At 39.7% G+C, this 144179-nt stretch overlaps 3 protein-coding genes across 6 annotated transcripts; all 3 read right to left on the bottom strand.

The window, feature by feature from the left end:
* Positions 1 to 5668: 5668 nt before the first annotated feature.
* On the bottom strand, positions 5669 to 28113 carry LOC121307043 (ubiquitin-related modifier 1-like). 2 transcript variants are annotated; one of them, XM_041239120.1, is made up of 5 exons: positions 27848 to 27944; positions 22551 to 22621; positions 10190 to 10271; positions 7811 to 7859; positions 5669 to 6756 (listed from the first exon to the last, which is right to left on the bottom strand). In XM_041239120.1, the coding sequence occupies exons 1-5, from the start codon at positions 27880 to 27882 to the stop codon at positions 6688 to 6690; spliced, it is 306 nt and encodes a 101-aa protein (XP_041095054.1). In that variant the 5' UTR covers positions 27883 to 27944; the 3' UTR covers positions 5669 to 6687. The 2 variants fall into 2 exon arrangements, with proteins under 2 accessions (XP_041095054.1, XP_041095055.1); XM_041239121.1 differs by lacking the exons at positions 5669 to 6756; positions 7811 to 7859 and having other exon boundaries at positions 10189 to 10271; positions 22477 to 22621; positions 27848 to 28113.
* A 1301-nt stretch (positions 28114 to 29414) lies between these two features.
* tor2a (torsin family 2, member A) lies at positions 29415 to 40060 on the bottom strand. Its single transcript, XM_041239117.1, has 5 exons — positions 39888 to 40060; positions 38562 to 38827; positions 37662 to 37837; positions 34913 to 35040; positions 29415 to 33815 (listed from the first exon to the last, which is right to left on the bottom strand). The coding sequence occupies exons 1-5, from the start codon at positions 40021 to 40023 to the stop codon at positions 33571 to 33573; spliced, it is 951 nt and encodes a 316-aa protein (XP_041095051.1). The 5' UTR covers positions 40024 to 40060; the 3' UTR covers positions 29415 to 33570.
* Positions 40061 to 44419: 4359 nt separating this feature from the next.
* Positions 44420 to 118466, bottom strand: LOC121307071 (SH2 domain-containing protein 3C-like). Of its 3 annotated transcripts, XM_041239178.1 has the most exons (12): positions 118350 to 118466; positions 101943 to 102756; positions 91605 to 91644; positions 59204 to 59332; positions 53837 to 54267; positions 52912 to 53036; positions 50809 to 51263; positions 49776 to 49891; positions 48982 to 49153; positions 46023 to 46134; positions 45655 to 45861; positions 44420 to 44708 (listed from the first exon to the last, which is right to left on the bottom strand). In XM_041239178.1, the coding sequence occupies exons 1-12, from the start codon at positions 118366 to 118368 to the stop codon at positions 44533 to 44535; spliced, it is 2796 nt and encodes a 931-aa protein (XP_041095112.1). In that variant the 5' UTR covers positions 118369 to 118466; the 3' UTR covers positions 44420 to 44532. The 3 variants fall into 3 exon arrangements, with proteins under 3 accessions (XP_041095112.1, XP_041095114.1, XP_041095113.1); XM_041239180.1 differs by lacking the exons at positions 101943 to 102756; positions 118350 to 118466 and adding an exon at positions 99231 to 99938; XM_041239179.1 differs by lacking the exons at positions 91605 to 91644; positions 101943 to 102756; positions 118350 to 118466 and adding an exon at positions 79214 to 79478.
* Positions 118467 to 144179: the final 25713 nt, after the last annotated feature.

Raw genomic sequence — 144179 nt, forward strand, 5'->3', positions numbered from 1 at the left:
ACATAACAGGAAATAGTCACTATCAGATCAGTTAAAATTTTTTTTTTTTTTTTTTTTTTTTTTTTTTTTTTTAACTAAACGTCTCAGAAAAAAATAAGTACCACGTGCAATGCAAACGCGACCTAGCCACACACCACACATAGTCTACTCTGTACACACTATAGGCTTTAGGCTTCCCGCAGGTAGACACTAGTTGTGCAATTATAATTGTTATAAACTTTTCATAATTCAACATTCGATTATAAACACATTTTAGTATTAAAATATCGCAAATAATATTTATATTGTAGCAGTTTGTGTTTTTGAGCATCTAAAATAGCAAATGGTGTTCCTAATCTATTTATTGAGAAGTTTAATTGGTAAACATGTGGTGTTACTGTGTACAGTGTGCTTCGTAAACCAGGCGAATTGTGCTTTGTGGTAATGTAGCCTTAAGTATTGCAATTTCAGAAATAATATACCCGACTGCATTTAATAACAACACCACCACCACCACCACACATACAATACGAATCAACATAAATCATAGACTAGGCTAATAAAATGACGTTTTACGAAATACATAAATCCTGAACTTGTATGTAGGCTGTGGCTATTCTGGGATAGCTGAGAATGCAGAAATTAGCAGTACCATAGAAACAGATGCAGTAAGAAGCAGGTAGCTTGAAAATAATAGGATCTGGCCTTCAAGTGCACAATGCAGGTCTATCCAGCCATATTGCCTGGTAGAGCAACCGTACAGAAATATCACAAGTATTTAAAAAATAGTCTACGGTATTATTATTATTATTATTATTATAATATAATAATAATAATAATAATAATAATAATAATAATCTCAGAATAGAGAGTTGGCTAATGTTTTTTTTTTTTTTTTAGTTTTTCATGTTATTAAATTGTACATTGGACGGTATTTATAGCAAATCGAGTAGCCTATTGCCGTGTCCCGTCAGTGTCCGCAACAATGTTGTGTTCATATTTGTTGTTTTGTGTGTGCAGTGATGACGTTATTTTGATATGCCCAACAACACTTTTATTACGACAATGAAGTTAAATAGAAAACCCCCAGTCGATCTCAAATCTCATATGTACGCGTCACCTTGTTTTTGTTTTAAATTTACATGGTATCAGATTTTATACATATTGCTTCTATGCGTTAATTTCGTTTCAGGTGTATAACAGGATGATATGATTTCATCATATAACAATCAAAGGTTGCTATAAAAAACAAAAAAAGGAGATATATTAAAGAAAAATAGATTTGAATAAAAAAATGGTATACGTCGATTTAAACATCACCAAGAATCTTATTAATTTGTATTACATTAGTATAATGTCAACACAGGTTGACGTTTTCTTTCTTTCTCAAAGTAAATGGCATACACATTCATTTTATATTTACGGTCTTACATCCTCTCTCACGATTGAACTCGATTTTTTTTCAGTTGATGTCTCGTTTGTTCAACACAATTTTGCAATCCTTCACCACTTTAAAACTGAAGTAGGCTTTTCTATCACAGGATTGCGACTGCGTCATATTGTCGTTGCGGAGTGTGTTGTAACCTATAGGGCCAGGACAACCCAGCAATGACTGTTTACATTCGTACAGTCACAGTGATCTTTGATAATCTAGTGCTTTTCGTTTGTGAGGGAAACACGTTTACAGGGGGTATCACAGTCAGAAGGCCAAAGTCTAGTAAACGAAAGTAAGTATAATTTTTTACCATTTGGCATGATGCCTCCACCCCTTCAAGGTCTAACCCTCGGGGAAATGGCCCGCTTGGGATACTGTCAGTCTCCACACATGGCATGAATGCACTTGACACGCAAACAGCAGCCTGCTTCTTCCAGTGTATATTTGCATTTGTATCAATATCACAATTAGTCCGTTTCCCGTTTCAAATCAAGTCCATTGCCATGAAAAGGTCGCTCTGATCACTGACCGATTGAATACAGTCAATGGCAAGGTCAATGACCTCCCGCCGAGTCGCCCACTTCTATTTTCATAATGAGTCTGAGACTGGAGATCAAACCGCAACAGTGCACCGTGTTCACAATTAACCAACAATTAACAATTGCTGTAGCCAATAAACCGCAAAACACCCTCTTAAAAAGCAAAGGACGCCTCTATTGTTAAATCACACGTTTCAGACGTACAAAAACAAACATGTAGGCCTACAATGTATTATTATGAAAATGTGTTTAAATTGTCTGTTTCTTTAAACATTTGTTTTACAGTAGATATAGGCAACTACATATTTTCTATTAAAACTAACGACGGAAAATGTATCAATTATTATAAATAATTAACAATCATTGTATTAGTAATAATTAAACAACTATAATTAACGTCTCATTTACATTTAAAAAGTCACCTTGATAGCAAAAATGCAATTAAATAACTGCTTCAGTGTTATCCAATGACTGTTAAAACAGTATCTCTTGCATTGCATCCTTGATAAAATAAATAAATATATAGTATATATTATATATATATATATATATATATATATATATATATATATATATATATATATATATATATATATATATATATACCACGAGTTCAAATAACAGCATTACTACCGATCTCAGTAACATTGCACACACACACATTCATCCATGGTACACAAGCTCATGGCACTGTGTGGCGAGTGTCATTGTGGGCGGGCAGTGCGTTCTCTTCACCTGAAATCATTATTCACCATGGGACTGTACATCAAGTGTTGATGCACACATTGTAACGGCTTACATTAAACCATTTTACATTATTCAGCCAGGCTCGGACAGGAACAGCGTAAGTGTGCGTCTGCTTCAGAGTTCAACTGTCAGGCCTAAGAATGGATGTCATTTACAGGTATTGATTAAAGATTTAGAACAAAATAAAAATTTAGTCAATACATAGTAATAATAATAATAATAATAATAATAATAATAATAATAATAATAATAATAATAATAATAATAATAATAATAATAATAATAATAATAATAATAATGTTAGTGCATTTTGCTGCAAGTCTGAATCCCATATTACAAAACACACAATATTCTACAGATGAAGGCTATATAAATATCAACACCGATTGTCACAGTAGAAATCGGCAATATATTGTAGTTACTGTTCTCTTTTTACTCGGGTTCCAGTGATTTACAGGAAAGTCATTTCTTTGTGTCTAAGCCTGTATGTTTGTCTCTTGCATGCATGACTTGTGTGTGCTGTGGTCGTGCATGCAGGACTAATTCAACCTATAGACCTGACACAGCCAATATGTTCAATCGACACAGAGGCAAATTTAAGCATCTTCGAAGTGCAAAATAAACACTTTTTGCAGAGACCCCCCAAAAAACAATCCTGGTGAACTGAGAGAGTCATTTTGCAAGCCAAGCACTAGTCAGCTGAACACAATCTGCACAGGGCAGCTCCAAACAGAAACAATTCCCATTTCAAAAGCTAAATCTTAACATCCCAGCTTGCCTTCACTATTAATAAATAAAACAAACAAACAAAACAGCATTGAAACCTAAACAAATCTTAATAAGCAACCTACAAATCCCAACAAAAAAAAGAAACTAGCGTGCATCATGCCGTGTGTATGTAGCATTCAGACATACAGGCACACAGATATGATACAGCAACTGGACTAACAGACAGGCACCTCACACATGCAAACAAGGAGTTTTTTGTTACATTATTTAATTATTAGACAATAACTACAAATGATTCCAGGCATTCTGGAGGTTACAGATACTGGCTAATCATTAACTGAATCATTGAGAGATTTTTTCCATTGTGTCAATGACACTAAACAATGCGATTGAATAATCTGTCAAGCTACCTATAAGGTCATTTTGAGGTGTGCAGTAAGAAACAGCATTGTTTTGAGCAATTCCTTGAATTTTATACTGGTATTTTTTTGGTAAATCAGGCACAACTAGTTACCTTTTTTAATGAATATACAGTATGTGTACATTAAACCAGCTATATTGCAGAATCATGTCTACCTTGTTCTAAACATATGAATCAGGCATCATATACAAACCACCACTAGCGGTTTCTATTGCAGTATTTGTTCTGTCCTCTTCAGTCTGGAGGGTACTGCTCTACACACAATACAAATGTTTCCTATTTTTTTTTTTGCTTTGTGTGCAGCCAAGACCAGAGCTTGTCTCAGAGAAGATTTTGATTGTTTTTAGATTATTAGTTAATTTTACATACCGTAGATGTTACTCTTGCGATTAAAAAAAAAAAAAAAAAAATCCAGTGAGACAAAATTCAAAACATACTTTTTTTTTTAAAATAAAAACTAAAATCATAAAAGATAATTGTTTTGTTTAAAAAATACAGAAAGAAAAAAGGTACATTCACTCTATTGCCTTACATGCATAAACAAATACATATGAAATATTATTTTGACATTTATTTTTTAAAAAGCAACTTTGAAGGAGAATTCTATGATTTTATCACCTTAACTGTAACACACTTAACTCTAGAAATATTAGGGCTGCTCTGATTAACAGATTACTCAGACTGATTAATTTGTTAATTAAAAGAGTTAACTAAAGAGTTGACCGCAGATAGATTTTTTTTTTTTTATAATTTAATCTGCAGAACTGTATTTTTATATGTAAAATAAAATCAGCCAATAGAAGGTCTGCATTTTCTCCTCGCAGACCAATCATAAGGAGGCAGGACATAAACAGTTGAAGGTATTCCCTGCTTCAGCTGAAGGTCTTGAGTAAGTTTAACCAATGGGAATGTCAAAGATCTGCCCTGTTTTTGCAGCTGTCCAATCATTAGTGAGCAGAGAGGGGACATAAATATGCTAGGGAAGCAAAGAATAGCTGAATTTCGCACAATATTGCTTACTATGGAACATCAAAGTAATATTTCGAATAACTTTTTACAAATAAAAAAATGTCATCAGACAACGGCGTTGGTAAGGAATCAATTTTCAAGCAGAACTTTCTCAGAAAAAATTGGAGATTGTTTAAAAAAGGAACGATATACCACAAATACCCGAACCGACACAGGAAGGGGAGGGACATACTCGCCACTTCAAACATTTAAATTATCTGTGGCTTATCAGCAGCTGTCAATTAAAAAAATATATACTGCTGGAACTGTGTTTTGTTCAGTACAGTAAAGAGATATGGAACAGCACTGGCTACAGCATTGTAAGGATATCTAATGAAATCAACACAAAAACATGAGTATTCCCAAAGTCAATTACAAACCACTGTAACACTCAAAACCTTTGGATGAGCAGAAGTGCAGGGATACGAGACATCACAATGAGCAAGCAAGAACTGGCTTTCAGAGGGCACGATGAAGGCACCCATTCCTCAAATAGAGGTAGTTATGTGGAATTACTTTCTCTGATACTTTCTATGACAGCATGTTAAGCAATCACTTGTCAATAGCCACAGTATTCTCGGGTACCTCTAACAAGATTCAGAATGACTTGTTAAAATCTTCGGTGTCTCAGGTTTTGCTAGATGCAATAAAAAGGAGAAGCACAGGAAGCCAAGTACGTAGCTATAATGGGAAATGCAGGTATGTGAGTGACAGCGGCCTGAATGAACAGTTGTTCTGTGAAAATTTGTTACATTTACTAAAAAAGTAAAATAATAAAAATGCTTTTAAAACACCAAATTCCCACTTTTTTATTTTTTATTCTGTTAATTTAGACAGCTGCTATAAGATCATTACTTTTATTAAAAATGTGGATGGATTAATCTACCAATTAATCAACTATTGGCCTTAAATTAAGCGATCAAAAATTGTAATCAAATGACAGCCCTAATAAATATACTATCGGCTGAGCATTTTATAAATAATACAAAATAAATACGCCACCACCACCTTACAACCCTATGGAACCCCTTCCATAACACAGTCAATGTGAGGTACAGGGAAACCAAGTCTGTTATGCAGAATGGAGACTGTTCCTATCAACAAAGCACCTGCCCACTGATTATCTTTAGATCAGCCCATAGAATCTGTCAGTAGTGCCCAAGCAAAGGGCTTTAAAAATACAAATGAATGGTAATTAACCAATCCTCACCATTAAGCAGGAATCTGTGTTTGTAACAAAGCAAGAAGGGCCGGCAGACATGGCAATAGAAGGAGGCGTATGAATCTTAAGACCTTGCAGACCTAATGAACAACAGATACCAGATTCCAAATAACAGCAAGCTTTAATGAATTCATTTTTCCATTTAAAATCATCATAAGTTTATTTTATGTGCAGGGATATATACAATATCTTCCTAAATAGTATCTTAAAAAACAAAGTAAAAAAGGCAACATGTTGCAGTAAAGAGAGCAACCAGATCAGTGTCACTATCAGGTCACCTGTCTGAATTCCTTCACTGCAGAGCACAGTGATCCTCCAAGAATCCCACTCTCACTGCCTCCTTCCAACAGCAGAGTGTGTGGGGGATGGGGGGATTATTACATTTAAAGATCACAATATGGGTTGCTGTCCTTTAATCCTACAGTACTCTCAAACTCTACCTGTAATCCCCCTGCTTACTGGGTTGAATCATTTGTGTATGAACAAGAGAGGGGATGAAGAGCGAGGTGTTTCTTTGAAAAGCACCTGCTTTAATTTGACACAAAGGGGCAGAGATGCCTTGAAGTAACTAGTGAGCTCAGTCCTTAGTGCACACTGTCTGGCTGTCCTAGCCTCCATGCAGTGTAGAGATGAAAACCACGTTGTCCTGGTCTTCAAGCATGTAGTCCAGTTCGCCCTACAGTAGTAACAGAAAATATGGTTAATATGATGGATTTCTTGATTCTCATGAGCAATAATATGTTTGTAAATGCACTAGAATAAATGCCCTGGAAAAGGCGAGTCAGCAGTTGCTTGGTATGTTATCCAACAACCAAGAATATCCACAGGCAATACTTTAAAATCAGTTTACATCTTAATACTGCATAATGGAATGGACTAGTTTACTTTTATATCGATTTTGGCTGTCAGGGTGCAAGTCAGGGGTCAAGCTCTTCTAATGTTCTTCCAGATGATAGTCACAGCAGTGGAAACAGACTGATCTTTGCAAGGTGGAGGCATGTTCCACAGCATCAACAACATGCACAGAGCAGCTCTATCTGCAATATCAATTTGGATTTGCTTCACTTTCCTATTTTGTCTTGGCATCTGCGATGGATCTCAACAGAGTATATTACACACATGCAAAATAACTCAGACTCGCTTCCAGTAGTTACTGAATGCAAACGAAAGCACAAGACAGAGAAGGAGGTGTATAAAAACAATGTCTTTGACAGGGTAAACACAATTTGTGTAAAATTGCTAATTTCTGTGAGTTCCACTGGAGACAAATGTGAAGAAGCATGTGAAGAAGCTAACCTGCATGAAACTGCAGCGTGGGAAACAGCATGTAGCATGTGAAACAGAAAGAATATCACAAAGGGAAAGATGTGTTTGTACACGATTACTATAAAAAGCTTACACCCTGAAAAGACTTTTCAAAGAGTCAGGGATTACTATTAAATATTGAGGCACATAGTCAAAGCTTTCTGAGGAAACCAACACTGGACCTATGCTTGACTAGCATGTGCTATCAGATCACTAACATTCACAAAACAGTGCTTCCACACACCTTCAAAGCAGTAATGAAACAAAAAACAACATTTCTGTATGAGAATCAATCTCATATTTCAACTACTCACAGATTGACTGTAACAGGACTAAAGTCTTTCACCAACCAGGGCATCTGAAATGATAATTAAATGTGAACTGTGCAGTACTAGGGCAGGTAGACATGCACAAGTGATACTAACCATGAGCTCCCAGTCTGCATCATTGATCAGCACGAGAATGCCAGGTCTCCTGAAAAACACGAGCACGCTGTACATCAGCACCATCATCTCTCAATCCAATATCAAGGCACTGGGGATATTACATGGCACTGGTACACGCTTTATAGAAATAAAACAAAGCGATAATACTAATATAGTAAACATCAGCAATTCAAATGTACTAACAAAAGAAACCCAATATATTTCCGTCGAATTTCTATGCAATAAAGAACCCATCAAACCATGACACATGATGCTATTCAATAACAAGCACGGTGATACACTCTGTGTTGCATCAGCCTAGGTGTCCTTATTTGGACCAATACCTCTTTTGTCACAGAAGGCTAAACAATTAAAAAATGTTATAAACAGACCCCAAGGAATTATATCCTAGCGCAAAACTGCACACGACTGTGGGAAATCCTAGTTTGGCAAGCATTACCTTGCTTTTCTAACTTCACCTAATGCGATATTCCCTTCCCAGTGTGGTCGTTTAGCACAGGGTAATTCCTGCTAATAAGGGTCTAATGCTTACAGTAATTACATTGGGGAGGGAGAAAGGGGCTGGTCACATAACCGTTGAAATATTATCAGCACTACTAATTTAGAGCTGGCCTAGCTAAAGAGGCAGAGAACAAGAACAAAAAATTGGATGACGATATCAGCTAATGATTGGAGCTGGAGGAAGTCCCATTTGATCTCCTGCAGGCTGTAATTGTCTCCATTTTAAACGAGATGGCACACTTGACAGCGTTGTGTGTCTGTGTTGAATGCTGAAGCCATTTCGTCAGCCTTCACAGTGCATGTGGTCTTCTTTTCATCCCTTTCTGCATTTGAATCTTTTAAAACCTGACAAACGGCTTCATATTTTAGATTTCGTGCTGCCGAATGATATGGTTTGAGAGGGGCGTGCGGGGGGAGTCAGTCAGGTGGACAGTGGAATTCCTGCAGCGCAGTGCTCCGGGCTGCTGCCTCTGCTTCCCCTGCTTCTGAAAAGGGAATCCCCTCTGTGATCAGACACAATCCGGGCCTCTCAGGAAAACCACCACTTAATCAGACACAAAACTCACACACAAGGCAAACACGCACACAAAGACAAACAGCTCAAGAGTCTCTACAGAACACACACAAACACAGAGGATACTGTGGCAGGGCGGAAGGCTGCATGGGTAAATAGTGTGGGGGGTGTTTTTTTTTTGTTTGTATATTTTGTTTGAATCTTTTGGCCAAAAAACAAACAAACAAGCGTACACAAACACTGCTGCCTGGCTGGGCAATTTGCCTTCAATGAACAGATACAAACAAAATGCAGTTTCATAGAGTTACACTACCTAACTCCCTCCCCCCCAAAGTATTTCTCCTGCTTTTATACCATGTGGCTGAGACTTAATGATCAATCATTCAATCAAGACCCAGCCCCATTCTGCACATGTATTCAGCAGGGATGGAATTAACCCCCCCCCCCCACTGTTTACCCGTGAAGGCTTCCACCCTTCCAATGCAAAAGCAGGGGATTAAAACACAAACATTCACTTCGTATTATTATTTTAATCTAACAATAATTAGCAAACCCATGCTGAAATCATCAAGTATATGGGGGTTTCCAGTAAAATATTGTCAGTAATCCCCACTTGATTTTTGTTGATTTTTCCTGGACTATTAAACGTTTTTAAGATGTGATTAAACCTGTTAAACAAGAACATGTCTATCTGGGTCACAGAGAGATAAACAGGAAATGAGTGGGGCAGTTACGAGAAAGTACAACTATGTAAAAAAATAAAACAGAAACCCAATTCTCCACTCTTAAAAATGGAGTACATTGCCCAGCATTCCCGGTGTGATTTAATACATTTCCATTGCAGACTACCGCCATGACAGAAGTTTTATTTAGTTTAGACCATTTCCTTCTGCCTGCGCTGACAAGGAGAAGGAGAGAGTATGCTACTTCATGGGCTGTGATATATAAAGAGGAAAATAGACAAGCAGGTAAATGCTATGATGAATGGATAAGATAATCATGAACCTGAATGTGCACAGAATGCAACTTTCCAGAGTAAGCTATAGATGAAGGGGAGGTCTGTCTCTCAGCCTTGCATTTTACCAAGCAGAATGGGGCGATGGATTTCAATGTAAACCCCTTTTTTAATCATGGGGGTCTCCACACTGCATATTTTTTCTTTGTTTTGTTTTTTTTCTGCAGAGATAACAGAACCTATGGCATGTTTTTTTAAAGATGTGCTAAATAATGGACATTTGGCCACTTTTATCAACACACTCACTGACCATATTTTATGAAAGGCTTTTTTTTATCCCGTGCAGAATGTGCACTAGCGAAAAGCAAACTATATATAAAACACTTACACTGTGTCACCCTGGATAAACAGTTCTGGTCTTTCTTTCAGTAGGTTAGTTTTAATCCAAGCCAGTAGCTGCTTCACGTTCCCTAAAAAATACAAGTATTATTATAATTAACAAGAAAAACAACAGTACAGAAATTCTACTATTAACAAGACATGGCAGTAGACACATATCCCCCTTCCACATACTGCATACCAGTACCATCTAAGAAATGCAGCATCACCTCCATGACCTACACCCCAGTATATGAAACAGAAGGGTCCATTAAATTAACATACATCCCACAGCATTTTACACTTTTTAAAAGATGCAACCGTACCACTTTGAGTTTGCCCAATCTTGGTAACTTAGAAAGACAGTACTTGCACGGGAGAACACCTTGGATTACCAATACTGCAGGTACCTTACATTAGCCTTTTAAAGACATGCCACACTTGTGAGATTTGCCTGCATTGTTAAACAAACAAATGTTTATGCACACACAGGCTCAACTAAATCAGACGAGCGATTTCCAATACAATGCCTTTACTAGCTAAGCCAATGCATAATCTCATCAAAACTGGACAAATAGTTTCCAAGTATCAAGACCAGAACTGATCTTACAAATGGCCATGGTAAGTTTCATTAAAATTGGATGAGTGATTCTTATAATAGCGTGCTTCTGAGTGTGTTTGTGTGTTGTAAATAAGAAGTTATATTTAGAATTATTTGTACAGGAGATTGCAGTGCCTAACCTGTTGTATTAATCAATTTTGCAGCTCATGGAAAGTGCTGGACTAGCAGCAGTGGAGACTACAGTCCTCTCCATCAACAGGGCTGTGGTGGCAATGTGAGCGTCCCCACATCCCAGCAAACATTTTGAATGTTAACTGTATGTTTGTATTATACAGTCGAGAAGATGGAATACCTGTTATATTTGGTGCTATACAGAATACACAATCACCACCCCAAACCACCAGAAGAATACAAACACGAATCAGATGTTTTATTTGTTATGAGCAGTAATAAACTGCTACCATCATCGTAACATTTAATTGTGGCAGCTGATTATTTTCTGGCAGTTAGTTCTGCCATCTGCTTTGTATTTTACATGTATTACAGGTTTACTTGTTTTTTATATGTATGTGACAGGATGGCTTGGTGCGTGACATCAGACCAGACCAGGAAATACTCACGGCACAAGTACTGTGGGGTGAGATGCAAATGCACTCGTTTTTATTAAATTGAACACAAAACACTAAACACAAAACAAAAGGCAGCTTGAACAAAACAAACAGTAAACTGACAAATAAAACAAATATTTGCTGGAATGCAGCCAGCCGGATAACAATCGTTTTACCTTACTGTGCGATCTCTCTCTCTCTCTCTCGTTCCTCTTAACTCGGACAGCCAGCTGTTTATATTGATGCGGCTGTCCTCAAATTTGCAAACAATTAGCCAATTTGAAAAAAGCCACATTCCACACAAGTTTTTCTGACAGGGAAGGTTTTTAACTCCTTCCCTGCCAAACAAAATAACAATAATAATAAAACAAGTTATTCACTCAATACATTTAAATTAATAAATAAATAACAACAACAACACTACAAGTAAACATAGGGGCGGCTGTACCCTGAGACATGTATTATTTGGTTGCTTTTTTCGGGTGTTTTTTTAGATGCATTATTGGGTGCTTGTTTCGGTTCTTGTTTCTTCGCTTTCGTTTTTCACATGTTGCTGTTTGGTCTTCACTATACTTCAAGGTGTAATAGACACTAAACTAATTCTATAGATCTTACCTGCTCTGCATGTCCATTCACTTAGTAGGTCTCATTTAAACAGTTTGACAGAAATCCATGTAACAGCCATATACCCGAAAACAAGTTCTGCAGATAGAACTGTCTTCCAAAGGCTATTGCAGCAGGCATTCTAACCTCGTATAGTAACATATATTTTGTAAAATGAAAATCCAAAATTATGTTCTCTCTTAACCCTGCATGTGAGATCAACACAGCAAATGGAAGTGCCCACAAGATCAGATTTATGCAATTATTTAGAAACATAGGCTTAAAAAGATTTTATGTTCAAGGAGGTTGCTACCTTAGAAGTCTGTGTTCAAAATAACAGCCATACACAGCCAGCATATTTCAGGAAAGGGGGTCACATCGAACCTCAGGGAGCCGTAAAACTTGAATGCCATAGAAAACGATGAAACTACTGAAGTATGTGGTAACCAAAGCAGGACAATTCACGATACATTGGAATTGATAGTTCTGTGATTTTTCCTAAATACCACAACAACAAAGAATGAAATAAAGGAACAAAATGTACTCATCGATGCATTGCTTAATGCATGCACAATACAAATGTTCTACTTAAATTCATTGTGCCACCATCTTCTGGTCAAAATTCATTCAAAAATGTTTTGCAATACATTGATGTATGACAAATGACCATATATAATGTAATCAACTTCTTCCACGTACCAGGTAATGCCATCACCAGTGTAACGATTTTGTATGCATGCGCGAGTCTGCCAGTCTGCTGAGAGCTGACACTGGTTTTGCGAGTGCTTCTATGCATATATCACCTGACACTATATAGACACAACTTCTATACGTGTCTGTGTGCGAGTGTCAACCAGCACGCCATCTGAGCCAGAACTATACACAGCTTCTGTGTGTGTGCGTCAGCACTGTACACAGCCTTGCACTGGAAGACAAGAGTGAGGCTGTAACTGCGGCTGCTCCCCCACCCTGTGCCTGCCAGTTCCAGCCAGTTTGTTCCTCTGTACTGTGGACAGAGACGAGAATGGCAAGAGAGACAGAGAGAGAGAGAGAGAGAGAGAATATAGCAAGAGTATGAAAGAGAGAAAGTGTTGCGGCACACACCCTGTGCTGCCCTTCATACAATTGATTTCTGTTCTCATGTGTGTGTGCGTTTATGGTGCAGGCCGGGGGGTTGCAGAACATCTGGCTGTTTTCTGGCCTCTGCTGTCCAGAATTCGAAAAACTAAAACAAGAAGGGGGGGGTCCTGCTCCCTTTTGGAAAATGCAGATTCAGTTTTAATAGAAAATAAGTCCACACTGAACATTACCCTAACTCAGGCTGTAGCCAGTATTATGGGTGACTACCCTTTACATGTGTCCTTTAACACTGGTTTAGGCATACCTTCTACTGTCAAGCCGTTATTGTTTGTTACTGGTCATTATTTGATTTTTTTTTAAATACAGAATTGAAATCAGACCATAGTTCAATATAGTATGGATACTGCAAATATCTGAATCATTTCTGGTGCTATAGATTTACACAATGCTGTTTCATTACAATCTTTCTTTACCACCTAAAGGAACACAATCAGAACTGAAATAGGTGGTCCAACTTTCAATGTGATTAATAATATTGCTTATTAAAATCTTTGTCTATTTATTTATTTATTAAGGATACACTTATTTATTCAGGGATACCAATATATTAAGTGACTGAGTGGTTTGGTTTGATTAGGGTTACATGGGCAACAAATCCTTCCCCCAAAGAAAAGGAAATGCTACAGAGGTTTTATTTTAACTTACATTTTTGCCCAAGTGAATAATTTATGAACCCACCCTACACACAAGTATGTTATCTAGCCTTCCTATTCTTTACCACCACAGACGGCTTAAAAAACAGCCCATCAACACGACAATGATCAGGAGACGAGTGGAAATGCTACAAATGAAAAGGTGTTTCAAGTTACTTGGGATTTAAATAGTGAAGTGTTTTTTTTTTGTTTTTTGTTTTTTTTTAAAACAGCAAAAATGTGTTTGGGTTGTTTAAAGTTTAATTTTCCACAGGGAACATGTTATATATGGGAACAATGCAGAATCTCAACAGAAATACAAATGTATGTATGTCTATTTGAAAAATGTAAAATTCCACTTGACAGTGAAGCTGTAGGCCAACAACAGTAACCTTGGGCCTTGCGGTAAATTCATCTATATGTTCTGTCTTAAAAAACAAAACACTGAATGTGCTGAACTAAGATTTCTTATTGCAACCACTCAAGAAGATTATTTTCTTCTGTTAAGGAAACGATTAGGTGAGAGAATCTAATAGGCTATCAACAAAGAGGGCGAGGAACCCAGCTCAGCATCTATCTACTGCTCTGCTGAACAATCTGGTGAACGGACAGTGCAGCTGTAATCAAAAAACGAGCATGTTCACAATACGATTACCCTTGCTCCCCTGTAATGGGTAGAGGACGTGCCTGCCGCAGTTAATTATCAGGGCATGGTTCATGTCTTCTAGTCTAAATGTCAGTACGAATCTGCAATTTAAATTGCTTTATTACTTCGAATAATACATGACAAATGGGGACATAATTTGGTCATGTGTGCAGGCTTTCAAAAACTTATTATTGTATTATCTAACTAAAACTGGATTTCTCTTTACACTCCTGACAGATTAGACAACATACGCTACAGGTTGCACAGAGGTGGCATTTTTAGAGTACTGATTACGAAAACAATCTATAAACCCTAATTAGCACTTATCCGTGATAACACTAGGTAGTCCATGATTAGTGCATATAGTTTCAGTGAATTAAATGGGATATTATATATTATACATATTTATATAGGACAGTAAGCAAGAGTACGTATAATTTAATACTCTGAGTGGTTATCTAACATACACTGCAGTGTTGAGAGAGTTAATCATTACACTACAGTATAACTTTATATTCTGTTAATATAATGCAATACTTATGGCCCTGACAATGCAGCTTGGAGGAAGAGCTGAAATGTCCCGGAAGTTGTTCCTTGTAACACTGAAGACAGCATGAATAATCCCCCTGGTAATCCAGACAGTGCTAATTCTCCAGGGACCAAGGACATCATTTTCACTTAGAAATCTCTCTCTTTCTGGAGACAAGGAGAGCTGTTAACAAAGAACCCCGTGTTGCACTGCACCCAGAATACTGGATATTTAAAGAGACACAGAGGAGGGGCTTCGAAATGCGCTAGAAAACACAGAATTGCCCATCTGTTTATAAATATGAAGACTTTACGGATTGATATGCTTTGATTCCAAAACTGAAAGTGGTCAATTAGGACGGGAGGGGTGTGTGTGTTTAGAGAAAGTGGGAGTGCATTCTAGATCCGCTCATATTCCCTAGACGGGGCTTGTGCAGATTTTAAAAAGGAGCTTTGCATTTAAGACAGACCTAAACCAGGTTTTAAGGCCACCCTTTAAAAAATAAAAAAATAAAAAAATAAAATAGTGGTTATATTAAACAGTGTGCTTGTATGACGACAATGTTTTCTGTACTGATAAAGTTTGTTATTTTTTAATACAAATAATATGTATTAATATATGTATATATTAATAAAAGGATCCAGTTACAATACACAGTTAAACAGAAAGGAAAACCAGGCTGCTGCCTTAGCGCTGCTGGCTGAGAAGTTGTTCAAGTATTTTAGCTGGGACTTTTTAATGCATTGAAGTGTGTGCTTTACAACATGTCTGATTTTTTTTTTTTTTTTTTTTTTTTTTACAATCTATTATAGTCCCAAAACATTATTTCTAAGCATAGTGGTGGTACAATGTACTGTCAACATGGCTAATCCTCTATTAATAGAACATGTGAACTATTGAAAGTTTTTTGTGGTTAAGATGGAATCCTTTACAAGCAGATATTGTTTTTCAATAATAAAGAGTAAAATGCTGACGGCTAACACCAAGGTGAAACTTAGAGACAACACAGTTTAAAAAGAAATAAACCCTCCTAACCCTTTAACAGAGACTCCTCAATTAAGAAAACGTGATTTAACAATTTCTATGATACAGCGCTACAAGAGGCCGTTTCTTTCCTTCATTAATTTTTTAAAATATGATTGCATTCCCTATAGCTACAGTGTTTACAACAGCTTAGAATGAGTCTTACAGCACAGTTTCAAAGACTGAAGAGTATGCTGGGGCACACAAGGTTGTTTTACTATTAATATTATTGCTGGGTGTTTTCTTGAGATTGGGAAACTGATTCTTTTTTCTGGAAGGGCGGTGGAGGGGATACTGTCATTAATCATAAAGAGGTTTGGAATAAAGATCATGGCTTTCTCCTTGTTGATTATTCGTGCAGCCCCTCTCCATGTCTCCCCATCTGACCTGGATGCTGAGCGCCACACACCAATAGTCTGTCATTTGTCACTGACCATTCTGTCCACAAATCGGCCAAGGTCATACTCTCAGGCCGAGTCCCTCAATACCCCCTCCCACATTCCTCATAGCGGTCACCTATTGTGGCCAGGTTGCTGTGGAGACGTCATCACTACAGCAGAGGCAACCCTTTGTTCTGCACTCGGGTTTGGGATGGTGGGAGGGAGGGGGCAGGAGGTAAAATGTCAACTAATCCCTTTCACCCTCCCGTTCCCACCAGGTTACAAGGGTAGAGGTTACAAAGAATGGACTTCTAGCACATTGTGGATCTAAAAAAGCACTCATTCTATAACCTTCTGGTTAAGATGCTCTCTTTGTAGCAACTGGCTAAATATTTCAATATATTACTTTAGCTAAATACCTTTTACTATGAGACTTTTTTTGCCTTGCCTATTAGAATAGAAAACATGAAATAAATAAGCAAAAAGCAGAGGCCAACTAGCATTGTTTTACATTTTTAATCAATATGTAAAAGAAATACAAGATACCAAGTCATGCTGGTTGGGCAAAACACTGGTAATATTTTACATCTACACCAGCCAGATATAGTCACCCCTTGTAAATGTGTACAGTATTTTGCATTCAAAGTATTTGGGATTTATCCTTACCACAGCAACTACTACCATGACACAAGCATATACCCTTACTACAACATGAGGCAAAGTCCACTTCAGATCCCACTCTCTCAGTTCATAAAAAAATGACTTGTTTCTTAGTCATGTGAAAGGCCACGGTTATAGGCACTACCCATTAGTGTCTAAGATATGCACTGGGGATTGTTCATTAAAGTAGATATCTGGATGTGGAATTTTACATAAATTGTTTGCCCACATGCAGGACAGTCTTCAGATAAATGATTTGTCCACACCAGGGTTGGCTGATTTAAATCAAGTAGATTTAAATCAATGATTTAAACTGCAATTTAACAATCACTTGATTTTTTTTATTTTTTAAATCATTTATTTATTTATTTTTTTCTTGTACTACCTATTTTATATAGTTTCTCAAGGAAAATACATGAAGTATGTTTAAAAACCTTTCATTAAAACACAAACATCTTAAACCGGACTTCAAAATTTATAATAAGACCTAATTTTAAATTTAAATTAAGATTAACTTTAATATTGAATTAAGATTCTAGAGTCTCTTATATTATGTCTCCTGATAGGTGTTAATACAAAAACCAAATAGGTCTGCTACGCGATTCCTAGAAAGACCCTTTTAGTGTGGGTCATGTCATATCTAATATATATAAATAAATAAATAAATATATATATATATATATATATATATATATATATATATATATATATATATATATATATATATATATATATATATATATATATATATATATATATATATATATATATATATATATATATATACACACACACATACATACATACATATATATCTATACACACACTGCTTTGCTCCATCCTAACTACTGTGCTGGTCGGCACACCTTTTTTGACCACAAAGTTCTCTTCAGCAGCTGGCTTGTGCTTCTTCAGCCTGGCTGCATATGGCTGCTTCTCCGTCAGCCTCAACTGCAGGGTTTCCCTTTCCTTTATGCAAGCTTTAATCAGCCTCAGGTGCTTATTTCCTGCAGTCCCGTGGCATTCTGGGAAATGCAGTCCTTGTTTTCTCCCTGACTACTTTTTTCCTCTTCCTCCCCCTACTCTGCCACACACACATTTTTATTATATTTATATTTATATACACACACACACACACACACTGCTGTGCAAAAGTCTTACACAGGTTGCATTTTTATACTGTGATACACTATGAGCATCAACAATTTACTCAAAGCCTCCACTAGTGTTTTCTACTATTATAACAACCTTGCCTTGCACAAAGAAGGAAAAACATTGAGTGAAATAGCTTGCATCTCTCGATTTTCAAGGTGTGGTATCTGAAGCACAATCAGACAAGTGCAGAGAAACATCATCTGTAATTGACAAACCCAGGACTGGAAGACCAATGAAGCTGACTAACAAGGATGACCAATACTTGAGGATAATATCCTTAAGGAATAGAAAGAAGACAACCGTTGAATTGACAACAGAACTGGCAAAAGGCACAGGTGTCGTTGTCCATCAACATGAACAGTATAAAGGTCACTCTTAAAAAGTAGAACTTAAAGGATGTGTTGCAGTAAGAATACCTCTGTTAAGAAAGGGGAACAAGACTAAAAGGCTAACATATGCACAAGAACACAGAAATTGGACTATGGAACAACGGTCAAAGGTGCGCTGGACTGTTGATGGATAGACAAAGACACGTATGCCTTCTGTCAGTTCTGTTAATTCAATGCTTGTCTTTAATTCAACAATGATGAATGATGTAATAATAATAATGGCAGTGATGAAACTCCAGAAAGTCTTTTTAGAAGGCAAAATAAATTATAGATCACATTTAGAGGATGCCACAAGGATACCTAATTTGTTTAATTTATGTATTCATTTAAGACTGAGTAATTTGGTTTGGTATGTAACTATTCACAAACCACCATTTGCTTTTCGACTTTCAGGGCTTTATTAATTCATGATTTACACAACATAAGTTACCAAACTTTTAACATCAGACTCACACTGTCTGGAGTTCAAAGACACATTATTGAATTAAATCCTACAAAAAAGATCAGAAGGGCTGCCAGACTTATTTCTTTTGTACTCTAGTTCATCTAGACTTGCAAGAAGGCTAAGCTTTACAAATAACGCATACCGACTTTACTCTTGTACGTTAAAGTGAGAAACAATGATTAGAAATGTATGCTTATTTCTTATTAGCATTAGCAACATTCAGTTATTTTTGTTGTTTTTTACTTTAATGCAGCTTATTCTCTAAATACAACGCTTCATTTCCTGTGCTGTAATGTTAGGTACCAGGAGTCAGCAGTTTACTTTGAACCTAGCAAGCAAAGAACCAAAATATCTGCAGCACATCAGAGGGGCCGCACAGGTCCACTAACACAGCAGTAAATACCAAATCACAGCTATCACTGTAATTAAAGAAAACCACCATAACCTATAACGTGGAGGACAGAATTTTCAATTAAACAGAGGTGGCGTTTGTGATGTCAGGAACATCCATTATATATATAGGCAAGTAAACAATAATACATCTTTTTTATTTAGGTGTGTCCAATTATTATTTTCCCTTGATTTTCTCCCAATTTGGAATGCCCAATCGTTTCTTCCCACATGGCTCAGGAGACCCAAAGATTCAGTAGGTGTCCTCCCATGATAAAAGCCAGCTTCCTTTTTAACCCAGGAACACGAGAGCGGATGTCAACGAGCTACCGACTTCTGGAGGACAAAGGCCAGCCCTGCAGGAGTTCACTGGGCGCCTGGCCAGCAGGGTTTGCTGTAGCGAGATGAGGAGAAACAGTCCCTGTCGGCTTTGGTTCCTTAACCCATGGAAGCGCCACTGCCAATGCAACTCTCCGTTCAGAGTCTCAGCGAAGACCCTCCTACTTCACACAGCCAGGAAGCAAACCTGCGCTGCATCACTCTGTTTTAATCAACTTGCTGGGAAATATGTTTGCAAAGGATTTTTTGCATCATACAGAAAATTGAGAATTCATAAAACCTCTCTGTATCCACTTAAATGTACTTTGTTTTTTCTCCAGGGCCTAAACATGCCTTCACACTACCTATAGAATAAAGGAAATGTAACAAGAAGAAATCGCTGGGAGGATTTTTTTGAGTCTTTGCTGGTGGAATAGGGGGGTCACAGTTCTTAGCTTGCCCTTGCAACAGTCCGAAATGATTGCTCACAAAAAGGATTTAATTCTTTGACACAATTGTCCCTGCAGCACCCCCAGCCCTACCTTTCCTCTGACCCCAGAGCTGCGTATAAAAGGCGCATCAGCAGTATCAGTGACTCCATTTACAAGTGAATACCCGGCCATAATGGAGCAGTTAGGAAAAGAATGGGGAGGCAGACGGGGGCTCACAGATGTTGGGAGGGAGTTGCAGCCTATTGTTTAATTGGCTGGAAATGGAGGGTGGGGGGGCTCAGCTTCTTTTTAACTACGATTTGCGACGGAGTTCTGAGATCGTCAAACAGTGGCTGTGTTGGGCTGTCACCGAAAGGAACAGCTGGCGCTGAGGAGCGTGTGAAAAGCATCTTAATGAGGTTAAAGAAGCAGAGGGAGGGAGGTTTGGAGTTTTTTTGTGTTATTTTCCTTGTATTGCATTACAGCACTCCCTTCCCTTTTCACTGCTGTATATAGAAATCCAGAAGTGAATCTTTCAAAGGGACACTCACCCTCCTTTCACACACCTACTTTAGCCTGAATTTACACAGGGAGACAATCAGAGCCTTTTTATTTTTGGTTCTGTATTTATAGATGCCAATTACGAGATAAGAATTTGTTCTAGATTACCTAAACAACTGGGATCAATAACAGGTATTTTTAAAACTATACCTAGCCTATTTAGGTAAAATAAAAATAAATAAATAAAATAAAAAAAGTTACACCTTAAAATCACTTTAGATTTAGAATGTATTGAAAAAGCTGCTTTTGTTCTGGTATTATAGGGCTGAATTTCAATAAGATGATTGTTTTACTGATTACTTTGGTAAAAGTATATAAAAAAAAAAAAAGATTAATTGTAATTAAACCTTTTGTACAATTGCATACACACTTAGTGGTGATTCCAGTGTTTTTTGACCAAGTAAAATCACTCAAATAAAACAGATCAAATGTATGTATCACTGGAGCAATTTGTCTACACAGAGGATCCATATTAATACAATTTTTATCATTAACAATTGAAGATCCATATTAATACAATTGAAAACAAAAAATTAACAAAGATACCTTATTATAATCAAATAAAGAGAGTTTAAGAGAGCAGGTTGATGAGCACATGTGTGTAAGCTGTGTGCAACATGCTGGCCAATGTGACTGGCTTCCTGAAAGCCTGTGTTTCATTTCACAGATGGTGTGGATCAGCTGAGGAACGCTTGGGATCACGGAAGGGTGATGCAAACTCCACAGCTAGAATAAACCTGAACACAGGAGGGTGATGCAAATTCCCAGGCTAGAATAAACCTGAACACAGGAGGGTGATGCAAACTCCCAGGCTAAAATAAACCTGAACACAGGAGGGTGATGCAAACTCCCAGGCTAGAATAAACCTGAGCTCAGGAGGGTGATGCAAACTCCCAGGCTAGAATAAACCTGAACTCAGGAGGGTGATGCAAAGGCTAGAATAAACACACAGGACCAGGAAATCAAACTCCATTACTTTATTTAGGCTTTCAGAACAAACCTCTTTGCCCCTTGCTTTGCAGCAGTCAGTTTAACAGGCTGCCATGTCAACTAAAGGTAAAGGGTTGGGTCAGAGAAAACTGGCTCACTATAGGCTATTTGGCCATGGCAGCTAGTTTCACAGATCTCGAGCAGCACTCATATTTTACTATATTAGCTAAGGTAACATTAGGTAACGTATGCTAGAGTCTGGTGCTTCCCAATGTTAGGTTGCTTAGTAGTATACAGAATCTGGCAGAAAACAAAAAATGGAAGGTGCTGCAGAATACTTTGGATGACTGTTGACAAACTAAACAGAAACAACATTGCCATTTATATTGTCAGTTGTTAGCATACCCAGGTTTTGCAAGATCTTTACCAGCTGTGACCTTTTTAAAACACCTTTTCAATCTGTGTAGTAATCAAAAGCCATACAGAGGATAATGTCTCTATTCGGACTGGAAAGAAGCCTTCATTTGTTAGTGAATGCTAAGTCTCTCCACACTGGTCAATATATCGTACTAGCTACCTATATTCTGTGTTTGGGTTATTGTGCACATTGATTGACACTTTACACAGTCAATGCTGCAGTCCCCTTGCAGGCGTAATCTTTCCCTACCAGTCAATATCCACAACCAACTTCCTTGAAGGAATCCAAGGCAGTTATCATTGAGGTTCAGTCACCTATGCAATCCATCTTATGCAAGTTTGATGGCCACTATAGACCGGTGCAGTTGCAAGCTGGGATACACATGCACCAACTAGTCAGCACACACTATGATGCCATTGTTTGTTACAAACACAAATACATCTTTCTCTCCATTTTATATTCAGATAATGAACTTACTTTTGTTGCTAAATAGCTCCCAATAAATTGTCTGCACCCTGTGCACTCCACTCGGCTGAGAATGGAATACTTACAGGGCTCAGACTGGCTTGGCAACTTCACATGGTAGTCCTTAACACCTCCAAACAGCAGTTCAGCTCCACCTCTGCAAGAGAAAGCATCAATTACATCACTACTAAAATTGGTAATGTCTTCACATTTCTATGCATCAAAGCATTAGAGAATGCAGAAGACAGCTTATGCCATCATGGATCACTTTTATAAAGCACTGCAATATGTAAATGTAATGCAGTCCTATATAACTATTTACACACTAATGCTTCACAAACAGGTCACCCCACATCTGATGTTCCTTGGGGGGTCTACCATCCATGCACTGACCAAACCAAATCTCTTGAGATCAAAGAAGATCTGATTCCAAGGTGGCATGGATTATAAAACACTCAATGGTTCTATATATAGTACTACTGAAAGAACCATATACAATTCTTTGATAGACGTTTTGACTAGAAGACTTTCTCAAGGTCTTTGTTGTATGGTTGTAGACTAAAATGATTACATCATGGCAAAGCACTGTGTATCCAACGTGTTGGGCCCATCCCATCTTCTCCCAAAGCTGTCCCTGACCTTTGGTGACAGTGATGCACAATGAATGCCTGGGTTCCACTTAACCCAACAGATCTCCATGACTGCTGGATTTCCACTGAACCCTCCCAGCTTGTGTGTGTCCATTTATCCCACATCAACATGCATTGGTCTGCATTTAGAGGTGACCTGGGGTCAGGGGCTGAGATCAATCCCCCTTTGCCAGCTATGCAATAATCTCCATTGAGGCACAAACGTGGGAGAGGAGGATGCTGGGATTAAGAGGAATAAAGAGCAAATAAAGACTGCATCGTAACTGCAGCCCGCAGCGAAAGCCCAATCCCTGGATTTCCATTAATGAACATGTTGAACGGTCGCTGCAGTAAAATCCTCTATGTGCGATTGCTTTACTGTGACATGGCTCATTCTAGCCAGGGTGGCTGGACCAACCACACAGTAAAGTGAATGGCTGTCTGAACAGCTTAGAAGTAATGGATCATTTTGTCATGCAAAACATAATCAAACCCTGGTATAATTATAGATGTAGGTATATAATGAAACAAACTTGTTTTGCTCTACAGTATATACCAACTATAATCAGTAACTTGTATACACAACAAATTTTACAAAATAGATATTGTTAAACAGAGAATCCATTGTGGGTTTAGGGGTTTGTTTTAACTATGCAAGGCTTCGTCAGAAATAGAATTTAAAATTAAACTGAAAAACAACAAAAACAATCTAATTTAATCAGTTAAACATTCTCATTGCCATACCCATAGTTTGGGTGTCGCAACTATACCTGAAGTCTTTAATATTTACCTTCCTGAAGTTTTTGTAACATTGCTATACATTATAGAATGTGTTTTTTCAAGCGAGAACATACTGTTGTAGGCCTATCCAATTCAATGGCTACAGGGTGTCTATTGAGAACCCCCATCGCCCCACAGATGCACATTAAGCCACAGCATGCAGCTGTTTGCTAAACTATCAATTATTAACACTCATAAGCTGTAAATTTAAACTGCTTACTATTAGTTACTGGAGAAATGTGGCTTCTAGAATGAACGAGTTGAAAGAACAAAGGGACAGCATAATCATTAAGAAAACATCCTGTTTCTATAACAAAAGACAACAGCATGCCATTGGTGCCTTCATCACAGGAGGTATGGGAGTCTGCTATGGATTTAGCCATGGCAGGGGTGAGGCTTAACTTCCTAAAGGGGTTAGAGCAAGTAAAATAGACATCAATTTAACCTGTTGTGCACTTTAATGTGCTATATTTGTAGCTCTCATGTCCAGTTTTAATAGGAACACAGGCTTTAGCAATCATGCATTTTTATTTAAAAACAGAATGTGTATCTCCTATAACCATAATAAGACAGCACAGTTTGTATGCTTTGTTTTAGGTAGCAGTGCACTTCCTAGGTCATTTTGCTCAGACAGTATAATTGTCCTCATCCCTTCAACGCCTTCTTTCCTGTCATTAACCAACCGGCTGGTTCCCCTAATAACTAACACACCTTGATCCAGAGCACACTGAAGGTGAAATGACCCGAGATGTGAAACAGTAACACACTACAAAAAGTAAGCCATGCAAACTGGGAGCTTCCTAGCATGGTGGAAACTAGAACTTACTCAAATGGAAATACTGAAATACATGTTAGCTAAAACAGGTGCTTCTGTCTTATTTGACACAAAAGAGCTACATGGAATCGCATGACGGGCAAGACATAGAATTATTTCATAAGACTTACTTGACTCTTCAGTCATAAGCTTTTGAAATTAAATTTTATTAAAATAAATTAAAACAGGACCATAAACATGAGAATTACTGATGTGAAATTGACTTTTTTTTTTTTTTTAAAATCATTTCAAAAATGGTTCACCTGGATATCTTCAAGGGATCAACTATCTATTTATAAGTCAGTCCTGGGTATGAAAGTCCCTGGTACTACTGGTATAAATGCCTTCTTGCCCTTTCATGGACTCATTTAAAATTCAATATCCAAATAATTTTAATACTGTATTTAAAGAAGGGATTAGGCTAACACTTAAATGATCACTTTAAATCCATCAAGGGATAGACCCTAGTAATAGTCCAATAAACAATAGAGAATACACAAGGACAGTTCCTCCCCGTTTTGCAGAATCTCTTCAAAGGGGGGGGGGGGGATGGACCTCCCTCAATCTTCTTTAACCCTACTTTTCTGTAACAAAGCCTTGTAAAATAACAGGTTTGCCCTTTAACTGCAGGGGGTGGGGGTTTAATAGAACATGCTGAGGAATCCTAAAGATCCCTCCCCGCACACTTAAGCTGCTGTCGTTTGCTGTGATGTACTGGGTTTAATTAGTAAAAGTGAAAGCTCTCTCTCAGGCAGCATGGATTTCTAAAGAATGCTAAAGTTTTGGAATAGCAATCAGGACAATCCTGGCTTTCACTTGTGTGCACAACAAGCACTCCTCAGATTAGCGCGGCTAGTGGTATTACTAGCAGTAGTCCTAGTATTACAGTCATTCCAGCTCAAGTGCTCCACGTTCGGGGTAGGTGTTTCCTCCATTTGTGGTTGATGGTATATACCTAGCTTACATGTGCACTGTGCATGGGCAGGCGTCGTGTGCATACAAAACAGAAGCTGTATGCCCAATTTGATGGACTATTTATTTGATACAAGGGGTCGAGTAACCCTTGTCGTGGAAGTATTAGTCGTCTTAGTAGTACAGTATGTGTACTCTGAGTTTACTTCAGAATCTTTTGATCAGATTAGAATTTCACCACTGTGATCCCAAGGGAATTGCATAACGTTTAGAACTTGAAAATAATAATATTCAGATTCTAAAAGAACACAAACTTGCCCTACTCCCAAACATTTAGTTATAAATTCTGATCAACCTAGGCTCTCATTTACCCAAATAACCCTCATGGGACAGTATTTAATGCTGATAATGCATTTGATTAACTTCTGGGTGGCAGGACAGTATAAACCACCTTCTGTGATAGTGAAGGGTGTGGTATTACTGTCCCTAGAGCAAAAAACTATATAGCAACATTATAAGGCCATGAAAACATCACAACTTCTCCCTGAATTTGTTTAGTTAAAACAACACTCAGTTATGTTTCATGGACCACTGTATAACAGAGATATAATGTGGTGTTGTGTCATGGTTGGACATACACTAACATATGTAGCACACACTTTTGTGTAAACACAGTGTCACTCACATTCTGATCTGGTGTGCATGTGTGATCCCTGATTTCACACAGTAAAGGTGACAAGTCAGATTCAGTTACATAGTAGTGAATTAAGCAGGTTTAGTCCACTTGATTAGACTAATTTAGTACACCTGACCTCCATATCCTGATTGCAGTGTACCAGAAGTTAATCATCACAGGTAGATCAGCTGCTAAATCACATTAAACAAGATCCCGATTACAGCAGCGTACCAAATCAGATCGGTGATGATCCTGTTCAAGTGGATTAAATTCAGTACTGTGAAGGTTAGACTAACTCGGTACGCTTGCTCTTCCCAAGCATTTTCCCTCTGAAATGACTACACGTGAAAACTTTATTGTGTACATTTCTTCTGTCCGTCACGTTCGGCAGAAAATAAAGTCTTGCACAATATTTTTTTTTTTTTTACTTAAAAATGTCTGATGTAACAAAAATGTGTTTCTTTTTGTACAGGGGTCCTTTATATAGGCCCTATGTATGGGACACTGATTGCCTCATATCGGATTTGTAAAGAAGGATTTATACAGCTATGGACAAATGCTCTGCATCACCTAGAATTTATATTAAATAAATAAATAAATAAATATGAACATAATTTAGACATTTCATTTATCATGTAATCGAAGAAATTACATCACAAAAGTCTACCGGAATACATAATTAACAGTAGTACAGTGTTTCATGTTTGATTTCTAAATGTCACATTTTTCAATTTGTCAGTTCTTTGTTAAGTATATTAAACTTCAAAACGGTATCTAATTTAATATATTAATGTAACATTATTCAGCAGGTTTTTTTCGACTTTATGAAGCAACGTGTGTTAATTCTACAGGGCGATTCAAAACTGTTGGGCGAGGCTGTAGGCGAGTCTTCATATCGGTCGAACACTAACTTGTTCCGATCAGTTAAATCAATTACCGGGATCATCTGTTTGGTGCGCTGCAATCAGGTTTTTCTAGTCTGTATTTCAGTCCAATTGATCATATGGACTGAATCACTGGCACAGTGGACTCTCAATATTTACCTTTAAAAGTATGACGGTGTTAATTATATACAGTTATTTTAACGTCTTCAGAGTCGCTACAGATTAAATGAATTGAAGAAAATGTCCCCTTTCTCCATCTGGAAGCCCTAGACACATACTTATTTGTAACGCAAACGTAGCAATGTTGTTCCAGAATCCATGTATTTTCTTTCCATATATATTTCAATTATTTTAAAACTGTACTAATCAATTCGATTTTTGTTTCCTTGTTTTAAAGAGAGACCACTAAGAACTCTCTCCTGAACCAGAACCAAAACGTGATGTAGAATTCAATTTGATATCGGCTGTAAGGATACTTTCTTATTTTATATCAACAGATTTCATTAACTTGCATCTCGAAAGTCCTATTCGCTGTCAGCAAGCATCCGCGAGTTCCCTGAAAACATCTCTATAGCGGTAACTACACGTGCAACAAAACAACAAACTATAGTTTCCTGTCGAGTTTTCTAAGGAAACGAAGACATCATTAATCAAAAGGGATCTTTTTGTGAAAAAAATATTTGCTCACCCGAACTCCAGGTGCAAGTCTATGGGCGCAGCCATGTTTGTTCGGTATCCAGGCGACTTCCTCACACACCAACATTGGAAACGAGGCTCCCCTTCCGTCTCCTGACAAGATGTCATTCCTCTGCGCAGAGGCTCGGGTGTTTAAATTTAAAGCGCCAGTGTCCCACAATGGAATGTAATTTTAAAACAGGTATGACTCACCCCTCTCTTGGTATGAACGTCAGACTAAAATCGTCCACCCTATTACGGTGTTCTGTGTATTCCTTCTAGAAGGAAGTTGCCTTGTTGACAGACCACTTTGTTTACATTCCCTATAATTGTGTTAGCTGTAGGGACACTTACCTTAAACCTGACGTTATACCCCTCTGTTATATTCCTGTTAGCACTTGCTGGAGCAAGAGCATATACAACTTCTGTTATAACTCACAATTAGAATAATTCATAAATAAGGGATTTCAAAATGGTATTTTTGTATAATGATAACATTTTAAGGTGACCATATGGCTCTGTGTTCACAGAAACATCTTGGGATAGATCAGGCCTTTCAACTCACAACCCAATGCATGCTGGTAAGTGTAGTCCTGCTTCTCTTAAAGGCAGGAATGACATCTGAGACAGGTGCAACGTTGTCAGTTGGTGTTGTTTGGTACTTCTTGAAAAAAGGCAGCGGCACCATAATTAAAAATGTTCTAAATACCTTTTAGTTTATGGAAAACTACCTCCCCTCTCCTTCAACATTCCTCTCTTTCCTCTCCCTCTGTCACTATCCTTCAACCCCCTCCTTCCTTTCTCCCCCCGTCTTTTTCAAATGCATTCCTCTCCCTCTCTCCTAGCCCGGCGTGAGTGTTTTCTTGAGCGCTTTTTGAATTGCAAATCTCTGGCCTTCTGTCGGGATGGAGCATACAGCGCCTCTGCCCTTTGCAGGCGTCCATTCATGTGGTAATAGGGTGTCAAGGCAAGATCAGTGAGCGTCCGACCCCGGGGGCACTGCCCGGGTTAAACTCAATGAAAATAAAGGATTAGCCGGGCCCCCAAAGCCACGGCCGACAGAATGGCACGCAGGAAGCCCCCCTACCCGATGGAGCCACTTGCTCGTCGTCGGAGAATTGTGTTTAAATTAAAAGTGCAGTTAAACGGTAGCAATAATAGAAGGTGCGAGGGGGATGGTAACAGAGTTTAGGAGTTTAGAGTTCACACAGCAGCCAGCTTTTACAAGCTTGTTTCCTTGAACACTTGTTTCAACTAAGAAGGCAGCCACACAAGTGTGAATCTTGCTGTGTCAGGATTTTGTTTTGTGTATGTTTCTGCATCCATAGTTGAAGGTATGCTTTACATTATGTATATGACTTGCTTGGAGGTTAACTGTGTTATTGCCTTTGCAGTGTAATTGAGTAAAACTCACTTGCAAACAGGGAGCTTTTATTAAACAAATTATTAGGAAACTACATGATAAAGAAGTGATGTATTTCTATTGGAAAATAAGTCATTTCTCTTTTAATGAACTTTCTTGTAAATTACAGTGTTCAATGATATTCAGATGGAAAAAGAAATTTAGGGCATGTCTGATTTACAGGGTCTTGGTTCAGTTTCATAAACTGGTTTCGTAGGTTTCACAGGCCCTAAATCAAGTTCTTTATGCTAAATTGTTCGGGCTCAACAAGGACATTTTCTTTATTCAGTCAGCAACTTTAAAGGAAAATGTAGCAAATTATAAAAAAGAACAAATTTATCATAATGAATGTAGTCTTTTGCTGGCAATACACAAAGGTGCACATGCTTTGAGTAATTGCTAAAAGAATCACCCAGGATCACTGCAAACCATTAAAAGTTGAGACAATAAAACAATCTTGCTCATTTCTAAATCAGCACGGTCAGACTTAACTAAAGCGTAGAATTCAACACTCAATTGAAACATAATAAAAAATGTGCAGTTTATTTAAACAGGACATCTGTATAGATTTTTAAAAAGCTACAAAGCACAAAAGCCGAAACAGAAACACGATTCACAAGAAAATAAAACAATACTTTGCTGTTCAGTACATTAACGCAATCTATAAGTATGACGGCACTTCCAATACAAGAGGCACATTTTAGTGCATTTTATAAAAAGGACCCCTTCGTTTTTCAGTTATAACAAAAGAAATAAAAACACCATATTTCAACAAAAACATATTTAATGTCGACTAAACTTTTCTTTATTCTGTGTAAGTCATCTTAACCAAGCCGTCATCTGCTTTAAAAAGTTATTTTTCAATATAAAAATGGCAAAGTATCGCCATAGTAATTGGGTTGTGAATGAAACCAACAACCATTGTGTTCATGTAACGTGGTATTCTGGGCTGTACTCGCAGATCCAAGCTGAGGGCTGAAATAGTTCTAATGCATGTTCCATTTTGGGTTTCCTTTGACTTTAAGGGAATGATAACCAAGGCTTCAGAATCAATGACCTCTTACTAACACTGGCAACATTGTCACTTGCTTTGTGCTTGGCCAATTTCTAGTTTAAAGTCTTTTTTTTGTTTTGTTTTGTTTTTAGCCACTTCATAAAAATTTAGACTTGTTTCCTGGTACACTTTTACTTACTGTGTCACATGGCACGTTGGTCACCGGAAGTGTTATGGTATCAGGAAAATGGAAGTCTAAACTTTCATTTGCAACAACGGGAAGCTTAAAAAACCGCCTGCATATTCTCACTTAAAAGAAAAGAAAAAACACAAGAAAATAGCAGCAAATGATCTGTGGTAATGATGGGAATGCTAACAAGAACTTGTTTATGAATGGAGTATATGAAGTGGTAAATCTGTAATTAATACAGTGCTTTTAACCGTCTCCTTTAAATGGAACAGAATAAATGTTAAGGATGAAGGACCCCTCCCCCAAAACCAGGGCGATCTCACAGACTGGCACACAGCTGGCACCACAGCTGCCTGGCCCTCTCCTCTCTGCCACAGAGAGACACGCACAAACCAAGAGGCACACAGAGAGCCCAGTCAGAGCTGAGAGAGATAGCCTCACATTGATAATGACAACCGGACACATCTTTTTTGTTCTGGGTTTCATTGTTTGGGAAGCTTACATTCCACGGTCTTATAAAACACAAAAGCACACATTCAGATCCACATACACACAGTATATTGTATGCAAACACACATATATATATATTTAATACATGCACTAATGCTCATGCAACAATGCCTATTAATTGCATAAAAAGCATAAGCATACATTAACAGTGGGAATTACATTACAGTATAACTTAATTACATCAATATAACTTATTATAAAATAATATATAATATATTTCCACACTCCTTCTCATCCCACTAACCACTGGGCTGCACATCAGGGATGGAAATTTCACAGCAGTTCCTGGTTTACTCCGAGTTTAATAAGACACTCATGAGCTTGTTACCTAAACACTGGGGCTAATCAAGCTCCTAGTAAAACCCACAATGGGTGAAACTGCTATACATTATGAGTCATTTCCATCCCTGCACTCTTCTATCCCTGTCACTCTACAGCCCAGTGTAAAATGAAAAAGTTGGTACCGATTTTAAATATCCATCAGAGGTTTTCTAAATATGAATTTACATTTAATATATTACAGAACCAAATATCTATATCTGAAATAAAAGCGGGAGGTACCGCTGGATTTGAGATATCAAACATCGCCTCATACCTGGTGCACGTGTGCGTCTATAAGACAACAGCACCACCTGCTGGCAAAACCCTAACTGTCCTTAGAAGGATCCAGGAGTTGTATTAACCTTAATTTTTCCATAACACACCCACGCAAATCAAGCCGAGTAGACTGCAATTCTAAAGCACTCACAAGAGTTTCAAATAACTAGTTTTAATACTGCATTAAAAACAGCTGTAACCCTACGACTAAATTAGATTCCACACCCTATTTCACTTCCCCGTTATCATTCAATAAGTTTATATGCATTGTACATCCTGTCGGGGCATGTTGAGGATAATCCTCCACAGACACACTTCTGGATATGATTGGCTATGCTCGATGCAGTAGCAATGTGTTACAAGCAAGTATTAAAATACAACCATTCCCTTGCTACTGTACGTTGTGAGCAATAGGGAGATTTTCTAAGTACCAGAGCTCAGTATTCAGCATACTACAAAAGTGCACGTAAACAAGGAACTCCAGAGGACTAGCGGAATCACATACCAGATTTGATTTCATGTCTGCACCATATGTAGAATACAAATAATAACATTAATAGCTGCATACTGTATGTGGATTACCAATGTATGCAACTGATTGTTTAGTGCTATTAAAGCCAAGGAAAACCCTGCCTTTTTCACCATTTAGAAACCTAATTAACCCAAAATAAAGTGCTCCTCCTTTATATAACTCTCTAGTCTGGAGCTATAGGTAAGAGATGCAATTTGTGTTCTGCCTAATACAAGCGCTAGTGTAATAGCATTATGGGGCATGACGCTAGCCATACTGCTGCAGTCAATATCACAAAATAACCCACAGTATTTTGCAGTTTAATTTAAAATAAGACCACCGTTTTGCTCCTCTTATGTGATATTCTCACAGTACTGGGTTCAGGAGTGAAGTTTAACATAATTTATTTCAAACAACTTAACAAAATTTTATCTATTTAAATGCAACACATCTGCTCCTCATCCACTTACATGAAACAATACCAGTCTAGGGCTGTCTGCACATGGCACTCTCGCAGAGTTGCATGATTTCTGTATTGATAAAGATGTCAATGCTGACTAACTGGTTGTGCTGCAGTTAAAGTAGTACTCAAGCTACTAAAATAGATTTCAAACCCTTAGGGACTACACATTTAATACTGAAGCATTCACTTCTTGTTATTGATTGTTGTTATTCTAATTGATTAGCTATAAATCTCCTTTGAGAAGACAGTCTTAAAAGTCACTATACAGAATTATGTTACCTTTGTAGAGAGGCCCTGGTTTGCATGGGTTTTCATATCTAGAAAAGGTGAAGCAATTATTTTTCAATTTTACAAAAAGCTAGTTAACCATTTTAATTATCTCTACATTTGCAGGCATAGCTGGTTACAAAGATTATTTTGTAGCAAACACAATTACCTTAGTGGTTCTACTTTATTAAAGGAATACTGTAGACCTCTGAATTAACTTTTTCTGTGTATTAGTTACAGATGTGTGTTCTTAACCATCCTTACTGTTTCTGCACTCATTGATATCTGGCATGTTTAAGTCATCATCATATTCTATTTATAAAGTAGAACTAAGGTAATTGTTGAAAAGATTTGCAATGAAAAATAAATATGAAGTATGCTGGGGATTTTGTAGAACATGCCACATACCTAAGTGCAGAAAAACAGTAATAAATGATGAGAAGAATGTATATCATGGGGTCATAAAAGCATAACAAATTGCAGAATTGTGCTTTGCTGGAGACCACAGCTGACATGAGGAGGCAAACCTTGACCCCAAACTCTGTGACTGGAGTACGGTCTTTCAAATTTCCACACATTTTACATGTGAAGTTTCAGGCTGTTATACACCAATAACACAATTCCCTGACCCTATTCTGGGGGGACTAAACTGAGATGCATGCTGGTGCGCTGAAATTACCCCTGTGTTCTATCCTCCATTTGGAGACCACCATTCACAGGCACTGAATTCACCCCAGATTGCACGCCCAGTGGACAGACCAGGCTCAGGTTCTTCCACGGTTCTTGTTGCTGTTGCAGACTCTCAGAGGTAGTAGTTGACCTTGGCGGGTACAGTCTTGCAGCCGCTGTGTGAGAAGAGCCGCTCTCTCTCAGGGGAGAAGGTCATGGCCCCCGTGACTGCCTCGATGATGTCACGACGGTGGCACTGCCCACGCAGGCACAGCTCCCGGCGTATGCAGCGCTCCACGTGACGGCGAGTCAGGGGCAGGAAGGGCACGAAGCAGTCGACCAGCTTCTCTTGGATAATCTCCGAGTGATATAACCCGTCTGCAAGGCAAGAGAGGAGTCACAGCCCGGCCCAGCGGTTCACTCAAAGCACAGGAACATTAAAATATGTTCTTAACAGAGCGACATTCTCACAGGCTGTTCTCAACTATGGGCCTTATTTTCCACAGAAATGTTCTTACAAGAATTAAACAATTATAAAAGGACTGTACAAAAACAGCAGTTTAAATGATAGTTCAGAGGAGATTCTGCTGCTTTCAGTTTCAAAACAGTTCAGTGACTGTGTTTCATGAAATGGACTCTACCACAACCCGATCTATAGGGCACATAAGTAACCATGTGCGCTTAGGTGTGATCCTTTTACTTGCAACACAGGAAGTGAATGGAGAGAGAAAAAAAAACATTTCCATCAAATGTGTTGCACTGAGGCAGGACAAATGGACCTTTTGATTCTAACTGTATGATTTTTATGTTTTAAGTATAGCAATACTGGGGGCCAAGACCGCCATCTAGGCAACTCACAATGGTATTGCTGTGATGAAGCATCCTGTAAACACACCCAACCTCCTAATAAACCTGTATTGGGTCAATTACCATGAACTACATCCACGATATACAAATGTAAGTGCAAAATACAGTCAACTGCCTTCATATACCCCAAGATTCAAGTTCCACTCTGCTCTCAATACATTGTGCTAAAGATTGTCCTCTGAGTGTTTCATTAGAACTGGATTATCTGGGTATGTGTTAAACTTTCCTTGTTGCCAGGAATATGCAGCTCCATCGGGGATATTTATAAAGAAATTTCCTTACAAAACACATTAATTTTAACAGTGGAGTTGTCTACTTATATATTCAGAAACCGGACGGGTAAGTCTGGAACCTTGTGTAGTACCAGATACAATTTTTGAAAATGAAAATACATAGCAGGTTTGTTACGACAAACGTTTTTTTAATAACTGCACAATGAGACCTAAATAATGAATGGATGTGCATGGTGGAGAACACTGATGGAACTATTTAGTAGCTAGAAGCACTTTAAATATGTATACGTAAAACGTAAGGGGTTCTACACCGTTAAACTCGGTTCCCTCCCTGCTCTAGTCTCCAGCACAGTCCAAATGGGAAGGTTGTCTTACTGCAGCTCTTGTTGAACACTGCCTGTGCAATGGCATCCTCCAGCTCCTCCAATAGGATTTCCTCCCGGTCGCGGCCGGCCTGCCTCGCCTCCAGAGCCAATCGGTTTATCTGCTCCTCACCGGCGGTGCTGAAAAAGGGGGAGTCAACACAAACCAGCCTCCAATCAGGTGCTGTCTACATATCACTGGGTCTTTATTAGAAGTCTTCGTATAAAACAATTCATGATGGGGTCAAATGTTTACTGCCCATTAACGCCACTAAATATCTTGGGATCTCTGAATACATAATATTCTCTTAAAAAAAAAAAGGCACAATTTAAATAGATGTACCATTGCAGTGGCATATCCGAATGTTATCCACTTAAGCAATGCAGAAGTGGCTGTGAAGTGACTGATCCAGCACTGTCCAGTGTGAGACTTGTCTAGCAGTCACCATTTCAGAAACACCCTGTTGTTTTGCTTTGGTAGTAAATGCCATTGTGGCTATGGGACGTCTTGCCTATTAAAATCCATTGCCTAGTTTTTGAAGAGAGATCGACTGATTATCTGTTCTGTATTCCTAGAAACCGCATTACATTTAATATTTAAACAGCAGATTATTTAGTGATACCAGAATATGGATAAGTAATGGATCTGAGCGGAGTACAAGTGGTGATCAAATCCCCACCCCCAGCCAAACAGGCTGACAATCCACATTTTAGTAGTGTAAGAACAGCCCTTGATAAAATACTGGGATCTGCAAGACTTCCCCAGCCAAGAGCACCATCTAGGGGACTTTCAAAGATATTACAACTACTGTACAAATCAAGCAATCACAGAACAATGCATGTCCACTGTGGTTGTGTATAGGGTTAATATGGAAAATATGTAACGCACATGTTTATTTTGGTGCTAGACTGCAGTACAACACTTGTGCTTGAATAGTCTCTTTGTTGGCTCTCCACTGTGTTGTCTGTGTGTCAACGGGAGCAAATAAAGGGCATGCTGCATCCTTTCTAGAAGGGCAAAAGCAGGGTAGCAAATATTTACAGGAGTCCAAACCAAGATAAAGTCAACACAGACCAAACACCTACAGGTGGAATCTGGAATGACTGTCTGATAAAATGTGTGGGGTTTTCTATAATGTGTGAATATAGAAGAACACATAGCTGCGTTTGGCATTGGACAGCAAAAAATATATATTTCTAGTCAATAAAATCTATTAAAAATAAAACAAATTTTGTACAGACATTCAAGCGTAATGTGTAAACAAAAGTGACATTCTTCCTCCACAAAATGAAGGGCTTTCAGTAACATGAAAATGTAGCTCCAATGTCCTACATATATCCACAATATACAAAGTAAAAAAGTGACAGACTACAGATGCTTTCAACTAGAACTATACATACAGTTTTGTGACCTGAATTAGCTTTAAATGATCTTCGCTCTTTTCTTTTTCAGCTGTTTGCAATCATTCAGGGTAGATCTTATTGCAATGATCAGATGCTGCTGTTTGCGGGAGACACTTTCATTTGATTTCAGGAGTGATCATCTGTTCTACATGTTGCAATAGAAATGTGCAACAGGTCAGCCAATGTATCTTTACAGATTTAAGAGCCTGCACCATCTAGTGAACAGACACTTAGGATTTACACAGCAACACACTGCTGTGCAGTTAGTGGTGCTGGCATTTATGAACACCTAGCTTACATGATGCAGACAGGCTAAAATAATTGAATCTGTTCAGTCTTGAACAAAGAAGACTACGTGGCGACCTAATTCAAGCATTCAAAATTCTAAAAGGTATTGACAGTGTCGACCCAAGGGACTTTTTCAGCCTGAAAAAAGAAACAAGGACCAGGGGTCACAAATGGAGTTTAGAAAAAGGGGCATTCAGAACAGAAAATAGGAGACACTTTTTTACACAGAGAATTGTGAGGGTCTGGAATCAACTCCCCAGTAATGTTGTTGAAGCTGACACCCTGGGATCCTTCAAGAAGCTGCTTGATGAGATTTTGGGATCAATAAGCTACTAACAACCAAACGAGCAAGATGGGCCGAATGGCCTCCTCTCGTTTGTAAACTTTCTTATGTTCTTATGTTCTTATGACATATGTACCTGGCAGGCAGCTAGAACATAGCGAAGCCCCTCAAAGTGATTCTATCTAACAATACAATTCCATCAACTCACCTGTCATGCATGTTCGTTCACTATCTAGGTCTCAAATGTGCAGTTTCCAAAGAAACTCGTGTCATAGCAGATGTGTATTTTCATTTTAAAACAGATATCTGGTACTACATTAGGTTAAAAGAAAGTTCTCAGTTTGCTTGCCTCGCCTTCTAGAAAGTCTGCTACTCTCGCACTTCCTGGGTCCTTTCATCTCACCAGTGTATTTTAGGTCAAAGCATGTTACTGGCTGAAAGCAGGGATGGAAATAAGGCTCCTATTGCATAGGAGTTTTGCCATTTGAGGATTTAACACAGTGTATAGGTAACAAGCTTAGGGTTGTGTTAGTAAACTCATACTAAAACCAGTGAATCTTATTTCCATCCCTGCTGACAGCATGTCAGTCATTAGGGGAGCTAGCCAGTTGCCTACTGACAGGAAAGAAGGTCCTGAAGGGTTTGGAGTCAATTTCACCCTCCAGGTGAATGACCAAGGAAGTGCCAGACAATCTGAAACCAAGGCTTGCACATGTTCTTCAACTGCACATTTGAGCCCTATGTAGTGAATGGATGCACATTGAATTTCGTTATCTCAAAGGCATACCTGATGAAGACGTAGATAGCCTTCCGGTAGTTGGTCTGGTAGACCACGTGGGACGACCCCAGGAATGGGACGAGGACGTCAATGAGACCAGGGGGCATCTTATCCATCTCATCGAATACAAACACGGAGCGGGCACAAGCTGTGAGGTTCCCCTCCACCCAGGCCTTCAGCTCCTTCTGCAGAGCAGAGACATACAAGCAGCTACATGAACAGAACTGTAGGGACTGTCCAGATCAATCTGCTCATTCCAGCACGGGGACTATGCTCTACTCCACAAGTGAGGAATGACCAGATACTATTAGGGGAAGTAATTCAAGCTCACTCTGCTAGTGTTTAATAGAAGTGGTAGTTTCAATACAGTAGTTATACCACATGTTTTTAGTTTTTCTTTTCTTTGTTTGTTTTAGTGATTAATTTATTATTTTAGGAAAGACTTCACGTTGCACAGTTCAAATATAATAATAACACACAGCAATGTGACATTAAAAGTGTCACAGAAAAAGAAACACATAAAAGGAAGATTTTGGAGGTTGCCATTCTGTTTCTGAGGCCTGGGTTTGACATTATTTTGGTGGGCTCAACCTAGCCCTTAACGGATATTTGCCCACATCACAAGGGGGTGTTCAGGTCAGGATTGTAGTGCTGTGAGGAAGTGCTCATGGCTCCTGCTGCCACTGTGCCAGTGTCCCTCACATTATTCACAAAACAATAACACATTACTTAAAACATAAGAACGATATTTGAACGTATTGTATGTATAGCAGTTTGAGCCATGTCACGTTTTAACAATATACCACTATGCACTGTAGTTCGGCTCTCAGTACAATCTGGAACTGCTCAAACTGACTTGCAAGGGGAACTAATTCTAGTATTAAAAGAAAGGCTCCACGCAGGAAGTACCTTGTATTGCGGCACCCTGTGTGGGTAAGGGAAGTGCAGGGTGGGTATGAACTGGTGCACGTGAGGGCTGGTCTTGGCTGAGCCGTACAGGTACCTCCCCAGCAGCCAGCTCACCAGGGTCTTCCCCGTGCCAGAGGAGCCATGGAAGGACAGCACCAGCGGCTTCTCCGGGCTCGCATCGTTGATGAACTCAGCCAGCGCCTCCGACACGGCCTCCTGAGCGAGGTGCTGCCCGTACACATTGCGGTACAGCTCCAACTCCAGCCCTGCTGACACAGACAGCTCCACTCAACTCAGACAGAAATGCTTCTTTATATCCACACAAATTCTACTGCCTAGAAAAAACCTCAAAAATACTGCTGCTAGTAAGAGGGCAGGTGAAAGAGAACTTTTTTTTTTTACTGGGCTTAAGTTTAAAGAAAAGGTAGAGGGTAGTTATATTAAGGATGTGTGTAGATACTGCCATCTGCAAAATTAGCTGCCTTAGTGCAAGGCAAAAAGCCACTGCAAGTGTAAAAAAAGTGAACATTTTAATTTGAAGTGAAAGTGCAAATTATTACTGAGGCTGCACTGTCCCACAGTCATGTTAAACGCGACAGTAAAACAGCCTAGTACTTGGGTGCCTGCAGATGACACCTTGTGTGCACTTCTTCCAAAAGGAGACCTGTTGACAGCCCAGTTTGTTTACATTGTCTAACTAAGTGCATCAAAAGAAGGCTACCTGGAGGATAAATGACAGCGTTACTCATTAGCCTCCGTTAGATGACTGGCATATATATATATATATATATATATATATATATATATATATATATATATATATTGCCGGGTGGTCAAAAGTAGCTTTGGTTACGATGACAGTATGGCATTTCAATTTATCAACACACGTACTGCACTTTTAGATTTACGTTCAATTAGTACTTAATAAAGCTTCTTACATTTACAAAGTCAACAGAGGGAAAAAAAAAAACCACACACACACACATTGATTGCGCCAATAAATGAAAGAGAAATTGCACGGTATATCTTATCAGAGAGATTAGAATAAGTAGCGAATCTACCAGCAGGAGCCTTTTTGGTGGTTCTTAAAGATTCTACTACCACGGTATGAAACCCCACAAAGGCTGCTGCTAGTAGTTTAACATCAGAGCTGAAGAAAGAGAACTGTTTCTATTTTAATGTAAGTTTAGAGAAAGGGGAGTGTGTAGTTATTACGTTTAGTTTTGTGCAGCTACTGGCAGCAGGGAAATCAGCTGCTCTGCTCTGCCACTGCCAGTCAAAATCCAAACAGGACTGGAGTAGGTTATTGTTTGTTTGTCAACTTACCTTGAAGGTCCGGGTGGAAGTCGCATTCGCAGTTGTTAGATATCGTGCAATAAACAGTCTTGAACTGAAAAGCAGAAGCCACTGAGCTGAGAGAGTTCGAGAATAAAACAGATAATGCGAGAAACACCGCTCTCATGTTCTCCACGTCAAGCAGATCAGGTCTGCAATGAGTGTACAAAGTGATTCCTTACGAAACCCCGCGCACTGGGAGTTGTAGTCTTTGAGGAGGGCTCTGCGTTCTGAGCGCGTATTTGGTTTCTTTCAAGGACACTATCTCCCATAAAGCACTGCATAGAGTAGTTTTAAAGGGGCAGGCCTTAATCCAATTTTGCTAATTACTAACATAAATAGACGCTTTGTTCTATTAAATGTATACTTGAAAAAATACCAAAAATAAATAAATACGTGTTTTCAACAATACTAATATTGATAGGAAGAACTAGTGCATACGGGAATTTACTTCACACCCGTGGATAAGTTATTTAAACAGTCGCACTAACCTGTTTAATATAGCTGGTACTTTATTAAGCCAGCATGCAGACTCTGAGCTGAAGTGTCCTGTAAGGCTGTATTCAGTTCACCACAGTTCATGGCAACGGTAACATGCTGCAGCAACACAGTTTTGAAATACTGTAGGCAATTTACTCCAGTTCATGTTTTTGCGCACGGTAAATGGCAATGGTGCAAAACTTTAAAGACCCGGTATGTGAATTTAAAAGGTCCTTACATACACATCTTACAATGCATTTCTAGCAAGTTCTGTAACACTTAGTAAAACACTGAAACTTGGTGCAAACTTTGAACTGGAATGAATAGCTAGTGAATCTGACCTACAGAAAACAATGTGAAGTAAAGCATAATTAGGCATATCCAGAATGAGCTGAGAGCGTTCAAGAATTGCACATCGCCATGGCAGAAAGCCATTTTTTGGGAGTAAAATGCATTACCTATCAAGTAATTCTGAATAATATTCTGGGTGCTACTGAAATATTTTGCATGTATTTGCAGACAGGGCAGATCAGAGATACCAGTATTAGTCAGTAAGTGGTTTGAGTGGTGGGCAGCTCCCTAGCCATTCCAATCATTCGTGTTTCAAATGTCATAGAAATGCACATGTCAACGTTCCTCATTGTGAGTGGTCTGGGTTCCTTGAGCTCTACTTTTCAATGTATCTAGCCTCACCTATTCTGATTACACATAGACAGAGAGAGTAGGTGGACTGACTGAGTTCAACGTTCACCTTGTCACGTGATTGGATGGAAGGAGGAATGCTCTTCAGTTCTGGCTCTTCAAATTCTCCAGACAAGCTTAAAGCAGCTCGATGCCAGGTAAAGAGCAAACATGGGCTCGGTACTGCAGCAACACAACGCACACATGCACTATTCAGTGTAACAGTACATGATCAAAAGTAATCTAAAATGACATTTGATGATACTTACTCTTGCGCTTTCTATTAGTAATTCTTAATAGAAGGGTGTGATGTAACTGCCTGAATATCTTGGCTACTGTCCTGTAGACTGAAGTTAGCTTGTACTTTGAGTTCAATGATTAACAGAAGTTCCAGGAGTAGGCATGAGACACGCCAGCGTGTTTACAATGGCTTTCAATGGGCAGAGATCTTCATTATCTCAGCCAGGTAGTGCTTGGGTGGAATGAGCAGTAGAAAATGCACTTTGAGAGTCTAGACTGCACTTTCTAGCAGACCTTTACTCCAACACATCACCACTGTGGTTGGAAGGTTAACGCCTCACACGGGACAAAGGTTGGTGATGATTACCATGTATTCTTATAATAACTGTATAAATCCAGGTTTGATCAGCCTGAGCCCTTGAAGGACAAGCACAGCTGAATTTTGACAGTGCATTATACACTGATGAAGGGCACAAAGGTCTTGAAAGCTTATACATTTTCAATGTCTATGTAGGTCTGATAAAAGGTATAGTCTTCAACATTGTTTCTTCACTTTAAAGGAATAATGACATCTTTTTCTCACCTTGTGGGAGAATGATCTGATCATTTCTCTGTAGTTTGTTTCATTTTCTATACTTTATTATCACTTTGACTCTGGTGAACTTCATTCCTCTTGCCACCACATTATACATGTGCTTCCTGTGCAACAGGTACAAGAGTCCTACACAGTGACTGTGGGCCCAATTCACTGTAACACACAAAGCTAATGGAGAGAAAAAAGGACTATTTGCAATGATATGCACAGCAGTACATGTAGTTCCAGTAACTAGAGTGCCTAATTGCATGTTGCACTGGGGACAGGTTTAATTGCAAGACCGCAGCTCAGTTGTATGTTCTTGTCTTGGTTCACTGTTAATAAACACAGTTTAATGTAATCCCAGCTGGAGTATTTTAAAACAATGAATGCAGTCCATTCGGGCCGACAATGCAATATAACACCAGTGGCTCTGATTTTATAATCAGCTTGTATACGTTCTGCTACCATGTCTCGAATAAAACTGCTGCTCTAGCGCTCCCGGCCCAACATGGTTAACAAGATTAACATGGGAAACCAAACAAGCAAAAAAAAAAACAACAGCCAAGACCCACATGAACACAAGCTTACTAGATTCTATATCTCTTAGCAAAAAAAGAGGAAACAATGACATATGTACATAAGAAAATTATGCAATCATGTTTTTGTTTTTTTTACAAGTAAGAAATGATGTAAAAATGACTATGTACAACAAGAAATAACACAGAATTCTGTACAACAGGAAGTGAGGCAAAGAACACTTTATACAAAAAGGAGATGATGTTGTTGGCAACGGACCTTCCCTGTAGGCAATGGTAATATCCATCAGCGGCGGTCTTTGAGCACAGTGAGAAGTGATTGAAGGGTGTGAAGGTATTATGTTGACTTTGTTGAAATGTGTAAAACACTACAGTTGGGAATATATAGTAACTAAACCAGCAACACTTGCAGTAGCAGTTCATTCTTCATTTTGATTCAGTTCATACATTACAAAGCAGACACTATATGTAGAGGATCCACTCGCATGCATGACTGAAAGAGAGGCTAAGCAGTTCATTCCTCAAATCATTCTGTTTATAGACGATGTTGCTCCCTCAAGCATGGCTCGATATTACCCCTAGCGGAAGGAGAGAGAGCTACAGCATATTGTGGAATGTGTTGGCATATCTGCATTTTGTTTAAGAACCTACTGCGTCTGCAATAATGTTAGCTGAAACTGAAATAGAACGTGGCAAGCCAACTTTCTCTTTTATAGAGAATACACCCTCTGGTGTTTGAAAATAGCATTAGTTGAAACATTTGGCTACTTGACTCATTAAAAAGAAAAGATTAAAGTCACTTTTGAAAAGAAAATGCCCCTTTTGCACACAAAATGCTATCTCCAGGTAGTCAATCAATCAATTGCAATTCGTATAGGAAATCAAAGTGCCCCAGTACAACTCTTAAACATAATAATAACAATTCACATTCAGAAGCTAACAAAAGCAATCCCAGCTAGATTTGATCAGATACCCAGACTTACAAAAACAATACAGTGTCACTGTACAAATAACTTTACACAGACAGAAAGCCAAGGAGACATGTCACCCCTGTTCTCATGTTATCACTCTGTCTGGGAAAAATAAACACCTTTTATTAAAATCTTTCTAAAAGATACAACAGAGGCTGGACTCATTTCTCGATACACCCTTACCCAAAAGTACTGCTCAATCACTATACCCAGTAGTATTAGCAGACTTGATCTATTTAAGCACTACTTAAAGTACTTGTATATTACTTAATGTTTACTACTTAGCTACAGCAACTAAATCATTTAAAAGTTGGTTTCACCCTCAATCAGTAAATGCTGTAGAACTTAGAAGTACCATTCTACTTGATAAACTCGGTACTTCTAACTCGGTCACTGCTGTCTTTAGTAATACAATATTTTAATGAATGTCACTATATATTTGTAATTTCAAAAGTGCATGAAGAAACGTGAGGCTGTTATTTCATTCATGACTATGAAACACTGAAGAGTGCTAAATTTAGAAATATTAATGGAAACGCAAAACATTTTGAGGAATTTATACAAGTTCCTTTTAGTATTTATTTCTAAACGTATTTCTACAGGCAAAACAAGTACAAAATACACATCAAGTGATATGATGACATTTTTCTGCAGTTCAGAAACTGAAATGGCGGTCCTCACATTTTTTGGCATTTTTGAATTTATAATCTTTGATTAAAAAAATGTAAATATTTAAAGTATATTGTGATTTTTAATATTCTTTAAAATGAATTCTCCTCAACAGTACAGAGTAGTACATTTTTTATAAGGGTGTCTCCATTTGCTGTAATGATATCACCATGCCAGCTCTGTGTGTAGCCATCTTGAGAAGGCCTTGCATACTGACTGTTGTCATGACAACAATCAAACCCCCTGGATACAACATCAACTAAGAATCCTGTCTGTTCAGTTTCCTTGTATCAAAGTTGTCCATTTGAAAGTGAAACACACTGTGGTATATATCAGCTACTGCAGCTGGTTTTGGGGGGGGGGGGGGGGGGGGGGGGGGGGGGGGGGGGGTTATTCTTCATGAAACCCCTCCGCAGGTCCGCACACCCCCCAGTTCCAGGAGTGCTGCCTCCTTGTCCATTGCACAGTCCCTGCAGGGGGCGCTATAACTCGCTGTGTCTCACCGGAGGCTCCAGTTTGTTAGACAGCGCTGTCAGGACCTTGTCGAATTTCTCGTAGCGCTCTCCCTGGCTGCCCTCAACCCCCCTGCTCCCCCACAGCAAGCGCATCTGAAACTCTGTGCAGAAAACCTCCAGCACTTCCGCTCGCGCCTGGAACCCTGCAGGACAAAGACAGAGAGAAGTGAGGCGTCAAGACGCAGTACCACCAAACTACCACTGGATGGCAGCAAAAACATTCTCAAACACCCCTACACAGGCATATCTGTTTCTTTCTGGGGAGATTATATTGACTCCCATCATACACCCCGTAAACCAGGCAACAATTATCTGAATTAATACAATTTACACCTAAAATAGAGAGACAACCAATATAAATAAATGCCTATGATGGACCTTGTATTCTTTTTTATGATTCCTTCATAAAAACTCGCCACAGGTTGAAGTATAGGGGAATGGAAGATGTTTGCAGCTTTAGTTTGTTTGCTACAAAGCATTATTTGTGGGGAACTGTGCCTTTAAGAAGTCCCCAGATTGTAGGGACATTTTTATTTAAATGCTTTCCCAAAATGATAGAACAATATGCCCATATACACACACAACTTCTATAGAGAGAAAGAGAGAAAAGTCAAGCCTACTGCTTATCAAACTTCACCATAGTAAATTTGCACTGTAATTGTACAGTTTTCCCATGCTTTTTCCATGATTATACTATGCCTTTAGCATAGTTTAATATGGCTTGCCATGTTTTTAATATGCTTTACCATACCGGTGCTCTACATGCTTCACCATGCTTTATTACACTTTTCTAAGCTTTTATTAAGGGACACTTTGGTGGCTTGTCCCTAATATCTAAACTTGAGGTCTATATATTTTAAAAAGCAGCATTTAAAAAAAGAAAAGAACAAAAAGATTTTTAACACGCTACAGCGTAATGCCTGCAAAATCTCTGCATCTACGATTAAAATAAAGTAAAAATACAACAGGATCTTCTGCACAGCAGTGCTTAGAGATGATGCTGCTAGTGCCAGAACTAGAGATTAATTTGCTGTTAATCCAAACCACAGAGCTATGGCTGGTGTTGGTAGGGGGGTGGCAGTCACCTACCTTGCAGTTTGGTCTCTGCGTTGGTGTGGTAGATCCCCCCGTGGTGGGCGATGGTTCGAGCCGCCTCCAGGTGGTTCATCACCACGTCCACTCCGGCGTCGATACTCTCCCAGGACTCCGCTCCCTCCACCACGGCCACGCCCCTCTCCAGCAGAGACAGCAGAGGAATCATGTGAGGGAAGGAGGTGTTCGAGAGAGGGCAGCTTTCTGAAAAAAAGGGAGGGACAGAGAGAGTGTGAGGGAGAGAGAGAGACAGCACGAGAACCACGTGAAGGGAGAGGGAGTGTGAGGAGGAGGGAAGAGTTAATACTATATAAGAGCAGAATGGTAACGGAAAGGGGTTGGGAGAGAGGACAGGAGGGCTGTACCTTTGCCGTCATTCATGCTCTTCATAAAAGGCTTGAGTTTTTTCTCATAGAGAATGGCGCCTTCTGTGTGTCTCTGGCGGAGTGTCATCCAGGTCTGTTCCAGCCGAGAGATCTGAGGTGGAGAAAGCAGGAGTGAGGAGGATACATTTAAGTGACCAGGTGCATAAAACATCTTACATTTGAGATTCATTTTTAAATTTGAGGGTGCTGTAGGAAGCAACGGACTGCATTTCAAGAGTGTTCTATGTCCCCACCTGTTGCTACAACTGTTTAAATAACGTACCTGTCAGTTTATACACTTAGAAATTTAAAGTCTCTCTTAAAGGTATTTTCAAGATGTCTGCTCGGGTTTGAGATCAGAGGTGTGTCCTCTCTCCGATCACTGCCACTAGATGTATTGGTATTCCTGAAGAGGCACGCCTCAATGAAGCTGGGGCAGTGACCTAGGGGCTGTTATTTCTGCCGTACAGCCATATTCAGAACTTACAGCATTGGAGTTCCACGCAGTTTTGAATTGCGTACAGGCTGGCCTATAGGCACTCGGCCAGCCACAGGGGCTGCTGGTGTGCGGTGAGCCAAGGACTCCCTAGCCGACCTAACCCCCCAAAGGTGCGCCGCCTCCTGGGAACTCCCGTTCCACAGTCAGCAGAGGCATAGCTTGGATACGAACCGACGATCTCCAAGCTATAAGGTGCATCCTGCACTCCGGGAGGATGCGCCACTCGGGAGCCCCAAATTCTTTTTTAAAATAGTTTGACACAATTGGGGCTGCCCTGGATAATAATTCCAGCTAGTCTCGATTTTACATGAAGTGATGAAAACGAAATTAACATGGTCTATTAGTAGAATTGTACTCAGTTGTTGTTTTTTTCATAGTTTACGTAACATGTATAATTGCGTGTTTAAGGTTGTGGATGAACATACCAAATACAATACAGTGTGTCCCTTTCTTGAGCTTATTTCTCTTCATAGAGGATAATCTTCAGTTTCATACAATATTAATACATAAATAAGTACTTTCCTTCATGTCAAAGTGAGACTTTGAATTAACTAATCGTGTAGCCCCAAGTCTGTCAAACTGTGCTAATTAATGTCATAGTAAATATGTATATTGCATGCCGATTCTTTAAATCTAATGATCTGATTTATGTATTAATATTGTATCACACTGAAGAGGATTCTGTATGAAAATAAATGAAAGCTATCCTAACGTACTGTATTGTATTTTGTATGTTCAACTTTAAACGTTCAATTATAAATCTTATGTAAAACTATAAAACCCATAAACCATCTTTATTTAGTTGTCATCCCTTCATGTAGACTGGCTGGAATTATTCCCCAGGGTAGCCCCAGTTGAGTCAAACTATTTGAAAAAAAAGTAGAAGAGAGAGACATTGAAACCAGACCGTCATCACTGCTCAAGCTTCATTGTGTCTCTTCAGGAATTCGCCTCCCAGCGTGATCAGAGAGAGGACACAACTCTGATCTCAAACCTAAGTCCACTAAGCAGACATCTTAAGAACATAAGAACATAAGAAAGTTTACAAACGAGAGGAGGCCATTCGGCCCATCTTGCTCGTTTGGTTGTTAGTAGCTTATTGATCCCAAAATCTCATCAAGCAGCTTCTTGAAGGATCCCAGGGTGTCAGCTTCAACAACATTACTGGGGAGTTGATTCCAGACCCTCACAATTCTCTGTGTAAAAAAGTGTCTCCTATTTTCTGTTCTGAATGCCCCTTTTTCTAAACTCCATTTGTGACCCCTGGTCCTTGTTTCTTTTTTCAGGCTGAAAAAGTCCCTTGGGTCGACACTGTCAATACCTTTTAGAATTTTGAATGCTTGAATTAGGTCGCCACGTAGTCTTCTTTGTTCAAGACTGAACAGATTCAATTATTTTAGCCTGTCTGCATATGACATGCCTTTTAAGCCCGGAATAATTCTGGTCGCTCTTCTTTGCACTCTTTCTAGAGCAGCAATATCTTTTTTATAGCGAGGTGACCAGAACTGCACACAAGATTCAAGATGAGGTCTTACTAGTGCATTGTACAGTTTTAACATTACTTCCCTTGATTTAAATTCAACACTTTTCACAATGTATCCGAGCATCTTGTTAGCCTTTTTTATAGCTTCCCCACATTGCCTAGATGAAGACATTTCTGAGTCAACAAAAACTCCTAGGTCTTTTTCATAGATTCCTTCTCCAATTTCAATATCTCCCATATGATATTTATAATGCTCATTTTTATTTCCTGCGTGCAGTACCTTACACTTTTCTCTATTAAATGTCATTTTCCATGTGTCTGCCCAGTTCTGAATCTTGTCTAGATCATTTTGAATGACCTTTGCTGCTGCAACAGTGTTTGCCACTCCTCCTACTTTTGTGTCATCTGCAAATTTAACAAGCAATCTTGAAAGCACCTTTGAGAGAGACATTAAATTTATAAGCGTAAAAAGTTGTCAGGATGTTAACGACAAAAAGACAAATGACTGATTCAAATAGTTGTAGCAATACATGGGGATGTAGAAAGCTCTAATTTTGGGAACCCATCTACTTACTCTATAGATAAGGGAAAGTGTTATACTTTATACTGAAGCTGAGGGAACATAAACCACCTTTTTCAGGAACAGTGGCTAGAAACTTGGTTCCAGGGGATTGGGAGAACTAGTCTGATGCAACTTTGCTGTATCAAACTCCAAGTCTCTCCTTGTGCTATGAAGTGGCTTGAAACCTACTCTCTGAACCCAAGTTACAAGCCCCAAAGCTCCTAGTTTCACAGACCCCTTGGTCGCTAAGTAGTTTTTGAAAATTATGCAAGCATTACACATTCCCTGCCATGGACATATCTTATTACAGGTGTCAGCACTAATAAAAGTGGTACATCTGGGGCATGTGGAATACAATCTCATATCAAATCCCTAGCCGGACAGTCTCAGATTCATGACAGCAGGACCGTCGTACCTGTGGCAGCTCTAGGGCCTTCATCACAGCAGCGAAGCCGAACATGTTGCCCAGGTTGCTCTTGAGCTCAGCTGCCAGCTGGATGGTCTTGTGTAGCAGGGCAGCACGTTCCTCTGTACTGCCAGTGCAGCCAAGCAGATCCACCGCAATCATGATCGACATGGTGTGGAACCTGGGGGGCAATGACATCATCGTTAGAGACAGGGAGAGCAATTACATCATCGTTAGAGACAGGGAGAGCAATGATCTCATCGTTAGAGACGGATAGCAATGATCTCATCATTAGACAGGGAGAGCAATGACATCATTGTTAGAGACACGGCGGGCAATGAACTCATCGTTAGAGACACAGAGAGCAATGATCTCATCGTTAGAGACATGGAGAGCAATGACATCATTGTTAGAAACATAGAGAGCAATGATCTCATCATTAGAGACATGGAGAACAATGATCTCATTGTTACAGACACGGAGAGCAATGACATAATTGTTAGAGACACGGAGAGCAATGACATAACCACCTCTCTCGAAAAATCAGCTTTTGAGGGGTTATTTCTGAAGCCGTCCCCATGGTTGAAAAGTCCTAGCCTAGCAAATAAAGATCTAAGCAAATACCTAGGCCCTGAAGCATGGGCTACATGCACACTCACACTGCAGTGGGCAACTGAACAGGACTGAGCTGGCATGTAATCAGCGATCAGACCACTGCAGGTTCTCTGGTAGGTTAGTTCACTCAGGCTGAAATTATTTTTGCAAGCTTCTAGTTTATGCATCATAGCAAACATTTTGCTCACCTCTCCAGCAGGTCCAGTCTCAGCTGTCTCCCATGGGGGAGGGTCAGTAACTCCAGCCCTGAGCTGACCCCCATCATCTTCTGCATCTCCTTGGTGACACCCAGGATTCTAGCAACCTGGAGACAGAAAATAAGAGGACTGTTAATCAGCTATCCATGCTGTAGGAGAGAGAGACAGAGAGTCAACACTAGAGAGTGGTCCATCTGTCTAATTCCTTAAGGGTTTTAAAAAAGTGAAAATATGGAACAATTTCCTTCATTGTGTAATATGCATTTTTGAGTTTCAGAGTTTCATAAACTCTTCATAAATGTGTAAAGTGTGGTGTGACAGAGCCGAGATCCTGCACATGTGTTGTGTCGAGCCAACTCCATGTGAGAATGTGGCTGGAAGTGAATAATTCATGATTAATTGGGCTCCAGCAACAAATCCTTTGTTAGGGAGAGAGTTTGGGTGATCAACCTGGGCGCTTAGGGCTGATTTTGTAAAACATTGAAGTGAAGGCAAAGGCCCAAGCTATATTCTATTGTTTTGTTTAAACCTTTTATTTTGGCCCTCGTGCCATTTTTTTGTTTATTTGTTAACACTTATTCATTTGTGTAATAAATCTGTGCAACAGCACCTTTAAACTACAGCTTCTGCCTCTGGATCTGTTTCCTGACATTTACCAGCCTTGTCTGTGACACTATCCTTTCGCATATGGCTTTTTACCCAAACAAAACAATATGGGCCATATTTTCAAAATGTGTACTTTAATTAACTCCTATTTTTGACAAATATAGTGCTTAAGAGACCTTCAGTCACATTTCTTAGATGTTTGGTACTAGTTTTGTAAAGTAAATAAGTGTTTCTCTCATTTAAAAAATAATCTTTGAGATTATAGTCCATGTGTCTTCAAAGGTAATGCAGTACCCAGCTATATACTCAGATACTCTGTAACATGTTCTACCTGTTTCAAAGTTGCTATAACAAACTTAAAACAAGCACAGAAGCAGGATTTGTATTAAAGATTATACATGTATTTGCATTCACAGACCGTGCAGTCGGCCTGGGTGAGGTGCTTGGCAGTGGTCTTGGCATCCACTTCAGCTAGCAGCTCCTTCACCCTCTTGAGCACGCCCATCTCCAGAGGCTTGTTCTCAGCGGGCATCAGCAGGGAGGGGTAAGCGTTGGGCTGGAAAGCGGAGGCTGTTTCAACCATAGGCACAGTGAATCTCTCCTCCACGGACCCACCCCCCGGCCACCTGCCCACCTCCTCCACTTGCAGACGCTCGACGTAGCTCTTGGCGGGCAGTGGGACTGGCATGGTGGGGCCAGGGGGTTGGCTGTACCCATGGGCGGGGGTGGAGTGGGTGCTGGGTGGAATCTCAGGGCAGGGCACGTTGTTGTTGGAGGACGGGCAGAGCTGCGGTTCACTGGAGCGACGCATCACTGGGGAACTAGGCACCATGCCCACTACCCGCCCCACTGCTGGGTTCTTGTGTCGGTTAACTGGGAGGGGAAACAGAGAGAGAAACCCAGTTAGTGCTGGGCCTCTAGTATCACTCTGGTGCAAATAAACAATGAATGAAGTCGTCTTTTATTAAGGGTTTTGCTTTAAATCTTTTATTAAGAGTTTTATTTCAAATCTCCTCATTTCAAGACTCTCCTTTTTTTCCTTTAAATATGAAATCGGTGTATTACAAAAACAAAAATGACCACAAGATGTAATTCAGCCTTGTTTTCCTTATCAAGAGGAGCAGGACATGCATATTTAGTCCAAGTCCAAGTGTAGTCCAGTTTACTGGTCTAGAAACTTCAACTTCATCATACTAGCACTAGTGTATAATTGCACATACACCACTATAGACTACAAACTACACAGAGAAACAAGCAGGCTAGGCTAGCAGATGGCAGAAGGGTGCTTTACAATCCTGACACAGGTTTAGTGTAAAATATTGCTTCCTCCACAGTACCAAAATACTAATTGGAAGAGCAGGCTCCAACAGAGAGGGCTGGCGAGACAAAGCAAAACCTATTTTTCCACAACAAAGACAGAATGTGCAGCACGATGAGGATTGCGTTGTTCCAAGTTTCTGAGATCACTTAACAATCTGTTATCCCAGAGAAAACGGAAACAATGGTGTTGAGTTTGTGAGACAGGGGCGAGTAAACATGGCAAATCTTGGCGCGCACAGTCACAGTGTCTGAAGCGTATGCTTCGTTTCCATGAGCACGGATTGACCTCCAATCCGAGCTGATCCGGGTTCTCCCGTATTCCTCCCGAACCCCCATTGACAGTCTACCCAAGTTTCTCAATGGTTCTTTCCCAGCCAGCCTTGTGGCTATGGTCATCTTGATTTCTTTACGAAACCGAAAGGATGGACGGTATTGCTTGGCTTCCGATAGTCTTAATAAGTCAAACATGGTGCCTGTAAATGAACAATTAGAAAGTGCGGTACGGCTCTGTGCCATTATTTCAGATCATGACTGATTTTTATTAAGGTAATATCATGTCTCCAGGGTCTAGAGACTGAAGGATCTTATCCTCCCTAGGAATGTAAATGCTCATTGTAGTTCACCAAACGGTTTTTGAATGAAGAATGAGTCTAGACTGCGCTCTCCCTATTTTATTAGATTTTATTAGATTGTTGTCTTTTAGGAGGATAGCCCATCATTATGGCCATCCCGTGTATTGTGATGCATACTGTATTGTGACCTGCATATCGTGATTTGTATCATGACATTAGTGTAATGTTACAAGCCTAGTCTTCAGTAGAAAAGGACTAACAAAAGGAATCTGAGCAGCATACATATCTGCTTGACTATTAACTGAAAAACTTGAGTTTACTTTAACAGCAGTACCAATGTTAGATTTCAAATAATGAACCGCTGCCCTCTTGTGGTTAAAGTGTTCTAGGCAAAACCTACAATCACTTGCATCACTTTTTAAACCTGAAACTAGATATACACTCAAAAGTGTTCATTTAAGGGCCTCTGTATTCCAAAATGAATACAGCAATTATGGCAAAGCATGGTAGAGCACACAGAGGTATGTTAAAGCATGGTGAACTGCAGAGGCACATAGCACATGTATTAGGGTAGAAAGAAGCTTGGTCATTCTTCCTAGTATTGACAGGGATTATCTGAATGGACTCACTGGTGCTATAGGCAGGGGAGAGTGGCGCCTCACTGACTGGAGACATTGGGCAGCGGTAGTCCTGGATCTGATCCATGCTGACAGCGCAGTTCCGGATCGCCTCCTTGTGGTGAGGGACGGAAGGGCTGTGTTTATAGAAAAAGGAGAAAGTTACTGTATTAGTGGAGTGGAGTTCAGCACCGGTCCAGGTACAGCACAGGGAGTGGTCTAGAGTCTGTGAAAGGGAAGGGACAGCAGACTGAAGCCCCTGTCTTCAACTGGATGCGCCCAGCACAGTTTTCCACATATTAAAGTGATTATAGCAAACAAAATAATTCTAGCAATCTTCCATGTCATGCATTCCCATCCCCATTTAGGTCTCACAAGTGCAGTTATGAAAGTAATTACATGCATTTTAATTGTAGCCATGGTACAAGGTTAAAGCAAGCTCTGTTTGTATGTCTTACTTTCAGGTAGTCTTGTACTTCCTAGGTACTTTCACCTGGAGAGTAAAACTGCCATGTACTGAATGTCGGTAGGAAGTTAGTGGGGGTATAGCTCCCCCGTAAGAAAGAAAGACCACCTTTTAGCACATAAAAACAGGATCTTAGGGGGGCTTTGATCAAATATTTTTTTCATTCTTAAAATGATAGATAATGAGATAATTTGCCATGATTTTATTTGTTTTACAATTCATCACATTTTGCATGATTCATTTTGATTATGCAAAAAGTCTAATTAAAAAAAAAAGTGTATTTTGTGGGTTTAGCTGGAGAACAGATGAAAAAGAAAAACAATGAATCCTTTAAAAGTTCCAATATTAACTAAAGGTGAGGACTAAGGAGAAAAAAATTAGATTTGAGGAGGAACAAATTTAACAGAATAAGAACAACAGTTGAAAGAACACAATTTAATTAATACAAATAATACAATTTCAGTTGTGTACCTGTGTGGTAATTTCTCTGTTGTCAGCCCGTCTGTCATGGTGACGCTCCGCCTCTTGATGTACGCCCCCCTCTGATTGGCTGGGGAGTGGCAGAGGCCGTGCTTGCCATTGACCAGGGAGAAGCTGGCCTCCAGGTAGCGCAGGGGCAGGGTGCGGTTGATGGGGAAGTGGATGTGAGCGCCGCCCTGCTGGGAGAGCGGCCGCCGGTTGCCCGTGTAGAACAGCACAAGGGCGGGCACGGTATCAAAGCTCTCATGCTCCAGCAGGTACTGCACCCTGGAGGACGAGTCGCTCGTCTTCACCAGCACCTTGCTGATCTTGAAGTGCAGCACCTCCTGGTTCCAGCGGCTCGTCAGCACGTAGTCCCCCACGCTGGTGAGGGAGTCTCGGACCAGGAAGTCTCCATTGCGAACGACCAGCGTCTCTGAAACCTGCCCACAACAACAAATACAACCTTTATTTCTCAATCACCAGTCAGTATACAGGTCTCCACTAGGACCCAGAGGAAATGACAACCAAATGAGGTAGTGTTGGCGCGCAATGTGTTAGGAGAGATCTATGCAGTGAGGAGAAAGCAGAGCCCAGTAGTAAAGAAGTGTTTCAACAAGTTTTTCTCAATCTTGATGCTATTTCAGACGTCTGTGGTCTCAATGCCACAGTGTTTTATGTCTAAGTGGCTGCAAAATACTCCCTCGCGTCCTCTGAAGAGGGAGTTCACGACCACAAAGCGGCAAACTGAATGAAATGAACGTTACTTTTAATTGTATTACTATATGCACCAGCTACAGAAACTGATCCCCACCTCACTTTTGAAACCAAACAGTTGAAACAGATACAATACTAGCAGACTGTCTCAGTTTTCAGCCTTCATTCTTTTGACCCGGTCAGAAACAGTAACATTTTAAGTCGTCCTGCGTTTTTTTATTTTATTTATTGTATTCACATTTCTCTTTATAAGACATATATTCGGCTGTGTTAACCAATCAAATAATAAGTAAATCATCTTCTGGATTTTTTGTTCTCATTCTGATTGGTGTCCATCACATGGAAGTAGCGGATCTGTTGTTTCTAATTTGGTTTTTGTACATCTAACACATGTTTTGATTAGATGACAATAGAAAGAAAACAGCTCTTATGATCTGCAATAAATATACCCAATGTTTAATGTTTAAATTATCATTGTATTACTACATACTGTTATTTTAAAGGCTTCAGAGTTGCTACATCGTCAATGAATTGAAGAAGAAATACAAACGCCCCAGATGTTCACTCTGGTAACCCTGTACAACACACACTTTCAAGAGAAGGGAAAGCCAGCTACAGTATTTCACAAGGCATATAAAGGGTGCTTATGTTAAATCACTCAATTAATTAAAATCACCCTGTTACAGTGACCTTGGGTGAGCTATGAAAGTTGTATAAGCTGAAGTTATTTCTCCTAGAACAAAGAAGAATTAGGCAGAACTTGGCTGAAGTCCTTACAATCACAAAAACCCAAACCAAGACTTAAGCGCAGCTTCCATTTCACAGTATCAATCTCATCTGTGCAATTTTGAAAGAACATGCTGCAGCAAATATGTATTTGCATATAAGCAAAATGTATATATGGGACCATGGTTAATAGAAAGCTTTCATTTTGAATGCCTTCATTTCATACACTTTGTTGCTGTGTCACTCCCGAGGCCACTGGCTGCAAAGTATGTCAGACAGTTAAGGGGTGGGGGCAGTTTTTTCTCCAGGGGAAATTACCGAGTTGAAATCTACCTGAAAGTAAGGCAGAAAATACAGCTTCCTTGAGCTAGATATACAATTAAAATGTCTGTTTGCTATAACATGAGGTTCTGGCAAAACTGCAGATGTAAGGCCTGCATTCAGCAGCTAGTTGAAATGATCTGCAGGTCAGTGGAAGAATTTCATTAGCTAGAACCCCTCTCAGTGGTATTCATTTAGTAACATAAATCATAATTGTTGACAATTCCCCTTTGAGGGGGCACATAAGGTTTATAATATTCATGTCATAACTCTGATGAATGCATTAGGCAGCTACTTGACTACTGAGTATATGCTGCAGGAGAGAACTGGAAAGTAGTAAATACAAACTGGCAAAACAATTCAATTAACTTTCTCATGTGAGTGAAATTTGAGCTTAATCTCATTAGCTGTGTGAAAACGCAGTCAGGGTTATCTAGATTAGATGAACATAACACTCAGTGGATACTGGAGTTAACAGTTAATTGGAAGAACACTGCGGTCAGTTTGGAGAGGTGACCATCCCTTTCTGCCCTGGGAGCAACAATAGCAGCGAATTCAGATTGTACAGATCTAAAGCAATCTATAGAAACGCTGTGATGCAGTGTACCTATTGCAAAAAGACAAACATTCTATGTTTTTCCTATAGTAATATATATATGATTTTATTGTAAGGGAGAATACAATGACGCAGACACATGTGAGGAAGCAAAATTACAGTTAAAGGTCCAGTTTTGACTGCATCCTTTATTAAAATAGAACTAGCTACCCAAACTGTAAGCAGAAAAAAAATACATGTGATTACATTTGATATAATCTCCATTTTCTGAATATGTATTGGTGACCTCTCTGATATCCTGTTATGTATGATTTTCTACTGATGTGTCAGATAAGATAATTGTTTTCCAGCTTTAATGTATTCTTTGTACCATGAGTAGTGATTAAGCTTACGCTTCATTTCTTGATGGACGGGCTGACGACAGAGAAGCATATCCTTTGTGTTTAGCCTCTAGTGTAATTCTATTAAAAGACTTTGACGATCTGGAGTAAATCGCTGAGAATCAAGGGTCAGAGCAGGAGATGGGGCAGTCTCTTACTGCAGCTGATTTAGCTAGTTACAAGTATCAATCAACTTTTTGAAGTCATTTTAATACAAACTGCTCAGAAGGATTGCAAACATCATAAAAAGTAACAGGGACAGTAAAAATATAAATTGAAATTAAATTTGAAGCTATTTGCTCTTTTATCATTTAAGCAGGATCAATATTGTTGACTAGTAATACATTAGAAATGAGCTATTTAAAAAAGAAATGGCACTTTTTAAAGACCATGTTGTGAAAAAGAACAGGCTGTTCAGCCCATCAGGATCCATTCCTGTCTAGCACACCATCACTGTGAAAAGTTCAATATACAATACAATATAATATAGCTGTATTAATATTAAACTTAATACAACTTAATACACAGCTATGGCCAAAAGTTTTGCATCAACTAGAATTTTAAGACTGAGACACAATAGAAAACATTTTAAAAAACTATATGAACATAATTTTGATCTTTTATTTAAAATCGTGTCATTAAAAACTACAAAATGATATCACAAAAGTCTACTGGAAGCCATAATAGTAGTGTAGTATTTCATGTTAGACTTCAAAATGCCACATTTTTAAATTTTTGTCAGTTTTTCTTTAAGTATATGGAAACTACAAAGCGGTATGTAATTCAATTATAACGTTAATGTAACATTATTCAACAAGTTTCATTCGACTTTACAAAGCAAAATGAATGAATTCTTCAGGGTTATGCAAGACTTCTGGCCAGAGCTGTATATCTCTGGAATAGAAAATACGATTGAGCGCTGGAAAAGCATGGGAAAGTTCGACAGGCATAAATGTATGTGTTCTTTTTCTATGTATGTATAATTTTAAATAAGAAAATCTTTTAAATTTAACTTGCTGTAATATTTAAATGCATTCCACTGGTGTAATTTCACCTTTTACCAGCAGAGGGGGCTGCAGACAAAACCGTTGTAAAACTGGAAAAGGGGGATGGGTAACCATGGTAACCTCATACATTGTTTAGACACAATGAGGATTTTCTTGTTTAACTCTGCTAAGTATCCATGTTAGAATACATTATGATAATATGCAGTAAAGTAGGATTAAATGCAGCTTGATAGACACTAATTGCAGAGGTTCTACAGAAGCATTACTGGGGAAGTTGCCGATGTTGAATGCAGGCTACTTCATCTCAAACTGCTCTCTGTTCCCTGAAGAAATTCAATTGAATTCCAAATGCATTCTTTTTTCTGTTTTGTCTGCGCATTCCTCTGCTGTCAGTCCGTAATGCACAGTTCTGATCACAACCATGAATTATGAGTCAGAACTGTGAAGTCATGTTTAATAGAGTGTGGGTTGCAGAATTAACAGCCATGAAACCAGAGGATGCAACATCATGAATTGTATTGTAATACTTTTGATGCCCTGCCATTATGGATGCTGTCCCGTGTCTCTGAGATAAAATGAGGTTAAAGGTCTACAACCACAAAGGCAGATGAGCCCGGCTCTTTTGAATAGCGGTTCAGACGCTTGCTTGCAGGGTCACTGGTTTGATGAGCCAGGCTCTTTTGAATAGAGGTTCAGACGCTTGCTTGCAGGGTCCCTGGTTTGATGGGCCCGGCTCTTTTGAATTGCGGTTCAGACACTTGCTTTCGCTGTCGCTAGTTTGCACAGCCTTCACCCTGTTTAAGGAAATGTATATGAAGTGAATATAAGAGGGTGGGGTAGCCTGGTTCTAACCAAACAAAATCAGCCAATAAGGAAAGTCAAGGTGTCTGACTGCAGCTCACAGAGAACATCACTGGGAACTACTCCAAAAAGAGCAATGTGTTGGGATCAGTGAACAACTGCAAGGTTTGAGCAATGGTTTCAAAAGGACCAGTACATATGGATAAGAGAAGCAGGTTTAGTTTTCACAGGCTGAAAAAAATGTTTGGCCTTTGACAAATGGAGGCGATGTACAATTGTGAAATAAACCAACCACACACACCCCCCCCCCCCCCCCCCCCCCCCCCCCAAAAAAAAAAACATTGCGTATTGTGGCCTGTTTATTCCAATTCCTAGGGCAATAAACCGAGACATATAAACTTTGGAATAAATAAGATTCCCCGTGATTTTCATCCATCGCAACAGACCACATTTTCAAGGTCATAGTCAGGGCTGTTCATTTTCGGTTTTTATTGTTTGATCACATGATTCTGTTTCATTGATAATGTAATAAAAAAGGCAGCTCTTTGTTTTTAATTCAAACCAAACATAAAAAGCGAGTGAAGTTAAATAGATTTTCCCTGATTTAAAATCTTAATGACTCATTGCAAATAACAGTTTTTTCTTAATTAAGACTTACATCAATTTAACTTAACTGGCTTTTTGTGCATGGTTTGAATTAAAAACAAGGAGTTGTTATCAGTGAAACAGAATCAGTCGCATTCAAGTTACAGAGAAAAAACTAAAGCGGTCAATACAATACAAATCAACATTTATCCTAGAGTTTAATTAAGAAACAGAGCCGTCTCAAAGCCCCTCAGCTATAGTGCGCGTGTGTGGAGGTGTGTCTCACCTCTCTGGGGATGCGCCCATGGTACCAGCCATGGCTACGTGGGTCGCTGCTGCTCAGCTTGAGTTCCTCCTCCAGCTCACGACGCAGCTTCTCAGGGGGCGAGTCGATCAGGTACTTCTCCTTCGAGAACTGGGGAAGAGAGAAAGAGGACACAGCTTAGCCGACGGGAGACTCTCACTAGCAGTTTATACATGATATTGTTGCATTTAGCACAGTTTGTTATGTTAACCCTTTATATCCTGGAGAGGTTGTAGTAGAAATGATAGCCGGTGCATGGCGTAGTTGTGATGGAATCTTTTATTAAGTTACTCTTATTACAAGTAGAATCAATCCCACTAACACAAATGAGCTTAGACCTGCCAGGAAATCCAGGTTGAAAAGGGTAAATATAATAACCACAGAATAAGTAGACACAAAACAGAAGCTACATTCAATCAACTCCCTTGCCTGGGGTCATTTTATAGTCTATTTTTTTTTTGTTTTACTTGCAAAGATAAACTGATTAAGTTGTTCCCTGTCTCCCCAGAGGGAAGTGGCTATCAAATTGCTGTTGCTTATTCTCAGAATTAATTTGATGCATTTCGTTAGCGCAGCAGGCGTGAAGAACAAAAAAGTGGAACGGGGTTAAGCGGCGAGCTGGCGGTTTACTCACGCCTCTGTGCCGATTCCTAGCAGAGCGAGAACAAAAGCTGCTTCACAGGCGGTGAAGTCCGGAAGGCTCAAGTATTCAATTCTATGGTTCTACCCTTAAGTGAGTGACCAATTCTTTAAAATACATTTCCCTACATCTTAGTAGCTTTAGAAACGTCATTGCCTCCCTCTCTGTTCTGCTAAAGATTGTGTTTGTTCTTGTAGTATTTCAAACCTCTGGTACTTCCTGGTACATTGTCACTTCCTTCCATATATATAATGATGATGATGAAAAGTAATTCACAAACTCTGAAAACTCACTACAGTATTTGTATCATGTCTACAAAGATGGTAGTCATTGTCCAGGTAGGCAATTTTGTTCTTCAGCCCTAGTATGACTGAGTCAAGTGATCTTTATAAAGAGCTGGTCCTAATTGGAGGGATCTTGAGACTGACTGGGTCTGACAGAAAGTGGTCTGGGCAGGTCTTTATATGGCGCTCGTCATAAGCAAAGAGTTCACTGTAGTTCATATATTGTTCTGCTTATCATTGGTTTTGGTTGTAGTGTGGATTTGTTTCTCCCATTTTACAGAATAGAAAATCTTTACCAACCCAACTATGAAATCACTCGGATCTTAAAATCTTTACCAATCCAACTATGAAATCACTCGGATCTTAAAATCTTTACCAACCCAACTATGAAATCACTTTGCTCCTAAAATCTTTACCAGCCCAACTATGAAATCACTCGGATCCTAAAATCTTTACCAGCCCAACTATGAAATCACTCTGCTCCTAAAATCTTTACCAACCCAACTATGAAATCACTTGGATCCTAAAATCTTTACCAACCCAACTATGAAATCACTCGGCTCCTACTGAATGCCACAGTGCCTGTGCATTTCAAGACGATCAGTGTTCTGCAGCTTTACTCAAGTGTGGATTTTCTGTTGACAGATCAGTTTTATTGCATGTCAGACTCAGTCCAATCGCACAGCATGTCTGCCCCAGGCTCCGAGTAGCTGGCAGGTTTGTACGTTCTCAGCCTGCCAGACTCCCAGCTAATCAAACCTGAATGAAAGAGCTGACTGACTCTACCTCAGGTACTACCTTCAGAAAACAAGCAGATTAGATCAGTGCTGGTATGCTAGGCTGCTGCACAGAGTGGGCAGCTCATTAAATCTTAAACAGATCCTGGATTTCACAACAGAAACATTTCTTAAAGCTGCAGTGTCCCACATTCAGGTTTGAATACACTTAAATATGATTCCTGGTTGATCCTGAAACGATTCTATAAAAGACTGCCTTCCCTACAGCTACCTACACTAACACATAGCACCTCAATAAACAAGCACACTTGCTCCTAATTGCTAGGTATTATAAATTATTGGCAATCAATCAATCAATCTTTATTTAAAAACTGCTTCCAGAGATATCCGAGTGGGTTTTTTTTTTTTTTGTAACACAGTCCAAGAGAACTCAGTGCTGTATATCTTGCTGTAATATAAGAGCACCACTAGAAAACAGGATTTCAGTTGCTTGTAGAGGTACTGAAATACAGCAAAGTCCAGCTCCCCGGGGACTGCTAAACAAATTCTTTGGTTCAAGCAGAAGCAGGCCACTCTGTAATCTCTGTCTCGCAGCTTCACTTCAACACAGACATTGTAGTTAAAGAGAACGCTGCCAGCCAGGCTTCAGAGGGACTCCCACTGAAAGTCAGGGCCAGTATAGACATGCATCATTCATATGCATGCCCTGTCACAAACTAAAGACTGTTAAATTTCACTAAGATGGAGGGAATTCAGCAGGGCCACAATTTATGAACAATTAGAAGGATTTTCACTGTGTTCCTGCATTTAAAAAAAACTTGAACCAAGTTTCAGCAATGCGGCTGACCAGGTCCTCTGATTTAAAAAAACACCTGAGGCATCTCTCAATACTCCCTTCAAATGCAAAATGATGACATCACAATCAGTCACGTATCTTAATCGTATTCTCTTCATCTTCATAAATCACTTCCCTCTTTTCAATTGAAACTGACTTAAGAAAGGTTGGTAATAAATAGAAAACAGCATGGTAGTGTGTAGTAGAGTTAAAGGACACGTGTCTTAATCAGCACCTTGGTTTTCAGCCTCAGTCTGTTCACGGTCTACTTGTGTAGGCATTCCCTGCCACACAGACGCTCAACGTCCTACCATAGCTGCCATTTAGGATCACACTACAGCAATGCCATTGTATCAGACAACAGCTCTATTAAGCTGATCCTATACTGTAATCCTGTACAATCCTAATTGCCCCACTATTAACTAACCTGTTTGAATTGCAAACAAAAATCGCACACACTCACCGTTATTTACTGCCTGTGATGTTAATTGCCATTTTCACTGAATTAAGATCCTGGTTTTAATTAGCATAACTGCTTCATATGTTTATTGTTATGCAAATAAGCCTCCTTTTACAGAAAGGCAGCTAGGCCCAAGCAGGTCAGTGCTGTAAAGCTGCACTTTTCCCTGTCCTGTTCCCTACACAGTGTGTTTGTGTGTGGGGGTGGTGTATTGTGTAATTTGTGTGTCAGTAAGTAATTGTGTGAGTCATTTTAATTGATTGATAAGTGGGGACCACACCAGGGTTAGGAACTATAGTTAGTAGTGGTAAACTCCCCTGTGCTATGCTGTGTCTTTGTCTGAATCTATACGCTATAGCAGACTGTTTTCTCTAAGATTCGTTTTGCAATTTAATGTGTGTTTGTAAAATGCTGTGACAAAAAATTGTAATACAGAATGATGCAAAAGTGTTATTTTTCCAGCAATAAATGGTAATGTCCATTTTGAAATTGCTGTAGTCCCGCTTTTACCTCTAGGGAGTCAGCAGAAAAAAAAAATGATTTGCTGTTCAAATTAAAACTAAATAAGGCGCACAGGTCAGTAACCCGTCGACCCGGCATCAATATATTTTCATTAAAGACGTGGAATAATGCCTACTGTGGCTGTTGTCATAGAAACAGCCCATTGGGTGTAAGATGCTGATGAACCCTGCAATGTATAACAAGCTTCCAGTAGGTCATGGTAGAAACTGGGTATATTGGGTGATTTTTAATATTTTATGTGTTGTTTTTTTATTAAAATAATTCCAGGGAGGCTTGTGCAGGGAATCGTGCTGAGAGTGCACTGTTATAGCAATTGTAATCCATTAGAGAAGTTGTGAAAAAAATATTACACTTTATAATTCACAGTGGTTTAAATCAAGAAATGTAGCATCCGGGTTGTTAACCTAGTCTATAAACAAGAAAAAACGCCGTCCTTAACGCAAATCCACTCTTACAGAAATATTCTGTAGGGACACCTTTATAATCCCAGTGAATTACCCTGAAGAAACATTAGCAAATGACAGCATTACCAGCAATGGCAACGCAACAGCATTGGAACAAATATTCCAAAACAGTAACACGCTGGGGCTCATTCGTTGATCTAAATGGTGGCAGAGCTTTGTTCAGATTTGTTCAGACAGAAATGCACCCAAGAGAACACGCCCTGTTAGCTGATGCTCAGAACTACACAGTCGATTGCTAGCAGTGTTGGTTCATACCACTGTGATTCTATTGAAAACCTTACCACTGCGTTACCATTCTACCACTCGCTGATACCACAGTAACTGCGCTGGTGATACTACTGGCCCAGATCCATTGCAAACTAAATTAGTACAGAACCATTGCATTAAACTGAAGTGCCACTGTTGCAATGCCATTGAAGAACACTGTCTTATTTTTTTTCAGCATTATAAGGTAAATACCTTGGATCCTTACTGAGAAAATGAAAAAGAGAAAACCAATGACTTCTACACTGTGGTGCCAACATCTGGCTACTGGTTTTACGCAATACAGCTGCTACACCAGTGAGATTCAGCTTTTGTACATTACAGATTGCATGTCAGTCCGGTTAACAAATGAATCAATCACGGGAAAGACAGTTTATTTACCCCCCGCCCGTACTGAAGCTGCAATTGATAACATTAGCTTGCAGAGGACCCAGAACCCAGCCAGGAAAGAGTTAACCCCGCTGAGAAGCTGCACCTTGTTGTTTTGCCCCCTGCTGGTGCTATGAATATTAATGAGGGCCATTACAGGGATTATGAATGAGTGTTCACTCAGGCAGCTGAGACTAGCAGAGACCAGTCGGAATCATTCATATCAACGCAGCCAAACCCTTCCTCCTGACCGCCCAATCCCTGTGATCTCTGGCACCTGCCCTGCTTCTGTCACCCAATCGGAGCACATCCTCCCCTGGGCCCTCACGCCAGTGCCTGTATGTGATAACAATAATCTTTTAAACATGCTTTGATCCTCATCTAATCCTTTTTTAATGCAGAACACAGTGTTGCAAATGTAAGTCCTGATCTAAGAAAAGCGGCAACGTTAACAATTGCTTTTATTGCACCTCTTCTCCATATTGTAAAAGAGCTGGCCATTGCTGTGTGATTCTGTGCCAGTGTACATTGCATTGCACTCCCAATACACAATGTAAAGTGTAAAGAGCAGGTTCAACTTCCTGTTTTTTTCTGTCACTGCTAGCTCATGTTTCAGCAGGTGGCTGCAGTTCAGTTGCAATATAAAATATTACTTGTGAGTAATATCAGAAAGAAGCATTGCAATCACTTTTTAATTTATAATAAATAAAAGCCCTCATAATCTCTGACTTTTAGGAGAGGGGACTATAAAAATAAATAAATTACACAATTGAAACTATCTGCGGCACATAAATACAATTATGAAAATTGAAATTGTGCCTCAATAATATGAAGTGGTGGTACCACTATTTTTATAGCTTCTGGGGTTTAATTAATATAATTAATATTTGGAACACAAATCCATTTTTTCCAAGCTACAGCATTTGAACTTCAAAAGTAACATCCAGCACAGTACACAGGCCACACACGTCAACACCTCCAATCCCAGAAACCATAGCTAGGGACTCTTAGAAGGAGAGACAAGAGTTCAGGCCTCCTGCTGAGTGCCTGGCTTAATTGGCCTCTCTGATCAGCACAGAAGGGTTGAGAATGTCCTGGAGGGAGGGGGGTAAAAGTGCCTGGAAGCTGTTATCTGAAATTCCCCTCCGCTCAGTTGAGTTCCATATCTCTGGGATCCCTCAAGGGAGCCCTCAGCACCTGCTAGTCTCTTCCAAACAAATCTCTGTGTTCACACAATGTTTAGCGGCACAGATTAGGATGTAAGCCTGCCAGATCCCCCTATCTCATCACAACCGTTAGCCTAAGCCTATCGACTCAGCGCCTCTTCCCAAATGAGTACCGTATGCCTCAATGGGAAACCTCAGCCGCTGGCCTCTCCTTAGGGCTGTCGGTGGTTGTAATCTGGTCAGTCAGAGCCTGTGCATCAAGAGAACCGTCTGTCTGTTTATCTAGCCACATGGACAGGTACAGCACAGGGATGGGATCGGTGAAGCCTGTTACAGTCTGTGTCTCTCTCTGTAGAGGAGGTATGATTCACAACTCAAATATCACCTTCATTAGATTGACTGTTTTGTTGTAGATATAATTTTTTTCTTCACTAACCCAATCACATCATAAGGCACAGCAAGGAATTCCATGGCTGTACATAATGAGGGGCTAACAGCACTGGAGACTAAATGTGCCATTCATAAAACATCTAAAAACCACCCTTGGTATTTTAAAGTCTATTTATGGAAAAAAAATCTGAACTGTATACAATGTACAAAATGTTATTTTAAAAACTGAACATGATCTAATACGGTATATTGGGCTGTTATTTAATAATTTTTTTTTTTTTTAGGTATTCAATTAAAAATTGACAAATTGTTTATAGTAATGCCAAGTGGTTTCCATGTTATTTTAAAAGTGAAACAAACATACTTGTAATAATATTCAAATAATTGTATGTTGTCAATGTTTACAATATACACCCGGTTTACTTCAAAATGACAAAAGATTTTTAAGAAGGTAACCATGGCATTATTTCACTGTATTTTTGCAGTTTTACCATGAATTACCCATGACTAAGCTTTGAATTTACCATATTTTTTCCTGGTTTGCCATGTTCATGAATACGCTTTACTATACTTCGCTGGTCTTTACAATGCTTACCTATGCTTTAACTATGCTTTATTACACTTTACAATGGGAAGTTCTTACAAGGGAAACACTGGCAGAGATCCATCGCCACTTTTGCTTACATTTAAACAAAAAGGTTTTGAAATTTCAACAGCAATGAGCTTGGTAAATGGCAGCCTCTGTGTTGTTGTTGAGCTCTGTGACACACAGATTCTCAGTGTGCTAATGCAGCCTGCAGTGCTCGTCTCTTCCACAGCAGATGCTCTGACAGTCGGCAGCTTGATCAGGTCCCCTCTGTATCCTCAATCGCTAGGAACTCTCCAGACAGACTGCAAGGCTACCTCAGCGCAGATTTCAGGCGTCGCCACTTCAGAGGGCCTCAGCACACAGCTCTGCTTCTGTAGACGCAGTTTAAACTGTGACACGGCTCAGTGAAATAAAAGAAAAGTGAAAAGACTGCTGAAGCGAATCTGCGGGACTGCAGCTTTTAATCTACATTGCTTTCCAGTGGAGAAACGAGATGATTTCCAACTGCAATGCTTTACATAGCGCTATGATAAACCACAAACATGATTGAGAAAGATTGGAAATCACTTGTGACAGCTGGGACATGATTGATTATATATAACATCATTTCAGTTGTAAAATGGGGGACTTCCATATACCACAATAAAAAGGACAACACACAAAAGTATAATATTGTTTTCTACTACCATATGTTTGAATTTTAATCATTAAGAGAACCGACTCAAAATGCTTAAAGTACTAACCGTGTAACACTCACACTGCACTCTGCAAAGATGTATATGAATGATAACTGTGTTGAATTGTTACTGTTTTCCGATGGACACTTTTGGAATACAATCATGGACTGTGTTTTAGGCCTTTCGGGTAATGAGCAGTTCTATTCTCGGCATCGCCACTGAGATCTTGTCTTCAAGTATGCTGTGCAGCTGGCCAGCGAGGGGAGGTCTCATCAATCAATCTTCAGTTCATGCTTACAAACTCAATGACTTATTATAACAACATAACAGAATTGAACAGAGACCCATACGCTCGAAAGACAAATTGCCAAGCATAATAAGAAAACATGCGGCAAAGTGTGGCTAGCTGCTACATCATTGTCAGGAGTGAAGTAATCAGAGGGGTTATAGATGAGCCTCCAAGAAATTATACAAAAGAGCTCTAGCAAATTGACTGGGAGCTTTTAACAAGACTAGGAGAGACGCACTCTGTCCTAGTGTATGGCTGACTACAATTGCGTCTGGTGGAAGACATTTCCAGTCTCTCGACAATAAAAGCATTTATTTTCTTTTTTATAGATAAGCAATTGTGTATAAGTGTTGAGCTAGAATAAGTGTTCCTAAGGGGTTTGGGCCAGTTGTAGTTCGGGAAGGCACAGTAATTGAATTAATATTCAGGCAGAATTAGTCCAGGTGAGCAGGGCAATGTTAACCTGTGAAATGATGGGTTGTGTTTTTTCTGGGATTGTAGATGAAATATCTCAGAATTTTTTTCCCATTTATTTTATTTTATCTTTTAGAAATTTTAGTGTGCCAAATTTACTCCAGTTTTACTCCCCAGCTTAAAATGTCCACTGCAGCAATTCCCCACAACAGTTTAGGAGAGCTGAAGATCAGTGGGCATCCTACAATCCCTGTGAAAGCTAATTGCTGATTTACACCTGGGATACATTTTGCCCTCCTAACTGCACGAGCGACAGAGCTAACGCACCATCTAAGACTGTTAATTGGAACAGCCTGGACGCAAACCTGCACACACCTCACTGTATGACTCCATCAGCAAGCCACTCAGTCGTGCATTTACAAGGTGAGCCACTAAGGCACCCATATCTCAGATTTCCAACAAACCAAAATATTCTAAAAGCACCCTTAACATGACATGCATTAATAACATGCATTGTTAAACAGGACATAGAGCACAAAAAGAGATTAAACAGCTAGGAAAGCGAATGGAAGTTGCAGCCGTTGTGGTTGGGATCTATATTGAGTGGGGGTTTGTTTTTGCACAAGAAACACACTGGCAAGCAAGGTCATTATCTCCTGAACCTCTCCCAAATAATCCAGCTATAAAACATATTTTACTGCTGCCTCTGATTAATTTGGGAGATAAACGATCCAATTCATGAGGTTAATGGCGTCACATCGCTGGCTGACTCAGCACACCTCTGATCTCTGTTGTCAGGGGACCAGGCCTCGGATTTAACCCTTCGTTGTACAGCCAAAGATGTGTACTGAAACTGTTTAAATGCTGGCAAGATCTGCTAGAGGCAGACATCACCGCCAACCCATCTCAAGAGTCAAACAGTGGGATCAAACATCTACTGTAATTATCTGGCTGCAACCGAAAGAACAGCTTGCAGAACACACAGTAAGAAGTAACTTAAAGGAATTACCAAGACTTTAAAATCAACGTTCCTTACATATGCAACATTATCACCCCTTTACTGTGCTAAATATCAAATTGTGCTTGCTGATTCTACTGTAATGCAGATATATAGATTTCTTCTTAAATACAATATGACAGATTCAGAGTTGCTGTTGCTTCCTGGAATTTCAGATTCATGCCAATAGACTTATTCAGATCAGATCATATGACGGACAAAAGAAGACGGGATTAGGTACTTGGAAGCAGCAGTTAAACGTCTATAGTTTGTATTTGAAAAATCTACATAACCTGAGAAAAGGAAACAAAAAGATTACAAAGGAAGGCCGGTGGGCTTGCATGTGTATATGACACATTTAACATAAACTTGCTAAGGGTATTCTTTAGCACAGGTTATTGATCGATATGAGGGGCTAAGGCTGGCTGACTATCTGACTTCAATTGTTATATCTAGACAACTGCTTACCCAGTTACAATGAAACTTGAAAAGGACATTCTTTCGCTCAACTTATTAGAGGAGATCTTTTTGTCCAGCTGTATGTCATACTCTCATGATACTGACGGCTTTTATTTACAGCTATGGCAGGGGATGTGTGTCACAGCATGCTTGTTTTAATCAGTTGAATCTGACGTTCATTCGCTTCTCTTTTTCCCTTTGCGGAACGTAATTAAATGCAATACATTCAGCAACATCTCCTGAACCTGTTTGATAGTAAATATCAATTCTTGAAGTTTTTAACACAAAGAGAAGGAGAGGTTTTATTATTAGACTAACTAAATAATAATTCATCACAATTATGTTTTTAACAAGTGTAACTCTCGTATTAATCTCAAGCTGTTGTTTTTTTTTGGTATTTCTTTAAATATTTCAAATTGAACCCTGTTCTGCATGCTGGTTTCATGTTGTACTGCTGTGTTTATCATTCAGATGCTTTTGTGCCCTTATTTGGCTGGGTCACCATTGTAAATGCAAACCTGCACTAAATGCTTAAATAAAGGAATTGATTTCTTGACTGGGGGTTAGAGAGAAGGGAAGAATGTACTGGATTTAAATTAGTCAAGTCAAGGGGAAATGCCTCCAGTCTTATGTTTGATATGTACAGGAATTTAAAACCTCCAGCAACACTGAGCCACCAGCACCAAACAGCAGTGTGGTTTGTGTTCCTTGGAGGTCCTTTTCAAGTATAAGCAGGTAGGGCTGAACTGAACCCAGGTTTATTCAGATTCCTAATCAATATTGTGATTAATCCCTGTAGCGCAATGGGCCCTTTTTAAAAAAAAAAGAAAAAAATGAACCTTCCAACTCAAAACTGAGGAAACAGCAAATGACAAACAAGAAGCTGTGCTGAAGCTAAAGTAGGTGTGTGATGTGTCTGTAAGTTTAATTCCTAACCCCCTGCTATATAAGCCCAGCGCCAGGCTCATTAGGATTGGTTGGAGTTGTACCTTTGTTATGTTGAGGTATTCATTCTGTTTATTTTCTGTACTGTAGCTCTGTTTTGGTTGGCTCTTGTGCCCTTTTATTTTTTTAAAAGTCTTCATTTTGTTTAATAAAACACTGTTCAGCCATACAGTTTTTGCCTCGCATTCCTGCATTTTGTGTACTGCTTTCCTGGAACCTGCCATCACAGGGAGATTATGCGAGGCTAGGTCACTCACTCACATGCTCACAATCTCATATGCACATAACAGCATGCTACAGTACAGATCAGTTCAATCTAAAACAGTGCCAGATGAAAGGCTTAGTACATTCAGGACGTTTCTAATCTCCTCATTCTATGAACCTTGGAACGCATTTATCTACATTTTCACACCAAAAAAAATCCTTTTCATCTTACTAGTAAACACTCTACACATGCTTTTGAAACCTTACATGTTGGGCATTACTTGCTTTTTAAGTGTAATATTTTTACTTGTTAAATTCTCTAATTGAATTGTAAGCAGTGGTTTATATTTGAAATCACAGATACACCAAAGGACTTGGCAGCCCATTTTTTGATACCCAGACACTGATGGATTTTTGTTAAAACACTCATAGTTTACCATGTTTTTTTTTTTAAATCTGCGTTACTATACCTTTTCTTTACCATGGTTTTGCTATGCTCTATTACACTTTCACTATGAGTACAGCAACACCAGCACATGGCACTAATTGTCCAGGCTATAAAGTGATTCTAAGACAGCAGCACAACTCTCATTGCTCTTGTTAGAAGCAGTTCACCAAGCAGGCTTTATAAGTAGGTCATCTTCACTGACTTCCTAGGAGAAGGATTCCATACAATGCCATAAAAGAAGGGGGAAGTGGGTTGAAATTTTGATAATAAACTCATCAAATGGCTATTTCAGTCTTGAACCGCCCCTTCCCGAAAATCAAAGCACCACCCTGGGGCCACTTTAGACTCTTCCTGACCCACTCCAGAGGGTCAGAGAAAAGCAATGAATAATGATGAAGCCAGACAGTAATAAAGCTTGGAGGCTGTGAGCAGGAACCAGGAAAGGCCTAGGCTCTGCTTCCTCCCAGTGGAGTTTGCTAGGCCTCACCTGGGGATGCTGTTTCCATGGCAACCCCCTCTAGTCGCTAGCTGGTGGAGAGTTTTATGGAGGTTGGGTGAAGGAAGCAGTAGAATGAATGTTTTATTTACAAGGGCGATGTAGGCAGTAAAATAAAAACAACTTTAAAGTTAGAGGGGGTAAATACAGCCTTTAGCCTTGAAGGAACTGCCCTAAAATCAACTCAGTGATTGCCTTGGGGAGAGGCCAACAGGGTATGTGGATAGGTTTATAATGGTCAAAACCCAGCTCTTAATGGATATAAAAAACCTGAATACACCTACTTATTATACATTTTCCTCAATTAACAGTTCATACCAATTGTATGCCAAAGAAATTACATACAGTACACATTTGTATTAGGAATTGCAAAAAGAAGAAAAACGATTGATATCTTTACACATATATACACGTTGTATTTACCTATACATCCATGTTAACTCTAGGGTAAATTTTCAAGTTAAGATGCAAATGGAAATGCAATTTTTAAATTTACAGACAGAATACAATTGTTTTTCAGCAAAACCCAAGAGCCTTGAGTTCTAATCCCATTTCAGATTCTTTAAAAAATTGTGGACCACTGGACTAAGCCTCGAGATTGCTGTCTTAGTCTACAATGAAATCCTGTCCATTGACAGATCCAGCCGGTTTCATGGTGAGATAATGGAATCTTACGTGAGTAATTTTTTTTCCAGCTGGGATCCCATTAACAGGCAATTTCAAAGGTCGTGAGGTGGAAGGTGAAAGGTCAAGGCTGTGATGGATTGTGTGCCTTAAAGTGCACATCAATGCTAACCTGTTTGTGTGTACGGGGGGGGGGGGTAAAGTGGTCATTTGGCCAGAAAAGTGCTGGCTATGTGTTGCCATGCCTCCCGCTATGTAGCTAACACCCTGTTCTAGATGTGTGACTGTTAATGTCTGCCAATAACAATAACTATACATACTGAGCAGCATCAAGCTTTTCTATCTGTAGCGCACAGAAACAAACCACAGCCATTTTCTTCACTTGTTTTAAAGCTACTCAGTACTATTAAAATACTCTTCAAATAAAGACATAGAAATTCAACCAAGGAATGAATGATGGAGACTCTGAACGGCTCATACAAATAATAATAAAATTCAGAGACATTTTAAAAAATAGAACAAAGAAAACCGCATAACTGCGTATAACCACCTTGAGACACATATTATAGTGTTATAATACATTATGACCATAGATTATTACAGTTGTAATATATGATTGAATATGAATAATTAAACAGTGTAGCTAATTTTAATATTACATGATTTCTATCCGATACAAACTATCTGATTCAAAGAAATTTCAAGAAATGAATATCAGCGTCTACTATATAATGTATATCCTTACATGCATGCATAAATACATACAGTACCTACACAGGGTTTTATCTATGCTTACAATTTGAAAAGGTCATACAGTCTATGTCTGTCGATATACAAACTTCTTTTAAGATCGCTTAGGCAAACATGAATAACACAGGGCGTTTATGTTTACTCTACAGACACAATGTTGCCTGTCAATCTCTTCTGTCCTTTCTAGTTTTTAAACATGCAAACAAACCCTAACCTTGCTCTGTCTGCATCATGAATGCTGACGCATCACCTCCCTCATCCTTAAATGACATACTTGGATGCACAGATAAACACAGACAAATAAGCAGGACAGAAACACACGATTGATTGATGTCCTGAGGATCAATAAGGCAGATAGACAGATCAATACGGTTTGTAGACAGGTTAGTCAATGCAGTTGATAGATAGATATCATTATCTCACTTTGGGTGCTTCTCTGTCTACCTGAGCCATTAAAATGAATCTCAGCTTCAGGGATATAAACTATGTGAAGCTGTGAAAGAAACATTCTTAGCCCTGGATATCTGATAGGGCATCCTGCCCCTCCATGGCTGGAGATACACAACACAGCTATCTGCATTCCCTCTTATGCAGATGCTAAATATTAAGCAATTCTGATGTTTCTCAATAACTGCTTAAGAGTTTCCTAATCAACTGTACTCACAATTGGATCAGCAGTTCCTTACACAGTATATATAAAAAGTGTAGAGACATACATATGGGCGTGTGCGCTATAACACTATAACCCGCTGTGGGTTAAAAAACAGAGTCACTTTCTTTGTATATTAGGCACACAGTAAAGTGTGACAATAGTTTAGTTTGTTAAAAACTAGTTGTACTTCAAGCTAATTGTATGCACTATGTAAGACCAAATTTAACACAGAGCATCCTCTTGCAAACCACTGTAGGACCGCTCTCCTATACTTTACACTGCAGCTTCGAGAGTCTCCACCCTCCCCCTTCCCCTGCCAAGCCTGCTGCAAAGTCTCTCTCGAGTGCTGCAGTTGGCTAGAAATGATGTCATTGTTTCCGGCTGTCAGAGTGGCCCCTATTGGCTGCTTCTGCAGATGCTATCGTCAGCCCTGAAATGTCACTTTCATTCATGCAGGGGTTTGCTTTGTGTCAGCCGCGATGCTAATAAAAAGAAAAGCGATAGTGCTAACACAGACGTTAACCCATTGGGGACCTATTTCACACCTCTTCTCTCAACAGCTGGCACTGTGAAGAAGAGCTGTGCACTGAATATGCGTTGAGCTCGCACTACAAAATATTTAGCATTACTAAAGAAACATTTGGCTATTTCAAATCCTCCCACACCTTTCAAACTAATCACTGCGCTACTCAAACCTGCTCCCTTCCTCACTGCAGCCCTGCACTCTATATACTGAGCTACTCAAACCCACTCCCTTCCACACTGCAGCCCTGCACTCTATACACTGAGCTACTCAAACCTGCTCCCTTCCACACTGCAGCCCTGCACTCTATACACTGAGCTACTCAAACCCACTCCCTTCCACACTGCAGCCCGGCACTCTATACACTGAGCTACTCAAACCCGCTCCCTTCCACACTGCAGCCCTGCACTCTATACACTGAGCTTACAGACCCAAAAAGTGTTAAAGCTTCCAAGTTTGAAGCATGTTTTCTTTGTCTCCATTCATTTTACACACGGTAAAACAAAACAAAGCCCCTCTAATACCCTGTAAATTATTATGACACAGTGAGCCTGCAGAATAGCAGTGTGGGCAAAATCTCAGCTGGACACGTGCTATAAACCCTAACCCTCTAAACCACAGAGGCTTACTCTTGCAGGTCAGTGCAGTGTGTGCCAGCTCCATTTTCAGAATGGGATGTTTGTTTTACCCTCAAGCCATTTTGGTTCAGAAAAAACAGAAATGATGTATATAGAATAGCGTATAGGGTGCTGTGCGATGCACGCTGACACCCACTCCACAACTGGTCAGAGCAACTACTGGCCGCTTTCACCCGGAGTAGATGAAAATCAGCTTGTAACATACACACAGCATCCTGTCATATATTTTACATCATTTACTGAGAATAATTAAACAGTACAGCTAATTCTAATGCAACATATTTTCCATCTAGCACAGACTTTTCAGTGGGCTGTATCAAATCAATATCAAATCATGAATGAATCCAGATCAATCTTTACTATATATTATACTCTATACCAATAATATAAATACTCTACCATGCTGTAAATTCAAAATCACAGCTATAATTATCATCTACTTCACTAGGACCTACATCCAAAATATGTGCCTCCAACAATGAGTAATGTATGTAATAAATGTATGTAAGTAAGTACAGTATAATCAACATCCCTTTATTCTGTGAAATGCGTCCGTCTACCATGTATAGGTAGGTTAGGACCTCTGCCCTTTACCCTGTCTGGAAACGTCCCTGTCAATACTCTCCCTGGGGCTCTAACTTCAAGCCCTGTGAGTACTCAAAGCACTGAGAAAAGAGCTAAGTACGACACTTGCATCTGACTGGAATAACTAAAAACACACAGCCTGGCAACTGTCAATACAGCCCTCTGCTATTCCACAGTTTAACAAGGTTTAACAACCTGGACAAATGGACAGGACAGTCCCCAGATAGCCCTGCCATGGACAGTTGGTGCTTGTCTGAGATACGACTCTATTGGTCGCTCTGGGCCTTGCCTTTTGTTTGTATGGTTCTCAAGTCTACACACTAATAAAGGAAGAGGCTGGTTTTCTATCTGGGATACAAGTTCTACTAAAGGCATGAAACCAGCTTCAACTGTACAGCTCTAGGATAGAAAGGGTTCCATTATGTGAGAAAGAGAGATGTGTCCCTCACGGGTTATATAGACTTTCCTCGCTTACAGGGTTATTTCTGCCTTGCTCATCACATTTTCTCCAGGTCTATTCTGTGAATTGAGGAGAACTGGTGCTGATGGCATGTGGCTCCAGTGCACAGAGGTCAGCTAGCCCCTCAGTCCACACTCATGAATGAATGGAGGGGTTTAACGTGACAAACAATGACCACATAAGAAAGGGATTAGACCATGGCTCTCATTGGGTCTGTAACGCCGAGGCAGGACAGCTAGCACAGGCTGTGTACTTTGTTCAGTTTAACTGGCGTTTTTTATTTTATTGCGTGTAGATTCAAAGTGATTTTAGAAACAGTTACAACTGCTAAGAACAATATGGCATTCTACTGCTGAAAGTAGAAGCAGGGGTGTGTCTGTCTGAATCACAGAGTGGCAAGAGGAATCTCTGCAGTTGTCAGCATACATTGCAATCCTTTTGAGCGGCTCTGGGTTCTGTCGCCTCAATATGGAGTTATTATCATTGTTCTCTAATTCTGCCTTTACCTGCTTTCAGCTGCTTTGAGCTTGTCTGGAGCATTCTAAGTACCAGGACTAAACTGACTTACTCATTCCATTCAACTCATGGGACACCTTGTATTTCAAAGCTGCCAGACCCACCTACCTTCCATTTACATGCCCAGTGAGAGTAGCTAGTAGTGAGTAATACTTGTCCCAAAACTAAAGTACATAAAAGGTTTAAAAAAAAAAGAAATAAACAAACGGTCCGCCAGACATACAGATGGATAAGAGGCAGATGGATAAGAGGCAGATGCTTTGATGACAAAAAGACGGGATTCCTCCAGACGAGACTGGGAAGCAGATTGAGAGTGGCAGACCGCACGGCTCAAACAGAGAAACGGGTAGACATTAAAAGAACAGAAAAACAGAACGCATGATATATTTAAAGAGTCAAACAAATCCGTCAACTGACACAATAAACGAAAAAGATAAACAAACTGGCAGGCAGTCATTGATGGGGGCAGTCTGGCGGGTGGATACTTCAGCAAAGACATGCTGTGGAGATACACCCTATGCAATCAGTTTTCTTACACCCTAGCCAGGCTCTGAATGACTCAGTCGAGTGCGCAAGAGTAAAGCAGATGTCCCTTTACACACTGACACACAAACTCCTTGCAAATGCCAAAACCTCGGGTTAGCACTATGACCATTGTTTAGTGCAATGCGTGTTACACAGTGTGTGAAGTGCTTACCCAGGATTATTGTATTTGCCCCAGCAACATTATCACTGGTCCCTTTTTTTCTTAAGTTAAAGATCTTCTGCTCGATATACAGTTATCTCAAACGCAATGCTACTGCTCAAGTTTCTTCCTGGTACTTAATGAATTCTTGCGCTACGGTCTAGCTGCAATTAGATCATGTGACCTACAGCACAGAATGGGATTAAGCACCAGGAAGCAGTAGTTATTTTAATAATGGAAGCAAAAATGGAGATAAAAAAAAGAAGACCTGGCATGGTCAATCGTGTGAGCGTCTTTTTCCACAACCTGCAGTGCAACGCATTGTGGATGGTGCCCTTGAGTTCTTCTGTCACCGTGGCATTCCTGTTTCTTTAATGAGATTCCAGAGACTGCTGTTGCACTGTGTGGTGGCGCTGGAATATTATTCTTTTGTGGAAGCACTGTAGATACCGCCACTCCAAGTAACTATTCCACCTGTATCACTTATCACCTAGAATATCAGTATAACAGGTATAACACCCAGACAGCAATGTCATTAAATTAAACTTAGAGAGATTGTATTTTATTTTATTTGAATAATGTTGTTCGGATAAGACTTTTTATGTGATCATTTAATTGGGAAAGGCAGTACAATTACACAGTGCAATTACACATTCCCCCAGGCATACGATACCATCATAAAACAAATCATTAAAATTAAAATAAAAGTATTAAAAATTGACTATTAGGCACAATGTATCAGTAAAGCTATTCACAGCTATTTACAGATCATATCAGTGTGTCCCTGAATGCAAAGGAATAGCTGACAAGACTTTACTTACAGTGGAAGGAACGTGCATGGGGTGGAGGAGACACACAGCCCGCCTGTCAGGTAAATAGAAGACTGCTCAGTATCCCAGTTAAAGACACTTTGAAGGATACGCTGTCACAAGCAATAGTTAAACACCACACATCCAGTTTGGGAATGATCGTACGAAAAATGAACCGAAACTATTAAGCACTTGCATTAACATAATTACAGATACTGCCTAAACGCGCACTATTTCAAAATGAACGACTATTTCTTGCCTCTCAATTAATTCACTCCCCAGGATTTAAACTCAACAGAGCACCATCTCGTTATTCAAGGGGGTCCCGCGGGACAGCAATCAGTTACTTTCATACCATCCAATTTAAAAAATACATTTTCAAATATATTTTACAATCCAACTCAAACTAAAAGAATCCCGGCATACGTGTACGCATCTACATTTTGCAGGGCCAATACAATCCTCTCATTATTTTAGTTTGCTCAGTTGACTGCTTATATTTTCCAATGCGCTACTGTATATGAAGCTCTGTTATTTTTGGAAAGCCCATGGCACATCATTGTGTAGTGTTGCGTAGTGTTGGCTGAAGCTTCTTATGTCTATTAGCTTAAACTGGTGAAGGCATGTCCAAAGCTTAGGTTAACTTGACTTGGTTTCTTCTAGGTTTTGGAGGAATTGGCTTCAAGATAAACTGGATCTTTACAGTCAAGCACTCAAAGAGAAACATATACCAGGGAAATGTATGTCTGAAGCATGCACTCAATCAGTCTATTGTATACAATGAAAGAACTGACCTTCAGACAGCAATATTGTGCACTACATCTAGTCTTAGCATTACTGTCTTCGAAGCATAAAAAAACATAAGATACACAAAGATCAGAACATCGATTTGCAAGTTTTAATTAACTTAGGGTGTGACGTAAGATAAAATAACTGGTAATGATTGACTATTTTGTTTAAGATAAAACTTTAATAAGAAATTGCAGTGGAATATCTTTTCGTACTAAATCTCTAAAACATCTCATCAAGGAACTGATTCTCTTACAGTGCATGCACTGTGGACCCCACTGGCTCTCTACAGAGCATGCACTGTGCACCCCACTGGCTCTCTACAGAGCATGCACTGTGGACCCCACTGGCTCTCTACAGAGCATGCACTGTGGACCCCACTGGCTCTCTACAGAGCATGCACTGTGGACCCCACTGGCTCTCTACAGAGCATGCACTGTGGACCCCACTGGCTCTCTACAGAGCATGCACTGTGCACCCCACTGGCTCTCTACAGAGCATGCACTGTGGACCCCACTGGCTCTCTACAGAGCATGCACTGTGGACCCCACTGGCTCTCTACAGAGCATGCACTGTGCACCCCACTGGCTCTCTATAGAGCATGCACTGTGGACTACACTGGCTCTCTATAGAGCATGCACTGTGCACCCTACTGGTTCTCTACAGAGTATGCACTGTGGACCACTTTTGCACCATTTTAAGGCATTCCTATTAATAGGAGAAGCTCTCACTCTTAGCTCAAGTTGCTTATGTGCACAGAGCAACAACTTGCCATACATACAATGAACTGTCAAAGAGGGCCATGTTATACATCTCACTTACCAGGAATTAAAGCTAGACTTACCCTAAAAGTGGGCTCATCATTTTTCCATTATCCTACAAATACTGAATTTCCACAATGAAGACTATGCTTCCCACGTTCTTAGAAAGTCATGCTATTATATCTGAATTCAACATAGTTGGAGGTATTTTACCTACTCTTATACCTCTTAGACAAAATGGTCTAAAATGATCCACACTTTTCAACAGGAAGATAATATGATCCTAATGCCCTGTTCCGCTGGCAGATAATATTACTGAAAATCCTGTTCAAAGAAATCTATTCCTCTAAAGGGTGGAAGGTATCTATCATGTAATTTTTCACACTTAAAAAACAAAGATTTATTTACTGGTGAAGATCCTTTTTCCTAGTGCACTGACTCACACACACACACACACGCTCCAGATCCCAGTACGCAGTGGTAGCTGGTTGCTAGCTAGTTTGCTTGCCAGTTGCTATGCCGGTAGGCTGGCATGTTGGCACCCCTCTTACCTGCACCTGCATGAACGATCCCCGGTAGAAACAGCAAGCTGCTGCCGAGATGGCACTCCACAGGCTGCAGCGCTCCGTCATGATGCTGGGGGGAAAGGGGGAGCTCTGCCGGCTAGAGGGGGTCGAATCCGCTCTCTATTAAATAATCCCACTTCTGTCCGTAGCTTGGGGGTCTGTAAAATCCCTGGCAAATCTCCTCACAAAAAGAGCGTCTCTACTGCTCTTGCTGCTGCTGTCATCCTAGGCAACTGAGATCTTTGATTCCCGACTCCTGCTCACTCCCCTCCCTCTCCCTCTCTCTCTCTCGCACGCTTGCTTGCTCGCTTCAGAGGGGCTGGGAGGAGGATTACCTCATCTTTTTCTGTTGAAAGGGAGGGGGGGTGGGAGGGATATGGAGGGGGAGAGATGCTGAGAAGCAGCAGTGGTCTCCTAGATAGTAAAGACAGTCCCTCCCCCTTCTCTTTACAGAACCGCAAGACACCAGAGCACCAGTGCTGAGCCAGGGAGCTGGGGAGGGAAAGGGGTATTCACAGCTTCAGCACCTTCTCTGACTGCCTGTTTACATCACAGCCAGAGCAGCTATAGGGAACAGATACAGCACAGAGAGGCAGGAGGCGTGGGCGTAGTGTGTTTATATGGCTGAGACAGATAGAGAGGGATATAATACACAGCACAGCAATACTGTAAATAAAAGGACATTTAAAATACTGTATAATCATGCCTGTGTGTGGGAGAAACGTCTATACAGATCTGTGCTGGGGCTTATTTATTTATTTAGAGAGTGGAAGGGATGGAGGAAAGGTGGTTCAGTAGAAATGCATCTGCATGGCTTTTTGGTCTTTCAGCCTTGAAGACGATTCCTCTGTCACAAAATATTGTGTCATAGAGTAACACAAATGTCTAAACATCTAGTAGTCTTTTGCATTGGCACTGATCCCTAGCCAGGCAAGTGATCCCGTCAATGTCAGTGAGATTTGCATGGGCGGCTATGCAGAAGGAAGCCAAAAGAGTAGAAAACACAGAAAACACTGAGTTTTCCAATATAAGTTGATGCATGTTGCATGATTATAAAGTACCTGTTTACAGTGTGTCGTCACAAATGACATAAAAAGATCATAAGTGAGTTCACATCAGTTAGCAACACTAAGTGCACATTACTACATTGAACTTGCATTTTAAACTCACTGTTGCAATTCAGCTAGCCTGGTTTAAAGAACTTCCTTGAGATGTGCCACAAAGATGATCCTAGAAATCTGAATTATACGTCTCCTGCTCTGAACAGACCAGTACAGCAAGAAGTCTCACGCAAGTCTGTAGGTCTTCAATTCAATAATTGGAAGAAATCAAGGCAACACAAGGGGAGGTCTATCTTAACCAGTTCAGAGCACATTTAGGATCCTGAATGCTTGGCTCATTCCCACCTGATCATTTCAGTAACAAATCTGAACAGATCCATCCCTCACTGTGCAATTGTGTATTCGCTAGGACAGCGAAACTTTAATGCAAGGTAATCAATAGGAGGCAGTAGGGTTACGTTACAGTAAGTGCTGTGCAGCCCCTCTCCTCTCACACACCCCTCCCCCTCCCTCTCCGGGACGCCGCTCTCCCGCACGCACCAGCTGGGTTTGCGGCTCCTTATTCCCGCGGGTCCCTGGCCCACAGCACTGTAATTAATGTTGCTGAGCAAGCAGTCAGCCATTTGCAAGCGGTCCGTTAATTATCGCAAAATAAACCAACCACCACCCCCAGCCCCACAACAATGCAAATATAGGTCGGCTGCTGCTTAACCCCATTCCAAAAGTGAAAGGAAACAGTGGGCTAATGAGGACCTTTTGAAGCCGTCCCGGGATGAATCCAGTGCGGTGCATAGGAATGAGTGAAGGAGCATGCAGGAAATTCCTTTCATCCCTTAAAGTGATTGTAGCAAACATAAAAAAAACCTTTATAAATCTTACTAATTGAGCACTTCCATATAGAGAATATGATGAAAATCTGATATATATTTTCATTTTAAAACAGGACACCTGGTACTACTGTACACTGGTGCTACTAGGTTGCTGTCTTGCCGTCCAGAAAGTCTGTTACACTTGTACTTCCTAGGTCATTTAGGGTTTAGAACACTGCTGGACTCATGGATTAAATAGCATGTATAATATACAGGGCGTGGTCACTAAGGGTTTTGGAATACTGCTGAAGTAGTCCCATGGCCTTTCTGTACTACATTTCCTTATTAAATTAAATTGAAAATGCCTCTTTATTTAAATTAAATGTGGCAGTTTAAGTGCAACATGAAACAATATAAGAGTTGAAACAGGTCTAGTTACAGAAAGTGTGATTATAGCTTCATTTTGACCTTTCTAAATTAATTAGCATTATCAAAACAGCAATCAATCGAAACACTGCGATGCGTCACATGAATGACTCTGCAGTATATAGGTCCCAGATTAGTTAGCTGTTATAAAGCTGGCTTTAAAAAGGGTTGAGGAAAAGATTGTTTTATTTGAAAGGGGTGGGACTGGGGTGCCGGCATGGGAATCTGTATTCCAGTCTTCATCAAGATCACTGTGCATCTTTGGGGAATTATTACTAGACATTGACAAAGGCAATGTTTGTCTATTTTACAACTGAAACTCTGTTTGAGGTGTCAGCTCATTATTTAGCATGATGTCACTCATAGGTAATTCACCATGTTATTACAGCAGCAGTGCCTCCTTCATAATTATTTCCCTTGAATCATTGTGCTCCCTATAGCTTGTTCAAAGCAAGTGCCCAACACTCTACATCAGCTTGATAAGCATGTGACCTCCTGGGTGTATGTTATTGCACTGTGCCAGCTGTAGGGGGATTTGTAGTTGAAGAAGCTTTATCGCTCTGTTCATTCTGTTTTTGTCTGACTGCTAATTCCTCTCTCCCTAACGAGTTGATAGAATGTAAAGCTGTTTTGCTGGTGGATGGGGAGCTTGGTTCTCACAAACATAATTAAGGTGTGTGGGGGGGGGGGGTTTCTAGTTCATTAGTGCTGGTGAATAAAATCTAGCAGTTAGCGATCACAATGACCCCACTTCTACACTAGTCTTAACAGAGCTCACAGTTCAGCTTTACAGCTTTCCACAGACCCTCACTGTGTCTGATGAGGTGTACCACTGGTCTAATGGTCTCTGGAGCCCCGTCCTCCAGAGGAGCTCACCGGGAGCCTAGCCTGTAGGGTCTGGTGGAACGTGATGTGGAGAAACAACACTAACCTGTGGGAGTCCATGTGACATTCCCTGCTGAATCCCCAGCAATTTGGCACTGCCAGGATGCAAACCTGTGCTCCCCTGATTAGATGACTCACCCTGCATACCATACAGCCACGTCTTTACCAGGAGAGCCACTCAGCTCTGCCACTCAACTCTCTTGTGTAATGAGACATTTTCCATTTTTGTTTTGTTGGTTTTGAGTTTAAACCTTTTTAAATGTGTATTTTGGACTGCTATTTAACCTGCTGTAATTCGTAGAAATACTATTAAAGAATAAAATGAGGCCTCTGTGCACTTTATCTACTTACAAACATTTACAGACATTGATCAAGAAAGGACTTCTATTCCAGGTTCCAGGTTTTCCTTTCAAAGAGAAGCATTGATAACTAGTGTCCTGCTACCCTGTAAAAACCAGTTGTGTACACAGCGCAGTCCGGCTCATTTCTAACGAGGCTAGTTGTGTGGCTAGTGGTGCTGTGTATCTGTGTGCAGCTTCTCTTGTCAATCTGCATGTCTGCCTCCCCCAGGGCCTTCCTGAAGAGGAGATGCAGGATCTTATTTACTGGACTCCAGGCTCAACACGTAAATAATTAAACACAGGTTTATTATTAGCTCCACACAGCGGTTCCTGCCAGTGTGCCAATCTACCAGGCTGTACTGAATGTGAGAATTCAGAGTAAAACTGCAGTACAAGATGAGGTCCATATTTTCAGCATTTGCTTTTTTTCTTTTGTATGATTTAAATTGAATGGAATGATGTCTGGCAGTTAGAACTGTCCAAACAAGCTTGCTCTTTCACATAGTAAAAGCATAGCAAAGTGTAATGAAGCATAGTGGAAGCATGCTAACATATACTTAAGCATTGTAAAACCCAGAGGTATATTTAAAGCATATTAAAAAAGCATGGGAAGCATGGGAAAACTGCAAAATTACTTACAAATTACCACTTACATAAGTGTGGTAATTGAGAACAAATCTAAAAATCCACATTGGATGAACAGAATGATTACAAACAAAACAAAATGAAAATGTGAAATGAAAATCAATTAAAATATTCCATAAGATGGGGAGTGTGTGTCTTTTCAAACTATGTGTCTAAACTCTGCAACTCAATTCTAAACAGTATTGGGAGCTGTGACAGGCTGGCTGGTGGTGATGGTGGTGGTGGTGGTGGTGATGTCATCGCCCTGGAAGCAGTACTCAAACACAGGAATGTGGGGCAAAATGGCGCTGCTGCGCGTATATTTATCATATACAAAAATAAATTAACAAAAGACTTTTAAATAATTAAAAAAACAAAAGGCTTGATGGCCAAAATAAACAAACAAACAATAAGAGTACCTTCAGGATGGCTCAAAGTAAGTAGCGGTCGTTTTGTACCTTTACAGATTATAGTTTACATACAAGCCGTCTCTCTCCAACTCAGACTAACACTCTGAGAGCGAGACCTGATATAGTAGGTGGTCAGGAGCTAATGAGACAATTGCGATCATTTATCTCCTGCCCACCTGCATTCCACACGTGAAGGCAGGGAGAGGAAATTAACCCCCTCCCTGCTGAATCAACACAATATTACACAGCAGACGGCTTTCGCCTACCCGCACACAAAACAGGGCTTGTCACTGTCATATTTTAAATACGATTATTAATAATAAGAAGAAGAAGAAGAAGAAGAAGAAGAAGAAGAAGAAGAAGAAGAAGAAGAAGACATATTATGCACAGGGTCGGGGAGTCCCGTCAGAAGACCCCTTAAAATCTTTCAAAATGGAAATCCTCTATTTTCATAGTCTGACCTAGGGCCTGTGTTTTATAGCAGTAGTTGTGTTTCTATACAGCCCTCTTGACATACAAGTTCTTTAAACGCTGTCCTTTGCTGTTGTTGTTTGGAGCAGTGTGAATGGAGCGACTCTTTCAGCACAGAGACAGCACATTGGTTTCTAAACCTGAATACCGGGATGCAATCCTTGGTGACATAATTCCTTCCAATTCCTTCCAATTCAGACAGGCCTTTTTTTTTTTTTTTTCTTTGAGGAGGCTTCTAAAAGCGCTGTAGGTGGGAATAACACATTGCTGAGTCAAAAAACAAATCAATGCTAAGCCTGGTCAAATAAACTCCCTGTGCAAACATCTGAAATGCAGCCCTGAAACGCTGAGAAGATCAAAAGCTTTCCAAAACACCTTTCATTGTTTTTCATACAGAGCACAAACATGCACAGATTGCAAATGAAAAGTGCATCGCTCCAAGGGAAAATCCTGATATTATTGTAATATTTTTCTCTAATGACCATTTAAGCGTGGTCTGTTCATTTATCTCAACAGTGTTGGATCGTGTTTGATTTACAAAGGCTTGATATAGAGACAGCTGGATTTCAATGTAAACTGTGATCAGACTGATTCAGTAGACCCTGGTGTGTTTTATTTATGAAAAGGTGAGGGGGAGAGGTTCCCCCAATGGACTCAATGTGAGATGTCTTCATTTCCCAGCCCAGTGGAAAGGCCACTGTCTTTATTCAGTTTTTAACTGCTTTTTTTCAAAAGGTTACATAACAATTTCCTTTTACAAGATTGTCTATTACTGTGTTTTTAATGGCAGTGCTCTGAATTAAACTTAGTGTGGGCATTTGCTTAATAAGAAGTATAAATATTTCCATTTTGTATTGTTCTTTAGTATGGACACATAGGGTGCTTTATGTGGGCAATTTGTTTAACCCAGGTACAGGCTAGAAGAATGAATGAATGAATGAATGTAAAATTCCTGTAATGGTTAAACATTTATTAAAATACAATGGTGTTTATTCGCAATGACCATGTTGCAGTTATGATACAGTGCAAACGCAGTAGCACACTATATTAACAGGTCTCTTTGCAACCTTCTGCTTATTTTTTTAATGATTTCACTCTGTTTGATTGTGACATGTGTGCTTTTCTGCATGCAGCATAAAAAATAAATTATTACTGGATGCAATGCATTATTTATTTCCTACAATTTAGTTGCAAGCAGTTTAATATGATCAAAGGGTTTTGTCTTGAGGTGTGGGAAAACGCTGTATGTTTTAGATGTGGCTCTGAACTGGACTAATTAAATCCAGTCCCAGAGCGAGTGAGCTTGGGCCTGTGCAGACACCCCCGGTTCACAGCATCTCTTCGACTTGCTGTTGCCACCTTCTGTGATTTGCATGTGAAAGACAGAACGACAGGCAGGCAGACAGGCAGGCAGGAAATCAATCCCTGTTCCATTACCCTGATTTGGAATAAGAAAACAGAGAGTCCCATGGGACTCTGCAGTGGGGATAAATCAAGCAGGGAAGCAGGGTCCTTCTGGAAGCGGGTGGCAGTCGGGCCTATGGTTCTCAATTAGGGCTCAGCAACAGAGACCAGTGGCTGGGGAGAAACAGGAACAGGTGAGGAATCGGCTTAGACACTAGCCTTCGGAGACCCGGGCTTGAATACAGCAGCTCAGGGCACAATAAAATGAGTTTTGTGTTGCTGCCCCCAGTGGCAGATCAGTAGTAGAGCAGTACCCACTAACTACCATCTTTCTTCAAGAGTCTAAAGTGGCAGGAAGCCATTCCAAACACAGACGCAGTCAGAAGCATGCGTAAAAACGTGCAGTACTCATGTAGTGCATTCCACCAGTATTCATTTCCTTCAGTTTCTAGAACTGCGATGACATCATGAACATTAGATATTGGGACATTTTTCTGCTGAGTTATAATCAAATACACATCTCTGCACATCGAAGTCATTTGCATAAAACTACATTACTCGCTTGACTTTAATGATTGACTTTTTAACAACTGCAATAGCTCTGATTGTGAAGCATCCACGCTACAGTTTGACTGAGACTGAGGAAATTCTGTGGGACCTTTATGTTAGCCATTTTTTAAAAGTTTGATTTCGGGGCAAGCTGCTATACAGCAAAAGCAGACTAACATTTACTAGGGGAAGCACTGCTAGTCAACTAGTCAAATAGGAAAGGGACAGTTGACCTTAGAAACTGGTAGTGGTCTCATTGCACATCACGTAATGGATATATACCTTGTGAACCTTATATCACGTGCAGGACCCTGCTGCAGATTTGCTGCACCTCTGTGCCGAGTACTAAGAGCTGCGGACAGCCTCACTTACAATGGCTGACAACTGCTGAATGCATTTGTCAAAAACACCCACCTGTATTCAGACACAAAGTCGAACCCTCCACACCTACGCAAAGCCTAAACCGAAAAACAGTGTTCTGTGCCTGCTTCGTTGTTAGACAGAACGAAGAAACCTTGAGTCCCCTGGGGCTCAGTCCTTCCTTTTTTACAGACCCTGAACCCATCCCTGTGCTGTACCATGGTTTCAATCGCCAAACTGTCCAGTACCAATGTACTCTATCACTTAACAATCTCCAGACACACTACTAAACCCGCTTAGTAAATGTGCCGAATAATGGAGGCGACCAGAGTCTGCTGTGTGTTGCAGAAACGTCACCTGACATTCTTAGTTTGCAAACAACCCCAGTGCCTTGGAAGCCACTCAGATCTGTTGCCTCAACTTGGATCTTGGAAGAAGGTCACTGACTCCTCCTTGTGGCATCTCAAGGTAATGTAAGTAAGTAGCATCAAAATACATTTGCTTGACTTTCTTTACTATCCTCTTTTTTAATGATGCTTACAATCAGTATTGCAATTACTCAAATGTTGCTCGTTTTTATTTTTGGTTAAGTCTTGAAGTAGATTTCATTAAAATTCTCATTAGAGTTCTGTTAAATATCTGAAGTCAGCGTTCTATGTGAAAAAGCTAAACACACAAGTTCAAATGAAATGTTATTTTGGTATTGCAGTTGGTTAATGTAGTGTGGATAGCCATACAATAATGAGAAGATTTGTTTACAAAATATTACTTTCTAAAATGTATCCTGCAATAGTGCAATCAATTAGGGGGGCTGGTTAAACATATCCATACTTTATATTGAAAGGCACTTGTGTAGTGATACTGTAGCAGTTCAAGCTATTTTAAGCTAGCGTATACAACAGTGGCCAGGAAGTCTAAAGCCACAGTTAAACTGTGCTTTTTGTGCACTACTTTATAACAATAATGTAAGTGCAATTACACTGTAGGGCTAATGCAAGCCAAAACCCTAGTGCTTTATCCTGTTTAGTGTTAAAATGTATTTCCATATACTGAAGGAGCACTGCAGTTCCACACACTTGTGACCTCTAGAATGTATCTGTAAACTCAGGGGTATCTAATTAGGATCCTAGTAAAACCTGACACGCTGAACTGCTATGCAATGGGAGTTAGACCGCTGTACAAGGAAACAACCAATGCATCTAACATAAACGCCGCTCGTAATTATTGTATAGGAAGACTGTAGTGTTCCAATATGACAAAACATTTCCCTCTATAACTACAGTGAAATAAATATGCAAACCTCCATCGGTTTGCATTATTGTGCTTCCCTCCAGTGGTGACAAAAGATATAGCAAACCAGTTACAGTGTGAGTTGTGCATTTTGTGGTATGTAAAGAAAAAAAACAAGAAAAAGAACTAGAATGGTCGTTTGACTTTTTAGATCTGGGAACCCCCTTGTTGTATAGAAGCCAAGCCTGTTGAGTGTCTCATTAACACAGAGAGGTTGAAAGGGATGCAGGCACTGGTAGGTGTTCCAGGAATCTGCTTGGACAGGGGTGTTCAAACCCTGGGGGCCACGGCACATATACAAATATCACCCCCAATGACCCTGACACCTGATCCCCACGCTGGGGGAGAAGATGTGGGGGACATTATGAATGTAATACTTTACCTTGATACCTTGACTTCCGCAGAATTGTACCTTTCTATCCTTAATTTCCAATGCGTTAACAGGGGGACTCTAGGGGGAAATGTCACAATTCTATTGTTTTATTTGGTGAGGGTGTGGGGACTTTGAGCCTAGAAGGTTCTGTGAAAGCAATAACACAAGTCAGGGAGTTCCAGCATGGTCCAATAACCGCACGCCTGCGGGTGATGTTTACCACAAGGACAAGGTCTTCTGTTTTTATAGCATGAATCGGGCTGTTAAAACCACATATTCAGTTTTAGCAATCTGCCATTAAAGACGGATTTAACAATTTAAAGATAGACTATAAAGGGCAGGTCAAAAGATACTCAAATGGATCCCTGCTGAGCATACCTGCAACTGTTTGGAATTGAAACACACATTCTTTTAAATGTACCTTTATTGGTTACCCAGCTGGTCTATAAAAACACGGCAGACTGACAGCAACTGAGTCTATTTAAGACACAAACAACTCCTTTTCACTGTCATTTTAATTACCATATTAAATAGATTACAAACATGAAGCCACTCAGAAGATTTTGGAATATTTCGGTACATATTATTCTGCCTGAAGTGTCCAAAGACATAGATAACAGCACTATGTATTCCTCGTTTACAAGATAACCGTGATAAGTCAATATGCAGACATGAGCCCCGTGTGGTCTTCTCGTTTGGCATTTTGGGTGACAGAAGTGCTCATGAAAAGTCAGCTGTACAAAAATGTGTCTTCCAGTTTGATACCTATTCAAAGAGCTGTTCGAACACTACTTGTGGTGCTGCCTTTGGCAAAAATACGGAGCATAACAAAGTTGTCCAGGAACACTTGGAATCTTTTTTTCAAATGAGGAACAGTTAATTTTGAGCCAGCCGCACCCCACCCCCCCTGCACTCGCCAAGGCTTTGAAAGCTGAAGGTTAGTTACCCTGGAAACTAGAAGCTAGACCAAACCAGATCACAAAAACAACAGCACTCTCCTGACAGCAACAATGATAAACAGCTACGACTGCACACTGTTTAGCAGCTTCGGCTCCAGCAGTCGGGGTATCTACTCACGATCAAAGGCTATCAAATACAAACATAACTCATACTGCCATTGCAAGCCAGAACACTTCTGAAGAGGGCTCACATTTCTGCATACACCAGTAGAAATCTCTTGAAAAAAGATTAAAAGGGTGGGTGGTGGTTTTAAAAATATGACTTCTATAAAAAAACAAACTTGTATTAAATGCTTGTCGCATTTGTGACTAGCAATGTAAAACCCAGCAGAGCTACCTCAAATAAATATATAATCTTCCTACCATAACTAACATTAAGACACTCTTTTATAATTAGAAAACTCCTGTTAAAACTTTCAAAAATAGAAACAAACTGCAAGTATTCGATATAAGGTTTATAGTTTAATTTGGTAACTTCAAAGGGCTCTTTGATACCTTCTGAAAAAATAAGACGAATTTTAACTTCAGAGCAAAAAGCTTGTAATGTAATAATTGGTGGTTAAACTGATGTTTCTATGCATTGCTACGTAATCTGGTAAGGTATAGAGTTTAGAGTTAACAGAACTATTCAGATCTACTAAGTATTAAAGTATTATTCATTGTTTCTCCGTTTATAAAATTAAAAAAAGATATCCAAACATCAAACATAATCGTCCCAACACAACTAAATAGTACATCCTAACTAGGACCTAAGAAACAGGAAGTTGTGTTTTCATTGGTCTAAAATGAATGCGTAACATAAATACGGGCCAGTAAAAAGAAACACAATCACGTACTCCCCCCACCCTGCAAGACCCCCCACCACCCCACCACCCCTCTCGCTTCTCTTTATTAAAAGTATGAGATCATTCAGTTCGGTCCATCAAAATGAGGAGAAGTGAATCAAGAATTAGAGAAACAATCGCCCAACTGTTTCCCGATCCAAAACATCTTGTTTCCGTGGCACTGACATCTAAAATAGCTCCTCCCTTCCTCTCCCCCTCCTCTCTCATCCCTTCTTATTCAGACCCCTGTCAGCTTTTCCAGCCCTGAAGCGGACCCAAAAAAGTGAGGATATGGGAACAAAGACGCCTTGTTCCTCTCTCAAGATGATGAAGCGCTCGTTAGCCTCTGCCTTCCGTAATTAAACTGGTCCTCTGGCTGGCAACAGCTTCCTCCAGCCCTGTCAGTGCCTTTCATCACAGGCCTGGCAGTTCCAGCCGACAGCTAGCAAAGCACTCAATGGCCTTGCTAAGGCAGCTCAGTCTGGGAAGCAAGCTGGGAAACAAAATTATGATTTGTACGATAAAGAAATCTTTCAGAGATAAACGTGGTACCCCATAAAATGACCTATTGCATTACAAGACTGTGTGAGTCTGACACAGAAGGCTTCAGCCACTAGTAGGCCCTGAAGCCATCCTTGTGCTGTGCTGTTTCTCTCCTCTCTTCTCTCGGCTGGCTTTGCCTGATTCAAGCGCAACACGGCAAGCGTTACCCATGGCAACTCAGCTCCCCAACAACTATTTTCAAGGAGTTGCCAGATAGAGCCATTTTATGTACGTGATCCTAATCTAATGACAGCCTGGTCACTGTGCACTAAGGAGATCAGCAATCCTCCTGAAGAAAGGAGACATTCATAAACAGCAACAGTGCAATCCTCACATTCCCATCGGCAGGCAGGGGCTCTCTGCTTGTTCGCAGAGGGAATATGTTGGGTTTTAAAAAAACACTAAAGGTAATAGCAGTGGTAATTGATCTTAAGAGTGGAAGCTGTTGATTTGATTAAGTACTGTATAAACACACCAAGTTTCAACACCTCAAAAGACTCTTCTTCAGGTGGAAGTTCAGAGACTTTTGAAGTCTTGAAACCTAGTGCTTAATTTCTTTTACATATTGGGAATCAATGCTGCCAATCAGGATGGTTGAGTTGAATGACTGCAGGATGAATGTGTAAAAGATTACATGACGAGTGTATATGACAATTAACTGCTGGCAAGTAAATAGTGCATTTATATTAAAGACAACTGTACTACTGCATAAAACACGGCTACACTGACAATACTTAAAGACTGAAGCTGTGATTCTATAATAAACGCATCTACTAGACATGTGTTTGTGTGTGATGGGTAGATAGTTCAACAAGAACCAGAGGACCAAGCTTCACAAATCCTCTTCAAAAACTTCAGTATTACAGTGAAAACTGCTTGATTGAACCACTGGTTAATTGAATCAGCTCCTACTGTAACGTGAAATGACATTCCCTTTGCTATTCACCTAATACAAACCCCAGTGCCGTATTGAATTCCTGTGATCACAATGAAGCTCTACAAAAACTGTACTCACGTCAAGAAGATCATAAAGAAAGACTGGCTTACCTTCACATACTCGCCTCTGGAATCCATATTGTCCAAGTGGCTGGAACAAAAAGAAGAAGAAATTGGGACATATACATTATGCCACCAGTGCTAGACTGCCGCATCTCACAACTATGGAATTGCACAGTATTTTCAAAGTGACTCTGTCTGATCAGTGCAGACTGCAGAGGAAGTCATTGCACAGGCTGAATGTGTAAGCATGTTCCCATGACCCCATCATCCGGGAGAATTCAATAGGTGGAAGCATTACATAATAACTCCCCCTCTCTCCACACACTGCTCCCAACTCCCCCTCGCTGAAGCCATCTAAGTGATACTGCTTGAATAGCTTTGTGTCAGCCCCGTCCCATTAGAAAAGGTTGTTAACCAAGTTTTTGGTATCAGGCTGGTCTCCATTTCTCACCCCTCGCTCTCAGTGCCTCAACAGTGAATAAAATATAATAAGGCTGCTGTCCACTCCTCCCAAAACCCAGGTCTCCAGTGGTGAAAGTGTATCTATTGTCGTTAATCTCGTTAACCTAGGGGTCATGGGTGATGGTATAAATAGGGGGCATAGTGTAAGTGATCTGTTCCTTTTGTAAATGGTTAGAAACAAACCTAAAAGGAGAACCCTGTGTTACTGACAAACCCCTGTGTTAGTGAGTGTTGTGTTTTGTTAGTTTGCCTAGTTGACTGTTTGTTTATCAGTTTTCTAAGACTGCTAACACCTACTGGGAGCTGTAGCCGCAGGCCAGCACTAAACCCAGACACCAGCACTTCCCTTTCACACAGAAAACTGTCTTTGCACCACGAGCACTAACTCACTCACTGAGGAAGCAGTATATGTGTTTTGTGTTATGGGTCAGTGTAAATGGGAGTTTTGGTTACGGGTCAAACCCAGGGATTACAAACAAAGTGATACACGCTGATGTATCACTTTATAACGTTTATTTACAGTTGTTTGCCGTAAGGCTCTGGACATTGAAACCATCAATAAACACCCTTACACCTGTGAATCATTGTCTGTGTGATTAAAATGCTCTGCACTGCACTCACCTGCACTTACCACTTTGCTGCTGCCAAACAGTTCAAAGCCAGGTCTAATTTCAAAACCACAGCAACTATATGTAACAGGGCACAGGCTGGGTGCGAACTGGCAATCCCACACACCGCCAGCAAAACGTCTTGACCGCTATTCAAAATAGCATTCATGGTTATAGAGCTTTTACCCTCATCTCATCTCACACACGGGGCAGGGTACAAGTTGTGAATTAGTTTCTTGTAAAAGCGACATGTTGCTCTGCACTATATCACTTTAAACGCTCCCTGATCCCAGCAAACCCAGGACATCTGGAATTCCTGTGTGAAGTCCCAGCTTTGTGGTTGTCTCCCACCATCTTTCCCCCTACCAGAGGGATCCCTGGAACTGATCCAAAGCAGTTGCTGTTTGCAGCTGCCCCCTCCCTGCCAATCCCAAAAAATCCAGACCAGCATTCCCGAAAATTCACACATATCAGCAGAAATAGTCAAACAATCTCGTCTTCATTGCAAATAGCCCAGGAAATACATCAATTATTTTTAATGTTTGGAAAGTGCACGGACAATTTATTTGAATAATGTCAGTACTTTAGCCAAACTGTTGTTGTACTATAAATACTGTACTTATTAAATCATGTTTAATAATAATAATAAAAAAAAAAAGAAATTCACATGCCCTGTAGCTAAAGTGTGCAGTAGAAAGCTGTTGAGATTGTGGGTTAAAGATCTTTCACTCTCTTACCAGTTTTGGAGCAGTATAATTGTGTTATTAGTTTTAAAGCCCAAACTAACTAAATACAGGATATAAATGGTAAAAAAAGTTGCTGTTGTTTTTTGTTTGGCAACAGAGTAAAGACTAAAGGGATAATTCCCCTTGTTTATGGTGGCTTCATCTACCCTACAGTAAAGTGCAGAAATCAAACTTCCGGAGGTAAAAATGAAGACCCTGTTATTCTGCATTGCTAGTGTAATGGATAACTTCTGGGATATAATTGCATTAAAGTACTTTGCCTATTTTTGAGGCATGATTATCTATTCAAGGATAAACAGGCAAAAGGCCTGTGGGATAAAAACTAAGAAACAAATATTGTGCACCAAACACTTCCAAATGAATTTCAAGAATACTGGATATGATAACTATTAAACTTGTAACACTGATCAACAAAATATCAACACAGGAAAAAGAAAGTTGAATTCCAAGGAATTTTAGAACACCAGGATGGATGTTATCCCAGTGAACTTGCCTCGTTGGTGCTGCACTGCGGGGTGCAGGCTGTTCCCACACTGGGGAACTCAGCACATTCCCGCACTGATTCCACACAGCTTTCAGGAGGCATTCCTGAGGGCAGCTTTCCATCTGGTTGTCAGTTGTTTTAGTAAATGGCAACTGCCTTGCAGGAGCCGCATTCTAAACGCTCACGTAATACCGGCTGGGGTTTACTGCAGCTCAAATTGCCCTGCTGTTTCAGCACACTTTCACTCATGTCGTGGCACTGAGCAGTGTGAACAAAGACACAGACTGGCCAAAAGAGTCGAGAACTGACTTACTATCCCACACTGAGCGACACATTGACTTGAGTATCTGATCCACTGTTTCTGTGGGCCAGTCTGGCAGGTCGGTTTCTCGTCACAATACGTTGCACACAATTGTAGGGTTGATCTGTCAAAATCTGCTTGCAACCAGAGCTGTGCTTTCTTTTCAGTGCTGGTTTTATGCAAACTTTGCCGTTCCAATAAGACTGTCTTGACTGTTGGTCGATGCAGCCACCGTGTCAAGGGATAAGCCAGTAGCAAGGGCACCCACTATCATGCCTCTTGTGAAGTCACTGAGATGATTTGCCTTGACACACACTTGTGTGAATGGGCTGTCCTTCACATGACTGATTCATAGCTTATTTAGTGTCATTTAAAAGCTCCATCCCATTTAAAAGTCTGTTTCAATCATATATGGACAAAACTGTGGATCTGACAGACTTTGACAGAGGGTTGACTGGCGCTTGTTTAGCATTGAGGAAGAGTCACATATCCCAATTTAAAACACCTTGCAGATTCGTCACACCAACACAGTGCCGTCCTGGCTGTAAATGGTGACCCTACACCCTATTGACAGTGTTGGGACAGGTGTTTCTAATATATTTTCTAGCCCTGTATATGGCTCATGTATTGCTATATGTATTGTTTTCACGCTTGCAATTCTTTTAACAGAAATTCTACACAATACAGGAGGTTCTCTTTGCGGTGCATGCAGAATACAACTTGGAGAAGCACAGTCTTCAGTGAGCTGTGCACTTGTGTGTTCGTCCTGCAGCAAGTCCCATGTACATCGGCTCTTAACAAGTAAAGGAATCATTTCTCTGCTTTACTGCCTGGATCTCTTCAAGCAGGTCATTGAATCTAAATGAACTGCAGGCCTGAGTGAGAAGGCTGTACTTGGCTGTCTTGTGTAATAGATAGAGGAGTCTGAGGGCTCAGATTGCTGGTACCTGAATATACTGCAGTGCTGGGACGAATATTCAAATATTCAAAGAAACACAGCTTGAAATGTATTCAGTGGCATTGTGGACACAAATCTGAAGAAGTGTGTTGCTGTCATTTCTTTCATAGGTCATTTTCTATCTAATGAAAAAATGGGATAATCATTTAAACATGAAAACCCCATGTTTGTCTAAGCTTAGCCTATAATCATCTTGTACAGTATGTTCCCTCTTTGATCACATGGAGGGGTGGAGATTGCTTACCCATACTATAGAGCTCGGTACACCACAGCTCCTATACCGCGCTGATCCGACAGAAAAGCTGTATAATTAGGAATGCACCAGTAGAGGGATATAGTGTACCACTCAATCGTTCTCTTTTTTACTTTAATATTCCCTGTGTGGAAAGTGTAGAAGTGTGAAGTTACACTGCCAACTCCATTAGAATGCTGACACCTATGCATTAGGACCATGCCACTGTCTGCATTCTTTCCATAGAAAATCCTGACTTGAAGGAAAATCAGGCAGAAAAGCCGTTTTGTGATGTGTTTAATTTTCTGGACTGCTGCTTGTGGTGTTTTGGGCTTGGCGTTGGAGGCTCAGTGGTTTCTTACTGTGGCTGGGTGATCAGCCGCTTGATTCCCTCAGGCTGTGCTTCTCTAGTTAACATGGCATCCCCACAATCCCTATCTCCCTCCCTCTCCCTCTCCCTCTCCCTCTCCCTCTCCCTCTCCCTCTCCCTCTCATCCTGGCTGGGAGGATGATGGAATGCATCCCACAGTGAAGCAACATCCTGGGGGGTGAGGAATGAACACAAAGGTACATGCAACTAATTCAGGAAACACAACTGAGTGGGGACAGCCAGAATGAAATGTAAACCATTCTTTAGCACTGGAGGGAGGGCTGATAACATGTATAGATCACAAACAGCCAGTCCCAGTTTATAGTCAGAATTTGAATTACTTTTTATTGCTAAGTTAATCAACATACACTCCCGACAAAAATTATGGAAACAACAAATGATTTACAGAACAACTGGGGGTGACAATTATATTGCCCTTTTTTTCTCTTTACTTTACTTACTAAATAGCTTGGTATCCCTGAACAGATAATCATGTCCTCTTTAAAAATATGCAAACTATTTTAGTGAGTAAGACATCTCACAAGTAGAACAGTAGACAGAAATGTTCTCCTTTTTCCAGGAAAGGTGTGAAACTGGGGAGTTTTTTCAAAGTATTTATTTGTACTTTTGAAATCCTTAAAGATGAGTAAAGAGTAAACAGGGTTTTGTTATTTAGGGACACTGTTGTTGTTACTTTTGTTCTGCATGGAGCAAAACAAATTAATCTCTGACCACACTCCATTCCATTCCATTCATCTCAACACAGGTTTCCAAAAAACATAGTGGCAATCAAGAGGAATGTGTTTCCAGACGCATGTGTCAGATAGAAACCATGTGTTTCTACCTATGGTGTCCTCAATCGAATCAATGTGCAGAAAACCTTGAAAGCATCACTCTGCCTTCTAATCCCCGTCCACAGTATGCTAACAGGGTGTTCTGTCTGGAGAGATCCTGCTATGCATTTACCAATCTGCCAAGGGAAGCCTGCAGATCAAATTCTAAATGTGGAAAAGCATGACGATTAGGTTTGTTGTTTTCATATGATTTGGCTATGTGTTCAGTTCTGGCAATACAAATTGAAACTAGTGAATAATGGGGCTGCTTCGCTGGTAGAATAATAATTAATTCAGTCCAGGGGTTGTGTAATCCTATTGGAAAATTCCTATAAGATTTCTCACAGGAGAGTTTTAGAAATACATTTTTTATGATCCTTTGGGAAGAGGCCTCAAGACTTGTGTCATTGTTTAACATACCAATGGAAAAACATTGTACTTGGCAAACTACTACAGTGAAATGTCTTGGACCTCAATTTTTTCTTTGTTAAACGTATAGAAATCCAAACGATGCTTCTCGTGTTTGAAAAATGCCACAAAGACCCACATAAGGCATAGTATAGCATAATGTTTTACTGTACTCTTAGGCCTGGAATATTTACACGCAGTGAACAGTAAATGTTTCTGATTAAGGAAAACATTTTTGTGTGCAATGTCTGATTAAGGCTTTCACAGCTGACGTTATTAACCAAAAACTCAGTTATCCTTTAAATCTTTACAACACATGCTTGGTCTACACAATAGAGTGTAGACTCCAGACTAGCTTAATCAAATCCAGCAGGTGCAGAATTGTGTGTGATAACAATAGCACCCCAGTACAGCCTGCATCTCAAAGCATCATTCAATTAAGGATTGAGTTCATTTATTTATTTTTTCGGTTTCTTTGGGCAATACAGAACAGTCTTCAGTGCAGAAATTCCTACCTACTATCTGTAAAGTAAAAATTGAGCATATCAACTGTGCAATAATGATCAAAAGGAGTAACTAAATATAATGACAAAATGAAAAAGGTGTTTCTGACAATACACATCAGAATTGCCAATAGCTTCCTGCTAGTAAAACTTTTTTGTTTGGTTTGGTTTTGTCTTTTGAGGGGGTTGTGTGGTCCAGTGGTTAACAAAAAGGGCTTGTAACCAGGAGGTCCCCAGTTCCATTCCCAGCTCAGCCACTGACTCGTTATGTGACCCTGAGCAAGTCACTTAACCTCCTTGTGCTCCATCTTTCAGGTGAGATGTTGTTCTAAGTGACCCTGCAGTTGAAGTAGAACTCAAACTGGAGTTCTGTGGCCCAATCAAAATGCCCATACAAGGCAGAATCTCACCAGTCTGTGCAGCAACACATTCAATTGAAATCTTCTGCAGCAGCCAGTGCACTAGCTTGCAGCTGGGAAGGTTGCAGGTTCTGTTGTTATAAGTGTAATTGAACTGTTTAGAAAATCTTGGCGTTATTCCTGCACATTCTTTGTAAAATTATCCTTGGCCACTCTCATGTAAGATTAGAGTTTTATTTGTAATTTCTCTAGAGTTTCACTGATTAACATCAAGGCTGAAGAAATAGAAATACATACATTTTATTGGTCTTAAGGTTAGAGAAGGGAAAGGCTAGCCTTACATCTATGCAGTTGCTGTAAACTGATATAGGTCACCCTCTTGTTAATGTATTTTATTTTTTATTTTGTATCATTAATATTACTAGTAATTTTCTCTAAATTCGGCAGTTTAAAGTATATTCATATTCTTTGTACATTTACAGAGATTTACTTCACAAGCAAAGCTCTCTGTTACATTACAGTGTTGCATTTTCAACTGTGTAGTGTGAGACAAACAGTGTTTCACTTTAAATTCACTCAGCTACTGTCAAGTTCAAACCACTTCATTTCAAGGGCTACAGACAGCGGACGTACAAGCCCCGAGAATTTCCCGGGGAGCGAAAATCAATGCGCTCTCCCTGCTGTCCAGAATCCCACTACAGGATTTCTATTGCAAATACTTTCGAACTTTTGTGTTACTATATTGTGCATACAATATTCTTTATGTATACCCACATTTTTTGTTATATTTACGTTCACTTGGTACTGTATTATTGTACTACACTGCGAGTGAATGCCAATTAAAATGGCACTCTGTGTCATAATATTTAATAACCAAAATTTGACTGTTTTTCTACACAAATATTGTGAAAACAGACAGCTATAAACGTGCGTGGGTGAAAAGCAGCTCAATGGCTCTACTTCGTTACAGCGTACAGTCAGCCTGAAACCCGCTAACATCAGTTGCTGCATTGTTTAAATGCGTTTAAATCCAGCGCACTTTCGCAAGACGTCCATAGTTTTACAAAGCATTTCTTTTTCTGCAAAATTGAAACCGAATCAGTCAGTTTTTTTTTTTTTATTTCTTCATTCCAAAAGTTTTTTTTTTTTTTTTTTTTTTTTTTTTTTATTATTTACAACAGAAAGGTGAGGAACCGCGGATAGAGCACAATTTTCCCTGGGAGACGGCTGTTGTAAAATTAAACGTTTTATGAGAAAAATCCAACAAACAGCATTCAAAATTCTGCCTATTCTCTTCTACCATGTATAAGAATAAAGAGCCCAGTCTGCGTATCGGGAGCTCTCGACTTCCAGCACGCATTGCACAGCAATCCATTTAAAGTTTAAAAGATAAAGTTCTGTAACGCTCACCTCAGACCCATGGTACAAAATTCCCGTTAGTTTCGTCCATCCTCCAAGTTAATCCCTTATGTCCAACCTCCCCAGATCCACACACAAGGTACCGTATTCCGTTACTTTAATTCACAGCAACAGGGCTGCAAATGATGTACTGGGATCCCGCCGTCAGGATCTGACAGGCTCCGAGCCCCTCCCAGCTGAGGGAAAGGGAGTGGGAGGCATGGCGAATCCCAGCCCAGACAGGGTGGGGTTCATTGGGAATAAATGAACACATCTTTGCAGTAGCACCTGCAAAGCCATCAAGAACGTAGATGATTCTCTGAGGGCTACCGTTCACGCATGTGCGAGGTTGCATTTTATCAATGTAGGTGAGATTTGGCAATGAGCGTTTCTGAGTGATACATTAGTAACAGTGTCCGAAATGCATGTATGCACTTTATTATCGTGTTCATTAGGTGCTGGGTAAATGTTGGAGAAATGTTGCAGTCTGGGATCAGGCCTGAGCATAGTGGAATGGTTGAGTCTTGTTCTCATAAGAGGACAGGACCCTGGGGACGGGAGGGGGATGTGGTTCCAACTCAGGAGTGCTGTGATACCAACGATTCATGGGCACCCCAAACCAGCACCAATGCTAACACAACCAACTCCGAGACAACATTGACTTTATGTAGTCTGAGGGGCTTTAGACAAGCCGAGGAATTTAAAAAGATTAAAAAATATGAGAAAATGTATCCAATCACAGCAGCTGAAGCCACGCCCTCGTCCTTCCCCTAGGTCCTTTCTTCTCCTGGCAGCTAGCCTCAACCATAGTGGAATTTCTGAAAGGAAGCCGATGTGAAAATGACTCCTAGAGGTGCTCTTGGGATGTACATTGGTAATTTGTTTCCCTCAGAAACAATGAGTTTGTCAGATATTTTCCATTCACTGCACAACTATAACAAACTATTTCACATAGTCTCCTAGGTTAGGCATTCCAGTCATTAGGGGACATCACTGGTTGGTTAATGATAGGAGATAAAGGACTGAAGTAGTGCGGAATTTCACTCTCCAGATGAAATGACCTAGAAAGTGCAAGTAAGACATGCAAACTGAGAGCTTTCTTTAACCTTTACCTAGTACCAAATATCTTTTTTTTTTAAATGCTCGCTATAGCATGTGTTTCTCACTCCATGTTTGTACGTAGGCATCCCCCCAAACACTGGACAGTGTGCATTCCGAGTAAATAGCCTGCTTATCCTGTGTTGAGTGAGTTTTCCAACTAGTTTAAATCAACTGTGCTTTTTGAAATCGGCTCAGCCTTTATTATTTGCAGCTGTAGATGACAAGCACACATATCCTGAGCCGAGCGCTGACTGTGAGTCATTAAAGGACAGGACCTGCATCCTCCCATCCTCTGTTATTTCTTATCGTACAACTGGGGCATCAATTGTGGTTGTGAGATTATGGGAGTAAGCCAGACACTGATTCTGCTCCCTTTCTATTAATACTGTGTGTGGAGGAAACTGGTTATGAAAGGAGGAAGCAAGTGCTTGTCTTCAGACGCTTCTCTTGCTTTTCTGTCGTTTATTGGGTAAATGGAAAGTAATATTCAGCTGTATTTTAGACCTATTTTTGTTTCCAGTCCACTGAAACCCACTGGCTTTCACATTGCAGCCCAGCACTATAGCCAATGAGCTACTCAAACCCACTGCCTTTGACACTTCAACCCAGCATTCTAAACACTGAGCTACTCAAACCAACTGCCTACCACATTGCAGTCCAGTAATCTAACCACTGATCTACTGAAACCCACTGGCTTCCACACTGCAGCCTAGCACTATATCTACTGAGCTACTCAAACCCACTGCCTTCCACACTGGAGCCCAACGCTTTCTCTAACCTGTGAGCTACTCAAACCCACTGCCTTTCACAGTGCACTCTAATCACTGAGCTACTCAAACTCACTGCATTATCATCATTGGATGATTAGATTAGATTAGATTCCTGCCTCATTGTAGCTAACAAAACAATTCCATAAATATTAGCCATGCTGCGCTTCCATTAGCTACATAGATCTCAAATGTGCAGATTGGAAAGAAACACATGCTACAGCACACATGTATTTTCATTTTAAAACCTGATATCTGGCACTACACGAGGTTAAAGGAAGATCTCAGTTTCCATGCCTTATTCTTGGATTATCTATTTGCAATTGCACTTCAGCAGTGTCTTCTGGGTCAAAGCATCTTTCTCCCTAAAACTATGCCAGTCAATAGGTACTTGACAGGAAAGAAACCAGTGAAGAGCTGGGGACACTTTCACTCTCCAGGCGAAATGAATCAGGAGTTGTAAGAGAGTTTAAAAGCATGGCTTGCAAAGATTTATTTTACCCAGTGTAGTACCAGATATCATGTTTTACAATGAACAATCACGTTTGCTGTAACTCTTGTTTCTTTCAAAACTGTGCCTATATAATGAATGGATGTGCATGGCAGAGAAATGTTATGGAACTCCTGAGTTCAAAGCAATAATAGGTTATAAATGACATCTTCAAATTTACAGCTTCTGAAGCTAAACAGAAATTTAAAAAGGATTGACTTTTTTTCAGAAAGTTGCTAAACATATAGCACATTGTTTAAAAAAAAAAAAAAAAAAAAATATATATATATATATATATATATATATATATATATATATATATATATATATATATATGAATACAGCACACATTTTGTGGGCCCTTACCTCTGATCTGATTCTAACATCTCCTCACCAGCCTCCTCTATACTTATTGGTGTGGCCTGTTTGTCCCCTGCTTCAGTTTGCTCCAGAGTGACACTTGAGTCAGTCTCTATGTCAGATTCTTCAGGCGTTGCCATTGCAAGCTGTTTCTCTGGTGGGGCAGACTGTTTCAGTGGTGCAGCTGGTGTTTCTGAGGGGCAATAGGGGGATACAGTCAACTGCGGTTTAGAGGTTGGGGTGCTGGGCTGGCTAGATCTGAGCTGGGACATAGATTTATTTCTGTTGGGTAAAGCTGGTTTTCCTTGGTGGTCTGTATGTGGTTTATCTTGTGATTCTTCAGCAAGATTTGACAACTGAGATTCCACTTTAGAGCTAGCTGTTGATTTTTCTGCTGTCTTTGGTGAAGCAGACTCTTTTGAATTCTCAGGTGCCGGTGGTGATTCTTTACTTTGATTGGCTGGTGATTTTGGCTTGTCCTGGGTTGCGCCAGACATGGCACTTAATAAAGGGGACTCAGCCACGGAATCAGGGTTGGTACTCTGGCTCTGCTTTCGACTGAGCTCAGCTTTGCCCTTTGACTTTCGGAAGCCCTTGGAGGACTTGTCCTTGCGTGGCATGGTGCCAGTGTGACTGTACATGTCACAGGACCGGGCATAAGTCTTGCCCCGGGCACAGCTGTCCATGTCGTCCACGGTCTTGTTAAAGCTGCCTTCCTCAGGCCGGCTCCCATGGTGCCGCAGGTTCTCTGAAGACTTCTCAGCGCTGGAGGAGGAGCGTCTGAAGGAGATGTTGCCCAGACTCCCGAACCACTTAAAGCCTGGAAGACAGAAACACAATTCAGGAACTAGTTCCCTGCAAAAATGTGATCACACAAGATTCTGGCAGAGCAGATCCTAAACACTTGGTACACATTTTGACCATCAGAATGCAATATGACAAAAGTAAACTTCAGTTTTATAAAGTAAATGCAGGTTTGTGCTTATAGACAAGGTAAGTATTTGTTTCCAAATATTATATTTAGAAATCTAAATACCTGTTTGCATGATTTATGTTGCTGTCAAACCTTAGAATGTCAGACCCAAGTAAGATGCCAGACCAATAGTATAATTAAAATGTGTTCAGTAAAAACAAAACTAAGTGCTAATCTGGGGTTTGTTTTGAAATCCAGACTCCATGCTGTAAATATTTTGTGTTTGCGCGAGTGCGGTAGCGTGCTTTGACTGGGATGTTGACAGCGCTGTCTCAGAAATCAGGAGCCAGACCTCAGGTATTCTAATGAGCTGAGAGGCTATAAGCGTAAGCGTGCAAAGCAGGGTGGGAGCAGTGCAGGAACACAGAGAGAGGGAGAGAGTAATAGAGATGATACCAGAGTCACGTGAGAATACAGGTACTGCCCAATGCCATGGGGTTATTTAATTTACTGCATGTTTAAAAATACCTTCCAAAAAATATTATAACATAAAAGAGGGACTTTAGGCAACTTATTGCATGGTAAATGCATGACATGAGGAATGTGGCAGTGAAACAGTTAAGATGTAATAATGTAATTGAGAAAATCATAAAATACAGCTGTGTACAGTATATTACATGTGTCTTTTGTCTATGACGTTACCGTAATATTTCAACCGGATTAGTTCAGAGATCAATGTCATGTTCAGCAATGCATTTATCATACAATGTTTAGATGGTACTGCAATAAGGGGTACATTCCTGAAATGGTTCCTCAGTGGCAGCCTTGTAAAATGCATGCTACAAAAGGGTTAATATTTCTCTTTAAGTTCAGCTGGTACAGCAGAGTGTAACCATTAACCCGTCCCCTTGAAACATTCTGTTCCATGTGGTATTTCTTACTGGTGTATTTTTTATACCCACAAGGCTGAAGCATTGCAGGGGGACGGGTTAATGGTTACACTCTTGTGTAGCAGCTGTATTTAGAGAGGAGACATGTTTGAGAGCTCTACTGAGGACACAGGGGGGGCTTTAAACTTTTGAGTTTTAGAAAGTTCCCAGGATGTGATGACTGAAACAGAAAATTATATACAAAGTGAATCTAAACAAGAAGGTGTATACATTAGTTTAGACAGCTGTAATGCCTCATGCCCATGTCAAGTTCATCTTTAAAATGAAGAAAGAAAACAAAACATTGATGTATTAAAGCTTCTAGTCTAACCTAGCAGTTTGTTTTGCCTTTAACCCCCCCCCCCCCCCCCAAGATTTACACTGTGATAATTGCTATGCGAATGTGGTCTTCTGTCTATTAAACTGCATTTTCAGCCTTAATAACTGCAAGACTGCAATGGAGCTGCTGGATGAGAGTGGAATAGCAGTGTGATGAGTGAATGGCAGTGACTCCCTCTGGGTTGCGCTTACCCGCAATGATGGCATTGCACTGGGAGATGAATTCACAAGCATCCCACTGAGTGATGTGAGAGAGGTGAAGAGGAGGGAAACTTGATAGGGGGTCAGGTCAGTTAATTATTCCCACTGGAGGTGATGAAAAAAAATTACATAATTTCAGCCAACTCTGGCTTGACTCAGATTCCTTGTATAGAAAGTACTCTACATTACACATTTGAAAGGAATTACTTAAGCGCTGTCCAGCTCTTGAAACTTCAAATATATACTTACGCCTATAAGAAATGCCAGTGTTAACTCTACATGGCGAAAACGAATTGTAAAATGGCAAGAATAGAGGGAGCAATCTCATTGGCTGACAAGTGTTCCATCCTGTGCAGCTATGTCACCATATCAGCACAGCTTGGAACCGCTGTCTGATATACTTGACAACCAGTTCATTTTGGGAGGGGTGGGGTAAGATGGAGGTGCCATATTATAAGGACAATAACACACTCCAGGGTATATATATAGTATATATATATATATATAGTAAGGTGGCAGGGGGGAGGGTCAGATTCCTCCCTGCCTAAAAACATATGAAAATGTACGTTTTGCTTGATTTAATTGCTTTTGTTTTAATTTGTTTGTTTAATGGTGTTAATTGTTTTATTGTTAATTATCCCCTGCACCTGGCTATCATTGTAAATTAGAGTCAGGTGCAGGGTATTTAAGGAAAGCAGCCAGTTTACTCAGAACTGTGTGTAGCTCGGTGTTATGGTGAGGTAGAAACCTACGTTTGGTTTTTTATAAAAATCTGTATTAGAGTTTGTTTTGGGTTATATGTCAAGTAAACAGCTTAGCTATCCTGTGTGCTAGTCAGGGACCTGCATACGTTTAGTGCTCAGTGAGAGCTAGGTGTTTGTTTGGTTTGATTTATTTTTTGAATAAAAGTGCACAAAAGCGCTTATAAAAAGTTTTATTTCTGGGTAACATTCTTAAAGGGGCATGAACCCAATCTACGGCCAAAATGTTCACTTATATATATATATATATATATATATATATATATATATATATATATATTGTAAGGTACCAGGGAGGGGGTTAAAATCCTTCCCTGCTAAAAACCTTGTGAGAATGCACATTTGGGTGTTATGGGGTTTAATTGTAATTGTTTTAATGATTTAGTTAATCCTCGGCACCTGATCGTAATTATAAATTAGAGACAGGTGCAGGGTATTTAAAAGAGGCAGCCAGACTGATCGGGGCTGCTGAGTGAAGAGCCCGACTGCGTGTGTGTCCAGTCGTATTGAAGAGAGTGCTGAGAGAAGCCCGTTTTGGTGTTTGTCAGGTAAACGGCTTAGCCGTCCTGTGGTTTAGTGAGGAACCAGTCTATGTTTAGTCAGAGCTCCAAGAGGGAGCTAGGTGTTTGTTTTGTTTTCATTTCTGTGTTTATTAAAAAGTGCGCGTCAGCGCCGTAAAAGATACATTTTTGTGTCCTGGGTCTATCTTAAAGGGGCAACGAACTCCGTGAGTGCGAGGATCGTTTACAATATATATATATATATATATATATATATATATATATATATACACACATACATACATACATACATACACACTATCCTACCATGTTCATAAAGACTACATAACTCTACATAATGTCTTATTCCAATAAAGAAAATATTTCTGTCTTTTTAAAAGTCCCTGTAGGACAGCCATGACTAATCACCACCCTGGAGAGCCTTTCCACTGGGTTAACAGGTCCAGGGAAATCATTACCTCTTTAAGGCTGGATGGTTGTGTAATTGATTCAGTTAAAAATTTAGAACAAGGTTTAAACAAAGAGCAGAACTGGAAGGGCCAAGCCTGCTTCAGGGGTTCCTGAAATATTTTTTAGATTTTCATGATCGTGGAAGTGTTAAAAATAAAACAAAAAAGGATGCTTAACAAGGACATGTCAACATTTTTTTCACTCATTAAAAATGATTTATGTTGATTCACACTTTCTTTTTTTAGCATTCTGATTGTCCAGCCTTCGCCTGTAAATCAAACAAGCCATACTGTGGAATTCAATGAGCCACATATAGCTCTGGTGCCCCATGTGCCTTTTTCACTTCGACTGCCCTCTCAGTGCCAGCTGTTCATGTGGAATGCTTTCTCTGCTTATCGCTTCCATGGTCGTGATCTTTGGAAGGCTGCAGATTCTCTGTGGGATTGAGTGCCTGGTGAGACAGTGTGGCTGGCAGCTCTGCATTTAGAAAGCAAACTGCACAACATTGCTGCTTACAGATCCATAAGAAGATAAGCAAAAGCTGAGAACATGTGTGTCACAGAGATACGAGATGAAGCGATACAACATCTGCTCGAGAGAGCAGGCTCATTTTTGCTTTGTACAGTGCTTCTAGTTGACACATAGCTGACAACCAAATAAAGCAACAGTTTTCATTAAAGTGTTTTGCATATTCATAAAGTTATTGCTTTTGCAGTAGTTATGTTGTTTGTTTTGCATGTTTGGTCATTTTGTTGCTTTTTTGAAATTTCAATCAGTTGCCCAAAAGTACACCCCAAAGGTGTCAGTGATGTGTGATGACTCAATGAATCAGACAGTTGTGCGGGTGATGTGAGTCATGTGACTTAGCTTGCCTATTATACAAGCTCTGGCTCGACTACACCACTGGTCAGCTGTCTTGGCTCATGACTGACATTGCAGCTTTCATATCTTACAGAACACATGTCGGGGATGCCATGTGTATGACATGTCATGTAACACACAAAAGTATGTGCTACATATCCCAGATGTTTTCGTTTTTAATGTGGCTTGGAGTGTTTGAATTCCATCAAAAAAACTGGTTGTTTGTTCATGTGCTAAACAGTTGAAAGTTTAGGAGACATTTGTATGTATATTTCACCCAAATAAGCTAATTATTATATAACATTACAGACTAAGATAGAAATGGGAGTTCCCTTTCAACTCGAAGATGGCCACCAAAACTTATCGCTTCTCAAGTTTGGTACGGTAAGACCTCTGTCTTGCATTGAGCCTTTTTCTTCTAAATAGTGCTGTGTAAGCTACTGCTAGTTCCCCTGCATTTTGTGCTGAAAGCTGGCCTTCGCCGCTTTTCCCGGAATCAGTAGTTTTACATTAGTAGCCTTTTTATTCTGTTTCTGACTATGTGTCAGGCTGCTTCTCTCTGCCTGTCCGTCTTAATACGGTAAGTATTATTGTAAGAATTGTGTGTGTTTTCACCCGTTCTTGCTTTGTAGAGCGCTGTTACTCCATGGGGCTGGAAAAGAACAATGTATTCCTGGTTGCATGATCCAATGGGTATGTCATATCAAATCGAACAGTTTGTAAACACGAGAAGGTGCCATTCATATAGCCAATGGAAGAGAAATGGTTCATTTATGCTGGATACCACCTGTAATTGAACTTTTTTTAGAGAATCATAAAACACAGCATGTATAGAGACTTTCTGAAAGTGAGTGGTCTGTATGACCAATATGGTCAGAGATTAAACTAATGTGGCACTGAAATGGTTAACGCTCACAGGATACCCCCTGTAATGGAACTTTAGTGAGGTAATAATGGAATAGAAATGTGTGCCAACTACAAGGGGGATTCTTAACATGACCACATTAGGGCTAAGAGACAATCCCCTGGTTAGACTGCAAGCCCTTGTCCTGGAGATTGTGGTCAGGCTGAGCTGGAAAGCACGCTGGAATGTAAACATCTTGATGGAAACATGTGGTGGTGATTATGCTGCCATCTCTGGACTGTCTGTATGAAGTGCCTGCTCACATATATAAATACCAGGTGCCCGCCTCAGGGGAGAATGATGTGGTACAGATTGTTTTATACCGTGAAAGCGATTTGATCCATCTCTGGAAATGTGCCTTTTAAATAGGGCCTGTAGTTTTGTGGGAGGATGAAACTGAAGTGAGAATAAAGCCAGTGAAATAATGAGTTTCTTTTGTACTGGAAATGTTTGTTTTTTTCATTCTTATTATTATTCCTTAAAGTAATTGCAGCTAACAAAATAATTCCCTGCATCTTTATCACTTTCGGAATAATGGTTCCAATGATGCAGTTCTGAAAGAAATGCTTGTTATTGCAATTAACATGATATATGGTACTACTTTAGGTTAAACAAATGTCGCAGTTTCTATGCCTTGTTCTCAAGTGGACTGTGATGCTTGCACTTCATGGATTATTTCACCTCAGCAGTGCCTTTTGTTCAAAATCCATTGTGTTATTATTAGCTTTAGAAATAATAAAAGAAACAATGGGAACGGTTTCGACTAGAAGTCTTCCTTTATGTCTTCGACTTGTAATCACGACATTCATGTGTTTGTTTCTTCTACATTTCTAAACTGAGCACTATTGAGTGTTTAACCCTTTCCTGCATCATACAGAGACGAATACAAAAAAAAACAACCTCTTTTCTAGTCTTTATATGGATATATAGAAGTCACAAATGCATGGTAGCCTCACATGAGACTAGGGGATAGTGTGTTACCTTTATTGCATTATAGCCTCAGATGAGACTAGGGGATAGTGTGTTACCTTTATTGCATTATAGCCTCAGATGAGACTAGGGGATAGTGTGTTACCTTTATTGCATTATAGCCTCAGATGAGACTAGGGGATAGTGGGTTACCTTTGTTACATCCCCATAAGAGGATGCCATTTCCCCATATAAAGCAATGAAAAACAATTGAAAACATTTTTGATGAAAAATAAATGTATCATGTACTTTCAATAATCTGTACATGAATTATTGTTATTATTATTATTGGCTTTCTTAACATTACTACTGCTTCCTCTTATATTGTGCTGAGAATCTTTTGGTTCTTCATTTTTCGTAATGTGAATTCAAGATAATGCAAATATGTGTATGTAAATACAACACCGTACTGTGTCCTGGCTTGCTGTAGCTCACATGGTCTGAAAGGGAGACCATTGTGGTGAGTTTAAACTACATGATTACAAAGAAGCAGGAGTCATGTTATATTTACAGCATTGTCTGTACGTGCATATTTCAAATGGAAATATACAATACACTACAAGACTCTTCAACAGGAGGAAATGGGGAGCAGAAGTAATATTGTTAGTGCTCCTTTAAATACAAAGCAACAAAAAAAGTAGCTTCCTGGAATGCCACATACTTATTAGTAACTATCTGTCGAGTTAGTAAAAGAAGATGTAGTGAGTTAGATCCTTTATCAGTGAGCTTTCCCAAGCTTTCCTGGCCCTGATCGGGATCCCTCCCTCTGGATCTCCGTGGCGTGACTGAAAGAGATGGCAGCTCTCCCTGTTTCGATTGTGAAAGGTTTGTGATGTCCTGAACTGGTGCAGCACAACACATGAATTCATGTCTCTGGTCACAATAGTTGATTCATTCAACTGAAAACTCCTCAACCCCACCCTGCTTGAAACATGCTTGCAAGTCTCTTTAAGCTCCTGTAAACAGACATGCTTCCTGTTACCACTTGAAGCATCAGGAGGTTAAAATTTAAGCTTTTATATCTGTAAAGCAAATAAACAGTGGAAAAGGTTGAATGGTCTTTTCCCAAACAGTGCTTTCTAAGATGTTACAAGAACAGACAGTACAGCTGATATTTTAACGTGATATTATCAGGTTCAATAGTAACAGTCATCAATGTACAAGATATCAATCAATTACTGTTAAGGATTTGTCAAAATTATTCTCTTGTGTACAGAAGTCATCTAGTGCATATAACATAATTCTAAAGTTAAAAGCTAAATGTGTTTATATATTTTTTGTAGTTCCTGAATACAATGATTGTTTTTGTGATTTATAATAAGTATTATGTCATGTGTGGGATGTCTCTAATTATAACAGAACTCACTCAATTACAATAAGAGACACTGTGGCTGAGTGGAAGCCCCAGTATAATGTGTGGTAGGTGTGGGGAATATTGTGTTGGCAGGGAGGCGGTTAAATTCATCCCTGCCAGAAGGACATGTGAGAATGTGACTGGGGCTCTAAAATGAATAATTAGGCTCCAGTCACAGGTGTATATAAAGGGTAATCATAGGTATTAATCTTATAGTTGAATGTGAGTTGAGTGTGAGGTGAGTTAATGCAAGGTGATACTTGGTGCTAGTTAGTGTTTAGGGGAATGGACACATACAGTGTTGGGAAATGTAAGATAGAATGAATGCGCAATAGATTTGTTGTTTGCTTCACCTGTTTGTTTTGGCCACTGTGCCTATTTGTTTGTTTTGTGTGCTTATTAGTTATTTCTGCCTGTGGGTCTGCTTCTTGGTAGTGACACACCTTGCCAGTGATGCTGTCCTTACCACAGACACTCTACACAGTGTATTCATTTATATGAAAGAAAACAAGATGATGCACTCCCTTATAAAAGGTTACCAGGTGGGATTTGTGCAGTGAGTTTACAGCTTTCCCCATGGTTATATTATTTATTTATCATACCATACTTTAATATGCTTTACCATACCTCTTTGGGCTTTAGAGCTCTTACCTATGCTTTACCATGCTTTTCAGTATGCTTTGTAACACGCTGCTGTGCTTTTACTAAGGGAAACTTTTATAAGAGATCCACCAGTTTCTAAAAGCTTACCTTATCTTTTTTTAAGTGTTGACTGGTTAAACTTTTTAACAAGTAAAAATAGCACAGGAGGAGGAGGCTGGCTGAAACAAAATAGTATCCTTTGCAGAGCATGGAATATTGTTAGCAAGCTGGAACTGTTTCCTGAAATCCTATAGTTTCTGAGGGAGTTCAGACAGAGAGTCTGGCTTGGATAGCTCAATAAATTGCATAATACCCCCATTCTACAGTTTCATACAAGTGCAGGGCTACAGCATGGGAGGTAGGAGGTTACATAGGCACATACCACTTGGTCAGGTATCATGAAAAAACTCACCTACAGCAAGCACTACAACTGGTTAAATAAATGTTCATCACATTATTAGACAGCAGTATCTCCCCTATATCCCTGAGATCAGAACAGAGAGGCACATGTGACGCTTATAAATGGTGGAACCCATTGAATCCAGACCAGCTGCAGGTTGAAATATAAGAACAAAACAACATGATGCAATCTTCAAAGACCACTTCAGTTCAAACATTTCCCCTGCCGCTGGCAAGTGGTAACAAGGCTATAGAGTTGAAACAGATCACTGGATAAATCTGTGAGAAGACCAGCCTGTTTAAAACAGCCCTCAGCTATGAAGATCATAGTTATCAGTAACACTTCTAAATACAGTGCACTTACTGAGTATAACACTGTGAAACTGTTCGTAAAAAATAGAATAAGTATACAGGCTATTATATTGTAATTATTTAAAAGGCCCTAACATAGAATACAGCATTAGTGCCACTATTAATGATTCTTATTTTCACTTTAATTTCATATTTTTAAGTAGACAGGAAGAAAGATTTCAAAGATAAATACATAATGAGGTTGAGCAAATAAACAAGAAAGATGGGGAATATGAAGACATGTCTTTCAGTGAAAAGCAATGGATTGCCAGACCTAGTTGTGTTTTAATTAAAAAATTTGGTCAGGAGTGGAAATTAAGATTTGGTTAAGAATAAAAGTTTGAAACCTCTGCACATCTCTACAACAAAGAGGGCTAATGTATGTTCTTTCTGTTGCAACAGGGCAGAAGAGTTTTACATGCCCCAGTTTCGATGAAGAGATGTCGTAACCAAAAGTTTACTATAATACTCCAGGAGGAGGGAACCAAGAACAGGTGGTGATTCACATGTAGGGAGTTGCTGAAACCCACGTCTGTATTGATACTGTATAAATAGTAACACTGAAAACCAAACTCCAAAATACAAAATACCTTTAAAAAAACAGCTGGATACAAATCTGTATTTAATCTTGTATTTGTATTAGTTCCTCAATGCTAATCCAAGCCACTTTGTGAGTTTTATAACTTCACTGTGGTAGCGGTCTCCAGTTGCAGATTTCTTTTTAAATACAATAGTTGTTTTGATATTTGTTGGGGTCTCATTCAAAATGCGCACTGCTCTTGTCCGTCAGTCACGCTCTACATGGTAAACATGATAACTGCTTTGAATCTTACCCAGCCTTTCAAATACACTGTGTGCTGCCTGCAGCAGGGGGAGCAAGCTGAGTTAGCCACGCTTAAGTGTCACAAGACCTCCTTATAAGAAGTCCCTGCACCTTAAATTCCCACCTCCACAGAGAATGTGTATCACCATGGAGAAACATGGAAAAACATAGGAAAGGTACGTAGAAACACTGCAAAAATTATTGATCTGAATTTTTGATTTCGTCCATGGACTGGCTATTAATCATCATAATGCTGTTAAAAGCACCTTTGCTTCCTTGCAGTCCCTCATTCGGAATGAGTTTACAATTCAAAACGTACTTCCTGCACTCTGAGCTGGCCCCTGTCGCAGCTGCCAGTTTGCAGACTCAGTTCCTGAGTTGCACGCCAGCTGTGCGATTGAGCCCCCCCTCTAAACTGGCATTTCCTACAAAAACACAGCTGCCAGCCAAGAACAGCCTTCCTCTGCATTTCCAGAGAGTCCCGGAGCTTCAGGGCTCTTCCAGTGGCTGTATTTCCTGGTTACACACCTCCTTCCCCTTTCAAAGTTTGCCAAGGTAAATTACAAGTACAGCATGGGGAAAGCATGTGATACTGCAATATACAATGCTGATTTATCTTGGTAAAACTTTAATAAAGTTGGTGCTGATATGTTGATGATCTTCTGGGGACAATGCGTGTAAAAAATAGCACACACAGACATCCTCAGACTTCCACTCATATTTTATAGCTTCAAAAGGGAACAGTTTTTGTTTGTTCTGTGCTTTGCCTCACTTAAGAGAGACACACAGCCACTGCTTTCTTGCAAACGCCATTGTATGATTCGCTCATGATTCCATGGAAATCTTACAGGCAAAGCATGGGACAAGCTGAAAACAGTTCCTTGAATTGATTTTAAATCCTTTTATGAAGTTCCAATGAGCGAATATGAAGAATGAAGAATATGAATATATAGGTACAAACATTTTTCTAAAATCAACAATTTATCAAACTACCCAAATACAATCGGAAACCTCTATAGGAAGCTAGGATTGGATGATGAAGTTTTGGTGCAAGTTTATGGAAGTTATTATGTTCACCTGGTAGAATGTGATATACAGAAAAACGACGGGAGAGTCAGACAGCCAGGATCAGTGTGCAGGGGTCCCCATTTTCTTTAAGGAGCTTAAAAACAGGACCTAATTGAAAGACAGAACAATCCTGCAGGGCTGCTTACTGCTAAGGAGAACCAGACCTTCCAAACACAGTCATTCTTTTCAGTGGGTTTATGATGTACTCATTAAATAGTCTAATAATATGTAGTCAGCTGTCCTGTGGTGTGTTGTTGTTGCTGCAACAGGGCGCTCTCACAGGTTAGCAGTAGTCCTCACTATCTCTATGCACTTGTAAGACCTCATCTTGAATATTGTGTGCAGTTCTGGTCACCTCGCTATAAAAAAGATATTGCTGCTCTAGAAAGAGTGCAAAGAAGAGCGACCAGAATTATTCCGGGCTTAAAAGGCATGTCATATGCAGACAGGCTAAAAAAATTGAATCTGTTCAGTCTTGAACAAAGAAGACTACGTGGCGACCTAATTCAAGCATTCAAAATTCTAAAAGGTATTGACAGTGTCGACGCAAGGGACTTTTTCAGCCTGAAAAAAGAAACAAGGACCAGGGGTCACAAATGGAGTTTAGAAAAAGGGGCATTCAGAACAGAAAATAGGAGACACTTTTTTACACAGAGAATTGTGAGGGTCTGGAATCAACTCCCCAGTAATGTTGTTGAAGCTGACACCCTGGGATCCTTCAAGAAGCTGCTTGATGAGATTTTGGGATCAATAAGCTACTAACAACCAAACGAGCAAGATGGGCCGAATGGCCTCCTCTCGTTTGTAAACTTTCTTATGTTCTTATGTTCTTATCTCATACTGAGATCACAGCTAAATAAACCACACCACTGACTCGAGACCACATGTTCGAGCTAACTGAGAGATGAGCATCAACCCCAGCCATGGGCTGTCTTCTTCCGGGGCTCGGTACAGCATGTGGCTTGTCACTGTCACACTCGGGTTCTCGCTAATAAAGGTGCTGGGGAGCGAGATTAAAGAGAACGAAGCAGCTGTTTCAGTGCTGCCTGTTTGTGTTGAATATTTAAGATTAACTTGTTTTATACTCATTGTTAGGTGAAGGGTGAAAGCGCTGGAGAGCTGAGAATAGAGTTTAGACTAGAGCTCATTATTAAGAAGCAGGGTAATGGCAGTACTGCAGAGATGAGAATGGAGTGTTTAGACTAGAGCTCATTATTAAGAAGTAGGGTAATGGCAGTACTGCAGAGATGAGAATGGAGTGTTTAGACTAGAGCTCATTATTAAGAAGTAGGGTAATGGCAGTGCTGCAGAGATGAGAATGGTGTGTTTAGACTAGAGCTCATTATTAAGAAGTAGGGTAATGGCAGTACTGCAGAGATGAGAATGGAGTGTTTAGACTAGAGCTCATTATTAAGAAGTAGGGTAATGGCAGTACTGCAGAGATGAGAATGGAGTGTTTAGACTAGAGCTCATTATTAAGAAGTAGGGTAATGGCAGTACTGCAGAGATGAGAATGGTGTGTTTAGATTTGAGCTCATTATTGATCTACAGGGTATTGATAGTACAAGGTGATCACTGAGAGAACACTGATGTAATGAGTTCCTGCAGTTAGACAGTGCACTGGCACTTAGCATTTCTGCTCAAAATTAGTAATCCCGCTATGAGAAACAATTGTATACAGCTCAATAGTAAAAGGATTGTAAGCTATTCACAAAAAAAAGGCATTTATACTGTAGATGTGACTTGTCTAGCTCACTGTTTCCAGGACCACAACAATAGCTGAAGATTTCTTGAGTTGTCAGGGAGACTCTTGGTAACCATGGAAAGCATTTAAGTGAAGTCTTCCCTCCAGAATGACTTATAGCGGGATCTCTTTGAAGACTGTGCCTGCTGTTATCAGACTTATACTACACAGTACTGCCACTCCCTGCTGGAATAAAGAACACACTCTGCCATGTTTTCAAAGTGTTTACTACAGTTTTTAATGACATAATGAAAGAGGTTGATATCTGTTCATTTTACGAAAACTAAATCCAACCGCTCAGTTATATAGTTCACGTTTTCTTAAGCACTCTCAAGGTGTGTTGTATTCCATTTTGTAACATTAACATGATGAAAGATTTTGAAAACCAAGCCCTACTGGGTTACACTTAAAGCATCACCACAGTAGGGTGCCTTGAGTTTACCACAGTCATTTATTTGCCTCAAAAACGATATAGCAAAAAAACGTATTTCTTGATTCATTCAGCACTTATAACTTGGTGCATTTTAACTGAGAAACTCCAATGATCACTGTGTTCACTATACTGCAGAACATTAAAATATATCAATCCTAAATGAAATATTAATGTATATACAAATAAGTGACGGCAGACAAGTGTTTCAGCTAGAGTTGTTTATCTTCAAACACAGAAAAAGTAAATACACAATTATTGAAAAACAGAAGCCCTATAAATAAGATTAGTTACGTCCAAACTTCTGGTCTATATTTCTTATCTAAACTGTGGCAGATTGTATTAATGCTTGTCTCAAATTGATAACCCTGATTATCTGCTGTCCTCGTTCCCCTGTATCATTTATCAAACATAAAAACATTTTCGAATGAGAGGATGCTCTTCAGCCCCTCAGCCCATCCAGTTCCTAGTAGCTAATTGATCACAAATCTTTCAAGTCAGGTCTTAAAGAATCCCAGTGATGCAGCATCAACAACATGGCTAGGTAACCCATTCCATACCTTCTGTCCTCTGAATGTATGAGTTTAAAGAGTTTAACTAGAGTTTGTCAACTCCTTTTAAGATTTGAAAATTCAATTGTATGTTGTAATGTTAATACATGGATTCATAAATTGCAACTGGAGGAAAACACCAGCAGGAATACTACAATTTAATGTGGTCCAGAACCTCGCCCAGGGTTTACAGTAAAGAGAGTTAACATGCAGCATTTCCCTGTGAAACTGGGATTACCAGATTTCCCTAGTGAGCAAGAAGAAACAGCACTGTGACAAGATGCTAACAGCGTTACATTATATTACTCTGTAGCCCATTACAAAGAAACACAAGCCAATCAGCAGCCTGAATTCACAGAACAGCGATCAAGGCAGAAGTCCCCCAGGCTCATTCTATTTGACTAAATAGGACTACATGACTTTCTCTGAGACAAATTGAAACAGTAGAATGGTTTGTGTCTCATGCCTTCCTATAAATACGACTGATTTTGATTATTTTCAATTGAACTTTGTTTTTAGTTTTTGTCCTGAAAGTGTCATTTTTAAATAGAAAACAAACTGCGTTTGTTGGACAAGAAGTGCTTGATTTACGGTATAGGACTGAACGCACTTACCTCTAAATCAGTATATATATGTGTGTGTGTGTGTGTGTGTGTGTGTGTGTGTGTGTGTTAAATGATGTACATATTTTTGTAATTGTATTACAGAACATCCTGCAACGTTTACAAGAATAGCAACGCGTGCTGTCCGTTTCGCAGCATTATATTTTTAAACATATTGTCAACGCTTTTGAAGTTTCTAACCACACGTCATAAATCAACTGGCGAATACACTTCTCAACATTTACTGGAAAATAATGTATCTTCTAAACATCGTATTGTATCCAATGCTGGTTTTATGTTATCACAATACACCACTCATTTCAGTCAGAGCACCAGCCCTGTTGCAGCAGTTATATATTTCAGTACCCGTATTGGAATGGGGAGTTGTATAGATAGCATTTATCATCCTAGGATTCAAAAATAATTCAGGTGTTGCTGTAATTGACTAAAATATCAGGCATCACTAAGAGTTTTCTAGATATTCCTCGCTGCTAGAAATGCTGTCAATGTGGCTTGTGAATTTCTGGAGTGTATGTGTGGTCGGCTGAAAGCTCCTGCAATCTTGTCCCCTCCACTGCAAGCCATATTTAACATCCAGGAGGCTTCTTGACTTCACTGCCTTCACTGAGTGATGTTGCATATCCGACCCCCTCTGGACTGGGGTATAGGCGGATATGTGAAAAAGTCAGATTTGCGAACATCTATAGAAAAAGCATTTACACACCCATAAACAGCCTAGTGAACAAAAACAACACGCAAACTGCTTTAAACATGGGGACATTTTTTGCTTTAAAAGTAAGCAAACGTAAACGAGATTAATTAGGCTACAAATACACAGTGTTGCTATGCGGTTTGCTATAACCCATCTCTTTGCACTCTTTCTTGATATACAATATTTTAATGAAAAAAACAAAAACACAATCTCTTCAGAACACTTTGTTCCTCAACCATAATAAATTTGAAATATAGGAAAAGGGTGCCACATTGCTATAGTAGTTTATTTAAACTACCGGATACTTTCGCTGTCTACCTAAGAAAATGAAGAATTGCTTAATATAGTGTATCAACACTGTATTAAGGTACATCATATCATTACATAGTGCAATTGTCAATTTTATTAACGATAGATAGTTCTGTGACTCGGCGAGCGAACCTTACTGAACCAAACGCTTCAAAGGCTTCACTTTTCACTCCACTAGTTTTTAGACACCATTTCAGAGACTAAAGGTGCTGTCTTCGTGTTGAAATGTGCTGTACAAACTTAGGACGAGCAAGCGTACTAAATTAGTCTTATAGTTCATAATATTAAGTTAGTCCACCTGAAGAGAATCATCTCAGGTCCGATTTGGTACACTGCAATCAGGATCTTGTTAAGTGTGATTTAGTGGGTGATCCACCTTGGTGATTATCTTCTGGTACACTGCAATCGGGATTAACAAGTCTACTAATTTTAGTCTAAGCAAGAGGACTAAGCCTGCTTAATTCCCTAGTTAGATGCATCAAGTGGACTGACTTTGGTACGCTGCACACGACCCCTAGCAGTCTTATCAGATGCCCATCGGAATCAGTGACTATGTTAATAAAGAATGGGTGTGACTTACCTAATTTTCGAAGGCTCATCTTGCTGGTCAGTTGGGTTCCTTGGTACAATTAGTAACCTTTAAAAACAGATCTCTTCTCTCTCATGATTTCACTGTTTCTGAAGTGACATGCTTTAAGTGTTTGCTCATAATCTGACAAAAAACTCACTTCCTGAAACACTTCTGCTAAAATAAAGGCGGTTCCAGCAAGCTTCAATATTATAGTTATGTAGAGGCTAGTTGTGGTACAACCTTACCCTCAAAAAAGCAAAAAAAAAACATGCAGTGGACTTGGTAAACTGTAGACGTCCGAAAGCATTCATGAAGTTTGGGTAATTTCATGACTTCATGTCTTGGAAAGCTATTTTTAGCCTTCATTTATACACTAGTCTGATGTCACGTTATAGTTTCAAATGGGTCTCCCCTTATCATATCATGGTAAACTAACAAAATCATATAAAGGTCTCTCAAGCAGAAACTGCTACTTGTCACAAATTGTGTGTTGATTTTCTGATGTGGACTAAATTAGGACTACCAAGCTCATTTCATTTACAACAGCTTTTTAGACAATTAAAATAGATTGAGGAATGAAGAAAAGAACGCAAGTCTGTTCCGTACTATATCAGGCATCAATTTAGCAAAAAACAAAAAAGCAACTGGTTATAAATCCATTTGCCTAGCTTCCTTTTAATTAACTGTGCTGTTCTTGTGTCAGAAGGTCATAGTGGAGACATGGCAGCTAGTGTTTAGATTTCATTAGCACAGGGTTAGCTGAAGAGCTCCAACTGTCTTTAAACCATACTGTACCAGCAACCCGATTCTCTCCAGCTCAGCTTCTCTGTCCAGCTCACCTTCCTTGAATCTCTAAGTGTCAGTCATGGTTGTACCTGTATGTGTTGGGACCCTGAAGGGACTCCCCTGGTAAAGGCACTAGTGTGCAGTGTGCAGGGTGAGTCATTCAGTCAGGGGAGCGCAGGTTCCTCAATGTGTCAAGCTGTCAGTGTTTGCCGAGGATCCCACAAGGAACATTGGCTCTGGTGCTTCAGCAGGCTGGGGAGGAGATTGCTGCTCCTCCTCAGCACACTACAATCTTTGTTAAGTTTAGTTTTCCTTCCCCTTGGTGCAAATTGCAGTTAGGGGTAAAGACCTTAATACATCACAAAACTTTCAGCATTGTTTTGTGGAACATGACCAGTTTTTGCTCCACTCATTAGAGCCTCAGTGTTTAATAAGACTTTGGTATTAACTGTTATTATTTTCCGCTTGACAGCTTCCTGCCTGAACCCTCACCTAGATAGCACAGCGGCTGAGCATAAGGCAAGATGCTTCTATCTGACGTCATATTTTCCGAGTAGCATGTGTGGTTGACCTGCTTTGTACTTTTCCTGCTGTCCCGGAAATTGTGTGAACTACAATACTTTATCTGCTAAGCAAATTGCATTGCATAGGTGTCCCAGTGTAACACACTCACTTTAACAACACAGCATGAAAACACTTTCAAGTGACGCCTTCAATTAGGAGTCACTGTAATTACTTATGCCATGTTATAAAGGATGGAGAAAAACTATTTTTTTTAATATTAATTAAAAAAAAGGTTGAAAAAAGTCTAGCACTCACCAGACACCAGGATTGGTGCTTTCGTGTTTTATTTACAAAAACTGAATTGGGTTAGAAGATTCAAAACAAGAGCTGAATACAGAAAAAGAGGCTTGTCTTCTTGTTTTGAATCTTTTAGGGAAATTCAGTTTATAAATGAAACATGAAAGCGTGATTGTTAGTGTTTGGTGAATGCATGGCGTTTTTCAATTGATATCTTGTGCCTTTAGCAACACAGAATAACCTTACATACAAATTGCCAATGTGCTCTTTGAACTAATATCTAGGGTACTGCTGCAGCTACCGCAGCTGTTTCAACACCTTTCAAATGGCTTTTCCGGACAGCTCTGAACAATCACACGTACAGAACAATATTATAAAGTGTTGCAGAACGCTTGCAGCGCTTATGAAACGCATTGCTTTGTCGTATACTGTGTTGTCCTTATTGCAGCAATTCGTTCCTCAACAATTGTTTTGATATTTTTTATAAGTACAGTATATAAATTTGAGAATTACTTTTTTCATCTTTTACACAGGAACGTTCACCAGGAGAAGATTATTTCTTCTGAACATCTTAGTGCATCCAGTTCCGCTCCCTCCTGGCGAACGCTCCCGAGTGAATGTTGAAAAACGTACTTCGGCCAGTTTATTTAAAAATGTCAAAAGAGTCGGCATTAAGTTTAAAATGCTAACGGCGCGATGTGGACAGCTCAGGGCACAGCAAAGCTAACCTAATGTCTGCCTTGTAAATACTGCAGGGTGTTCTATAACACATTCATAGCTGTGAATATATTAGGAGATTTGTATTTATGTTGGTAAAGGTTCCTAGTACAATAAAAAATGGGGGCGCAGTTCCTTGTATGTTTTTACCTTATATCAGAGCCAGGGTTGGAGACCCCTGCTGTAGAGTGACGAGGAGACACAGCCCCTGCCAGTTTTACCTCCCTAACCCATGGGAGCGCCAAAGCCAATGAGACACTGTCTTCAGAGCCCCCAGCTTCTTTGCACAGCTATGACTCAGCGTTTCTATCAGGTGAGTTGTCCTATTTGTTTCATTACACTGAATGAATTCCCACCCTCTCCCAGTCGAGATGGCCACCAAGCTTACATACTATTGTCAGCAGTTACACAGGGTGTGGTTATAGCATTCTCCATAGCAATTGTCTGATATCATAAACGTATAACAACAGCTCCCTCTGCTGGGGAGTTGTTGTTATTGGAACTTATTGTTTTCCACAGTCAGTGGGAATTTAAGCAACTGCTGGTTTGCTGATTAATTTGGATCGCTTGTGAGACACTGAAAAAGAAACAACTGAGTTGGTGGATCTCAGGTAAACTTAATGATATTCAGATTTTCATATGCAGCCTCTTTATGCAGCGTATGCATTTAGATACATAGGACCCAGTGTAAAAGTAGTTAAATTAACACACATTAAAAATGATGGCATTCCTATTGACTCTCAATATGTGGCACAGTTGATCCAATTTAACTGTATATGTAATTCTTACCAGTGGACTACATGGTGTCAGTGAAAACAATGGATGTTTTAATCTGATTAAGCAAAAATGTTTTTTGAAAGGAAAAAAAAAAACATCAGCTTCAGAATACTTACAAGGACCTCGGTTAAATGTCAAAGTTGTTCATTTCTGGTTTGGTATCTTTGTTGGGTGAGATTTAAACCTACCATGTTCCTCTGTGTTGGCAGAATATCATTTTATTTTACTATACAAAAAAAGCTTTAGGGCTAGGCTCACATAGATCTTTACTCCATATTATCTTCAAAGCACCACACATCAAATGGGCATACTCAAACTTTTTCAATGAACTATTCAACTCTTATAACATGGCAAGAGCAGAGAAAGCTGTCTCATTGGCTATCAAGTGTTCCACTATATATCGCCTCACCAGTACAGCTTGGAACTTTCAGAAACATTCAGCCTGGTTCACTTGACAACCAATTCACTTTGGGAGGGCTGCTGTTTTATAAGCCCTCCCAAAGCCCTGAGTGTTCAGATATGATGCCTGCCTTGTGCAAGCTTTAGAGAGCTTCCTCTATTTCAAGATATTTGAATTTACAGTCAGGTCATGTTGCACTATTTTTTAATGTGAAAGGGCCCGTCACTAACTCGCTGGTTTCAATATTTTCTTTTTTTGATGGGCAGGACAGATAAGGACATTAAGAGGGAGTGGTGTAAATGGTGGGACCTGCTTCCAGAGCTGGAAAAAGGGAACATGGTGCTATTCCAGTTGCAATCATGTTTCTGTTCCTCATTGCTGCCCTGCTGGAGCTCATGTTGCTGTTCCTCATTGCTGCCCTGCTGGAGCTCATGTTGCTGTTCCTCATTGCTGCCCTGCTGGAGCTCAGTGTTGTTCCAGTTCCGATTGGAAGAGTCAGCCTCCATGTCGGCCTGTCCATAAATTACACAGCCAGGCTCTGACACAACCTGCCAAGCCACCCTTCCACTGGGAACAACAAAAAAAAAAACACCTTTTAGTCTCGTAATCCCGTGCGGGTAATAGAAAATAACGTACAACGCAAATCTAAACAAAAAGAATACATTAGTTCACACCCAAAACAAGCTGCGTTTTCAATGCAATGCAATATAATGGAAACCAAGGCCATAGGTTTTACAGTAGGTCATAGTTTGTAGTTAATCTTGCTTGTGGGACACTGCTGCTTTCAAGTACAAAGAGGGACACTCAGATAACTTGGAGAGCAGCACTGAATCAAAGACAAGGGGGGCTGTGGAGGGTTTCTGTCAGCTGCAGGGAAACATAAAGAGCCCTTTGGCACTGCATACTGAAAGTGTTATCACAGAAACGTGGGACATGCGGCTCTGTGTGTGCTGCCAGCAGGAGCAGAGTGCTTTTAAATGTGTAAGGAAGCATGCTCTGGCAGTGGTGAGTGGCACTGCGGGCTGACAGACTGCTGTGTGGAAAGTGTAATGTGTGGAAAGCCACCCTGGCTTCTGTTTTCATGAATAACTTCTTCATTAACTGCCTGTCTCTAATGAGTCTGTGGTGTTTGAACTCACCAGAGACTGGCTAGAAGCCCTGATGTTTCAGTAGAACACACACACACAAAAAATCATATCATCCAATGTAATAGAAATATTGGTCGGGTTTGAAAGGGAATTTGGTTCTGTGAAAGAAATATTTGGTACAGGTATTAAATACCACCATCATCTTGATTCATGTACTGTATTCTTGTTTATAATCACTCTATACTATATTATTTTCTGTTTAAGTCATCCAGAACAGCAGTTCGGAGAGTTGTATTTAAAGGAGTCTGATAGTTTTCAGATTGATGTAACACTCTTTCAATGGTTTCATCTCCCTTAGAGGCAGAATAAATAGGGTGTACAAAATGAAATCATTTTCTTACATATAATTCCTTTTCAAATTCTTATATTGCTTCCTCATAATGGTTCATAGCAATGAATTCTCTATTAAAGACCATTAAAACAAGTTCCTCTCGAGGCTTGTTTCAAAGCTCATTCACAAATGCTATTCAGAATGCTCCAGTGCACTGATAGTGGAAGGATTATTACCCACGTTGTCAAGCAGGTAACACAGCAATAATGATCCATGATGTGGTGCGGAACAGAAAAACCAGAGCACTTGTTGTTATGTTTTTTGTGTTTTTTTTTTTTTATCGCTCTTCCTGCCGTGATTTAGAGGACTAGAGCGGCCATTTTGAAAAGAGCTTTGAAACAGACTTTAAAGTATAAATGTAAAAAGTTGTCAGGATGTTAACGATGAAAAGAGAAATATGTTATTTAAACAGTTGTAGCAACACGTGGGGGTGTGTAACGCTATGTTTTTCGGAACCCATCTACTTACTCTTTAAGTTGAAAAGGATTGCTAAATGATTGTAATGGTTGAATATCTTGCATTGTGTTTTTAACCCACCCTAATAACCAGCAAGAAAGCAGTTCATTCCAATCCTCATTCGCTCCCCCAAACCATGTTTGAAATAGAACACAGGGCTTAACCCTTATTGGAGGAATTCCCTTCGTCAGCTCTTTCCTCATTCAGATTCCTTGTGCACCCTGGACCAGCGACGGGAGAGTTCATAAACTGAGGCCTGAGGCTTGATATTCTTATATCATATACATACACCTTTCCATATGTTTACATAGCTTTGTCAAGGGAAAGTGTGTTTGAAAACAAACAGTAGAAGTACTTATAGGCTTTTGATGCCATTGTAACTGCACTCACTTATTTCTATTTAAATTTGTTCATGTGTTTGTGATGTTATTTACTACATAATTAATGATGTAATGATCTACTATTCCTTTCTATTTAACCCTCCAGGCATCATGGTACTGAGTCGATGTATCCATCTATTGTCCTTTATTCTTCTGTATTATCTGATTGTATTTCCTCTAAAACTACAATTGAATGGATTCATGTACTGTTCATTTTTTGTAAAGTGTTGAACTAGACATATATTTGGTAATTATGGAAAGATTTTTGCAGCTCTTCAGCCCCTTAATACATTTACAGATTGAATTCTTATATTTCTTAAACAAATTGTAACACTTAATTGCCATTTCAAAACCAAAACCCATCAACAAACTTAAATACGTCTGTAAACAAAACAATAACACAAAGTTAATACAAAAAGCTTTTATTAGGACAGTATAAAAAAGGATTATTATTACAGTATAAAGAAACAAATGACACTATGCTAATGTCACTGAGAAAGAAGTCAAAGCTGGGAAATGCCTATGATTACAGACTTTCAATTCCTTTAGTGGCCACAAGATGGCAGACAAATTTGTCTTTCAACATGCACTTTTCTCAGTGGCCACATGATGGCAGCGTCTCCTACCAGATGAAAAAGGCTGAGCATTTTGAAGCGGACTAACTTAGCTATGCTTTACTACAGCTTGCTTGCTTTGACAGATATTTCCGGTGGTTTCTAATCAGGATACAGTAAAAAACCATTAAAGACACCATTTCCATACAAGCCTTCGTGATCTGGCAACAGCTCTAGATAAACTATGTCTCCACTTTTCAACTTCAGAAGTGAGGACCCAGAGGCGATATCTTCGTCGCGGCCATCAAAATGATCAAACCACTCCAGGACGGTTGAAGAATTGTGTTTCAGTTTGACATAAAGCCTTTTATGATATATCTGCATTTGGAAAGAGAAGTAATAGAGGCCTGGGACCTTGCAGGTGAACAGGCCGGTTTCACAGTCATAGTCCCCATCCTCGTTGTAGATAACCTTTGGAAACTTGATGGGCATATTGGCAGGGGGATGTATCCTGACATTGTACTGGACAGTGAAAGCAGAGTGGGTTCTTCTCTCCTCATTGTTAGATCCCAATAATGTTTCATCTCCTCTTGTCGGATCTACAATTGAAACATTACGAATGAATAGTGAAACATGTCGTTACAGCCCATATAAGAGTTTACCATGATATTTTTACACAGTATTCTTACAGGTTTACCATGCTTTTCTATACATTTACCAAAGTTACACATGTTTGCTGTGTTTATTAATATGCTTTAATGGCTCACTATTCATTACAATGCTTACCTAAGCTTTACTGTGCCTTTCACACATTTTAATAGTCTACAGACTTGAGAAGGTTGTCATCTTGTAGACTGTGTTTTAAATTTACGCTGTTTAGGTTTTTGAGCACAGATAGGCGTTCATTTATTATGCAGCAACAGCACTAACCCACGCCATGTAAATATACACCATGCAGTTATATTACAGCCCTAACCCTAACCCACACCGTGTATATATACACCATGCAGTTATATTACAGCCCTAACCCTAACCCTAACCCTAACCCTAACCCTAACCCACACCATGTATATATACACCATGCAGTTATATTACAGCCCTAACCCTAACCCTAACCCTAACCCTAACCCACACCATGTAAATATACGCCATGCAGTTATATTACAGCCCTAACCCTCACCCTAACCCACACCATGTATATATACACCATGCAGTTATATTACAGCCCTAACCCTAACACACACCATGTAAATATATACCATGCAGTTATATTACAGCCCTAACCCTAACCCTAACCCTAACCCACACCATGTAAATATACACCATGCAGTTATATTACAGCCCTAACCCTAACCCTAACCCTAACCTACACCATGTATATATACACCATGCAGTTATATTACACCCCTAACCCTAACTGTGGCAGAACAAAGCTCTGCCATTTAGAAATTGGCAGGGATGGGGTTAATTTCCCCTACCTGCCTGGGTTTATTATGTTCAGGTGGCTGGGTTGATTAGTTGATTAGGTCAATTAATGATCAATCAGCGCCCAGCCACCTGACATAAAAGGAGGCCTCTAATTCTCATTTGGGGATGAGGGAGCTGGGGAAGCAGGTTGGTGTTTGTGGTGTTTGTGGTGTTTGTGGTGTTTGTGGTGTTTGTGGTTCCAGTGAAGGCATTGCCCAGCCTGGGAATCTTAATTTTGTAAGTTTGTTTTTTTGTATTGCTTTATTTGTGTTTAAATCCCTTTATTTTGCCCTTGTGTACTTTATTTTTGTCTTTATTTATAATAAAATTAGTTATTTTTTTTGAACTGCAGTCTGTCTCTGGGCCTTTATCCGCTCACCAGCCTGCCACACTAACCCTAACCCACACCATATAAATATACACCATGCAGTTATACTGCTGAACATGTAATTCTAGCTATGCAGTTATATTACAGCCCCTGCTCACAATTGAATTAGATTCAATTCTAAGCCCAGGTTCAGTTTCAACACAGCAGTTTATAAGTCAAGGCATATATGTTCCTCGGCACACCTTCTTTGACGGGCATCTCGTCATTTCTAAAAGTGCACGGACAGAAGGAAGCAGAATAAACTTGAATGTACAAAGCAGGTAAATCAGCAAGTAGCATCCCCTGGTAACCTCAGGAATGATCTTCCTTGTCCAGCGTCTAAACGTTGACTCGCTGACCAGCCGCTGCTACTTGACTATTCGTATAGCACTAAGTTTGTGGTTTCTGTGTATTCACTCTTGCTGTTGAAGTGCTCTTTGTTTTATTTACACTTTGATTATATTTTACTTTGATAAAAAAAAAAAAAGCTTTCCTTACCGCCATTTCCAAAACTGAGTGTTTGCATACAGCAGATAAAAGCAAGGAACAAGGTTAATGTAGACCGTGGAGACTCCATTTTTCACACTGAAACAGAAACAAACCCATTATAACCTCCTCCCTGAGTATTGTGGAGCTTTGCCTTTCCCCCTTTCTGGTAGACTGTTTGCAATTGTGCTGCTCCCATAGCTCTATAGTGCTGCAGAAATCACATGTCACATCATGTGATCAACCCCATTTTCACTTCTAATTCAACGTGACACCAAATGTAATCAGGTGAGATAGGTCCAAATAAGGTGGCCTGGCAGTTTATATGTAATTGTTTTACGTTGAAGGATATCAATAATTGATTTGCCTGTTCTCATGGTTCGAGGGGAACCATTACGTGACAAACACACAGGCTTTTATGCATGGCATTTTGCAGTGGAAAGAAATCTATACTTCAGACTGCTGAAAAATTCCAGGGAGTTGTTTACAATGTGCTGGTGGGCATTGCAAAGCACACTGGACAATTAAGAAGACCTTGCTTGTAAAGATAAACCCTAATTCTGCACCCACTAAATAAAACAAGGATTCAATACAACTGTACAGAGCCATAAAGCATGTTCTATTATCTGTGGCATTTTTTCAGTTCAATCTTGCTTGATCTTGTCTGGTCTCTGGATGAGTCTGGTTATGCTTGGAAGGGAGAATTCAATGGACCAAGTTTGACATACAGACAGACATAAGAAAAATGAGTTGCGTCACAATTGGACAAGTGGGTCTGTAGATACCTGTAACATACAGACAGACAGTCGGACAGACATACAGACATACTCAAATAGCCCCCAGCTTATGATACACTCAATACCAAGGGTTAAAGAAGGTCCCCCTGCAAGCTGTATCAGAGATAGACAAGCAATTCTACTGACACATGTAAGCATTGTAACATGCAGACAGTGAGGAGAGGCAGACAGCCTCAATACACAGCTACCTCCATATTCTGATACCATCATTAGCTATCATTAAGAATATCCTTAGCAGCTATCTTTATTAATGGACAAGTTATACTAGATGTATGCAAAACTGTGATATACATATGCAGACATTTCACTATATAAATGAATTACCATTTACATAAAACATTTCAGTCGCACTTGACATGACAAATATTTTTAGGTCAGCTTTTAAAGTTTTTAGTGTCCAGATTTTGTAGATGAACAAATAACAATAGATGAAGCAGCATAATAGTTAGGGAGTGGTAGGGATTTTGTTCACACTGATATTATAGAATCATTAAAAATAAAAATAAACATCAGAAATCAGCTACAGGTACATGGAAGTCAGATATACTGTAACAATTGTTGTATAAATCGCCCCCATTTTGAGACAACAATTTCAGGAAAAAGCCTATAGGTCACATTGGTGTATAAGTTGCTCCCCCTTTTTTAGGACCCCCTAGAAAATACCTAGAAAACAGACTTATACAAAGTACTTCATAATGCTGACATGCACATAAAGGAGCTCCACAAACAAACACAATGTGTGCAACTTGAACTAAATATAAAACAGCAGTAAACTGGATCCATTAATAATCCATTTCTGCCACTATGCATACAGTTTTATATTATGCTCATTTCAAATTTTAATCAGAATTCTTCAACAAGACAGTTTTACAGTTCTTTCATAATAATATTAAAATAAAAATTGCATTACAACATAAAAGCATATTTTGAACACATCTTTTGTTGTAAAACAGTTTACTTTACCTTAGCTGGTGCTTTCAACTGGTTCGAGGTTTCTGTTAGAGAATTCTGATCTTTAGAGGTTTATATGGATGCTAAATCTGCAAACACTGCAATTTCTAAGAGCTAAAGAATGCTCTTATCAGAGAAAAATAAAGTGTTTAAAATATTTCAATGATTTATGTTTACATTATGTCAAAACGCCCACTGGAATTGAATAAGTCCTTCAGACACCCAGCGGGCTTGGACTATTGCTGATGAACTGAAAATAGTAAATTCTATGTTTTCACAAAATAGAAGAGAATGGCTGAAGTTATTGTCTTCCATTTAAAAGTGAAAGCACGCACGACTGTAATTATTGCTATACCTCCTTTCTTGTTCATTTGAACATTAGATCTGTACTAGGTCTGTAAGACTGCATTTGAAATGTCACAGACAGTAGTTTGAGGAGACATGATCACTGGGGGACTGAGAGGAGAGATTTTTAAAATATACAGGTATGTTTTTCTGTAAAAGTAATTATTGTGCTATTGTATTATTTTTCTTAATGAAAAGGCAATTTGAGAGACAAATTGACTAATATGTAGAGGAGTTTAATGATTTGTGTTGCACATTATACCAAAAAAACACTGATGCTTACAGTAATAATCTAGTTGCTGGCTCACTGGTGTGAGTCTTATTGTGTGGACTAACCCAGAATGATCCACTCCATACAACAATTAGTCAGTGTGGCAATGTAGCAGGGTTGCAGTGAGGCACGGTGGCAGTGTGGTAGGGTGCTAGTGAGGCACCCTGCCACACTGTCACCCTGCCACACTAATTTTAATACTAGTACTTCAAAATCGTCCTTCATGGTCCTTGTAATTAACATACCCACAAGTCATGCATTTGACACACACACCCTGCTAATACGATATACGACTATAAGAGTACCAGACACCAACAAACTCCACACCTAAATAAGTCCTTATCAGTAACTTTCCACAAGCTTGCCTGTAAGGAAATACACAGCCAAAGCATAGCAACACATAAAATAGAAAAAAATTACAAAACAACACATTTAACAAATGTTCCTCTTTACAGGAGACGGTTCTTCATGCGCCATGACCTAACAAATGCTTACTAGTATAAGTCCAGTTTACATCCTCTTCTGGTAATAAAACACAGAATGTTGATGTGCTTCCCCTTTTGAAAATCGTAGGTCTCATACTGAGAAGTTGTTTTTTTCTTCCTTGTTTGTGTTCCACTTTTCTGCTCAGCACTAACACGGGATGTCTTTGTCTTCTCAGCCAGCACCACCGGGTCGGTTGTGTGTAGCGAGCAGTAAATTAGAATATTTATTCATATTTGGCTTCCGTACCCTGCATGGTTCTTCAAACATACATAGAACAATGTGAAGGTGTAACACAGCAAAGCTCTCAGAACACAGTACAGAGCAGCACTAAACAAAAGTCCTTTTGTCCTCCAATCCCACCAAGTAAATTTACACCCAGGAACTCGAGAGCCGATGTCGGCAAGCTACTGGCCCCTGGAGGACAAAGGCCAGCCCTGCAATCGTCCGCTTGAGCTCCTGTGGTACCTGGTCAGTATGGTCCATTGTAACGTGATGAAGAGCAATAGTGACCACTGACTTTGCCTCCACAAACCAGGTGAGAACCAGAGCCAATACGACGCTTCCTCTGGAACCCCCAGTGAAAAACAGCAACCCTGGTGGGCAACATAATAGAGCTTAGAAGAGCTACAAAGTGGTAGTACAACTCTACTAAGAGTAGAACACGGCATACAAACCATCATTTGTATTTATTTTCAATGCTATTGTCTGCTCCCTAGAACTTATTGATAGTTTTATTACTATCTATCAATGTCTGCCATCTGTTCTACCAAACATGATATTTGCATACAACAGGCAGATGTAGCTTAGAAACATTTCAGAACACGCATCAGTCAGCCTGTTTTGACAAAAGTGAATGCCTTGCATTGAAGGTGGTGCCAGAAGTGTTTTGTTTGAAAATTGAAAAAAAAAAACAAACATGTTCATACATTTATGAGATTACAGAACACTTTTCATTTCAGGATATATATATAGATAAGATGATGTGACAGAGAGTGAATGAATCCTAGTCAAACATCTCCCAGAGTGCCTCATACTGGATGGTCTGGCAGTTCGTTCCAGGGTTAGTCGGAAGCCAGCCGTCCATGAAGGGGGTGGGGTCATAATGCTCAAAGTCATCGCCCTAAAGCAGTATGCAATGTGTCACTCATGGATTGGAGGAGATGTGATTGAACTAGCCATCTCAGGGGGCGTGGCTAAGGGTATAATTGGGGATGTGACGATGTAATCTGTTCCTTTGATGTGGTTATGAAAATGACCGAGAAAGGAAACAGACTGTGATAAGCGTATCGTGAGTGTTCAGTGTTTTGTTTGTTTCTAACCCTCTGTGCTTGTCATTATAGAAGACTAACCTCCTGGAGCTGTAGCTAAACCACCAGCAATTAAACCCAGACAGATTCGTTTTTGTTTTAAAGGTTAAAAGGTTAAGGGGAGGGAGACCCATGGAAGATAAATTAAGAAGCTCTAAGAAAGGACTGTAGGACCATTTTTTGCTACAGAATGTTTTCATGAATTTTTGTTTAGTAAACTCAAAATTACTAAGATGACTGGCATTGTAATGTTATATATTCACTGCCAATAAATTATATTCAAGAGATACCAATTGTTCCCATACACAGCAAACAGACAGGGAGAATGTTACACACACACTATTGTGAAAGAAATGGGTGGGAAAACACTAGCCTGGATGTGGACTTGACAAAAACATTTTTCTGTATGATACACAGCTTTATTGCTTACTGTAAGGTATAGAATACAATCTAATATTAACACAATAAGGTACACTTTAAACATAGTTTCACCTTACGCATAACAGATATCCAAATGTACAGCAGGCTCAAGTAGAACATTATCTATCCATGCCTTACTTTTAAACTTGCAATCAAGGGTCATTCCACAGTTTCAAGAATACACAGATCATAGCTCTTAATACCCCCTCCCCCTCTGCAAAAAATGCATCTCAAAATATTTCCAAATAAGGAGGTGTAACATAGGTTTCATTTCAGAAACATTCTGGGGGTCAAAGTTGTGTCAGCATTGAACATTCTCTGTCCCAAACAGCATCACAAATGAGAAAACCCAGACAGTTATTTGCAGTGATAGTGTGCTGCGCTTTGTCAACAGTGTTCTTATTCTTACCATAAATTATACAAAATGCATAATTCCAGGTATTTTTAAAGCACGGCACTGGTTTATAACAAACTCGGAATCTAATTTTATGGTAATTAAGAACGTTATATGATAATTTCTTGTTGACATCAACACATAATAAAAGCCAAAATTAATTTTGTCCTGTTTGAGTTTGCTAAAGATATTAGAACAATTATTTTTCACCTCCAAAATCTCAGTTGCATCATAACTTTATAATAGATGTAGCTGAACAAATTAAATATTCTCTGAGAAGAACACATACCTGTGAAAAAATATTTAAGAAATGTTTCCCCAGTTCTCAATTTGCATGAAATGGTGTGTTAATGTAACCTAATGTTTTAGTTATGAAAGAGTAATCACCTCAAAGTGTATTAAGTACATGCTATTGGTTTCACTTTGTTCTCCTCACATGCTACAAACATGGATTAAGCGAGGGCACGAGAGTTTGTGCGCTTTGGTACATGTCGATGACTACAACGAGACGTGACTCTACAGCTCTCTTATCTAGCGTGCTGAGCTTTGCAGGCTCAAAGAAAACAGAAATGACAAGAAATGACAAGAACTTAAAATCGAAACAGGGTCAAATTGAAAACCCAAACATGCACAGCACAGCCCTACACATGAGCTTAAAGCTCATTTTCAAATCTATGGTACATTTTCTTTAGAGCATAGATTTATAAATAATTACACCTGGGCATAAGCAATATTAATAGTTCCTTCCACAAGTGAATGTCTAAAAAGGACACCTTGTTTATAATGTCAAAAGTTCACATTTAAACCACAGCGATTAATAAATTAATAATCACACAGACAAAATTCAATGACACGCTGGCATGTGCATTTCAAAATAATGCAAATTTCACCAGGGTGCAAAATTCATCACAACAGCGTGAAGAACCCTCCAATTAATTTCAGAAATTCGCTGTGAAAGCGATAGCTACTGTTTTTCAAGTCTACCAATTTCCTGTGACACCAGTACCTGCGCAGACAGCATCTTTCAACAACAACAAACTGAGATATGGACAGTTCAGTAATACGGCTCCATTCAGATATCTGGTACGGTTCAGACTATAAACAGCTTTGATCGGTAACGGTTTGGCACATGCAACCCATGCAATTGCATGGAGCCCCAGACAGGAAGGGGTTCTGTTGCAGTGGCTCAGTTACTTAAAAAGAAAAATATCCACCTGAAGACTGCACCAGAACGAATACGAATGACTTACTAGCCATTTTTTAAGCCATTAGCCATAAACAGAAAAAGAAAAAACACAACGTCTAGGGGTTTAAAGCTACGGCAAGTACAAACACACTACAAACAAAGTGTGCTTGTGTGTGCCGTTGTTCTGTCATTTTTTGCTTCTCATCAGTTTATTCTTCTTTTTGTATTGCGCATGCTCACCACTGTCATGGTGGCACTGCCACCATGCGCATGAAATGTGTGTATTTATAAAGTAGGAGGGCTTGAATTGTATTGTTTTTTTTGCATGATTATTTATTGTGTGTTTTGTATTCCAGGAGGCTGATATTGCTTTTTTAGCATTATAAGTGGTATTGGGCAGTGTAAGGGGAGTGGGTTATCAGCAATATAGACGAGGAACACAGGAACTTTATTTGAATTGCCACCCAGGTGCTAAAATGTATTTACAAGAGTTTAAAACTGCGTTTAGTTGACAGTTTCTGGTGCAGTTGCCAGGTGCCACCAAAAGGATACCATCAATATTAACGCTAGCATGGGGTTGCTGTGGTAGCACTCCCATGGTATACCAACAATGGAAAGAGCATTAATACACAGGCACCGTGTACTGGAAATAAACACAACATGCTAAATAAAATAACTGTGAAAAATAACATTTGTCCAGATGCTACCTCCACTAAAAAGGAGAATCCTGCTCCTTGAACCTACTACATTGCACATCCCTACCTATAACAGGATCCCATCTGCAGTGCTCTGTACAGAAACCTGCCCTTGCCACAGGCAGTCATAACACAGTGTGGCTCTGGTTCTCTCTCTTCGGTGCCGGTACTATATAAGGCTCATTCTAGTGAAGCTGCTTTTAGAAATGGAATTATTACCCCATAGTTGTTTGAATACAGCTGCAGGAAACGCTCATGTGCTCGCTGCACACACAGCAACCCCAGCCATTACGATGCAACCTGTCACAGTCAGCGAACACAGAGAAGGGTTATAATACAGGGTGGGCAAGCAATGAATATCGTTTCGGATTAAAAAGGTTTACCTTAGTGTACAGATGCAGTATACAAAGGTTAAGCTTTCAGCTGATCCCAGTAGACCCCATTCTGATATGCCTAGCTATTCGAAGCAGCCTGTATCCAGTGCTTTCATTCTCTGCATGTTTATCCATTTAACCAGATGCTCCTGCACATTTCAAATGGCCTAAAGTAAGATTATCAGAGCAAAGCCTCTGGCAACCCTCCAGGACTTGCTGGCAGCCTTAGTGTAAGTATGTGGGAAGTGTCATTTGTCTCCCTTGCTGGGGATGCATATACCGGGCAACAGACTTACGTTTTTACATCTAGAGAACCTCTTTACCAGTTGTGATAAACTTGAATACAGCATTTTTTACCACAAGTTCAGGAGATCAGGAAAACACAACATAATAGAACTAATTTGTGTTGATAAGATATTATGCTTGTTATTATACAACCATTTTTTGAGCCCACTAGGTAGAGGGACCATTACCTGGCCATGTGGATGAGACCATCAGAACCTTCCCATGAGAATAAATAAACCCAGGGGTAGCTGCAAAGATGGTGATTGGGGAGGTGGAAGGATTTGAAATTGCACGCAAAAGGAGGAGGGCATTGGCTCTTCATAGACGCTAAGTGATGTGTATTCATGGTGGTCTTCTACATTTGTACTTAATGCTGTGGCAAGGGTGCATGCTAACTAATACCGAAGTGGGCCTTTGTATTGTGGAATTTAACTTTCAAGGATTGTCCAGCAGGCGAGTACTCAAGTCAGTGGCCTGTAGAACTGGAGAAGATCATTGGAACTGCTGTACAAGGGCTCATGCAACAAAAGCACTGACATATGGATTGCAGGGTGTCATGCGATCAGGAGTTCACTCAATGCATCTCAGCCTCCCAGGCTGGGCCCTTGCCTCCAGGGCTCAGTAGCTTGGTAAAACCTGTTGCTACGGTTTGGAGGTTGAAAAACTGGCTTGACAGCAGGGAGATCAACTATTGATCTTCAATCTTTCTGATCGATCATTTTTGTATTGGGTAGAGATTAAATTGTTATCAAAGATTCAATAAATGCAGAGGAGCCTGGCACAGTACTCATGTTATGTAATGTAATGAGAGAAAATAAACGGGCTGTGAAATTGCTAGTGTGCTTTGGGTCTGGTGTTATACACACTGTGAAAGGGTAGCGTCGCTGGCAAGGCTGGTTAAAAGCATGCGGGAGACTCAGAGACAGAGAACTGCACTTAAAGTGTGGTGGTGCACGTTTATTTACAAATAACACCAAAAGAAGGAAACAAATAAACAGGTACAAGGACCAAAAGAAAGAGGTAAACAAAACACAGCAAATCAACAGACACTCAAGCAATGCCATCACAGTGTATTACTTATCATTGTTCAGGCTGGGCATTAGCATTCATTCCTCTCCTTCTCTCAGACAGAGGATTTCTCCTCCCTTTTATATCACTGGCTGGGACTTGATTGCTGATCAATTATTCAATCAAGACCCAGCTACATTCTATAATTAATCCCATCCCTGCCAAGCTTAAATAGAAAATAAAAATAAAAAAATCTTTATTTAATGTATGCACTAACATTATTGCACAATGCCTTCCACGTTTTGGAAACAAAACTTCCAGCCAAATCGTTTGTCATTTTAGTTGCTTTTAGTCTTTCTGTATTCAGCACAACAGTGTTTAATTATTGATGCTTGTATGAACTCGTTGAAAAGGCTGCAGGTGGCAGGTGTTTGAGAGGGGTCTTGCGGTCATACCTTGGTTGGGAGCAAATGTAGTTTCCTGTCAGCATAAGGTACTGTATCCTGTCTGCCTGCCATTAGCTAGCTTGTGTTGGGTCTCCCAGGATCTCTGCAATGCCGTGGAGAGGCCAATTAAACCTGCCACCTTGCGCTACTAATCTGAAGAGCTGCATGTCTGTGTGTGCGTTTGTTCCAGACTTTACAACTCAAATTGCTAAAGGCCTCCTGTTTTTTCCCTAATTAAGTCCTGCCTATGCATCAAGGAATAGCTTTTAATGGACTCAAATTCAACATGACTAGATATTATTTAGCCATTCTTCTTTCCTAGCCCAAGGGTATAAATGGCTCAGAGTTGCTCATCCACTATTTCATTCTGAGTGCAAGCTCCTACCACACAAATCCAACAAATTTCATTAGCTCTCCAGTTGTTGATACCGTTATAACTGTTGTAATTATCCACGACTCATTGAAGACCAGATGAACATAACTCAGTAACTCATTATAACGACACACTCTAGTAGAAATCAGATAATGCGTATATATATATATACTGTATATGGTATTTCAACATATATGGCATTAAATCATTCACACCAGGCTTATCCAGTTCCTTCAAAATGGACTCCCATACATTATCTTACAAAGCTGTAGCTTTATAATTGTGACGCCCTTTGTCATGAAGCTCTGGGTATTTTTTTCAAGTACTATTGTTTCCTCCATCATTCTGGATACCGCTTCACCCGGCTGGACCGCGTGTATTGAAGCTGTTGTCTGTTTGCTCAATGCCCCAGCTGACTCTCGTCAAACCACAAAACAAAGGATTCAATCCTATTTGAAACCCCTGCATTGCCTGTCGCATCACCTGTGGTGTGAAAGATACTTATCAAAAGTATGGGCTCTATTCATTTTGATGCATCAACGCACAATTCCACTTGCAGCATCACATCTGGTGAGTAGCAGCCTTTACTGTATTTTGGATTGAAAAGAGATATTGTCCATTATCTTACTCGGCTACAGTAGATAAACCTGTAGTTGTCGATATACCCCAAGCAACTTTATGCCAGAGCTGTGGTTTCTAACCATCTCAGACACTTGGTTGCTATTCTATTAACTGCTTTATACATATTGGAATTGGAATAAATATTTAAAGGTTATTTGAGACGCTTCCTGCTTCTATTAAAAGTGGGATTATAACCAGCGATACTGATCTACTTATTTATTTGTACCGAACATACTGTTAGTACTCAATCGAATTCCTATTCATTTACACCCTTCACTGAGAAAGACTTTTCTGTCACTGATTCTGCTTTCTTAACAAATGTATCAGCCATGAAATGGACAGCACATGTACCTACAAGTGTGTGATGCACATATAACAGGTGCTTCTAATCTTTGTCTGGAGGAAATGCCTTTTCACAGACAAAGCTTGGGGGGGGGGGGGGGGGGGGGGTGACTTGGAGCTGCTAAATGGTACTGAAGTCCCTTTTCACAGATGAACGGGTTTCCTTTTCTACATAGCTTTAGATAATCTTTGGCACATCATTTGTTAGTGTCAGGGGTTTGCCCTGGGATAATGCTTGAGCATGGCACTGTGTAGTAAAAACACTCCCTGGAGCAACTTCCCTTCACACAGTATAGAGAGGCTCCCTGTTACGTGTAGTGCCATAGGATAACACAGTCTCTGGAAGAGTGTTGGCTGCTATAACCTGGAATCACACAGCACTGCAGATTGATTTCCAGGGTTTGACACTAGCTAAGGATGCATTCTGGTTCATGTGGGGTAAAAGCTGCCTTAAAGCAGTGGTCTACAAATCTCATGATAGGATTAGGAACATGACTGTATTTTGCATGTATTTGGGCACTAGGAATGCACAGATAAACTGTTGTTTTAAGACGCACACATTTGTATGGGCATATCAATGCTGTAATTTGCTTTTCCAGAATAGTGTGGATCTGACATCAACATTTTCATAAAAATGTATATCGTTATATTCATAGCTGCAGGCTTGATGTTGCAGTGTTACAGTTCTGGTTAATCGGTGTGTTTTATGTTGCAGGCATGACCTGCTCAGGCTATGTTTACACTGGGCTCATTTGGGAGTTGTTTCCTAATGGTTTGTTTGGAGTGTAGCGTGATTAACTAGTGTTGGGCATGTTCCTGAAAAAAGTGACTTCTTACTCATTACTCGTTTCTTCAGAAAAAAATATAATGTCCTTACTTGTTACTTAATAATTACTAAAAGGCTTTTTATAGCACTGAGCGTTAGTTGGGGGAAAAACTAACATATGTATAAAAAACATTGCTGGATAAATTACTTAATGTAATAGACAGACATGTATTTTGTAGATACATACATATGCTTCCATTATACTGTAGTGTTTTTCTTATTCATGCAATTTGAGCTCTTCAAATTGTACATTCAGTCCAATTTTTTTAAATGTGTTGTTTATAAATCTAAATAGTCTTTGTTGTATTGCATCAAAAGCAGCTTAGGTTACTGAAGGAGAAGCTGTTATGAACCTGCAGGGATCTGTGTTATGACTTTATTAAGCTCTGTGCTCAAGCCACCTCATCCAAAGCTGTGTTCAGGGTTTCCGTGCGCTCAAGGAAAATAGCAGTTGCGTGTTTAGGGACTAAGTCAAATTGTTGGTGTTTCCTGTTTGACGGAGTGTGGTGCTGACTGAATACAATAAAGAATTTCACATTTCACATTTACGGTACCAACTGAATTGCAATTTACTTTGCTTTTAAAAAAAAGAAAACACACACAATGTAGGTGGATAACAGAGAAAAGGTAACGAGACGACCTTGTTTATTTTTTGCAGAAAGTAACTAATTTCCAGAATTAAAACAGTATCCAAAGTCAGTATTCAGAATTGCAGAATACAGTGCTCGACAAGGCCCCAATGTCACTCACAGTTCACTTGCAAAGGAAAATGCACAGAAGTAACTAAGATCACTGTTTTTTTTTAATGCATCACAGTAAGTAAAACTGTTTAATGATGAACTGTTTTATACAAGGCTGGCCTTATGCTGTGCGGGACGTTAGGTGGTGATGATTAAGGTCCAGAACATCAAACGAATGCTACAGTAGCAACCATATCTTAAAGTGAGTATATAGGTGCATCATGTAATCATATATATGAGTAAGGTATATATGTATGAAACAAACACACATAATATTAGCATATTCAACACTTAGTAAACTTAATGTAATGAAACCATAGGATAAAATCCTGGATGAATTCAAATCAAAGTAAATAAAAGCCTATGCGGACTGTTCCAATTCTCATAGGACACTCCATTACCTTACCTAAACCCCAGACACCACTGTAAATGAGAACCTCACTTGGTCCCATGCTCTTGTTTAAAGAATTGGAATTGAAGAGCTATTCAGTTAAAAGCTGAGCCCTACAACTCCTCCTGGGGAGTTTCCAAGATCACCAGCCATTCACTACCGATTAGAACAAGACGACCCTCTATTCTGCCATTCAATGTATGCCATACACAATCACTGCATTGTTCATTCCAGAATAGCATGAACATGACTAGCAGTGAGGAGACCAATATAATAGCTCTTCAGACTGACATTACGCTACACATGTGGGGCTGAAGGGTGCAGAGCTGACTGTGGTTGAAAACCATCATGAACCAATCATTGAGGGAATTGAAGGAGGACTGTTATTGATACAAAAAAGATACTGAGTGACACAACTATGGCTAGGGATCTATTTTTGGCTTTTTTCACTGCAATTTCATAAAATAGATATTTCAAGATATTTCACGATTAAACACAATATTTATGAAAACAGAAGAACATTGGGTTGTCACATTCAAAATGGACTATTATACAAGAAATGTTCCTAAATATCTAAATGCTTACCTGAAAAACTGTAAATGCTAATTGTAAATATTACATATTTTATGTCCACATTTTACAGCCATTCTATTTTGACCATCATTGAACAAATTAAAAAGATAAATTAATGTAAAAATAACAATAGACACATGAAATGTCCTTGTCTTGTAGCAGACACAGCGATCTTTAGCAGACATATTTCTGATCTTTAATGCAGCTGCTTTCTTTTTTGTGGAAGACATTTTGAAGAAATCATGTAGCTCAATGCAGGGAGTTCAATAATTTACCAGAAGCAAACTAAACCAGCTGCCAAGTTCCTCAATGCAGTTTAACACGGGTAGTGTGTAAAAAATTCAGGATGGAGAATCTGCAGTGTGGATGATTTGGATTGAAATTGAACAGATTCATTAATGACAGGTGATGAATTTGGCCGGAGACCTTGTCCATGGGTGTTGACAGCTATCCGCAATGCTGGCTGACTAGCGAAATACATGATGACATCATGCAGTCTAGTGCTGTGGATAGGAAGTGACTCGTAGGGCCACCTCCCCCCAAAAGACGAAGCAGCCAAACCTTGATTGGATAAAATGAAGATGATGAATGGGTAACGCATCGACAGTGCGCAATGTCATCTACCCCCCAAAAAATAGAAAGTGATGAATGAAAAGTAAGCAGCTGAGACAATGGCCCGCCCACCAGAGCATGACTGCACTGAGGGAGAACCTGGCCTCTCCAGCCTGCCACGACACCCTGCAGAAACTAAATACAAACCTCCCTGCACTCAGGTAAGGAAAAAACCCCTACTCACTGGTAGGGGGAAACTTTAGGGAATCCACAGCTGAGGGAGCCCTTCCTCCAGGCTCTATAGACGGCTGTCTCCCTGTCTGGCCTTGCCGCACGTGACTGAGAGGCCAAACACAAGAAACAACATGAATAAAAGCCACACAGAGTGTTTATGGTGCTTGGTATGACTTGTTGATTAGTGGACGGATTCTCCTTCCAGAAATACAATCAAGTTTACCAGGCAAATGGTTGCTGTGTTTATTTTTAAGTGATAATAAATACGTATTTTTACACAGGAAAATTTCACAGGGAACTACATATTATATGACAATGGGCACATTTCACAGAAATCGTGATAGCTGTGATAACCATGAAGAAAACTATGGTCACTTTCAAATTTCAAACATGCAGAACTGGTCCTTAACATGTTCTGCTGTCACGTTCTGTTTTTTATACATGTTATAATTGAGAATTGGTGAACATGAACAGCAGAATATTTTCAATTGAGGGTTACTGATACATTTAGGGAATCACATTAAATGTTATATGTATTGTTGTGTAGAATCTTCTTTTTACTGTCTGACAGATTTTTCTTTATGGTTACAGCTAAAATATGGGTGTCTGTACCTGTCCAAAAATACACACGGTTATATATATTAAATTTTGATACCATACTAAAATCTGGGTTCAGTACTCTGACACAACACTAAAACTATTCATTTTCCACAACTCCCCTGCCTGGATGCTAATTATTTTTATTTTCTTTTTCTAAATAAAGCAGTGTGTGTTCAGCTCAGGTCCATGTCTGGGGCTGGGGAGGGGTGTATTTCTCCCAGCCAATCTGATTCCACCATTAAACTGCCACTCCGAGTATCCCTCATAGCCAGCATTGCTGCAGCTCTTCTGTTATTATCCCCGCAGGCAATTCAAACCCTGGGGATCAGGGGTATGCTGGAGGCGGTTGTCACACATTTTCCCATCTACTTGGATAACAACATTGCTGAAGCTTGGGATTAACATTATGCAGCACACGTTATTGGGATTTCTAGATTCTGGGTTTTATTGAGGTGCCTGTCTGTCTGTACATTTACATATATCTGGAAAATTGCTTATTATATTGTGATTAAAGTTGATGTTAACAACATTTCGAATAAGTTATTTGCAGTATCAGATTTTGTGATACATGGAGGTTTCATTCTGTACATCTGTCTGTCTGTATATCAATTTTACATCTAAAGAAACCAAAGAATTATTCCACATACTATAGAGCACTCATTTTAATGTACTTTATTGTGATACTAACACTTCATTTGCTTACCTAATGACATGTAGATGTTAAATACCGACTATCTGATTTTCCTCAAACTTTTCCTTGTCATTCTTGTTCTATAATATTCTGCACATACTGTAGGTCATTGTTATTATACTGATACATAGCTCTACTTTCACATTTACAGCATAACAGTCGAATGTTTCGTCTTCAAAAGTTTTTATAATATTTATAATATTTTTAAAATGTCATAATAGGGTTACATGCTGCACATATGAGTGTCCCCACTGATATTACAATGGTATAAGGGGCAGAGTAGTACTGTAAGCTTCCAGTCCACATCAGGCTAAAATAATAATGATGAGTCTTAATATGTTACCTTACTTGGTATTGTTTTATATTTAGAAACATCAAACGATTATGCCAACTATTAAATATACTGTATATGTAAAGACTATTTTGTTGTATTTATTGCTCTTTTCTAAAAGTTTTTGCCAACTTATGTCAGGCTATGTGGCTTCTAATGAGCCCCGACAGCAGTCCAGTTTAAATGAAGCTAAAATAGGAACAGTGCGTGCTCAGTTTGTTTTTCCATTGGGCTGTGAGGCTGCGACAGGAGCAGCTCTACACACTGAGGCTCTGGCTCTGTGACACATGGGACAGGGTCCTTCCCTGAGGGGGTCCTGTGTGTGTTTTGTTTCTTCCTGTTGTTGTGGAGCCAGGTGAGAATACACAGTGCCGACAAAATGCACTGCTCTGTGTTTATCCTAAATCCAGTAGTACTAGTTGATTTTTGTTGATAACAGATCTCATATCCATGTAATTATGGTAGACACTGTTCCTGAAAACCAAATGAAAATATCAGTTGTTTACAGTAACCATGTTGAATGTCACTTCTAAAAGTGTGCTATTGTTTTTCAGTGAATTTGGTAAATGATTTTAGGCAGTGTTGTGTGATGCACTATCGTTACAAATTCTTTCCCCTGTCAGTGAGATGAAGTTAAAAGTTCTATAACCATGAATGCAGGGGAGTCCGGCTCTTTTGCACAGTGCTTAAATTGCTTGTTTGCAATGTGCAAGGTTGCTGGTTGCTGTTTATTTCTTTTTCAAGAGCCAAAAAGTGGTAAGTCCAGTTTAGCTGTGTGGAAAGGTCACATACTTGCATGCAAGAAACATGGCAATGTCAGGGAGTAATTACAGCAGTTTAATGAAATCCATAAAAATAAGAAAATCTTGCAAAATCCATTTTTAATGAAAAAATCACTTGGAGGTATACTACACTGCATTTATGCAGTATTTATGGAAACTGTTTATAAAAAAATTTTGATGGCAAAAAATTCAAATTGTGCATGCAAACATATATACTGGGGTGTAGATATTTGTATTCCTGGAAATGTTGTTTGTGCAGAATTAAGCACTCGCAAGGGCATTGTCTCAACTCTTCATATTCTCATATTCATACAGTGTGACACAGTCTGAGCTTCCCCAACGCTGGCACTAACCAGACGGAATAGCTTCCTGAGGTCACGCAGCCCAAATTTACCACCCTCAATTTTAGGAAAAAATAAAATATCAAATAAATATGCATTTACAAAGATACAACCTCATACAAAACTGACCCAAAACAGTGTTGTTGAAGATTAATCATGGAGCTTGTTTGTTGTGCTGCTTACTGTATAATACTTAAGATGGCGTCTCTGTCGTACACACATACCTCACTCACTTACGGCATCACGCATCCCGGCAACAGCAAGCATGACACGACACTTCACTACATCTGGCAAATAACCCAACAAATACTACAGCATTGATCGCATTGCAAACACAACAGTCAGAACCTGTTTTTCTCCAAATTTGTGAACTGTGGTATTGCGTGGCATGTCGAAAAAATATAGATGTCTGATCAGCATTTCCGATCTGTCCAAGCTGGTACTGTTTGTTGGAAATGCTGAAATTGTAAAACTTGCTCTTGGTATCCCTCATGAAGCTTGATGCTTCTTTGAAAATGGCTGCCTGCATAACATGGATGGTTCGAGATCGGGCAGTAACGTTTTGGTTCTTCTTTTCTCAGCAGTAAGTCACGTTGCTGCTTGTGTATTCAGGCAAACGTCTTTGTTGTCTTTTTTCGGCAGTCAGTAGCGTTGCTGTTTGTGTACTCGGATAGTCACGTCTTTTGTTGGCGATTTTAATGCACTCATCACTATGCTGTACTCAAATTTAAGATGCAGGATATTTTTGAGAAGCAAAAAAGGGTTAAAAAAGTTCATCTTAAATTCGAAGGAATACGGTAAATGGTC

Source organism: Polyodon spathula, chromosome 52 (genome assembly GCF_017654505.1).
Source record: "Polyodon spathula isolate WHYD16114869_AA chromosome 52, ASM1765450v1, whole genome shotgun sequence".
Classification (NCBI taxonomy): domain Eukaryota; kingdom Metazoa; phylum Chordata; class Actinopteri; order Acipenseriformes; family Polyodontidae; genus Polyodon; species Polyodon spathula.

Excerpts from the sequence above, each read along its gene's own strand:
- LOC121307043 (XM_041239120.1), bottom strand. The coding sequence starts at position 27,882 with ATGGCTGCGCCCATAGACTTGCACCTGGAGTTCGG. Across the intron at positions 22,622-27,847 it reads GACTTGCACCTGGAGTTCGG|AGGTGGAGCTGAACTGCTGT; the intron begins GTGAGCAAATAT and ends TTTCTCTTGCAG. Across the intron at positions 7,860-10,189 it reads TTTATCCAGGGTGACACAGT|GAGACCTGGCATTCTCGTGC; the intron begins GTAAGTGTTTTA and ends CGTGTTTTTCAG.
- tor2a (XM_041239117.1), bottom strand. The coding sequence starts at position 40,023 with ATGAGAGCGGTGTTTCTCGCATTATCTGTTTTATTCTCGAACTCTCTC. Across the intron at positions 35,041-37,661 it reads GCTATCTACGTCTTCATCAG|CACCGCCGGTGAGGAGCAGA; the intron begins GTATGCCTTTGA and ends CCCCTTTTTCAG. Across the intron at positions 33,816-34,912 it reads AGTGTTCAACAAGAGCTGCA|ACGGGTTATATCACTCGGAG; the intron begins GTAAGACAACCT and ends CTTGCCTTGCAG.
- LOC121307071 (XM_041239178.1), bottom strand. Across the intron at positions 59,333-91,604 it reads CCAGAGGCGAGTATGTGAAG|TTCTCGAAGGAGAAGTACCT; the intron begins GTAAGCCAGTCT and ends TCTCTTCCCCAG. Across the intron at positions 53,037-53,836 it reads ACAGAGAAATTACCACACAG|CCCTTCCGTCCCTCACCACA; the intron begins GTACACAACTGA and ends CTATAAACACAG.